The sequence below is a fragment of the Anomaloglossus baeobatrachus genome, chromosome 5 (assembly GCF_048569485.1).
Source record: "Anomaloglossus baeobatrachus isolate aAnoBae1 chromosome 5, aAnoBae1.hap1, whole genome shotgun sequence".
Lineage (NCBI taxonomy): Eukaryota > Metazoa > Chordata > Amphibia > Anura > Aromobatidae > Anomaloglossus > Anomaloglossus baeobatrachus.
In genome coordinates, this window is record NC_134357.1 from 538,083,343 (window position 1) to 538,227,521 (window position 144,179).

Sequence of the window (144,179 nt, forward strand, 5' to 3'; positions counted from 1 at the left end):
TCGGGGGGCGGGGTTTCACTTTCGCGCCCTTTCTGTTCAGGGAAGACGGCTCGGGCGGGAACTTTTCGCGCCCAAGATAGCGGATTCTTCAATTTTGTCAGCGGGACGCCGCGAACAACAATCCCAAGGTGCACTTCCTCAGGTAAGTGGACGATTCTATCCTGTTCGTGATGCCAGAAGAGTCGATGTGTACCGCCCCGCAGGCTCGGCTCCGTGCTCGTACGGTGGGTGGTGGCTTGAGCTCCTCATGGACCCGGGAGTCACGTCGCTCTGCAAGGGAGATGGCGCTACACGCAGGGACTTGACGGGGAGTTCCATGGCCAGAGCCACGTTGGTTTGGTTTGGGGTATAAGTTTGTGACACCACCCACGGGTTGTGGTGAATGGATGGACACCACCGCTGCCGTTAACTAGGCCTCCCGGGGACAGTGTTGCGCAGCATGGTGTTGACCCCTCCGTGGGTAGGGGAGCGATGGTCCCGGGGGCCTGAGGGAGATGCTGAGGCGTGGGAGTGGGTGCGTACTGGGTGCTGATGCTGTGCGGCCCGAAGGCACTGGTGTACTCACTATGACACAATACACTGGAGTCTCTGGTAAACCAAACGGGATGATGAACGGGGCCCGAAGCCGGCTGCAGCTTCTCCCAGAATAGGTTGGTGGTTTCCGCCTTTCTCCTGCACCTCTTTGTATGAATGTTTTACTCCTATGCCTAAGCAACGGTAGTCCGCTCCCCGACTTGTGTGTGCCGTTGGAGCCTGTTTGCCCGCAGACGCTGGCCCTTTGGGTCTCTATGCCTTGGCGTGGCTTTACCCTGTATGGTTGGGCTGTTGTCTTCTAACAGGCCTTGTGTGGGATAGGTCCTTAAGTCCAGTCCTCAATCAGTTGATTTGACTTGGCCCTGTCGGTTCAGGGCTTTGTACTGGGTCTGAGTACCCCTCCTGGTGCTCCGGTTTCCAATCGGCTCCCCGGTTCGCTACCGGAGGGCCACCGTCCGACCCCGGTCCCTACGGTTCCACCGGCTGTAATCCCAGCTCCTGAAGGCGGCCACCACCGTCTGCCTCCTTGCCAAAGGTGACTGGGCTCCGACCCAGCCACCGGAGTAGTCTGTTGGCAGGCCTGGTCACAGGTCTGCACTTGAGCTCGTCCTCCCTCCTTCACTGTCAAGGCTACTCTCCACACTGCTCTACAACTTGTGTCTTTTTCCCGCCTCCAGGCCTGTGACCTCCTCGGTGGGCGGAGCCAACCGCCTGACTCCGCCACCCTGGTGTGGACATCAAACCTGAAGGGTGGTGACAAGGGTTTCTTGGTTGGCTGCTGTCACCTTTCCTAGGGAGGGGGTTGTGTGTGCATGGGACTACCTGGGATGACCTGACTAGTCCAGGGCGTCACAGTAGACAGCCCCAAAAGAGAGAAAATAGAAGACCCCACATTCATACTCGCTAGATGCTGAACGGAAGGACCCACAGTGGAAGACACACCCACACACATAAGATCTCGCACACAATCCTATCGCACACCCTCACACATCAGATCGCACACAAAATCACACATCAGATCGCACAGACACACTCACCACATCCGATGATACCGATTGCTTCTAGCTGGTAGAGAATCCTGGGAAACAGAGTGGTGAAATGCATAGAGGCCCTGCGGTGGAATGCGCCAATGTGTTCCACCATTGAGTCATCCATGATTTCCATCGCAGGTCCTCACGCTCCACTACACTGCGACCCATCTTCCCCTGCTGGATGGAAGCAGTCAGTATCTCCAGATGTGGTGAGTGAGTGTGTGTGTGCAATCTGATGTGGAATAGTGTGTGTGCGCGATTTGATGTATGTGAGTGTGTCGGCCAGAAGCAGGGGAGGACCGCGTGGGTTATACCTGCTGGGAGAGCCCGCCGAAGATCACGGGGACCAAGGGGCAAAGTCCAGAGTCTGGTAAGTATGTTTCTCCTGGGAAGCGGGTCTGCTTTTGTTTTTTAGGGGGGGGACTTACCCAACCGTTTTTCCCCAAGAATAAGCCCTATCCAAAATTAAACTTTAGCGCTTATGTCAGGGGAAAAAAAGTATGACTGCCCTATTTTTGGAAAAACATGGTAGTAGTGATCATGTGAACCTGGTACTCATTTTGCAGAATGGGGTGGTTGTCTCGGCCTTGTGCCCAGACCTGGAGGGTGAGGTGTTGGAGACTCAGGGGGACGCCCCGACCTCTTGCCCTTCAGGGAGGTTGTTCGTGCCACCTAATTTGCACTGTAAACTAATTGGGGAACATCACAATTCTGTACTTTTGGGTCATCTAGGTAGTAAAGCAACCTCGGACCTCCTTTCTCGTCATTTTTGGTGGCCGAGGTTGCATCAGGATATGGTTAACTATGTGTCTGCTTGCAGTATTTGCGCACACTCCAAAGTAATGCATACACGTTCATTGGGATCTCTCCTGCCATTGGCTATCCCAAATAGACCATGGGCGCATTTATCCATGGATTTCATTACTGACCTGCCTTCGTCTTCGTGAAAGACTGGTTTTGGTGATTGTGGATAGGTTCAGTAAGATGGCGCATTTCATTGCGATGCCGGCATGTCCGAATGTCAAGACTCTGGTTTAGATGTTCATCAATGAGATTATGAAGCTCACAAGGTTCTTTCCAATGTGGTCTCAAATCGGGGAACCCAGTTTTTTGTTCCAAATGTTGGAAAGCATTTTGTGCGCAATTAGAGGTGCAGTTATTTTTCTTTTCTGTCTCCCATCCCCAGTCAAATGGGCAGACCAAGCGCATAAATGAAAATTTGGAAACTTACCTTAGATGCTTTGTATCCAAGAACCAGGAGGATTGGGCATCATATTTACCATTGGCCGAATTTGTTTTAAATAATCGGCACCAGGAATCTACTGGCAAGTCACCATTCTTTGGTGCATATGGTTTTTATCTGCAATATGGTACCTTTTAATGGTAGGGGTCCTTTAGGAGTTCCTGAAGAGGAGCGTTTTGCCTCATCACTCTCCTCTGTATGGCAAGGGGTTCAGAGTAATTTGAAGCTAATGGAGACAGATACAAACGTATGGCTGACAAAAAAACGCTTGCCAGGTCCAGACCTAAGTGTGAATGACTGTGTGGTTATCTACCAGGAACATAAAGTTAAATATTCCTTCCTGGAAGCTGGGACCTAGGTTTAGTGGCCCCTTTAAAATAACCACTGACATTAACTCAGTAGCATTTCATCTGGAATTACCTCAGGCTCTTAGGATCCACATTGTGTTTCACAGGGCACAGCTCAAAAAGTATGTGGAGCCTTTGGAGCCATACCCCTTGCCGCCAGCCCCAATCATGGTTGATGGTAATTTGGAGTTTCAGATAGCTAATATTGTTGATTCTCGTTTTCTGCCTTGTTCCTTTAAATACTTGGTGCACTGGAGGGGTTACAGACCAGAGGAGAGGATGTGGGTTCCAGCATCGGATGTGAATGCCGAGAGATTGGGTCATTCATTTAATGTTGCCCATCCAGATTGGCTGCGGCCTGAGTGTCCCAAGACCACTTGTAGAAGGGGGGGTACTGTCACGGGTGTGTCATGGGTGATAGACAGTCATGTGGTTTCTGGCAATAGAAGGTCACAGCGTTTGGCTGCGCAAAATGCTCCCTGACTTTCTATTGTTCCTGCTGTCACTATTCGACACCAAAATTGGTACAAAAAAGGCACCAGACGTTATAAATAATGAAATAATTAATTTAGAATAGACCTTGATGCGTGCAAACAATACAATATTTATTGATAAAGGGGTGGCAAATATACTCACAATTTTAAAAACATTTAAAAACAGACATGAACACTAAACACTGTCTCCTACATGGATCATATCCATGCATAATAGAGAGTGTTTGGAGTACAAACAATACTGCCCACTATCTGGGAGCTCTATACAAGTTCAAATATATACCCCATCTACCCTAGAATGTATATCTACATATACTTCACCTGGTTCAATGCTAGACGCCCTGAGACTATCATCAGCTAGTATATGGCAAAGTCTATAATAGCCAAAAATAATGAAAAAAGGGTCCCAACAGCTTCTAAGGAATGGTTACCCAGGCTGCAATATAAGATCCCGGAGTCACAGTGTTAGAGCCCGACGCGTTGCGCCAGTCAAGCTGGCTTCATCAGGAGAATGCCACCCAAATGCTATATGGGTCTATAAATATCACCCAATAAAATGTTTTAGCCAATCAAGGAGGAGGAAAAGACAATATGCATAATACTGATTGAATAACCTACCAGATTAGGAGAAAAGGCTGTTTTGTCCATATAAGGAAAAACATGTGAAGGTCCGCCATTCTCAGTCCGTATACAAACATAAACTTTGCACCTGAACCGCTCCACCCTCTCATACCACATGGTCGCTTGTTACCGTGCCGGTCCCACGTGTAGCGCCGTTACACCATACAATCCACATGGTTCCTGTAGCATCAATGTGGTGAGACGCAAGCCTGCGCTCCACCGGCCGGAAATTGCGTTATTAGAGCGGAAGTACCATATTAAACGGTGCTCTCATGCGGTCCTTCATTTCAAACCATTCCCCCAGGTACAAATATCCTGACCAAAGGTTCCACTTCAATGAACTTGTATATTATCACATTGTATAAGTTGAAATTACTACCCTGAACAATTATGTACACAAAATGCATGAGTAAAGATTAGCATGTACATATATCAAATGTATAACGATTTTTACAGAACAATTGCGATATTTTACCTCTCCTTCCCTTTCTCATATTCACACATAGAAAAAACGCTGCTATGCACAAGAGAGTGCATCCAGCATTTTATCAGCGCTGATAAAATACAATGATTACCTTTTATAAAATCCTGTGAATAGTAAATCCTCGTTAATACCTCTGGGATGCACACAATTTAATTTATATATCCATCTGGATTCATTACGCAGGAGGGCCGGTACAACATCACCACCTCTAATGGACATCCGAATTTGTTCTAAACCCACAATATACGTATTTCTAATTTTACAATTATGCGCTTTGTGATAATGCATAGCCACAGTAGAGATTTGTTTACCTTGCTTAAGATGATTATTGGCCAAAGAGATGTTAGATAGGTGTTGCTGTACCCGTTTTCGCAACTCCTGCGTAGTTTGGCCCACATATAAAAGTGGGCAAGTACATACCAAGGCATACACCACATTTTTAGATTTACAATTAATGTAGTCATGAAGTGGTAATCTCTTCTGTGTATTAGGATGTACAAACTCCTACAGTGTTGGTGTAAAGGAACAAACTGAGCAATTGCCACACGCAAATGATCCGATGAGGGGAGATCCTGTATGTAAGCTAAGGGATTGTCGCACAAAATGACTACGACTCAAAACGTCTCTCAAATTCTGGGCTCTTTTGGCTGTAAGTTTTTCAGTCGTGGAAATGACATCCTTTAGTTTCGTCTCTGTCTGAAGAATGTTCCAGTTTTTGCTCAGTATTTTATGAAGGTCTTGCCACTGATCATTATATGTTGTTACCAATCGTACTGTATTGTCCGTTCTTCTGGTTTTTGGGGTCAATAGACTTGTTCTTTCAATTTCCATGGATCGATCAAAAGCCTGACTGATGACCTGCTTAGGATATCGTCTCCTGTTCAACCTTTTAGCCAGCAACTCCGCCTGTGAACAAAAATCATGTTCATTACTACAGTTTCTTTATGTTCTAATAAATTGTCCATACGGTATACCCTTTTTGAGGTGTTGGGGATGAAAACTGGAATAATATAGCAAGTTATTGGTTACTGTTGACTTTCTGAATAACATAGTTGTCAACATATTTTCTTCTATAGATATTTTGACATCCAAAAAATCAACAGTTCTACCCATTGAGTGGGTCAGTTTTATATTGCACATGTTGATATTTAGATCTTCTATAAACTGCTCAGCTTCATCAATGGGTCCCGACCAGATCACCAGGATATCATCTATACATTTGTACCATCCGCTGACGTATTGTATAAACTTGCTATGAAGGTACACCTGATGTCCCTGCCACCACCCCAAAAATAAGTTGGCATACGATGGGGCACAGCGCGCCCCCATCGCAGTGCCAGATACCTGCTTGTAATATGTACGGTCAAAAACAAAGAAATTGTGGTGGAGAACAAAATGCAGTAAATCCAATAAAAAATTATTGTGAACTTCACATGATCCTTCACTGTCATCAAGAAAGAATTTTGCCGTATTGCAGCCCAAAGCATGTGGGATGCTTGTATACAGTGCCTCTACATCTAATGTAATTAGTGTAGAGTTAGATGGTATAGTCAAATTTTCAAACTTCTGTAATAGGTGCATGGTGTCCTTCACATGGGATTGGAGTCTGTGAACCTTAGGTTGTAGAAAATAATCAATATATTCACATATCCGTTCATTCAGACTGCCAATCCCTGCTACTATAGGTCGCCCTGGAGGGGCAACCAACGATTTATGCACCTTAGGTATCAAATATAAGGTGGGGGTGATGGGTTTAAAGGTGGTCAAAACATTTTCTCACCTTTATTGATGATACCTCGAGTGAACGCTGTTTCAATAATACGGTCGATCTTCTTCTTGAAAACACATGTCGGATCTGATGGAAGAGTAACATATACAAGAGGGTTACATAACTGTCTTTTTGCTTCTGCAAGGTAAAGGCTGACAGGCCAAAGGACGATATTACGTCCTTTATCCACTTCTCTTATAATAAACTCCTTGTTCTCACTGAGTTGTCGTATTGCTTCTTTCTGCTCTTTGGAGACGTTGTTAACATGTTGTATATTAGGAGTTAAGTTCTGCACATCATGGAGCATTACTCTAAAAAAGGTTTGAATTGCAGGAGATAAGGCAAGGGAAGGTGTAGCTTGTGAAGGTAAACGTCGATCAAAGGGTCTCCTACCTGTAGGGCTCTCATTTTCTCTCAGCAAATCCAACAGATCCCTGAACACTTGTTGTTCATTATCCGGCAATTGATTGGCCAGGTCAGGTTGATGGTATAATAGTTTGAAGGTTAAGTTTCTACAAAATAAGTAGACATCTTTGATAAAGACGAATTTGTCCAATCTGTTGGTGAAAATGTGAACCTTTTCTCAATGACTGACCTTTCAATGGAAGAAAGTTGATAATCTGTTAGATTAATTATTTGCAGGTCATCATTCAGTACAGCATTTGATTCTACCGCTTCCGATTCTGTTTGTACTTTTTTCGAAAATAGGACGTTGTTGTAGGGAAGGTTCTGCTTCTCAAAGTTCTGACGTCTTTTCCACTGGCGCCCTCCACGTCTTGACCCGCTGTCTTGGTCGCTGGGGTCTGTAGATAAAAAAATCGCTCGACGCAAACATGCTGGTCTCATCCCTATTTTTATCCTGAGTAGAACCTGATTTGAAACGTTTATTTCCATGGTGAGACCACCTATAAGCTGCCTGGGCCTCAAAATCCTGTTTATCTCTGTTAAATTTGGATTTTTTGCCTGCTATAACATTCTTCTCATAGATTTCTATAGAGCTTTCTAACTTTATCAAAAATGGTTTAACTAATTTATCCTGATCAAAGTTATTGATTTCCTTAGTACAATTATGAATGTCCTCTTTAATCTGTCCAAGACTGAGCCTGTCCTGTTCTATGAGTAACCTCATCAAGATTTGTGAACATTGAACCAATCCGGTCTCCCACGTACTTCTAAATTTCTCATGCACCTCCCAGGCCGAAAAATTTGAACTCTAAGGGGTACTTTGCACACTACAACATCGCAGGTGCGATGTCGGTGGGGTCAAATTGAAAGTGACGCACATCTGGCATCGCAGGCGATATCGTAGTGTGTAAATCCTAGATGATACGATTAACGAGCGTAAAAGTGTCGTAATCGTATCATCGGTGTAGCGTCGGCGAAATCCATAATTACGCTGACGCGACGGTCTGATGTTGTTCCTCGCTCCTGCGGCAGCACACATCGCTGTGTGAAGTCGCAGGAGCGCGGAACATCTCCTACCTGCGTCCCGCGGCTCACGCCGGCTATGCGGAAGGAAGGAGGTGGGCGGGATGTTTACATCCCGCTCATCTCCGCCCCTCCGCTCCTATTGGCCGCCTGCCTTGTGACGTCGCAGTGACACCGCATAACCCGCCCCCTTAATAAGGAGGTGGTTCGCCGGCCAGAGGGACGTCGCACGGCAGGTGAGTGCATGTAAAGCTGCCGTAGCGATAATGTTCGCAACGGCAGCTATCACAATAATATCGCAGCTGCGACGGGGCGGGAACTATCGCGCTCGGCATCGCAGCATCGGCTTGCGATGTCGCAGCGTGCAAAGTACCCCTAAATCCTCGTGGAACAATTGATAAATGCAAATACTCCTCCAAGCGGTTCACATTCCACCACACCCGAGTATATTTTTTGTGCAGATTGGTCAATTTGCTAGCAAAAACTGGAACATTCTTCACACAGAGACGAAACTAAAGGATGTCATTTCTACAACTCCAAAACTTACAGCCAGAAGAGCCCGGAATTTGAGAGACGTTTTGAGTCGTAGTCATTTTGTGCGACCATCCCTTAGCTTACATACAGGATCTCCCCTCATCGGATCATTTGCGTGTGGCAATTGCTCAGTTTGTTCCTTTACACCAACACTGTAGGAGTTTGTACATCCTAATACACAGAAGAGATTTCCACTTCATGACTACATTAATTGTAAATCTAAAAATGTGGTGTATGCCTTGGTATGTACTTGCCCACTTTTATATGTGGGCCAAACTACGCAGGAGTTGCGAAAACGGGTACAGCAACACCTATCTAACATCTCTTTGGCCAATAATCATCTTAAGCAAGGTAAACAAATCTCTATTGTGGCTATGCATTATCACAAAGCGCATAATTGTAAAATTAGAAATACATATATTGTGGGTTTAGAACAAATGAAGGACCGCATGAGAGCACCGTTTAATATGGTAGTTCCGCTCTAATAACGCAATTTCCGGCCGGTGGAGCGCAGGCTTGCGTCTCACCACATTGATGGTACAGGAACCATGTGGATTGTATGGTGTAACGGCGCTACACGTGGGACCGGCACGGTAACAAGCGACCACGTGGTATGAGAGGGTGGAGCGGCTCAGGTGCAAAGTTTATGTTTGTATACGGACTGAGAATGGCGGACCTTCACATGTTTTTCCTTATATGGACAAAACAGCCTTTTCTCCTAATCTGGTAGGTTATTCAATCAGTATTATGCATATTGTCTTTTCCTCCTCCTTGATTGGCTAAAACATTTTATTGGGTGATATTTATAGACCCATATAGCATTTGGGTGGCATTCTCCTGATGAAGCCAGCTTGACTGGCGCAACGCGTCGGGCTCTAACACTGTGACTCCGGGATCTTATATTGCAGCCTGGGTAACCATTCCTTAGAAGCTGTTGGGACCCTTTTTTTCATTATTTTTGGCTATTATAGACTTTGCCATATACTAGCTGATGATAGTCTCAGGGCGTCTAGCATTGAACCAGGTGAAGTATATGTAGATATACATTCTAGGGTAGATGGGGTATATATTTGAACTTGTATAGAGCTCCCAGATAGGGGGCAGTATTGTTTGTACTCCAAACACTCTCTATTATGCATTGATATGATCCATGTAGGAGACAGTGTTTAGTGTTCATGTCTGTTTTTAAATGTTTTTACAATTGTGAGTATATTTGCCACCCCTTTATCAATAAATATTGTATTGTTTGCACGCATCAAGGTCTATTCCAAATTAATTATTTCATTATTTATAAAGTCTGGTGTCTTTTTTGTACCAATTTTGGTGTCTAGTCGTTTTGATAGGTACATGGCACATGATTTTTTAATTATTCAGGTGGTGCCGAGTATTTCTCTGTGTGTCTGCTGTCACTATTCATCGTATTAGGTAGCTCCACTGCTGGATTTTCATCCTTTTCCTTTTAAGACGCAGCAGAGCTCCTCTTCCCTTCATCTGCTAATCATCTGTATTTCCCCTTGGGTTTAAATACTTTAATTTTCCCTTGACTTGTGCTGGCGATATTCAGTTCATTCAAGCTCTGGATGCAAGCAGGCGGCTTGTACTCTGCTGTGGTGATGTTGCTGTAACTTTGCTGAACTTTTACCTGAATCATCTGTGGATAAGTAGTTCAAGCACAGTGTCAAGGCTGTGGAGTCAGTAAGCCAAACCTTTGACTCCGACTCCAACTCGGACTTAGACTTCCACATTCATGACGCATGTTTGTGAGAAATTTACTGTAGTAAAATGGTAGCATCAGGCTTTTAATCATTATTATGATGCAATAATCAAGCTGTTTAGACAGTACAAAGTATATTTATTGAAATACAAGTTTAGAACACAAAAACCCTTTAATAAATTGTAAATATGTAATACAGTATGCAGTAAGTGAGGAAAAATAGTTTTCAACAAAAATGAATGGAGTAACATCTGCTCAGTCAATTAATTTGTTCTGAGAAATAGTATCGCCACCATCAGACCCTCCTTCATAGATGACCTCAAATCTGACCTAATAATTTTAAGGCTAGAGAACAACCTCTCTACACTATCTTGGGTTGGTGGGAAAGCAGTGACTACATGAGCAACATCTCTAACGATTTCAGGGTATAAAAGAATTGCCTCATGCACACTCAGTTTTGATGAACGGTTTAACTTTTCTACTTCTTTGAGAACGAGTGAAAAATTTTATTGACATATCGTCAGTCTGTTTGCTATTGGAGTGTAATCTTTTTGCCTGCGGCAACTCTTTGCCTGTTCCATGTCATTCATATACTTTTCAAAATTAATTTCCTTATCTTATGAGGCTGAAGATCCGGCAGTAGTAGCACTGGCAGGATTCAAGTCCTCTTGCCCTTGGAAGTCCTGTAGCCCACTCATCCTAACTGTTATCTCAGTCAGAGCTTCTTTTCCTTTAGTAAGCTGTTGATCATCCAGCAACATACTTGGATCCACATACACAACAGCCAGAAGAATTTTATTTTCATTGAAGCAGCAATGTCATCTGCGATTAAACCTCCTCTTTGGGCAAACCAGCAAGTTCTTTCACTCCTTTATGAATATGCCAGGAGTGCACAACACAGCACATGTGATAAATAGAAAAGAAATGTGAAGCAGCTTCAACAAGATCATCTAATTCTAAAGGATCATTTTGCTGTTAATTGAAAGTTTAGACTTGCTTTAAGAAGCACTTACCTTAATCCTACTTTCCTGTTCTCTCTAAAGTCTCTAGCAGATCTGAGATGATTACAGGCATTCTTTGTTTTGGTTTTTACCCTATCTGTAGATGAGCAGCTTCACTACTTATATCATGTAGCTAAAATGCAGCACAGATTCATCTCAACTAAAAGCCTAGATCCTTTGATCAGGATTAGAACAGACATTTATAGAACATTTCATAACTTTCCCAAATTCTTATGAAAAAAATCTTTATCACATACTGCATTGAACCGCTGTAACCAATTTATTATATATTTTAGGAGTTGGAGACTGTCAATTTTCTACCGACTCTGACTCCACCAACATGGACACCGACTCCAAGACTCTGACTACAGAGTCCTGCATGCACTTTTCCTCTGTGTGTCCTCCTCGTTATCTCCTTAGTGTTTAGTGGTGTGGACGAAGCGCTCATCCCTTCCATTCCCTATTTAGGGCCAAGCACTAGGGATACCTAGGGTCAGGTATCCAGCTCAGCGCATAGGTGCGGAATCTATCTAGGGTGGGAGGCACCCCAGGGACCAGCAGTAGGTTTAGTCAAGGGTCACAATCGTCCCTTTCCCTAGACACAGGGTTTCCCTTTCGCCATTCGCTTGATATTTCCCCATACCTAGCATGACAGTTCCCACAGTACTGCCGTCCCCCCAACACAGTACCGCCATCCATCCACACAAAGTATACTGTTCCCACAGTACCGCCATCTGCCCACAAACAGTATGTTCCCAGAGTACCACTATTTCCTCACTCACAGTGTAATGTTCCCACAGTACTGCCATCCGCCCACACACTACAATGTTCCCACACTACTGCCATCCCCTCATACATAGTATAATGTTCCCACAGTACTATTCCCCACACAGTCTAATGTTCCCACAATACTCCAATCCCTCTACACAGTATAATGTTCCCACAGTACCGCCATTCTCCCACATACATTAGAATGTTCTCACAGTACCGCCATCCCCACCACATAGTATAATGTTCCAACAGTATGGTACCATCCACACCACCGGCTAATAAATAACGAGACAAGAGACAATAAATCATCTACATGTTATATCTCCTGATATGTTTCCACTCATTATCTCTAGTAATTTTATTATTACAGTGGATTCTTTATGATGTTACATTGTCATCTTCTTTCCATTCAGATCTCTACAATATCGGATCCTCTCAGGAGAGATCTTTTATATAAGAGAATTTTCCTGATTGACCCATCAAGTATGAATAAGGACAAGATGGTGGAGAGGATATTACACCTCACCCTAGAGATCCTCTTCCGGCTTACTGGAGAGGTGAGAGATTCTGATGACGTCACATTACATCATTCTTATCTATGGGAATAACAGATGGACAGAACTGGAGAGGTGAGGACTCTGGAAATGTCTGTAGTGAGATTTATTACTGTGTCTCTCCATAACCAGGATTACACAGTAGTGAAGAAGACCTCTAGTGAGCACTGTCAGGACCCTGTGTCTGAGGGATGGGGAAGACCCCTGAGCCCAATCACGGGGCCTCCACCGAATACCCCGATACATGAGGACATCAATGACCAGAAGATCCTAGAACTCACCTACAAGATGATTGAGCTGCTGACTGGAGAGGTGACTGCTGGGAATGCTGGGACATTATACAGTAACGCTATGAAGGGATCGGGGGATGACTGTATCATTGTATGTGTCAGGTTCCTATAAGGTGTCAGGATATCACTATCTATTTCTCCATGGAGGAGTGGGAGTATTTAGAAGGACACAAAGATCTGTACAAGGACGTCATGATGAAGGTTCCCCAGCCACTTCCATCACCAGGTAAGAGACAGGACTATATTATACACACGGCGTATAATTAATCAGTATCTAAGGAATGAATTCAGTCTCTGTATGTGTTTCTTCCAGTTCTATGCAGTAAGAGGACAATACCAGAGAGATGTCCCCGTCCTCTTCTTCCACAGGACTGTAAACAAGAAAATCCTAGTGTTACTCAGGATCATCAGGTAGATGGAGAGAAGGTATCATGAAATCTCCCCCATAATGTGTAGACAATAGTGATGGGCGGACCCGGACTGTAAAAGTCCAGATCCGCATGGTTTCAAATGTACTCGGGTGTTCATGTTTTCTACCTTGTTCCATTCAATACTTGGTGCACTGGAGAGGTTACGGACCAGAGGAGAGGCTGTGGATCCCAGCATTGGATGTGAATGCCAAAAGATTGGTTCATTAATTTCATGATGCCCATACGGATAGGTCTAGTCCTGAGTGTCCAGAGACCACTAGTAGAAAGGGAGCTACTGTCACGGGTGACAGACAGTCATGTGGTTTCTGGCAATAGAAGCTCACAGCGTTTGGCTGCACAAAATGCTCCCTGACTTTCTATTGTTCTTGCTGTCAGTATTCATTGTACTAGGTGGCTCCTTTGCTGGGTTTTCATCCTTTTACCTTAAAGACCCAGCAGAGCTCCTCTTTCCTTCAGCTGCTAATCATCTGTATTTCCCCTTGGGTTTAAATACTCTCAAATTCCCTGGACTTGTGCTGGTAATATTTAGTTCATTCAAGCTCTGGTTGCAGGCAGGTGGCTTGTACTCTGCTGTGGTGATGTTGCTGTAACTGTGCTGAACTTCTACCTGAGTCATCTGTGGATAAGTAGTTCATGCACTTTTCCACTGTGTGTCCTCCTTTGTAATGCTCGCCACTGGGGATGGTGCTGTGTAAAGCAAAAATGGACCCACTAGACCACAGGAAACTTTTTAATGGGGTAGAGACCAGGACTATGGCAGCTGACCCCACCAGGGCAGGGGCGGACAAAAGAACAGACAGGGCTTAGTCTCAAGTGTAGACAGGTACCACAAGTGTAGCTTGAGGCAGACAGCACAGGCAGTACGAACAGGCAGAGTTTCTAGCACCAACAGGGCAAGACAGACAGACAAGCAGAGTCACTAGCAAAGCAGAAGGCATGGCCAGAACGGACAGGCAGTCACTAGCACCAACATGGCAGGACACACAGGCAGAGTCACTATCAAGACAGATGGCACGTTCAGGACGGACAGAGTCAATAATACCAATAAGGCAAGATGGACAGGGACCAGGTACCAGCAGGGCAGGATGCGCTGGAACCAGGTTCAGGCCGGACGGGACAAGATAGGCAAGTACAAGTGGGACAGGACAGGCAGGAGATCTGACCACTAACTAGACAGAATGCAACTGACTAAACTTAGGGTGTTCAACAGGCACCTCTTCTAGTGGGTGTGTGCCTGAAATACTCAGTGCCTCTCAGCAATAGGCTGAGAGGCACTGCTTAGGAGTGGTGCACTGGCCTTTTGAGAGAAGGACAGCGGCGCTCGAGCATGCTCTAGGTGTACTTCCGGAGGCCCCATGCCACATGCGGAGGAGAAACCTACATGGAGGAGATCAAGGACTCTGGGCAGCATGGAAGGAGCCGGCCGCAGCTGTGAGTTATATCTCCTGATATGTTTCCCCTGATTATCTCCAGTAATTGTATTATTACACAGGATTTTTTATGGTGTTACATCGTCATCTTCCTCCCATTAAGGTCCCTACAATATCGGATTCTTTCAGTGGAGATCTTCTATATCAGAGAATTTTCCTGATTGACCTTATAAGGATGGATATGGAGAAGGACAAGATGGCGGAGATGATATTACACCTCACCTTAGAGATTATTTTCCGGCTTACTGGAGAGGTGAGAGATTCTGATGTCGCATTACATGATTCTTATCTATGGGAATAACAGACCGAACTGGAGAGGTGAGGACTCTGGAAATGTCTGTAGTGAGATTTATTACTGTGTCTCTCCATAACCAGGATTACACAGTAGCGAAGAAGACCTCTAGTGAGCGCTGTCAGGACCCTGTGTCTGAGAGATGGGAAAGACTCCTGAGCCTAATCACGTGGCCTCCACCTCACCCCCTGATACATGAGGACATCAAGCACCAGAAAATTCTAGAACTCACCTACAAGATGATTGAGCTGTTGACTGGAGAGGTGACACTGCTGGGAATGCTAGGACATAGTACAGTAACACAATGCAGGGATTGGGTAAATGACAGTATTATTGTATGTCAGGTTCCTATAAGGTGTCAGGATATCGCCATTTTTTTCTCCATCGAGGAGTGGGAGTACATAGAAGGACACAACAATCTGTACAAGGAAATAAAGATAGAGGTTCCTCAGCCCCTCACATCACCAGGTAATAGACAGGACTAAATACACATTGCCTATAATTACCCAAATGTAAAGAATGACTTCAGTCCCTGTTTGTGTTTATTCCAGGTCTATCCAGTGAGAGGACAACACCAGAGAGATGTCCCCGTCCTCTTCTTCCACAGGACTGTAAGCAAGAAAATCCCAATGTTTCTCAGGATCATCAGGTAGATGGAGAGAAAGTGTCATGAAATCTCCCCAATGATGTATAGACGGTAGTAATGGGCAGACCCGGACTGTAGAAGTTTGGTTCCGCGCGGTTTCAAACATACTTGTGTGTTCTCAGGAAAATTATTTGGATCCGGCAACTCGGGAAATAAAAAAATAAATAAAGGAAAAATAAGAATAAATCAAGTGTGCTATATTTATCAAGTCTCATGTGCGGCTGTAACTGCTTCTGGGGACGTTCATTCTATGTCCGGGGCCGCTCATTATCCTCATACATATTCACTACTTCCCCTTTCCACCGGTAGTCCCAGCGTCTGTGATTTTCACTTTCAGATTAGTAATGGGGTGGTGTCTATGAGACCTCCCCCATTACTAATCTTGGGCTTAGTGGCAGCTGTGAGCTGTTATTAACCATAATTTTTTTATTGAATTATAACAATAAAAATTGAACATACAAATTGTGGGTAGTATTATTCATTTCCATTCGTGTCCAGTCGGTTATCCTTAATAAGAAACAATTACCATATTTTTCGGACTATAAGACGCACCGGACTATAAGACGCACCCTGGTTTTAGAGGAGGAAAATAGGAAAATAAAACTTTAAGCAAAAAAATGTGGTCATGACACACTGTTATGGGGCGAGGATCTGCTGCTGACACTGTTATGGGGGTAATGTCCCCAAATTCTCTACTAAGGTACCCCATCCTGGTAATGATCCTCCTGCCTTGTATATGATCCTGCTATAAACCCCCATGCTGCTCGTATACCCCCATGCTGCTCATATACCAGCATCCTGCTCATATTCCCCCATCCTGCTCATATACTCCCATCCTGTTCATATACCCCATCCTGTTCATATACCCCCATCCTATTGATGTACCCCCCATCCATCCTGCTCATATACTCCCATCCTGTTCATATACCCCCATCCTGTTCATATACCCCCATCCTGTTCATATACCCCCATCCTGTTCATATACCCCCATCCCGTTCATATACCCTCCATCTATCCTGCTCATATACTCCCATCCTGCTATATGCCCCCATCGTGCTCATATACCATCCTGGTATATGGCCTGTATCCTATAGCACAGATAAAAAAAAATAAACATTTATACTCACCTGTTCCTCACTCCCTACAGCACCGATCATATCTTCCTCTCTGCGCCGCTGACCTGTGTGTGTGGAGCCGTTCCCCTGCAGCACAGCAATGTCTTCCTGTCTGTGCCGATCAGCTGATCAGCACAGATCAGCTGACCGGCACAAACAAGAAGACATCACGTGCTGCAGGGGGACGGCTCCACACACGGGGACGGGTGAGTACACTGATTCACTGCACCCCGCGCTGATGATGACACGCGGGGTGCAGTGAATACAGCCGCACATGATCACTCCAGGCTGTAATTGTCAGGGGTGATCATGCCGGCCGGCTCTTTGCTATGCGCGCGTCCCCGCTCGTCCTCCCGCCCACCTGGCAGCGCCGGCTTCTGCGCTGAGAAATGGGCGGGGGATGGGCGTGCATATGTAATAAGCGGGCCCACCTGGTCACGGCAGGCGCTGCTGCTGCCTGCTCGTGCCCCCGATGACCCGCTCCACCGCAGCACCCTGATTCCCGGCCGCAGCCTTATAGTCAGACCATAAGACGCACCCCCAACTTTCCCCCAACATTTGGGGGGAAAAAAGTGCGTCTTATGGTCCGAAAAATACGGTATCCATATTCTGATTTCCAGTTTCCAAATGGTAACAATCAATATGTAACATCTAAACCCCAATGATTATACCTCTACTTCGGCACCAGATGGACGTGAGCACCAGTGTTCCCCTTTTCCTATTTTTGCCTGGAATCGGAGTAGTCTAGCCACTTCCCCCATGTGGCTTCAAACTCGAGCCCTCTATTGTTACTGATTGCTATCATCCTCTCCATGCTGCAATTATGTCGCATCTTGGAACTTAGTTCTTGAGCAGTCTGTACCTGCGATGTTTTCCATTTGCTCGCAATGCACACTCTTACCACTGTCAAGAATTGTATGGGTATTATTACGTCATTGTGCTCCATGTCTTCCAGAACTATGGATAGCAAGGCAGTTTCGGGCCCCAGCTCCATATTGTAACCCAGTATTGAGCTTAGGCACTGTTGTGTCTCTGTCCAAACTGGTTGAATCAACTCACACTCCCACCAGATGTGAAGCAATGAACCCGGCTGGTTGTTACACCTCCAACACGTGTTTGAAATTTGAGAATATATTTTCTGTAGGCGTGCTGGTGTATAATACCATCTGTATAGAATTTTCCTTGATATTTCCAAGTGGTTAATATAGTGAGACATTTTTTTGTGTATTTGAAAGGAGTAATCCCATTGTTCTTCCCGGAATTGTGTTTGCAAGTCAGTTTCCCATCTCTTCACAAAAGGTAGGGAGTGCGAGCTACGTAAGTCATTCAGGGCCTCATACGCCTTTGATATCCCCCCTTTTGTGTCTTTGTTAACCTCAAAAAATTTTTTATCTGGTGACACCAACTCCTGTTGTTCAGTTTTCACACTTGATAAGTGTCTAATTTGGAGGTATTTGTAGGAGTCCCTCTGGTTTACCCCAAATACGCTAACCAGATCACCAAACGGTCTAAGTTCCCGAATGTTCATAATGTCTCCTACCTTAATTCTTCCTTTTGAGATCCAATCTCCCAAATCTATATTTTGGATCAAATTGCCCATACTTTTCATTGGAAGCTTATGTATTCTCGTGGCAAGTAATTGTCGCGGGCGGCGGGGCGCTGCGCTCGCTAACGCTCAGGTCCGGTGCAGCTGCTCGGTGGCTCGAGTGGTGGGCCGGATCCGGGGACTCGAGCGGCGCTCCTCGCCCGTGAATGAAAAGGGGGGTGATTTGGTTGGGGATTTAGTCTGTGACGCCACCCACGGGTTGTGGTGAAGATGGGCACCACCGCTGCTGGTGACGGGATCCCGGGAGCGATGGTAGGGAGCAGCTGGGATGTTGTTTTCCCCCTCCGAGGGTAGGGGCTGGTGGTCCCGGGGCCCGGTGGTGTGACGGGGAGGCAGGGTCGGTGAGGTGCAGGGTTGCAGGGACAGCGCGGCGCGGTGCCGGATGGCACGGGTGTACTCACTCAGCAAGAGATGCACAAAGTCTCCGGTAGCCAAACGGCTGGATGGACGGGTCCAGCAGCCGGCTGCAGTGTCTCTCCCCGGACAGGTGATGGTGGCTGTCTCTCCCTGCACCTTTGTGTACTGTGTTGACTCCAATGGCTTCCCAACGGTAGTCCGCTCCCCGGTGTATAGATACCGGAGGAGCCCGTTTTGCCCGCAGGCGCTGGCCCTTGGATTTCTAGTTGTTGGCGGTGGCTGTGTATCCTCACGGTGTGAGCGGTTGCCTTCAATCGGGACTTGGTTGTTAGAGAACCCCAGGGGTTCCTGTCACATTCGGATTTGACTATTGATGGCGGCTCCAAGCCTGGTCGGGGTCCGATGGCCCTGCCTGTGTGTGCTTAGCTTCACTCCGTTCCCGGTCCGGTACCGGTGGGCCACCGCCCAGCCCCAGTCCTTACGGCTCTGCGGAGTTCCACCAACTCCTGCAGACGGCCACCACCGTCTGCCAACCTTGCTGACAGTGCTTGGGCTCCTACCCAGACACTTGCTGTTTTCGTGACCTCTCACTTTCACCTCCTAAACTATACTCCACTGCTTTTCCCGCCTCCAGGCCTGTGAACTCCTCGGTGGGTGGGGCCAACTGCCTGGCTCCGCCCCACCTGGGGTGGACATCAGACCCTGGAGGGAGGCAACAAGGGTTTTGTGTCTGACTAATGTAACTGTCCGGAGGGTGGGGGTGTGTGTGTGTTTTCTCTGTGGCTACCTGGCTAGTCCAGGGCGCCACATAATTTCCACCCTATCATCTGCATTAACCAAGTGTTCGCGCCTGCTCGTATTGTGGGGTGACCTGGAAATTACTCTTTTTTGGCCAAGCGGAGGTGCCACATATATGAGGCCATAGAGGGGTGCCCCACTATTTGCGCTTCCAGTTTTATCGTAAACCAATTTCAATTTATAATTTAGAGGATCAATTGAAAACCATTTATCTACTCTCTAAAACATAACATTTATTATATTCATATTAAAATACTATAGCAATTGATACAAGATTGGAAAAAATTTCCAGATATATCAAGGAGACATCAAAGTCGTGATTAGTGATAGTTCAGTGAAGTCCTAATATAGGTCAGTGGGCAAAGGGTGTACACCACCTGATGTATTTAGTTAGGTATATAGTTATGATAAACTAAGGGGGTCTAAATATTCCCTGATGTTAACCCTACCTGGCAACGGAGGTCAAAAACACCTTAATTTTTTGGGTGCCCCCCGTTCCTCGGCGGCTAGCCCTAATTGCCCCTGTCACTATAATAATAATAATCTTATCCCACCACCAGGAAATTAGTGTGCTGGAGTGCAGATTCAGTCATATGTCATAATGAAATTCAATACACAGGGTTATATCCAAATTTCATGTAAATACTTGAAATTTCAATTCTCAGTCTAAAGATTAACCTGTATGGCTATACAACTGAGAACATACATAAGTTAATGGGTCTATTCAGAATGATGGACCTATGGTCCCGGTACTTATCCTGCCAGGACTAGCTTGATCGCAGCTTGATCCCGACGCGTTTCCCCCCAACGTCTTGGGGTTCATCAGGGGATATCAGTATATCAAATTATTTTTAGTTAATTTGGGCCATCAATCTCCTCATCATATCAATCCATGTATTAGGAATTCTGTATAGTCCTCATATGGTTCAGTTAGAGTTCTATTGGAGTTCTGTAACCCCCCATCCGATAATCAATATAAATAGTGTAAGAGCCCCCAGCAGCAATACTCTGGAAGACTCTGCAGCTAGTGAGTGCCTGCAATGGCAGCGTTTCACTGCTGCATCGGATCCATATGTCATTATTATAGTGACAGGGGCAATTAGGGCTAGCCGCCGAGGAACGGGGGGCACCCAAAAAATTAAGGTGTTTTTGACCTCCGTTGCCAGGTAGGGTTAACATCAGGGAATATTTAGACCCCCTTAGTTTATCATAACTATATACCTAACTAAATACATCAGGTGGTGTACACCCTTTGCCCACTGACCTATATTAGGACTTCACTGAACTATCACGAATCACGACTTTGATGTCTCCTTGATATATCGCTTCCAGTTTTACCCAGGCTTTTGGGGAGTTCCCATCCCACCAGTATCTTAGTTGATCTAGCATTGTGGCTCGGTAGTATCCGCGTACACACGGGCATCCTAGCCCCCGGGTTTTTATTGGCGTGAACAGGAGTTTTGCTGATACTCTCGCTCTTTGTCGGTTCCATACATAATTCATTAAAGCTGATTGGAGCTTGTTGAGGGTATGCAGTGGAATTTGAATAGGCAGGTTGCGGAAGTAACATAAAATTTGGGGTAGTACCATCATTTTTACCACTGATATCCCGCCTAACCAGGATATCATTGCCTTGGGAAATGATTGTATTTCCTTATGGATAGTTTGCAATAAATGAGCATAATTTATTTTCCCCAGGTGTTTGATTGGATAAGTTAATTGAATCCCTAGGTATGGAATTGTGTCAGTCTTCCAGGTCAGTGGATATTGTTCCGTTAGTTTCTGTTTTGTGGCCTGTGGGATGCCCATATTAGGGATTAAGCATTTACTTTAAATTAATTTTATAATAGCTAGCTTGCCCGAATTGGGTAATTATTCTAAATATATGGGGCAGGGAGACCTCAGGATTTGTGACGCACAGTATGACGTCGTCAGCGAATAGACCTATCTTGCTCTCCAAAGCGCGCACGCTAATCTCGGAAATTTCTTTCTCCATTCTTATGGCTTGGGCAAATGGTTCCATCAATAGGATGAATATCAGTGGGGATAGAGGGCACCCCTGTCTTGTTCCATTTGTGATATTAAAGCCTGGAGACAGGTACCCGTTTGTATATACCTGGGCTGAGGGCCTAGAGTATAGTGCCATAATGGAAGATAGGATAGATCCCCCAAAGCCAAAGTTTCTAAGCGTCCTCTCCATGAATCCCCAGTGGATTCTGTCGAACGCCTTCTCTGCATCCAGTGATAGGAGCAGAGAAGGCGTTCGACTCCCCTCCGCCTCAGCGATTAAGTCGATAAGGCGTCTGGTTCCGTCACTGGTTTGTCTATTTTTGACAAATCCGACTTGATCCCAGTGGATTAGCTCGGGAAGGATGTGCAGGAGCCTTAGAGACAATGCTTTAGCAAATAATTTGACGTCCGTGTTCAATAGAGAAATTGGCCGAAAGTTTGCTGGGGTATCTGGGTCCTTTCCTGGCTTGGGCAGGGTAATAATGTGAGCGTTCAATATTTCTGCTGGGAAGGCACTGTTCTTGGTGGCCTCGTTAAACACTCTCACCAAGTATGGGGAAATTGAGTTTTTATACTTTTTGTAGTAGTCGTTTGGAATGCCGTCTGCGCCTGGGGCCTTGTGTAATTTCAAGGTGTCAATAGCTCTCTGAATTTACAATGTTGTGAGTGCCTGGGATAGCGTTTCCTTCTGTGTGGGTGATAGCATTGGTAAGCTTACGGATTCTAAGAATGTCCCTATTTCTGCAGCACTTGGTTGGTGGGTTTGGTCATCTCCCTTCAAGTTGTATAAGGTTTCATATAATTGGCAAATTCGTTTGCAATACGCTGAGGGTCTATTATTTTTTCCTTGTTGGGGCCATTTAAATATGGGATACGGGATTTTGCTGCGCGTATTTTCACCTGTTTAGCCAATAATTCCCCGGATTTATTTCCATGCCAGTAATATAGCATTTTGTGTTTTTTGAGGGCCTGCTCGTATGAGTGTAAATTAAGCTCATGTAGCTGTTTGTGTAGATCTGAGATCTCCGCCACTCTTGTGGGTGAGTAGGATTGTTTGTGCATTCTGTGTAAACTTCCCAACTTGGTTTTGATATCATTTACTGCAGTTTGCGTAGTTTGTTTGTAATGAGAGGCCTGTTTTATAAAATGCCCCCTCATGACCGCCTTGTGTGCACACCATAGGGTTGTGTCCGATACTTCTCCATTGTCATTTTGTGTAAAGTAATCGTGGATGGCTTGTTGCGTTTGTGGTGCGTAAGTGGGGTGGTTCAGGATATAGGTGTTAAGCCTCCAAATTGGAGATCTATCTATTTCATGCTTCTCCCCTATTTCTAATGTGATGGGAGCATGGTCGCTCCACGTTATATTTCCTATTTTGGCATTTAACACTCGTGGGATTACTGTTTTGTCAACTAGAAAAACATCAATTCTCGTGTAGGTATTGTGCGGGTGTGAGAGAAACGTGTACTCTCTTGTGGATGGGTTTTTTAGTCTCCAAATGTCGTATTATTCTTTTATGTGGAACAGTTTTGTAAGTGGGCTAGGGTTGAGTTTATTCGATCTAGATGTTGAATCCATGTTGGGCCACAATGCTACATTGAAATCCCCTACTAGTATTAGAGAGCCTTTTTTGACTTTGATGGCTTTTGCTATCTTCTTCTTGATGTGAGTATATTGTCCTTTGTTAGGGGCGTATATGGTTACCAACGTGTATGGTATATTATTGATTAAACATTGCAATATAATGTATCTTCCATGAGGATCTATAATTTGGTTTGTTTGAGAGAAGGCCACCGAATCTCTTATTGCGATCGCCACCCCTCCTTTTTTCCTATCCGCCGGCGCCAGGATCACATGCAGGAATCTTTTATGTTTTAATCTACTTGTGTCTTCACAGTTTAAATGAGTCTCCTGTACACACAAAATGTATGCATTATTCCTCAGTGCCTCTTTCCTTAAGGTTGACCTCTTGTATGGGGAATTTAGGCCTTTGGCATTTATAGATATGAATTTAATCACCATCTATGAATGTAGTTAAGGTTGCGGAGTTTCTCTGCTTTGTATATTGTATCCCCCTTGTCTTGTGTGAACTGGTGGGGTAGACTATTTTAGTGTCATACTCATTTGCCGCGTTACTTCTCATAGGGTTGTTTTTCGGAACCTGCTGTGCGTGTTTTGTCCCTGTAAAACATGGTGTCAAGCATACAATCTCATACTCATCCCGGTCACTGGTGCTCACATCCATTGCTTGTTCAGATTGCTTCTCGCCCCCCTTTTCCACCCTTGTAGATCCGACTGGAAAATACTGCCACTGTGGGTTAAGAAAATAATAAACACAAACACAAATAACATATTAACAAAGAACTTTGCTCTCAAGAGCACAGATATAGGGAGCCCGTGCAGGCTGCCTATCGCGGGTATCAGGAGCCCAGCAGAAACTGAACGGACCGGATGTGGCCTGGGCTCTGACATGTGTCCCAAAAATGGACTGGAAGCAGAAAAAGTGCCGGGTCCGGAGAAAAGCAGAAAATAAAACCATAAAAAGTAAGAAAAAATGAGAGATCAAAAAAGTTGCATGTAAGATCTCAGTATGAAGAAAAAAAACAAAAATAGGAGGTCAGAAAATCCTGGTAGATAATCCATGTCCAAGTCCCGATAGCCATATCCGATGGGGTCCTGCCATAAGTGACCCCCGGCTTCTCAGACCCAGACTGTCTTTCCCTAAAGGGGCTTGCTGCTCTCAACTTGTATAAACAAAAGACGAAACCAAAAAGGCTCCATTGAAAAGTGTTAACTAGCAGAGTTCCTCTCCAGGTTTCCATGTTCTGTTCCATGAGGTAAAACCAGTTCCTCGTACGCTGATCACGCTTGGGACCATTCCTCCAAAATTGGTCGTGGTAGTTGGTTTCTTTCTTGGCCTTCCCTATCGCTTGAAGGGAGATTCCTTTCCTTGCAGAGGCGTAAAGCTTTCTTCGGGTTGTTCACCACATGTTTGCGCCCATCTTTAGTGATTACGAGCTTCACTGGGAACCCCCATTTGTACGGGATATTTTGTTACCTCAGGATCCCCGTGCATGATGAAAAAGCTCTCCTGCGTGCTAGGGTGAAAGCCAATAAGTCCGCATATATAGATATATCTTTGAAGCGGTCGGGCAGAGACAGGGGGTTTTGAGCAGCCTCCATTACCTTCTCTTTTATGTGAAAGAAATGTATTCTAACTATAACATCTCTCGGTATCGCTGCTGGGAGATGTTTTGGCTTGGGAAGCCTGTGGGCTCTATCCATAATCAAATCAAGCTGTGTGGTGTCCGGCAACAGGCATGAGAAATAATCTGTTAGAAATTCTTTGAGATCTTCGGTTTTGACCGTTTCTGCAATGCCTCTCAGACGAACGTTGTTACGGCGAGAGCTGTCTTCCATATCCGCTACTTTGAGTTTAAGTGCATCTACCTCTTCATCTATGGACACCACCGAGTCCACCACCTTATTATGTGCAGTGGTCAGCTCCGCCATCTTATCTTCTATGTGGGACGTGCGTTCCCCTATAGCATTAATGTCCCTTTGCATAGATCTAAGCATGTTCTGCATGTCCTTTTGAAAGGTAGACATTATTTCAGACATAAGTTGTCTCATAGTGTGCTCATTTAGTGGTTCTCCAGCAGTAGCTGATGCAGTGCTCTGCCTGTAATCTGTGGGGCTGCTTGTGGCCTGCAGGCCTCTTCCAGGAGGGGAAGCCTGGGGCTGGATTTCTGGGTCCTCCTCCTGGTCCCTGTCTGCCTGAGCCATGGGGTTCCTGGAATCAGCTCTTTCATGAGCCTTCCTGCTGTGGACAGATGGGCTGCTCCCCATGCGTTTCCCCTCTTCAGTCCCCCGTGGAGTCTCTCCTACCTCTCCCTGCATGCGTGGAGTGGCTGGATGCTGTACCTCCATACCGCGCTTGTGCTTTCCAGCGCCATTTTGCGCGCCCTCCGCCGCCGGGTACAACTGGGTGAGTTTAAGGGGGCTTTTCCTCCCACTGCTTCTGCTGCTGCGTAGTTCTTTCATGGCCCCGCACTCCCGCTGCCTTCCTCTGTCTGTCGGGTCTGGAGCCGCTGCTGTTGTAAGCTGTGTGCCGCTTTATGGGGTTAATATGCACCGGAGAAGTGCTACTGTGCTTCCTTCTCCATGTGCTGCTGGCCACGCCCCCCCGCTGTGAGCTGTTAACTTCTTATTACTCCGATTGCCACCGCACCAGGGCAATTGAGATGAAATAATTAAAAAAAAAGCCGAATGCAGTTCCTCTTATTTTCATACACAGCCAAGAGAAGCGCAAGGCTGAGGGCTGCAGCCTGTAGCTGTATGCTTTATCTGTGCTGTGGGTATTATATTACAGGGGACCCTACTTCAATTTTTATTTATTTTTCACCATGATAGAACTGCAGACAGGGTCTTTGATTGTAAGCAGTCAAACGCTGTCACACATGCTGGGGGCGTGTCTGACTGCAACCAATCAGACGCGGGGACTTCTGTGGGTGGGAACAGCTGTACATATGGATGAGCGATAATGAGCGGCCCCGGAAGTAATTACAGCTGCACCGGAGACTCAGTTAGTATAGCGTGCTTGCTCCAATCCCCCTATCCCTTCTACCGCTATTTTTATGTGCCGAATTCTGGTCCCCACAGACTTATATGAAGACCGGCGTCCAGCCAGATATCTGGTATCCATTCCGGACTGGAACCGTCTTTTTTTTTTTTTTGTTTGATTTTTTTAAATCCGTCAAAACCCGTTGATCCCACATATCTGGAAGTCCGCCCATCACTAGTAGACGGCTGTGATGGTCTTGTGCTCAGTCTTGTTTTATCCACCAGTATTATATGTTTTATACTTGTGTAAAGAGAACGATGGAGATGGCAGGATTAGAGCTGATCATAGATGTGACTTCACCATCTGTCTGTGACTTATATGATATTTGTTTCAGGGTGAAGATCTGACCTATATTAATACTACAGAGACATATGTGAGGGGTGATGAGCGGAGTAAAGAGGAGATTCCTACATATGGCTACCCAGGTGAGTAGTAACCACTAAATGCAGAGAAGTCACAGATTCTTCTCAGTCACTGGCTGTGGCTGCTTTATTGGTGGTGTCGTCCACAATTAAGATAATCACCAATTTGTCACTACAACAAATAATTCTCCTCCCCCTGAAACTGTTCAAATTACTTTGGGCGCTAAAAGCGCCCTTCTTCTATGGAGCTTAAAATCTGGAGAATTCACCTTCCTTACAAGATGCTGACTCTTACCTGCCCAGATCTGTAAATTATAAACACAAATGACAGCGTACGTAGAATGTGCTGACAAGTTAGAAACTCACTTAAAGAGAACCAACCACCAGGATTTTGCTATGTGAGGTGCAGGCAGCGCCATACTGGCATTAAGATACTGAATCCAGGCATTCCTGTTGTAGAAAGATCCGATGCTTGGTTGATGAAATATCTTTAAACAAAGTTGCAGAAGGCCTGTCCCCATTACACTTGTCAATTAAAGTGCAGTTGATTGACAAGTGTAACTGGGACGGGCCTTTGTGGGGCGGGTCCTCTGAGTTTATTCCTCTGGCATGCCCCCTTTTCTTTATTTGAATATCGCACCGCCATTGCTGCAATTTGCAGCACGTGCACATTGCCACAGTAATTCTGTCTTTATTAAAATTGGACACACTGCGGTGAAGACTATGAGAGGCATAGACGCGTATGCAGATTTATTTTTTTTTCTTTACATTTGCACACGCGCCCCTGCCTTTCATAGTCTTCACCGCAGTGTCTTCAATAAAATAATATCAACCAACTTTAAAGTGAATTGCAATAAACTACACAGAAAACATTACACTCGCGCCATGATATATCTCTGACCTGTGTGCCATTGATATTTGTAATATACATTTATTCATGTCTGCAGAACATTTGTTTTCTTGGCTCGATCCCTGGTTTCATCCACTTCAGAAACGCCATTATGAGTTTGATCTTAAGGAATTTTAAAGTACTGCACAATCACTCCTGAAATGGGGAGCGCTAATACTTTTATACTTTTCTGGTCAAGACTCCAATTGTCCATCATAAATAACACAGGTGTGCAATACTTGGGTTTTCTGGTCAGCACTCAAACCAATGAAGAACCATTGCCAGGCTCTCACGCAAGACAACTCTGAAGCTGTACATAAAAAAAGTGCTTTGCTCACAAAGATCACTTCAGTAAGCAATCAGAAGCCTCTTGAAGGGAGAAAAAGAAGTGCTGTGGAGAGGAAGAAAAGGAGAGATGTGGTAGTGGGGAAATCCCTTTTGAGAGGAACAGAAGCCGCTATCTGCTGACCGAACATCACCTCATGAGAAGTGTGCTGTCTTCCAGGTCCCCAAATCAAAGATGTGTCCGGCAGGATATCAAGACTCTTCAGTGCTACATGTGACTACCAATTTCTACTAATACATGTAGGAACAAATGACACAACACAAAAGGACCTCAAAACTATATGCAGAGACTTTGAAGACCTAGTCTGGAAAGTGAAGGAACTGGGAGTGCAGGTCCTCTTCTCATTTATCCTCCCACTGGATGGACATGAAACAAGGAGATTGAATAGGATTCTATAGGTGAACAACTGGCTATGTCAATGGTGTTGTCGGCAAGATTTTGGTTTGGACGCGTTGCTAGAGATGCATCTTTGAAAAACAGGAAAACCATATTTGGTAGACGCCTTAATACATTCATCAAGAGAGCTTTAAACTAGAGTAATATAGGATGGAACTTATACGGCCAGGAAATAGTATGAGGCTAATAAATTCTTTTGATAAACCTGCTATTAAACATAGAAATAAAGAACAAAGATGTAATGCTCGATGGGAGAGCACGGAATGAGCGGACCCACTGGGCCACAGCACACAGAAAACCCAAAGGGGCTGGACTACGGAGCCACACCTTGTTTTCACCAGAGCCTCTGATGGTAAGGGTCTTCCGCTGCAGGTGTGAAACCAGGTGCCACTCAGGAAAACTGATGCTGTGACAGCAGGCCCCAGGGGTACGGACATGGACAGTCTCTGATGACACAAACAGCAGCAGCAGCCAGTGTCATGGATATGGTCGATATGGATGGGTGACTGCATTGCCAGCGACAGAAATGGATACCGTGGGAAGTGGCCAGCATAGATATTTGCAGCAGATATGGTGGAAGTGGCTAGCATGGATACTTGCAGCCGATATAGTGGAAGCGGCCAGTGTTAACTGTTGCAGCAGTGGAAGGTGCCTTAAATAACTGAGAGGCGCTTCTGGATCAGGCCGTGCTGGCCCATTTAGGAAAAGGTGTCCGTGCGCACCCTAGGGGCATTCTAATGAGACCTGTGCAGCGTGTGCAGCCCTGTGAGTCAGCAGCATTGGTCGGGCACAGAGCATCCACCGCTGGGCGGTTAGCAAGGTGAGAGAGCTGGCATCCCCACAAGGGAAGAAGAGCATGACCGCTACTGAAGGGCAAACATTAGAAGAGATAAAGCCAGTAATGAAGTGAGGTTTGCAAGGGAGACCAAAAGCAATTAAAAAAAAGTTTGGAGGCGTATGTCAAAAGAAAACAAATGTCAGATTATGCAGGATTTTTACAAGATGAAAAAGGTGATGTTGAGAAGGCTGAACATATAAATTCCTATATTACATCTGTGTTCTCTAAGAAAGCAAATGTAACTTCAACTGATCTTATCTGTACTACAGAGGGAATAAAACAATCCACACTATCTATAAGCAGAGATGGTTCATATTCCTGAAGGAGATTTTATCTCCGAAACGCGTTGAATAAAACATCACCATCAAGGACAATTTGTGTATTCCAATATTTTTTCACAGTGCAGTATTAACTCCTTCTGTCCTAGTTTTTGACCACTGGATAAACATACAGTAAATTACCAGAGCTTACATGTGTTTGTAGCAAACAAGCCATTGCAAACTAATCAAATTTCCTTCTATGATGAAATCATTGACGTGGTGGATCAGAGAAATGCGGTAGATATAGTATACTACTATTTCAGCAAAGCATTTGATAAAGTATCTCATACCATCCTTATTGGAAAAATTACTAAGTATGGGACTGACTAGGCTACAGTTAGGTGGATTGTTAGCTGGCTAAGTGATCGCACTCAAAGAGTGGTAATAAATGGTTGCACAGCTAATTGGAAGAGTGTTTCAAGTGGGTACCACAATGTTCTGTTTTAGCTCTAGTACTATTCAACATCTTTATAAATGATCTACGTAATTGATCACTAGGTAAACTAATCAAATTTGCAGACAATGCAAATCTAGGAGGGATAGTTAATACTAGAGAAGACAGAGAAAGGATTCAGAATGATCTCGGTAAGCTGGAACAATGGACAGTGACTAATAGAATGGTATTTAACCAGGAGAAATGTTGAGAATAGAACTAAACAGCACGTGCAAAAATGAAATGGGTATACTATTTTCTCACAGACTGCACATGAGTCAGCAGTGTGATACAGCAGCAAAAAAATGAAACACAGTTCTGGGATGTATTAAAAGAAGCACAGCATTTAGGTCACTTGAAATAATTATCCCCCTCCTCTTTGGTCAGCCCTCATCTGGAATACTGTGTCCAGTTCTTGGCACCACATTGTAAAAAAGACAGAAAAACTGGAGCAAGTTCAGAGAAAAGCTACTAGGATGGTGAACGGACTGAAAACTGTTGTATGAGGAACGGTTAAAGGATCTGGGAATGTTTGGCTTGCAAAAAAGAAGGCTAAGATGAGACTTAATAGCTGCTTACAAATTTCTGAAGGGCTGTCACAATGTAGAGGGATCATCCTTATTCTCAGTTGCACATGCAAACACAAGACGCAATGGAATGAAACTGATACATAGAAGATAAAGATTAGTTATTAGAGAAAACATTTTTTGACACTGAGGGTGATCAATGAGTGGAACAGGCTGCCACGAGATGAAGGAAGGAAGTCTTCAAACAGAGGCTGGACAGACATCTGTCTGAGATGGTGTAGTGAATCCTGCACTGAGCAGGGGGTTGGACACTACGACCCTAGAGGTCCCTTCCAACCCCAACATTCTATAAGAAGAAAAATCTTTAGTGTAGCAAAAAATGTACTAAATATTATATATATAAAAAAATTATTGAACATTAATTCTGCAACATTATTGAAAATTAATGTGTGCTCCTTTTTTTCCTTTTCTCTTCAAAGTTTGTCTTGATCCCTTTTCTCTTATAGAAGGCCTGCGGATCTTCTCTGTGAAGTATCCAGTAGTCGCCTGCCATCATGTTCCATCTCTTTTGATATCATCTTTCCATCTGCTTGAGATTCTGATTAAATTTTTCTCCTTGTTCTTCACTAACAGCACCAAGGTTTTCAGGACAATAGTCCAAATAGTAATGTAAGAAATGTATCTTCAAATTCATCAGATATTCCAAAGCTTTGAAACATTTCAGCATGTTCTCCACAATGGACTTAAATTTCGGATCTTTGTTACCTTGAGATTTCACAACTTTTTTTAAAAAGAATCCAAAGCCCTTTTCTCAACAGCTTTCATTTTTGTTTTGAACACATCTTCCTTCATGAGCTTTTGAATATCCAGACCCAGAGAAATGCCTTCCTTATGCTTTGCTTCGCACAGTCCCTGAAACTTGGTACACAAATACTTAAAAGTCTCTGCTTCTTTAGGTAGATCTTTCACAAAGTGCTTCAGTCCAAGCTGAATGTGGAACTTTAGTGGGATCAACTAAACTTTGCACAACTGCAGTATGTTCTTGAGTCCAAGTTGAAAAGATGTTCATGTTGGCCAACTTTTTTAGCTCCAGTCATTACTTTTATTCTGGCTGTCCCATTCACACAAACAGCATGGACACTATGTCCTTCTTTCTGCCCAAAGAGCAAAGAGAGAACTTTCAGATCACCAAATATTCACCATCCTTCATCCTCATAGTTAAGTTTCTTGAGCATAAGGTCTAAATTCTTATAGTTTTCCTTTAAGTGCACAGAATACCCTACAGACACGGAAACATACTTGCTGTCATTGTGCAGTAGCAGCTTTCAGACTTTTTTTTTTTCAATGAATCAATAAAGAGTCTCCACTCACATTGTACTCAATGGTACATTTTTGCATCATCCCAGGAACATCACTGCAATACACTGCACTATTTTGAGAAAATTATGGAAGGAATTCCTTTTCTCTTCTTCTGTTCTATGAAAACAAGTAGCAGAAGCTAGCAGGTTCTTATCCTTTACTTTTGGGCCTAAACGCTCTGCAGAATGTTTAGGAAGATCCAAGTCATCCGCTTAAGGTCACTCAAGGGGATCAAAGTATGGTGCAAGAAAAAGCCTGTGGAGTTAGTGTTTGTGAAAAACCTGTACGTGATGGGATTTTTTTTCAAGATTTGTTTTTTTTTAATCAGATAATTTTTTATTTTTCACCAAGTGTACAAAACGTGTTATATTTTCAGCAATAATGAGCAGAACTATAAACTTTCCCTCCCCAACATCCCCTCCCCCTCCCCCCTCAGCGTACATATTACCCATATCAATATCAAAGATCTTACATTTTAACCTTTCAATAGCATATATTGGAATGTATAGAACTAACTATCTCTGCCCCTAGTCCAACATCTCCCAACTCTAATATTTATCCATATTGCAACCACAGATTCCACAATCTATCAAAAAGTGCAAGTTGTTTCCTTTTCCCATATATGCTTCTCTCCATTCGAACAATATGATTAACATATGCGACAAATTCCCCTCTAGTCGGTGGGTCCCCCTGCATCCAGTGTTTGGCAATTACTTTCCTTGCCGCATACAGCAGCCTGGCTATCACTATTTTAAAATTGTTGTCTACTCTAATTTCTTCCACGTAACCTAAAAGACATACCAGGGGTTGTCTGGGAAGTTTACATCTATAAGCTCCTTCTATTCTATTAAGAACAGTTATCCAAAAGGGTGCCAACCTGGGGCACATCCACATCATGTGGAAAATGCCGGCACCTTCTCCATTACATCTAGGACAGTCGGAGTTAAGGGGGCTTTACACTGTAGCGATATCGCTAGCAATTTGTAGCGATAGCGAGCGTGTAAGTACCCGCCCCCGTCACGCATGCGATTGTTTGTGATCGCTGCCGTAGCGAACATTATCGCTACGGCAGCGTCACACATACTTACCTGGTCGGCGTCGTCGCTGTGACTGCCGAACAATCCCTCCTTCAAGGGGGAGGGACGTTCAGCATCACAGCGACGTCACTGCAACGTCACTAAGAGGCCGGCCAATCAACGCGGAGGGGTGGAGATGAGCAGGACGTAACATCCCGCCCACCTCCTTTTTTCCGCATGGCGGCCTGCGGCAGGTAAGGAGACGTTACTCGCTCCTGCGGTGTCACACATAGCGATGTGTGCTGCCGCATGAGCGATGAACCACCTGGATAAACAACCCTTACCGATTTTTGAGTTTGGGACGACCTCTCCATGGTGAACGATTTTCACCATTTTTGAGGTCACTTAAGGTCGCTGATCAGTGTCGCACGCTGCGATATCGTTAATGACGCCGGATGTGCGCCACTAACAACTTGACCCCGACGATAAAACATTAACGATATCGTAGCGTGTAAAGCCCCCTTTACTCCTCAATCCCATTTTACACATAATTAGCGGGGGATCTATATGCCCTATGCACCACGTAGAGATGGGATAATCTTGCTGGTTCACTCATTGATAATTTCGGTATGTATTCCAAAACACTATCCCATACCTCATCAGTGATCCCGTCTATCTCTGCTTCCCATTTAGTCCTAGTGTTTACAGGGTGATCAAGCAAATATGTATGCAGTAGGTCCCTATATATAGTAGATATGATTCCTCTTGTGGGTCCACTACTACACACATATTTCAGTACTAGGTCTGCCTGTACCAGCAATGATTGCTTAACCCCCTGAGCCACCACTGCATGTGCCAACCGTTTGTACTGGTAGCACCCAAGTGGGGATATCCCAAACTCATCCTGTATTTGTGTAAACGATTTCAGACGTCCGTGGCTAAGAATTTGCCCCATATACCATATACCTTTTACGTGCCCATTCCTTAATTATGTCTATCTTGTATATCTCAGAGCAGTTTTCATTGTCCCACAACGGAGAGAATTCAGTTATTGCTGTAATCCCTCTTATTTTCTTGATCTTCCTCCAAATTCTATTCATCAGGCTAAGTGTGGGGCTCGTTTTTCCTATTCTCCCAAATGATCCGTCCTCCAGTCCGAACACTAATGGTTTCCGATGCAGAACGTGCCCTAACAGTCTGGATGCTGGGTCTACCAGTAATCAATTCTGCTATATAACAAGTGGGCAGGGGAATAGTAACTATAATCTCGAACCTCTGAGTGAAGAACCCTCCAGACATCTATTAATCGCATGTCTCGCGCATTTTTCCTAAGACTTCTAATGGCAGAGAGAGGGTACGAGGTCCTACCTGACGACACATCTACCAAAGGCTCCAGTGGTAGATTAAAGTCTCCACCCAAGATCACTGGAGAGGTTCCGGCAAACTTAGCAAGCACACTCAGGCACTCCGCATGGAACTTTTTCTGGTCTTGATTGGGGCTGTAGATGTTAGCTACTACAACCGTCCCCTCTGACCAGGACACCTGTAGGAAAATAAAATGACCCAGTGGGTCTGTATGAGAGTTCAGGATAGTATGTCCAAAAGATCTATGTATTGCTATAGAGACACCCCTTGATCTGGCCTCAGGATTGGTGCTATGAACCCATACAGAGTAATGTTTATTTGGCATCTTGGGGACCGTATCGGAGCGGAAGTGCGTCTCGTGCAAAAGTAAAATTGCAACTTTTTTCTTATGACTCATATAGGCGATTTGATGCCTTTTTTCCAGCATATTTAAGCCCCTAACATTAAAGGAGCTCAATTTAAGGCTATCCATCTGATAAAGCGATCCCCACCCTCCTCCCTACTGCTGGGTAGAGCCCGCACAGGCGTAGCAGGACACACATCTTACAAATGGGGAGGGAAATAAAAAACACACAGTGAAAAAGATAGGAGAAGAAGAGAGGAAAAGGATAAGAAGGAATGTAGAGAGGGAAGAGGCAAATCAAGAAATAGAAGTAGAGTCGGAAATAGGGCCAAGAAGCCCAAGAGCGTGTGCTAAAGAAGGCGGATTCTTCCACCTGGTGCACATTAATGGGGGAGAGAAGGAAACCAACACGCAAGCAGGCCGCCTTCCCGCCCAAACCAACCAGTCAGCATGAAATGGAACCATGACGGACTGTTCTTATTGAAGAAAAAGGGGGAGGTAAATTGGCATAACTTAGATAATTGCAGGCTAAGAAACCTAGATTCAAGAAGAGGCATGTAAATAATAATAAACCTTTAGAACATTTCGGTATATATATGAAAGCTGCCACTTATAGAATGAGAACAGGCAAACTTAGGATTCGCATAAGGATCATTGCAGACCCAGACCACCTGGAGGAAAGGCTCGCTGAAGTCTCTCTATTCAAGTGACCCTGGCTGCCGGTTCTGAGCCCTTGCTTTTCTTCTTAGCTCGTTGCACTGTTAGCCACCTTGGGGGTTCAAGAGGAAGCTGAGGTGATCTTGGCCACTCCGACAAGTCAACCATAGGGAGCTCAAAAGTTCCTAAAAATCCTGGAAGGTCTCGCAGCGTGTGCAAGGTAGCTCATCATCCATCTTTGTAGGCTGTTAATTGAAATGGAAATCCCCATCGGTATGGTATGTCCTTGTCTTTGAGACTCATCAGGAGTGGTCTAAGAGTCCTTCGGAGCTGCAGGGTACGCCTGGCTAAATCTGGCAACAGGATGATCTGAGAGTCCATGAAAGTTATAGGGCCTTTCCCTCTGACCGCTGACATCAAAGATTCCTTAACTTTAAAAAAGTGAATCCTGCATATAATGTCTCTGGGATGTGAATCAGGATGGTTGTGGAACAAGGGCCCTGTGAATGCTATCCAGCTCCACTGGACTTTCACTTTCATCTCCCAGGATCTGTTTGAAAAGCTCCTGCACAGTAACTTTTCATTAAGGCCTCTAATGCGGACATTATTCCTTTTATTACGATTTTCTAAGTCCTCAATATTAGAAGTGAGAGAATCCAGCCTGGTTGTATTAGAGAGTATGATCTCTCTGTGGGCTTGTAACTCCTCTAGAACAGAGTTCTGAGATTCCTTTATCAGCTCCACTCTGCTAGTGAATTCCGTTTTCAAGGCCTGGAGTTCTGACTTATATGAGGACTCCAGCCTGCAGGCAAACATCTCTAAGGGTACCTTCACACTTAGCGATGCAGCAGCGATCCGACCAGCGATCTGACCTGGTTAGGATCGCTGCTGCATCGCTACATGGTCGCTGGTGAGCTGTCAAACAGGCAGATCTCACCAGCGACCAGTGAACATCCCCCAGCCAGCAGCGACGTGCAAGCGACGCTGCGCTTGCACGGAGCCGCCGTCTGGAAGCTGCGGAGACTGGTAACTAAGGCAAACATCGGGTATGGTTACCCGATGTTTACATTAGTTACCAGAGCACACCGCTTAGCTGTGTGTGCAGGGAGCAGGGAGCCGCGCACACTGAGCGCTGGCTCCTTGCTCTCCTAGCTACAGTACACATCGGGTTAATTAACCCGATGTGTAATGCAGCTACATGTGCAGAGAGCAGGGAGCCGCGCACACTGCTTAGCGCTGGCTCCTTGCTCTCCTAGCTGCTGTACACATCGGGTTAATTAACCCGATGTGTACAGCAGCTACATGTGCAGAGAGCCGGAGCCGGCAGCACAGGCAGCGTGAGAGCTGCAGAGGCTGGTAACTAAGGTAAATATCGGGTAACCACCTTGGTTACCCGATGTTTATCTTGGTTACAAGCTTACCTCAGCTGTCAGATGCCGGCTCCTGCTCCCTGCTCGCTTCATTTGTCGCTCTCTCGCTGTCACTCACAGCGATCTGTGTGTCACAGTGGGAGAGCGCCTTTGAAGAAAACGAACCAGGGCTGTGTGTAACGAGCAGCGATCTCGCAGCAGGGGCCAGATCGCTGCTCATTGTCACACACAGCGAGATCGCTAATGAGGTCACTGCTGCGTCACAAAAAGCGTGACTCAGCAGCGATCTCGGCAGTGAGCTCGCTGTGTGTGAAGCACCCCTTAGTCTCTCTTAGTGGGAAGAGAGCAAAGCTGTCTGCTTATCTCACTCAGGGTGAGACCTTCACCATCCCCCATGTCACCTTCAGGATCTGCTCCATGTGAACCTGCAGGGTCTTCAGAATCTTGTGCCTCTCTCTGAGGTGAGCTGTTTGTGCCCTTTGCCGGTGCCATCTTGGAGCTCTGTGAAGCACTGTGAGCTAGGAACCGCTCCATGGAAGAAGAGCTACCATCAGCTTCTGTACCGGGCCCCGGGGCCTTCTTGGGTCTCCCCATGAGGTCAGTAACCGTCAGGGAACCAAATAACACGGTATAGTGAGAGGAACTGGACGGGAGCTAGCAGCATGCACGTCCTATCCGGCCATCAGCAAGCCACGCCCCATATTACTACTTTTTTACTGATGACAACTGTTGAGTTTGATCATTCAGTAGATTTGGTATCTATTCTCAGAGTTTTTAACCTGGCAGGTCCCCTCTGCCCTCCAACCCAGCAGCATTCATACCTGTATGCCCACATGTTCTCTCTAACCAGCCCTGTACATCAATGCTATTCACTAATATAAATGTTTAAAAAAAATTACTTCTAAAGCTCGCTGTCCCTATGCTAATTAGTCTTGTGACTAGTTGCAGGGGCATTAGTTCATCAGACTAGTTTGTTCTTTTTCCATGTTATGATGACCATGTGGCAGTGATAACATAATTTCCATGAGCCAGTGGCACAGTGAGTTCCTGGAAATCTTGCTCATGCGTGCGGCTCATTTGAGTGGCATGAGTATGCCTTTGAAGCATGGTGGACGCTTCCCGGTTTCATTAGGTGCACTGTGCATGACCAGAAGTTCAGAAGACGTGTATGTGAGCCATTTTCTTAACTTCCGGTCATTCACAGTACACCTAATGAAGCCGGTATGCATACACCCGACTTGAGAGGCTCACTGACGCTGCCAAAATGAGCCGCGCACATGCGTGAGATTTCCAGGAACTAACTTTGATGCTGACTCTTCGAAAAGATGTTAATGCTCACAAGGGATTGATAACATGGAAAAAGGGGTGACTAGTCTGGGGAAACAATGCCCCTCTGCTAGTCACAGGCCTAATTAGCATAGGGACAGCAAGGATTAGAAGTGGTTTCTTTAAACATTCATATTAGTGAATAGCGTTATACAGGGATGGTTAGGCAGGGAATTTGGCCATACAGGTATCATTACTGCTAGGTTGGAGAGCAGAGGGGACCTGACAGATTCCTTTTAACCACTTCCCGCAACTAATTTTTCTGTTCCTAACAAGCAACCATTTTTCACATCTAACATGTGTCACTTTATGTTAGCAACAAGTGTTTATATGTTCAAATAAATTTACAAAACCTATTTTTGGGTAACAAATCACTTTTGAAATTGCTTTGAGGGGCCTAGATTTTAGAAAATTGTCAGAGTTTCAGAAATCACATTCTGGAATTAACACAAAATGGAATGCAACCATTTTTTTTGTTTTCTTCACTGAAATGTTCATGTAGCCCCAATTTTTTTCATTTTCACAAAGTATAATAGGAAACATAAGGACATTACAAATTTTTTTCCAACTTCTTCTGAATCCGACAACCATATATACAGTTGTACACTGCTGTCTGGGCACATGGCAGGGCTGAAAAGGGAAGGCGCGCCATTTAGGTATTGGAATGCAGTTATTGCGTCAGCACCTGATGACAGATGCAAGTGTCGCTGGAGGAGATAACAGAGGAGATGTGACACATGATTTGCTGAATGTGACAGAATGGAAAAAACCAATGCAGAAGAAAACTCTCTAAAGAGGTTACTCCATTTTTACATTTATAACCCTCAGTGAATTAATTTATAGAAGGATTGACTTGTTAACTCCACAGGCACCTCCTGGAAATCAGCATGCAATGGATGTTGGAGAGTGAACATTGAAAATATTCCATTTTATTGCCCATCACGTAGTGCCCAGATTGTGCTCCAGGCGATACGCACACCATAAATTCAGTGGATTCTTCTAATTACAGCAATGCCAAATAGAAGAATGCTAAACGTAGTTTGCACACACTGCAAGGCTCATAAGTGAGGGGGGTGATTTGACTTTTTGGGAGAGCGGATTTTGCTGGATTAGTTTATGAAAGCCATGTTGCTTTTCAACAGCCTTTGATCTAATAATAATGTGGAAACCCTCTGTTTTTCCTTTGACAGACGATAGACCTAAGTGGGGGCTTGTTTTTTTTTCGGGATGAGTATAAGTTTTTAATGGTTATATTTTCACCTATATAGCATTTATGGTAGTTTTTTATACCAATAGTTGGGAGGCAGTATGAAGAAATGTGACACCCTGACAAAATCAGGTTGTCACAGGAGACTGCATCTATCTTCTAGATGCAGGACTCTCTTCTCCTTGCCTTCCAACACGACCCACACACAGGTACAAACATCAGTCACAAAGCCTAGTCACCCCCCCAAGGACAATAGGGACACACCAGTGGGAGAGGCCATGCAGATGGTGATGCCCACCTAGTGGTTCTGAGGTGTCAGGGGAGGGCAACACGTCAGAAAGAGTTGAGCGCTGGAAGTGAGAGGAGTGAAGTGGTAGTCCGGAGTCATAGCTCCCAGACTACTGGACTACCTGAGCTGACTAGGTGGCAGACGGCAGAGCAGGGCCACAAGCGACAGAGATCCGGTCGCGTGAGACCTTAAGTGGACCAGGGCAGAGTTGTAGCCCGCCGGTGCCGACAGCGGGAATCCGGTCCGGAGGCCGTGCAGTCGGGGTGCCTGGACCCTAGGGCGAGGACAGCTTCAAGCCCCTTTTCAATTAGCCAGCAGGGGACAAGATTCCATGTCTTGTCCCACCAGGAGTAGTTCAAAGGTGAACCCGGGCACGCTCAATCAAGAAAAAGAGAGTAGATGTCTTTTGGTTTGCTTTTATTCATGCAAAGATATGAAAAAATAACATCATATATCATATGACGTTTCGGCCCAACACACAGGCCTTTAACAAACAAATGATCTAGTTGAGTATGCATGGAGTAGGGGTGGTGAACAACATGTTCACTTGGGTGAAGACTGTGAGAAAAGATATATAGCTTTGCCAATGCTCCAGACAGGAGCTATCCATATAGCATGGTCAGACACACATGGTCGCTCACCACCCGGACTCACCAGATTCCTCTGCCCCCCACGGGAACCACCACTGCATCCTATCCAGGAACCAGAGACCAACCCCTTGGCACATAGTTCACCAGTGATTTACTATATGGGAACATACACATGGTTCTGATACCCCATTTTCCCTAATTTGACATTATAAGGTGTCCCCTGGAGTCCCACTCCATATTTCTTAGTGACCTGTGCTCTGCTTGGCCGTGACCTAACAGCACTTTGTCTGACCATGCTATAGGATAGCTCCTGTCTGGAGCATTGGCAAAGGTATATATCTTTTCTCACAGTCTTCACCCAAGTGATCATGTTGTTCACCACCCCTACTCCTTGCATACTCAACTAGATCATTTGTTTGTTAAAGGCCTGTGTGTTGGGCCGAAATGTCATATGATATATGATATTTTTTCATATCTTTGCATGAATAAAAGCAAACCAAAAGACATCTACTCTCTTTTTCATGATTGAGCGTGCCTGGGTTCACCTTTGAACTATTGCTCTCTTTTTCCCGGAGGCACCCGAGTTTTCACTGTTGAGCCAGATTCTACCGTATACAATTGTCCCACCAGGAAGCCCAGATAGAGCGAGACGGAAGCCCAACGCGGGGGTTAGGGCGTCTGCAAGTGCCTGCAAAAATCCCAAGGATAAGATCTCGCAGGCCACAGCTCCCACAGCAAAGACACCGGGAGTGGACTTTTCCTGTTTCATGCGGACTAGTCAACACACAAGACAAAACACTGAAGTGCAGGAGGAAGGGCCCCTGTCCTGTCAACCGGTGTGTGGGACCCAAGCACACCCCTCCGGAGGCTACCAGTATCCGGCACTTGGTTTACTACTTGGACTTTGAGTGATTTATTTCTAAACAGTGAGTACATCGGTGTCATCTGGTCCAGCCTGCAGACGGCGCCCCAGCACTGCACCCCACCTACACCTGGGCCCAGGGACAACACCTCCCCTACCCATGTAGGGGATACCATCCTACTGCCCCACTCCATAAGCCCCGGGCGCCCCATACAAAAGCAGCGGCGGTGTCACCAACAACTCACCGCAACCCACGGGTGGCGTCACTGACAAACCCTCCCCTGTAAATATCCCCCTTTTCAATTTCGGGTAACAGACAGGTGCTCAGGCCCCGGATCCGGTTCCCCCCTTGAGCCACCGCAATGACCCCGGATCCGAGCGTCTCGAGCAGCCCTCCCCCCTTGCTGCGGTCTGTCCCCTGCCTGCAACACAAACAGTTAAACACCTCGCTCTACTGGTTCGTACTATGAGATCATATAGTAGGCTGTGAACTGTCATTGTCTTAGTGAATAAGTAAATTTTGCTACATAACTTGACATTGCTATGGGCATTTTAAGTAGGAATGTTCAAAAATATACATTTCAAGGATATTGTATTAAAAAATAACAATTCTTTCTATTCTTGGCAGACGATGGTGACAGGAGATCAGAGGGACAACTGACTGCTTCAATTTTTAAACCAGATGACATTGACTTCACACAGGATACAATTGAAGCGAATGCTATTACTTCAAATATCCCATCATCCCTTCACAGCAAAGATCTATCATCTGATCGTATGAAACAGGTCCTATTTTCTGATTCATTACAGACTACTAAAAAAAGTAAACGTCACAAAAGAGGCATTAATAAACAAAGTGCTCTTAGAGCAAAGAAGCAAAGTTCAAACTCACAATATGGAAATAGGTTTCCCCTCAAAACATCTTTTGTTAAGCATCAAAAAATTCACACTGAGAATAGATTTTCTTGTTCTAAATGTGGGAGATATTTTAACCAGAAATCACGTCTTGTTAGGCATGAGAGAGTTCATACTGGGGAGACGCCATATTCATGTTCAGAATGTGGAAAATATTTTGTACAGAAATCAGATCTTGTTAAACATCAACAAACTCACACTGGCGAGAAGCTATATTCATGTTCAGAATGTGGAAAATGCTTTGTATATAAATCAAGTTTTGTTAGACACCAGAGAATTCACACAGGGGAGAAGCCACATTCATGTTCAGAATGTGGAAAATGTTTTGTATATAAATCAAGTTTTGTTAAACACCAGAGAATGCATACAGGGGAGAAGCCACATTCATGTTCAGAATGTGGAAAATGTTTTGCATATAAATCACATCTTGTTAGACACAAGAGAATTCACACACGGGAGAAGCCATATTCATGTTCAGAATATGGGAAATGTTTTGCAACTAAATTACGTCTTGTTTCACGTAAGAGAAGGGACACAGGAGAGAAGCCGTATTCATGTTCAGAATGTGGAAAATGTTTTGTGTTTAAATTCAGACTTGTTTTACACATGAGATGTCACACAGGGGAGAAGCCTTTTTCATGTTCAGAATGTAGGAAATGTTTTACACAGAAACCATATCTTCTTAGACACCAGCAAATTCACACAACGGTGAAGCCATATTCATGCTCAGAATGTGGGAAATGTTTTGCATGTAAATCACACCTTGTTGCACATCAGACAATGCACACAGGAGAGAAGCCGTTTTCATGTTCAGAATGTGGAAAATGTTTTGCAGAGCAATCTGACCTTGTGAAGCACCACAGCAGTCACACAGGGAAGAAATTTTTTTACTGTTCAGAATGTGGGAAACCTTTTAACCAGAAATCGGATCTTATAATACACCAGAGAATTCACACAGGAAAGAAGCCGTACTCCTACCTAGATTTTGAAATCTGAATTACTGGAAACTCAAACCACCAAAATAACTCACACAGTGAGAAATTTTATAGATACATTGTACAAAAAACATGTAAGAGACCCTTGTATAATTGAATGAGAAAGCCAAATTGCTTTAGAAGTTAACACATTTTTGGACTATAAGACACTTTTAACAAGTAAAAAAATCTTGCTAGTAAGGGAGTGCCTCTTACAGTCTGGAGGCAGCTTCCTGTAATGATGGAGAATGCTGAGACCGCGTCCTTCCCGATCACAGAGAACTGCTCTTGCTTCCTGTCCCACACTGATCTGTGTGATCGGTAAAGAGCAGTAGAGGAAGCTACCAGGACATATACAGAGGCTGCACATCCTGAGTGAGAAACTGAAGAACCTTTCACTTGACTAGCTCATGAACTATCCAGATTACTCAGGTCATAACCTGGAAGAAACTGAAAAATGGTGTAATCTGTACACAGTTTATGTGTATGCAAATGTGCATTTGTAGCAGAGATCTATTTGTATATATAGGGACGGGAGATCCCGATCTGTAAAGATTGGGGATCGTACAGATCACATTGTGATTGTGTGCACGATCCCGATCACGAGCTTTCCTGGAAAAGCTCGTGTTACAGATTGGGCCCAGGGGCTGTAAAAAGAAAGCATATTATTAAAAAACATTATGATCATACTTACAGGTCCCGCGACGGGTCCTGCAGACTCTGTCTCCTTGCCGCTTCTGCCTCCGCGATCGATCATTAGTGTGCCGCCCGGTAACCAACACTGGACTTACAGGACCTTCAATGATGTCATAGCCACGTGACCAGTCTGGTGTGAATGTTATACAGACATTGGCTTACAGACTGATCACATGACTATGACGTTATTAAAAGGTCGTCTTAACTTCTGGGGTTTTCATTGCGCTGCTCATCATTCGGCAGTCATCGGCTGTTTTCATCCGTGTTCGCGGTGACGTCAGGGTTCACCTGAGTCCATGGCTCGTGGACTTGATTGAACTTTGACTGTCACTATGCGAGTGTCACATCACGGTGCACAATCTCCCGGCAGCAGCTGGTCGACTGCATGTGTTTCCATGCAGCTGAAGCGCTCCTGTGCTGAGATCAGTCCGTCTATGTGGGGTGATGTCCATGCGAGACGCAAGTGCAATCATCCCCTCACTGTCAGCCTGCTTTTTGCTCCATAGAGAGCAATGTAGCCAGGCTGACTTGGCTCTCTGTGCGTCTCACTGTGTAGAGACGCTGTCTGTACAGAGTGATGAAGCTGATTAATGCTCTGAGACGTGGAATATGTTGGACTAAGGATTTTGTTATTGTAAAGATGGAGTTCTCTGTATTTTTTTTTTACTGTTTACTAAAAATTCATGGTGGCCATGTCTAATTTTTCGTGACCTCATGAATTTGGGGTTTAGTACCATCTGAGAATACAAAGCTGGTATTAACCCCTTTATTACCCAGCGTGCCACCGCCATCAGGGCCGCTGGACGAGCCAGGTAAAGCGCCTGGAAATGGCGCTAAGAAACAATGCGCCATTTCCAGAGGCGGCTGCACGCTGCCGAGAATCCCAGCTGACTGGCGGTCAAAATACAGCGGGAGCCAACGCATTTTTTTTTTTATTTTATTTTTTTTTAATAATAATAATAATAATAATTAAAAAAAAAAAATAAAAATTAATGGGCTTCCCTGTATTTTGATTGCCAGTCAGGTAAAGCCAGGCAGATGGGGGTGGGGGTGGCAGCCCGTAGCCATCCGCTTCATCTGCGCTGAGAGTCAAAAATACCGCGGTCCGCTACGTAAGTTTTTAAAATTATTTATGTTTATACAACTATATATTGTGTACATTATAGATCTCTCTCTCTCTCTCTCTCTCTCGCTTTCTCTTTTTATATATATATATATATATATATATATATATACAGTCAGGGCCAGAAATATTTGGACAGTGACACAAGTTTTGTTATTTTAGCTGTTTACAAAAACATGTTCAGAAATACTCCCAGCTGCAATATGAGAGTTTTCACATCCAAATCGGAGAAAGGGTTTAGGAATCATAGCTGTAATGCATAGCCTCCTCTTTTTCAAGGGACCAAAAGTAATTGGACAAGGGACTCTAAGGGCTGCAATTAACTCTGAAGGCGTCTCCCTCGTTAACCTGTAATCAATGAAGTAGTTAAAAGGTCTGGGGTTGATTACAGGTGTGTGGTTTTGCATTTAGAAGCTGTTGCTGTGACCAGACAACATGCGGTCTAAGGAACTCTCAATTGAGGTGAAGCAGAACATCCTGAGGCTGAAAAAAAAAGAAAAAATCCATCAGAGAGATAGCAGACATGCTTGGAGTAGCAAAATCAACAGTCGGGTACATTCTGAGAAAAAAGGAATTGACTGGTGAGCTTGGGAACTCAAAAAGGCCTGGGCGTCCACGGATAACAACAGTGGTGGATGATCGCCGCATACTTTCTTTGGTGAAGAAGAACCTGTTCACAACATCAACTGAAGTCCAGAACACTCTCAGTGAAGTAGGTGTATCTGTCTCTAAGTCAACAGTAAAGAGAAGACTCCATGAAAGTAAATACAAAGGGTTCACATCTAGATGCAAACCATTCATCAATTCCAAAAATAGACAGGCCAGAGTTAAATTTGCTGAAAAACACCTCATGAAGCCAGCTCAGTTCTGGAAAAGTATTCTATGGACAGATGAGACAAAGATCAACCTGTACCAGAATGATGGTAAGAAAAAAGTTTGGAGAAGAAAGGGAACGGCACATGATCCAAAGCATACCACATCCGCTGTAAAACATGGTGGAGGCAACGTGATGGCATGGGCATGCATGGCTTTCAATGGCACTGGGTCACTTGTGTTTATTGATGACCTAACAGCAGACAAGAGTAGCCGGATGAATTCTGAAGTGTACCGGGATATACTTAGAGTGTCTACAAAACCGGGGCCCCATGCCTGGAGCCCGTCTACCAGTCAACATATGCCGAGATGAACCAACGAGACCTGAGGAATGCTACTCCCAAGAAACACCAATAGCTGAGGAAGTGGTTTATCCAGTCCACACCCTACGGCAGGCCGGACACCGTACACCAGCTAACCTCCATCCCCACATCCAGACGGTCAAGGTCGGTGATATACAGGCTCAGGGACTTCGAGACTCGGGATCTTCCATCACCCTGGTCAGCCCAGATATTGTTCCCACAGAACATCATTTACCTGGCCGCCAAGTGACCATCATCCTTGCTGGGGGCCAGCGCTCGAACATCCCACTGCTGCCACCAATTGTGGAGACACGGGGCTCAGTGGGCGCTCTCGTCCACTAAAACCCACCGTCTTTAGAAAGACAGCGTGGCTCAGGGCTCATCCCAACTGAACGCCGGCCTCCCTAACCGTGGGCGTAACACTACTCAGACAACACAGGGTGAGGGAACCACAATAATTAGACTTTATTGGATCCCCAAACAATTAACAGCACATAACACATAACCAGCAAAACACACAAATGTAACAGGCAACAGAGTCTCACCCTTCCGCTGGCTCACCAGGGATTTAGAATGTCCATGCCTCACAGGTTCCAAGCTGTCTGAGGTCTGCAAAGTCTGTAACAGGTGACTGAACTGTCCCAACCTGCGTGTCCTCCTTAGGTAGTCCTGGTTTGATGTTACAATCCTGGCAGCCGGAGTCGAAATCCCTAGGCTGTGGATATGGTCTCCAACCGGATCCGGAGTCCCTAGATGGAAGCCGTAAGATGTCCTGATCCTCCAGTCAGCTCCAAAGAGCTTAGACTGAATCCATCAACCATCAACCACCACTGGTGGCTTAAAGAAGTCCTTTTTATAGCCACAACCTTCCCCTTGGATACACTGCGTCCTCATCGATTGGTTGGACAAGATTGCTTCTCCCATTGGAGGAATTTCAAGCTGCATGGACAATGTTCATTTAAATGATGTGCTTAGAAAGGCTGAGGGTGTACATGTAAACTGGGAGTCACCGACTAGACAATGGCTACTAAGGTAATTACATTATCAATACACAACTACAATACAATGGTTACTGGAAATGTCTGGAGAACAATACGTCTAGCTTTCAGTGGCCAACACAATTACATTGAGTCAACAAGAGTCTTGTAAAAACAATGAGGGACTTCTCCCCCATCTATAGACAATCTATCATGCTGTCTGGCTGGATTTTAAGAAACGTTAACCCATGAGAGTCCATGTCGTCACATTTTCAGCCCAGATTCAGCCAAATGCCGCAAAGTTGATCGGACGGCGCTTCATAGTACAGATGCACAATGACCCCAAGCATACAGCCAAAGCTACCCAGGAGTTCATGAGTGCAAAAAAGTGGAACATTCTGCAATGGCCAGTCAATCACCAGATCTTAACCCAATTGAGCATGCATTACACTTGCTCAAATCCAGACTTAAGACGGAAAGACCCACAAACAAGCAAGACCTGAAGGCTGCGGCTGTAAAGGCCTGGCAAAGCATTAAGAAGGAGGAAACCCAGCGTTTGGTGATGTCCATGGGTTCCAGACTTAAGGCAGTGATTGCCTCCAAAGGATTCGCAACAAAATATTGAAAATAAAAATATTTTGTTTGGGTTTGGTTTATTTGTCCAATTACTTTTGACCTCCTAAAATGTGGAGTGTTTGTAAAGAAATGTGTACAATTCCTACAATTTCTATCAGATATTTTTGTTCAAACCTTCAAATTAAACGTTACAATCTGCACTTGAATTCTGTTGTAGAGGTTTCATTTCAAATCCAATGTGGTGGCATGCAGAGCCCAACTCGCGAAAATTGTGTCACTGTCCAAATATTTCTGGACCTAACTGTATATATATATATATATATATATATATATATATACACACACACACACACACAGTGTAACCTTGGATTAAGAGTAACTTGGTTTGAGAGCATTTTGCAAGACAAGCAAGGCTTTCTAAAACTGTGTAACTTTGTTTAAGAGCAATGCTTTGCAATAAGAGCAAATACTCTTTGTGCACACATCCGGTTCTGTTCTTTCCCCGCGCTCAGACCTGCTCTGGAGGTAACTTCTGTACATATGTACTGTATGCTGTATACCATTGTACAGTACAGTAAATACTATATAGCATGTCTATCAATTTGCATTTGTGGATACAGTATTGTACTTTTTCTGCTAACCAATACAACACATTGCTTGTATTGTACCTCCCGCACACCAACAATTCTATTGTAAGCTAAAGTGCAGTTTAATCTGTTTTATATGCTTTTACTACATTGTACAGTATTTTGTATTAGTGTACTGTAATAACGTTATATGAATACTGTACATTATTATTATGTATTCCTGTAATAAATTTGTATAAATACAGTAAATATTTTTGGGTTGTGGAACGAATTGTCTAATTTCAATTATTTCCTATGGGAAAATTTGCTTTGATATAAGAGAACTTGGTTTAAGAGCTCAGTCCCGGAACCAATAATGCTCGCAAATATGATGGGGAAAAAAAGGAACAGTCGCACACTGCAAAACCACAATAAATTCTACCTAATATAATATTAATGGAGGTATTTAGAATATTAAAATGGCCATTGCAGCGCCCCTTCACGGCACCCTCCTTTTCTGGGCTTTAAAAACCTACAAGATCATCAGGTGAACACAAAAAAGGCTAATGAAGCTGCCAGGGGCTGGAGTGCAAATCCAGCAAAACAGAGCATCTCTCCCTGTTACATGCAATATATAATGAAAACAGAATGAAAACTAGGGGTTCCCTTGCTGGTTTCCCATGCTGGTACTAACCTGACTTCAAACTGGACTGGCAGCACTTTTACATATGTGAACAGGTGCGTATCTGTACGCGTTGTGAAATATTTGTAAAAGTGCTGCCAGTCCAGTTTGAAGTCAGGTTAGTACCAGCATGGGAAACCGGCAAGGGTATACCGAGTACTGAGATGCTCGGGCGAGCACCGTGTACCGGCGAGCATGCTGACACTACAGGACCTTTGCATGACGTCATTGTCATGTGACCCCGTCTGTAGCCAATCAGATAATACAACATTCCCACGTGACTGAACATATGGCTATGACGTCACGGAAGGTCCTTTGGTTACCGGGCGGCACAGCATTGATCGTACTCCGAATCGGAATCAGAAGCGGCGGGAGACAGTCTGCAGTACGCGTCGCGGGACCTGTAAGTATAATGACAATTTTTATTATTAACTGTATCTGTAGCCCCTCCTGCCCCATCACATAACTGTAAAGTCCAAGATCTGTGATCGGATGCAAGATTATGTTATCTCGATCCCGATCTTCACAAAATGATCAGATGAGTCTCCCTGATCCCGACCATCGGGGGATCGCCCATCACTATATTTAAATGTTCATACATAGCGGACCTGAGTGTTCGTGTATTGTCCATCCAACAGTGTTGTGTGTATGTATGTGCTCTGTAAATTGCTCATTAATATTTATGCCATGAAGCTATATTTCATAAAACACATGGTACAGAGAAATACTAGCAATAGATTTATTACTTCCCGATTTACTCTAGTGCATTAAAATTTGTGATATTGGCTCACCTTTTTTATATCTCCAGAGAAGATTTTTTTTAGCAGGAAAATTGTTTGTCCTATTCGATACTGTCTAAACCTGCGGTGCGTCTTATGGTCTGAAAAATATGGTTTATTTGTATTAACAATATATGCAGTTACTAATATCTTTCATCGAAGAGGAAATAAAAACCAATATTCAATATGCATTGAATATTTCACAATGTTATATATTCATATATATCTACACTACATGGAGACGTTTTGCAACCCTTGCCCCATCACTTAAATTTAATACCCAACATTTTCTCTTCCATCTTCGTTCCGACTCCCAATCCCAGAATAGACAAGGAAATTTGGAGTTGCCAAACCTCGCTGTTTTGTAGACTTTTGGAGATAAAGCATCTTCAGTCTTGGATCTTTACCTCTCCACACAAGGTCCTTGAGCATATTTTATAATATTTTACATGCTCTTTGTATATAAATTGTGTTATTTGAGACCACAGTTTTATTTTTTTTTTTAAATAAAAATTGCAATCCCTTGTCCCGTTTTTCAATTTCAAGATAATCGATACAATACAGGTATACAGAAGAAAAATTATTTTCGCCGCACTCACACCACACTGTTCATATATATTAAATTTGTCTTTTTTATTCTTTGTAGACACAGGTCAACGCGTTTCAAGGGACTCAGCCCTCTGCATCAGGTTAGACCAAAAGAACATAAATTTAGTCCTATATTTATGTTCTTTTGGTCTGCTGTCCTGATGACGAGGGCTGAGTCCCTTGAAACGCATTGACCTGTGCCTACAAAGAATACAAAAGACATAAATTTAATATATACAAACAGTGTGGTGTGAGCGCGGCGAAAATCCCTTTTTCTCCTGTATACCTGAATTGCCTACCTCGGGGGGGCTGCAGCTAAGCACCTTTTTTCGGCCATTATAGGGGTTGTGACTGGCACAACCACTATAGGTGAGTGGACTTTACTTTTATACACAAGTATTTTATTGGTTAAAACCCTATTGCGCTTTACTTTTCTGCAGTTCCTGTGGTATTAAGATTATCGATACAGAGAGTACTGTACAGAAATATTAGGGCCTCAGCAACATCATATATTTTATATAGGACAATAGTGTTATCTTCATAGTTATTTATACAATGACATAGGTGAGACAAAGTCCTCAAACTTAGGTAGTTTCTATTTTACTAAAACGCTCTTTATATGAATAGGGTCAGTAAGTCTCATTATACCGAGTGGAGAAGCTCCAGGGACAAGGACCCCATTTCGTACTGACACGCTGGAATCCCAAAGTCTCCAGCCAGAAGGCCCAGATTCTGTCATTTATGGCTGTAGCATTTCTTTTACAATAAATCCCCTTCTCATACAGTCCTGTAGTAATGACTTTGTTAGGGTACTTTCACACTTGCGTTGAACGGTATCCGTTGCATTGCGTTGTGTAACGGATGCAACGGATGTGTTGCATATAGTGGCACAACGGATGCAACGGATGCTGCAAAACAACGCAATTCGTTTTTGATTTTTTTTTTTTTACAGTTTTACCAGCGGCAGACTATTGTAAACGATCAGCTGATCGCTCCCAGTAGCCGGCCGCCGGGTGATCAGCTGATCGCTCCCAGTAGCCGGCCGCCGGGTGATCAGCTGATCGCTCCCAGTAGCCGGCCGCCGGGTGATCAGCTGATCGCTCCCTGCAGCCGGCCGCCGGGTGATCAGCTGATCGCTCCCTGCAGCCGGCCGCCGGGTGATCAGCTGAGCGCTGTCACTTGCCGGCGCCCGGGCATGCCGGCGGGCGGGCGCTCAGCTGAGCGCTGTCACTTGCCGGCGCCCGGGCATGCCGGCGGGCGGGCGCTCAGCTGAACGTTCGGCCACCGCGAGCCAAAATAAAGTTTGATTTTAAAAAAAAAAAAGAGCATTCCGCTGCTCAAAATAATGTTACATGCTGCGTTCCTCCCGCTGGGCGGAAGCAACGGAGCGTCGCCCAGCGGAAGCAACGCAGGTCCTTTTGGTACAATCCGTCACCCATACAAGTCTATGGGAAACAGCGGAATCCGTTAACGGATTCCGCTGTTTTCCAAAAGGGCGGATTGAAACGGAAGGAAATAAACGCAAGTGTGAAAGTACCCTTAATCAGGTTTTGTAGGAGAGTTTATCTGAATCCATCTAAATGTTATCAATTTATGTGCAAGAAACAATAACATTTATAATCCCGCAGCATGTTTGTAAAATCAGCTGGTTCCGTTAAGCACTTCAGAGCTTTGGCGTCTGTACGTATGCCTACCTTGTGGTGAAACAGAGGGTCTTATATCCCCTATGGATAATTTATTGTTGTGACAGATTGCACTTTCCCTTAGAACTTATTCAGGTCAGTTTTTCTTGTACAAGTTCTGTCCGTGTGTTTCTTGGATATAACTCGTACCTATTACAGTGTATGAAGTTATTCACATCTGTGTATTTTTGCAGACTAAGGTGTCTGCACAGTCATTGAGAAATGTCCAATTTTGAGTCAAACCTCGGATCAAATTCTCCTAAAAAAAACCAAAACCTTTTTGGTCCATGAAAAGATCGGACAGTACCCAGATGCTGTCCATGTGCTGTCTGTTTTTCACAGACTATTTATTATTAGAAGTTTGAGAAACCTCCATCAGTTGATTTGTTTCATCCAAGAAAAACCAAGGAAACTTAGAACAAACTCGAATAGTAAGAACTGACACTGAAGGAAGCTGATGAAACTCTGAACAATAATACTGAGAAAATGTGTACGAGAACAATCACTGATATCAGAATGAGCTCAGCTTCCACTCCTACATATTGTTTTATTTCACACCACAATTTATGGATCAGCCCAATAGTCAGCGGTCTGGACCTTCCTTCATTACATGTGCCATTTTCCTAAGGGGCTAATAAATCCATATGCTTGAGATTATACTAGGTGTCCCCACTAACAACCATTCTTAGTCCCGCTTTAATGCTAGCATTATGCTGTAAATTAATAGAGCCATAGATTTGGAGTTGCCAGTTTTGCATCATCCTGAGCCCTTTATAACACTTCTTGTTTTAGCGTCAGCCATCACACTACGGATCTAAAAATTTGTTCCATGCAATGATTTTTTTGCTAAAACTTGTACAATAACATTTGCAGATTTAATTTTAATGAGAATCAATTGACTTTATTCCCTGAATAATATTGTTGTACGCATTCGGTGTGATAAAGAAAATATACAAATATATAAGGGGACAGTACAGAGACCTGTCATGATGTGACTACAGGTGTCAAGCCAGGAGCTAGAGGACTCTCAGCGAGTGGCACAACACAGTCGGAAGATCCTCGTAAAGTCAACCAGGGGAGGAGAGGACCCACGGAAAACGACGCAAGACAAAGGGTACACCAGGGAAACGTACAACGGCAGGCCCAGGTACTAGGGAGAAGGGAGAGCAGTCACCTCCAAATATTCACCTGAGACTGATCCCTGCACTCCCTAACATTCCTAGATGGGTACTTTCCCTCGTATGTTGATCACGTGCCTAGGCCCTTGCTGGCCGTGAACTCACCCTGATTAGTGAAGGCCAGCGAGACGCTAACTTCACTACTACAATAGGACAACACGAGGAAGGTTAGACAAATGGGTGGGGAAAGAAACAACAAAAATCTCTCCTTGGATTCTTCTATAGGTAGCTACAATAGTAACGACACCACAGTTATGCAGCGACAAGCTCTTTCAACATGAACAGCATAGGTATGAGCTATAGACGGCAAAGTGAGGAGCAAATATTTATAGCAGAAGGGAGTGACTGCAGATAAGGTTACAACTACCTGTTAGAACACTGCAGGATAGAAATGCACCTTAACCCCTTCAGTATCAGATGCAATTACAGTGCTAGCCACAAGTATTGGCACCCCTGCAATTCTGTCAGATAATACTCAGTTTCTTCTTGAAAATGATTGCAATCACAAATTCTTTGGTATTATTATATTCATTTATTTTGTCTTCAATGAAAAAAAAAAATTGTCATAAAGCCAAATTTGGGATATAATTCCACACCAAACATTAAAAAGGGGGTGGACAAACGTATTGGCACTGTTTGAAAAATCATGGGATGCTTCTCTAATTTGTGTAATTAACAGCACCTGTAACTCACCTGTGTCACCTAACAGGTGTTGGCAATAGCTAAATCATACTTGCAGCTAGTTGACATGGATTAAAGTTGACTCATCCTCTGTCCTGTGTCCTTGTATGTACCACATTGAGCATGGAGAAAAGAAAGAAGACCAAAGAACTGTCTGAGGACTTGAGAATCCAAATTGTGAGGAAGCATGAGCAATCTCAAGGCTACAAGTCCATCTCCAAAGACCTGAAAGTCCCTGTGTCTAGGGTGCGCAGTGTCATCATGAAGTTTAACCCCTTCAGCCCCAAGCCTATTTTGACCCTCAAGACCAGGCCACTTTTTGCAATTTTGACCATTGTCACTTTGAGTTATAACTCTGGAACGCTTCAACGGATCCCGGTGATTCTGAGATTGTTTTTGTGACATATTGGGCTTCATGTTAGTGGTAAATTTAGGCCGATATTTTTTGCGTTTCTTTGTGAAAAAAACGGAAATTTCACGAAAAGTTTGAAAATTTTGTAATTTTCAAACTTTTAATTTTTATGCTCTAAAACCAACGAGGCATATGACACAAAATAATTAATCAATAACATTTCCCACATGTCTACTTTACATCAGAACAATTTTGGGAAAAAAAAATAATTTAAGGAAGTTATAGGGGTTCAAAGTTTATGAGCAATTTCTCATTTTTACAACAAAATTTACAAAGTCATTTTTTTTAGGGCCCACATCACATTTGAAGCGATTTTGAAAGGTCTACATGACACAAAATACCCAAAAGTTACACCATTCCAAAAACGGCACCCCTCAGGCTACTCAAAACCACATTCAGGAAGGTTATTAACCCTTCTGGTGCTTCAAAGTAACTAAAACAATGTGGAAGGAAAAAATGAACATTTTAGATTTTGCAACAAAAATGTTAATTTAGCCTCAAATATTGCATATTCACAAGGGTAGCAGGACTAAATGAACCCCCAAAATTTGTTGGGTAATGTCTTCTGAGCACGGAGATACCTCATATGTGGCGAAAAACTACTGTTTGGGTGCACGGCAGGACTCGGAAGGGAAGGAGCGTCATTTGACTTTTTGAACAGAAAATTAGCTGGAATCGTTAGCCGCACCATGTTGCATTTGGAGAGCCCCTGAGGTGCCGAAACAGTGTAGCTCCCCCACATGTGACCCCATTTTGGAAACTAGACCCCTCATGCAATTTATCTAGATGTTTATTGAGCACTTTGAAATTCTGGGGGCTTCACAAAAGTTAATAAAGTTGAGCCGTGAAAATAAAAAAAAATGTTTTTACCACAAAATTGTTACTTCAACCAGGTATCTTTTTTTTCACAAGGGTATCAGGAAAAATTGCACCATAAAATGTATGGTGCAATTTCTCCTGAGTTCACAGATACCTCATATGTGGTGGAAATCAAATGTTTGGGCGCACAGCAGGGTTCGGAATGTAAGGAGCGTCATTTGACTTTTCAAACGCAAAATTGTCTGGAATAATTAGCATATTCCATGTTGTGTTTGGAGACCCCCTGAGGTGCCAAAACAGTGGAGCTCCCCCACATGTGACCCCATTTTGGAAACTAGACCCCCATGGCATAAAAAAAAAAAATCAGGGCGCACGCACGGATGTTCTGCAAAAAGGGGGGGGGAGGAACTAGGTGGGATGGAAAAGAGAAGTCCTGTCCAAAGTCGAGTACGACTGCAGGACGATTGCTGATCAGGTACCTAATTGTTCAAGTTTTGTCTTTTTTTTTTTTTTATTTGGGGTGCACCAAAAAAAGCAAAAACTCGAGCAACAATTACATACCTGATCAGCTAATCACGTAGCTGATCAGCACTTGGCGGCAAGTGGATGGGGGAGGAGAGGGGGAGAGGGAGTAGGAGATGGGATTGGGGATAGTTAGAAAAGAGCCACGAACAATACTTACAGGATGCATCAGAACAACGGCAGATGGGGGGACAGCAGATCGGGGGTCGGCAGATGGGGGGGGCAGCGGCATATAAAGGGAGCATCTGTGAATGTGAGACGGCGGTGGCTGGGATAGGGTGGCGGCGGATGGGAGAGGGCGCAGTGGATGCAGGAGCGGCGGAGGATGGGGGGTAAGGGGGGATGGGGGGAAGGGGAGTGAAAGGTGAGATTTGGGATAGTTACCTTACAGGATGGATCTAGGCAGCAGGATCACAGGAGATGAAGGGGACAGCAGATTGGGGAGGGTGAGAGGTGGGAGAAGGAGCACATATCACGGGGGAGACAGGTGAGCGAAGAGCGAGCAGCAGATCACGGGGGGTGACAGGTGACGGAGCGCAGATCACGGGGGTGACAGGTGAGGGAGCGCAGATCACGGGGTGACAGGTGAGGGAGCGCAGATCACGGGGGTGACAGGTGAGGGAGCGCACATCACCGGGGTGACAGGTGAGGGAGCGCACATCACGGGGGTGACAGATGAGGGAGCGCACATCATGGAGGTGACAGGTGAGGGAGCCCACATCACGGGGGTGACAGGTGAAGGAACCCACATCACGGGGGTGACAGGTGAGGGAGCGCACATCACGGGGTGACAGGTGAGGGAGCGCACATCACGGGGGTGACAGGTGAGGGAGCGCACATCAGGGGGTGACAGGTGAGGGAGCGCACATCACGGGGGTGACAGGTGAGGGAGCGCACATCACGGGGGTGACAGGTGAGGGAGCGCACATCATGTGGGTGAGGGGGCGGGCAGCCAATCACGAGGGGGAGGGGGAGGGCAGCCGATCACGAGGGGGAGGGGTCGGGCAGCCGATCACGAGGGTGAGTGGGCGGGCAGCACATCACGGTGGTGAGGGGTCGGGCAACCGATCACGAGGGAGAGGGGCCAGGCAGCACATCACGGAGGTGAGGGGCCAGGCAGCACATCCCAGAGGTGAGGGGGCGGGCAGCCGATCACGAGGGGGAGGGGCCGGGCAGCACATCACAGAGGTGAGGGGCCGGGCAGTACATCACAGAGGTGAGGGGGCGGGCAGCACATCACGGAGGTGAGGGGTCGGGCAGCCGATCACGAGGGGGAGAGCAGTCAATCACGAGGGGTCGGGCAGCTGATCACGAGGGGTCAGGGTCGAGCAGCCGATCACAGGGGGTGAGAGGTGGGGGTGCGGGCAGCAGATCGGGGAGAGCGGAGTGATGGCGGAGGGCGGCGGCGGCGAACGGGAGGCTTTTCGCCGGTTTCATACAGTACAATGGCAGCGCTGTAACTTCCGGGTCCCATGCTCCGGTCACATAACAGCATGGGATTTTTAAATAAGAAAAACCCCAATATTCAAATTAAAAGGATAAACTTTATTACATTAAGCTAAAAAATACCCACAGTCACATATATTTGGTATCTCCACTGGGTTCAAACATATATCAGGGTAATAATAAGTATTCATATATACACATAGCATCTCCTTCCACCAAAAATCCCGATTCCCCCAAGATAGTAGATGGCCGCTAATCTGGAAACTCCACATCAGGGGATATTATGGCAGGCTGCCGGCCCTCGTGTATGAAGGATTTTTGAGCCTGGAGACTATTGTCGTATCGCACTTGCTCAGCCCTGTATTCTCTATCTGGGGTGCTTAGGATCCACTTTGAATGTCGGCATAAACTCATGGATCCTAATGTTTAAAACCTCCTGATGAACCCCTTGGCACTACCGTACAAGGGGGGAAACGCGACGAGGTATAGGAGATGTTGGCTCTATCGTGATGACTTGGGCGATCAATCAAGCACAGTGTGTATGATGGATTAATGCTAATGGAAATATGGATTTATCACATCCTTGAATTCGACTGATACTATGAAGAAATGATGAAATATCTTCTCTGATGCGATAATCAATTCATCTATCAAGAATTTGCATCAAGGAGTATCTTCCAGCTGTCGGACTTTCTTCTTTTATGATCCTCTGGCATTGTTGTCTGTGCTTCTTTGATTGCTGAGAAAGAAAATCTGATTAACAGTTCAGATGATGGTTATACATCAATGTGAAGTCTCTGTTCTGTGGGGAATGAGTTCCTAAGCATTCCAATTATGTGCATTATATTTAAATTAACAATTCAGGTGACGGGTTGGTTTTAATGGGACGTCCCTGTCTTGTTGGGAGTGACCTATTAGGCATTCCATTGTGTACATAGTTAGGTACCTTTGTGTTTTCTCCTGGCATTGATCAGTTCCCGTTGGTGATAATGGTGTTCGACTAGCGAGCATTGAGGAAAATCAATAGGGGTTTTCAGAGGTAACCTGAGTTATCAGGTGGATTTATCGGTTCAGGTGTTGGACACTGGGTAATCTGCTGGAACTGGGCATTGAGACGACAACAACGTTTTTGTCTCTATGGTCAGCTCCTTTAAATGGGGTTGGCAGGTGGGTATATATATATATACACGGTTGAATAAGAGAAATATTGTGATTATCAGCATTATTTAGCCATAAATTATATCTTCTATCATATGTGAGCCCTTTTCTCTGGTTCCCCTGTTTATCTGAAATACTAAGTGTTTGGCCATTGGGGGAGGAGTTACTATCTTGGGGGAATCGGGATTTTTGGTGGAAGGAGATGCTATGTGTATATATGAATACTTATTATTACCCTGATATATGTTTGAACCCAGTGGAGATACCAAATATATGTGACTGTGGGTATTTTTTAGCTTAATGTAATAAAGTTTATCCTTTTAATTTGAATATTGGGGTTTTTCTTATTTAAAAATTACTCTTTACCCCTATCATATATCTATATATATAGAAAAAAAAATAACAGCATGGGACCGGAGCTTGTCACCCTGCTATTGCACTGTATACACTCACTGTACTGGCGTGCTGCAGAACCGAGAAGCTGAGGGAGGGCGGTCACCGGCAACAGGTACACTGTGATTGGAGAGATTGGTCACAAGGCCGATCTCTCCAATCAGAGCTGCTGTAGCTGGGGGAGGGTGATCCAGTGAGGTCACCCAGCTCCAGCCAATGGCCAGTGCTACAGCTGCACTAGTCAGGGCTGCATTTCAATGTTTCAGCCACTTTCAATGGCTGGAACATTACAGTGGCTGTGATTGGTTGAGCGGCGTTCGTCAGCCAATCATAGCCTCCGTAGGTCCGGGGAGGAGACACCACCCCTCCTGAGGTCAGGTACAGGTCCCCTCTTCCCCGAATCTGCGATTTGTGCGAACCGATCGCAGTTACCGGGGGCTCCGGTGCCGCGATTACGCCATGACGGAAAGATCCGTCCTTGGTCTTTAAGGCCCAGGGCACCATGATGGATCTTTCCGTCCATGGTTGTGAAGGGGTTAAAGCACATGGCACTGTGGCTAACCTCCCTAGATGTGGTAGGAAAAGAAAAATTGACGAGAGATTTCAACGCAAGATTGTGTGGATGGTGGATAAAAAACCTTGACTAACATCCAAACAAGATGAAACTGCCATGCAGTCCGAGGGTGCAACAGTGTCAACCCATACTATCCGTCGGTGTCTGAATGAAAAGGGACTGTATGGTAGGATACCCAGGAAGACCCCACTTCTTACCTCGAGACATAAAAAAGTCAGGCTGGAGTTTGCCAAAACTTACCTGAAAAAGCCTAAAACGTTTTGGAAGAATGTTCTCTGGTCAGATGAGACAAAAGTAGAGCTGTTTGAGAAAAGCCATCAACATAGCGTTTACAGGAAAAAAAAGCATTCAAAGAAAAGAACACGGTCCCTACAGTCAAACATGGCGGAGGTTCCCTGATGTTTTGGGGTTGCTTTGCTGCCTCTGGCACTGGAAGCGATTATTCTCAGTTATTTTGGCTAAAGGTTGTGCAATGAAGTATTAGGCTAAAGGTACCAATACTTTTGTCTGGCCCATTTTTGGAGTTTTGTGTGAAATGATCAATGATCTGATTTTTGTTTCATTCTCTTTTGTGTTTTTTCATTGCAAGCAAAATAAATGAACATAATACCAAAGATTTTGTGATTGCAATCATTTTCAAGAAGAAACAGAGTATTATCTGACAGAATTTCAGGGGTGCCAATACTTTTGGCCAGCACTGTAAATATGCTCCAACTCAGGGTACATGACAAGTGGGCACTAAAGCGGATTTGCGATCTACAATGCACTGTGACCTTCTGATGCCATATCATCCTGAGATCACATTAGGCCGTGACACACTTGTGACAGTACCCACCCGTCTATGAGGGGTCTCCAGACCCTCAGGACCAGTTTTGTCCATGTTAGATGCATGGAAGGAATTCACCAACCTATTGACATTAACTTCTAATGCTGGTACCCATATAGTTTCCTGCAGACCATAACCCTTCCAGTGTACCAAATATTGGAGAACAGCGAACAAAATGAAAATCCATGATTCTTGCCACCTGAACCTCTAAGTTACCATCAACAATAACTGGAGGTTGTGATAAGGGTGACAGCTCCAAAGATGCAACATATTTCTTTAACAGTGATCTGTGAAACACATTAAGGAGCTTGAGTGCTTGCGTTAGCTCAAGAAAAAAATCCACCGTATTAATAACAACGATTAATTTGTATAGACCTATGAACCTTGGAACTAGTTTCCAAGAAGAGAAGAGGGAAGATAAACAAGATGAGGATTCAGGAGAGCAACAGGCAGCAGAGGAAATACAGGAGAACCCCACTATTAAGGATGTATTACAGGTGGTCTTCTTTTGCAAACAGGCCCTCACAACTTTAACCCAGCAAGTGCTGGGAATTCAGGGAGATATAGCTACTCTTAAGAAAGATCAGAAGAAAACTGATATGAGAACCAGTGCTGTGGAGGAAAGAGTGGGGACAGCTGAGGATCACCTAGTCGCATTGCAAAAAGCAGAAAAAAATTCCAGCAACAAATCTCTGAGATGGCTGCAAAAACGGACGACTTGGAGAATCGTTCCGGGAGGAACAATATAAGGCTGGTGGGCAATCCACAAAAAGCTGAGGGAAAAAATCCCACTGATTTAATAGAAACGTGGCTTAAAGAGAAGATTGGCACCGATAGTCTGACTAAAGGCCCCGTCACACACAGAGATATATCTTTGGCAGATCTGTGGTTGCAGTGAAATCATGGACATATTGTTCCATTTGTACACAGCCACAAACCTGGCACTGATTGTCCACAATTTCACTGCAACCACAGATCTGCCAAAGATTTATCTCTGTGTGTGACAGGGCCTTAAGTTATACGCAATTGAAAGGGCACACAGGGTTCCAATACAACCGCAACCACTTGGCAAGGGGCCCCGTATGATATTGGCTCAATTGCTCAATTACAGAGACCGAGATATTATCCTGTGCAAGGCACGAGATATGGAGGACCTAACAATAGATAGACACCCAGTAGCTATTTACCCTGATTACTCCATAACGGTACAGAAGTAAAGAATGCAATTCACAGGGGTAAAGAGACGACTCAGAGAATTGGGGGTTAAATATTCGATGATTTTCCCAGGAAAACTTCGAGTAGTAGCACTGGAGAAGGTTAATTTCTCTCTTGACCCGAAGGAGGCCATGAACTAGATAGACATCAATGCAAGGAGGCTGCAAGCAACAGGAGAAGGATAGAAGCTGGCTATCAGTGATATTGCAATCTAGTGTTTTTCCTGGACTCTAGGACTGGTTTATCATAAGCAATTGCATACGCTAGAAGAGGAGGAGACTTTCTAGGTCTACCTTTATTGCAGAGACAGTATTCCCCCCCTCCCTTTTTTTTTTGTTTTTTTTTTCTCCCGGGTTATCATTGTTGATCTTCTGATCCTATCCTTGAGTGTTAAGGGTACTTTACACACTGCAACATCGCTAGCGATCTCGTTAGCGATGTGAAATTCTAGATCGCAAGTGTGATCTTTCGAGATCGCACATGCGTAAAATGAGCTATGTGCGATCTCGAAAGATCGCACTTGCGATCTAGAATTTCACATCGCTAACGAGATCGCTAGTGATGTCGCAGTGTGTAAAGTACCCTTTAGATGGGACAGGGGAATTTACTAACAATTAGTTGGATAATGACAGGAGGAGGATAATATTTCTTATTATGGCCATGCGGCGGCGATTGATAAATCTTTACATTTTCAATTTTCAGGTTAACTGTTTACATTACAAAAGACAACAAATATGGTTAAGGTGGGAGGTGAATTAGGGAGTTCTGCTCACTAAGATGAGACAGGTTTGGTATGGGAGGAAAAGAGGAGGGAGGTTGACCGGTCTAGGACAAACCCCATTCCCCATAAGTGAGTAAAAGATGTAAATCGGAGGTGGAGGAGTTTAGTTGGGGTGGTTTCAAGGGGTGGGCTAGGGAAGAGGAAGACTCAGCATACAGAGGGACAGGATGCCTGTATAAAGATAACCAGTGATATCCAATATGGGAGGGGAGATTAAAGCATTGTGTTGGAATGTAAGGGGACTGTCAGATAGAGGTAGAAGAGATGTAATGATAAAATATATGCTAGACCAGAGACTATCAGTAATGTGTTTATTGGAAACACATTTGACAAAAGAAACAACGACTGTACTGAGCAAACAATGGGTACAAAAGGCATATCATTCTACTTTCTCCACTTATGCTAGAGGGGTCTCTGTGTTGGTTCATAGATCCGCCCAATATGAAGAAGTGGAGACATGGATAGATACAGAGGGACAGTATGTAATGGTGATTTTGTAAGTTGTATGTACAATTGTTATGCATTACTGCTATATTTGTTCCACCGCCTTACTCTGGTGCTAAAATTAGAGAGGTCAGAGAGCGCTGGGCCAAATGGGGAAATTTGCCATTCTTGTTGATAGGTGACTTTAATAATGTTATAGATGCATATTGGGAAAGGAGCAAAAAGTCACGAGAGGCACGAAGTGATGGAGCAACAGCGTTTGGTACTTTTATCCAAGAATTGGGGCTGGTTGACGTTTGGAGGATAAGAAATTTGGATGTGATCTGTTTTTCATGTCATTCCGAGACTCATGGCACACTTTCACGCATAGACCTGGCCTTGGGAAATGATCTGATGGATTCTGAGATTTCACATGTCGAATACTTGACCAGAGTAATATCGGATCATAGTCCAATTCTGGTCTCTATTAAAAAGCGAGGAATAGGGGAGAGGATAACAAGAGAATGGAAGCTGCACCCAGTATGGTTAAACAGTATTGATATGAAGGGTATATCTCGTGAAATGCTGGAATTTTTTACTCTTAATAGAGGTAGTGCAGATCCCTTGGTGATTTGAACACTCCCTAGTTAGGAGTGTTCAAATCACGAAATTGATAAGGGTGCCCATACTTTTGCACCGGTCAAATTTTGTTTAAATGCGGATTGCACATTTTCTGTTAGTACAATAAACCTCATTTCAATCCAGAAATATTACTCAGTCCATCAGTTATTAGATATATGAAACTGAAATAGCTGTTGCAAAAACCCAAATTGTTATAAAGAAAAAAGGTCAACATTAATAGGGGTGCCCAAACTTTTTCATGTAACTGTATCAGGGAGGCGATAATAACAGTAATTCCTAAAGAGGATAAGGACCCAAAACTACCCGAATCATACAGACCCATTTCATTGTTAACAACTGATGTTAAAATCCTGGCCAAAGTACTCTCTGATCGATTAACAGAGGTGATATCTGCTTTAATTCACCCAGATCAGTCGGGTTTCATGCCTAGTAGATCTACGGCGAAAAATATGCGAAGATTTTACCTTAACATACGATACGATACGTTACGATACGATACACTTTATTGATCCCGTGGGAAATTATGGTATCACAGCAGCACAACTTAATAATAACATGAATTACTTAATTGACAAGACAGTAGAGTTGACAGAAGAACATTATACATTAGATTAGGTCATATACAGTGGGTAAACTGAGAAGTAGAAGAAATAAAGAAGTAAACATTCACCTTGATGATTTAACACTAATGTTATTGTTGTTCATTCCCATAGCAGTTGGCACAAATTATTTGCTATATTTTTCCTTCTTACACCTTACTTAGAAGGATTAGCCGGTTACTGAAGGTGCTCTTCTGTCTCATGAATAGCTCATATAATGGATGTGCATTATCTATATATATAATTGCCTTATTCTGTCTGTCTATCTGTCTGTCTGTCTGTCTGTCTTGCTCCAAAATTGTGTCGTTACAGGGACAACTTTCGGATTGGCCGCCGGGCTCGGCCTGGCCCCGCCCACCCCCACGGATTGGCCGCACGCCTTGGCCTGGCCCCGCCCCCCGCATGGATTGGCCGCTCGCCCCGACCCTCCGCACGCATCGACCGCTCGACCACGCCCCTTCCCCCGAATTCAAACGAAGCCCCGACTCCCCCAGCCCAGACATAACCTTGCGATGCTGGGATCGTGACGGAGCTGGTGTGCGCTGGTAACCATGATAAACATCGGATAACTATAGGAAGTGCTTCCCTTAGTTACCCGATGTGTATCATGGTTACCAGCGTACACCGGCTCCCGGTACACATGTGCAGGGAGCTGGCATACGCTGCGGTCAATAATGAAGTGTCATGCAGCGGTGAAAGAGTTAAAGACACTGCAAGACACTTCATTATAGGCAGCGGGCACCCCCAGAAGAGAGAAGACAGAAGAAAGAAGACCCCGCAGTCATACTCATCAGACGCCGACCGGGAGCAGGTGAGCGCATCAAGGTCCTGCAGCGGCGGAACACACACACACACATCAGATCACACTCACTCACTCTCACACACACCTCACACACACATCAGATCGCATCCACACACTCACAACATCCAGTGATATCGCTTGCTTCTCGGCGGCGATACTGTGCGTGCAGTGACCTTCCAGGACCTGCCGGAGGATCACATGGCTGGAAGCATGTGGTATCTCTGGATGTTGTGAGTGTGTGAGCGCGTATGTGCGATATCGTCAGTGTGTGTGTGTGTGTGTGTATGCGATCGGATGTGTGCGTGTATGCAATCGGATGTGTGCGTGTATGCGATCGGATGTGTGCGTGTATGCGATCGGATGTGTGCGTGTATGCGATCGGATGTGTGCGTGTATGCGATCGGATGTGTGCGTGTATGCGATCGGATGTGTGAGTGTCGGCAGAAGGCAGAGGAGCATGGCATGCAGCACAGCTGCTGGGACCGCCCACCGGAGGGCACAGGGAGAAGTGGGGTGTGAGTGTATGCGATCAGATGTGTGCGTGTATACTGATGTGTGACTGTGCAGCACGATGGGGGGTGCGCAGCATGGGGGATGGAGCACGATGGGGGGTGTGCAGCATGGGGGATGAAGCACGATGGGGGGTGCGCAGCATGGGGGATGGAGCACGATGGGGGGTGCGCAGCATGGGGGATGGAGCACAATGGGGGGTGCGCAGCATGGGGGATGGAGCACAATGGGGGGTGCGCAGCATGGGGGATGGAGCACGATGGGGGGTGCGCAGCATGGGGGATGGAGCATGATGGGGAGTGCGCAGCATGGGGGATGGAGCACGATGGGGAGTGCGCAGCATGGGGGATTGAGCACGATGGGGAGCGCAGCATGGGGGATGGAGCACGATGGGGGGGTCAATTAGAGGCAAATCTCATCTTTTTATGTGGGAGAACTTTGGACAAATTCAGCCAGTTCCCAAGCTTTTTAGCCATGGTGGCCAGTGGTGACATGATGTTTATGAATTGATCTTGTGGAAAGTGGTTGTCAATAACATGGACTAATGCGATGTATTCCCGGGTCAGTGTGCAATAGTGAAAGTTACCATTAACAGGATTTTCTGATGTACATAATATCCATGTAAAAGGAAAAATGAATTTATGAGTGGACTTTCCTGTATATTCCTCAGTGCTGCACTATATATACTTTTTCATATCGTCAATTTATGATTTTGTGCGTTTTTTAATTTGAGACTTATACATAGAGCGCGGGCTGTTGAAGGCTTATGTGGTGAATATCATTCTAGCCTGATTTTGTATCTGGCTCTTTGCTGTCCCAGAAGTGGCAGAGATTGAGTGCACTGAATGGATCTGTTCATCTCTAGTCCCAACCGTCCTGGATACAGCAGCACATGCCCGGATTTGGGCCTACATGTCTGCTGAATGTCCCTCACTGCCACCGCCGCTCTGACATCTGCTCCTGCCAGGGTAGAAAGAAGTGACAAAGGGGTGTGGCCAAAATGTGTCACAATGTGCGGCTTGTCTCCTTTTCTATTCTTCAGAAGTTGCGAGGTATTGCTCATCTAGTCTGGCCACTCAAATGGGGGCTGTAAGGCCAAAACTGGATGTGCCAAGGGAGAAACACAATACTATATATACGTACACACACAGCGCTGCTCAGTACACACACGGCTCCAATCCGTACACCTCGTACACGCGCGGTTACGCTCCATACACACACGGCTCTGCTCCGTACACACACGGCTCTGCTCCGTACACCCCGTACACACACGGCTCCGCTCCGTACACCTCGTACACACACGGCTCCGCTCCGTACACCTCGTACACACACGGCTCTGCTCCGTACACCCCGTACACACACGGCTCTACTCCGTACACACACGACTCCGCTCCGTACACCCCGTACACACACGGCTCCGCTCCAGACACCTCGTACACACACGGCTCCGCTCCGCACACCTCGTACACACACGGCTCCGCTCCGTACAGCTCGTACACACACGGCTCCGCTCCAGACACCTCGTACACACACGGCTCCGCTCCGTACACCTCGTACACACACGGCTCCGCTCCAGACACCTCGTACGCACTCGGCTCTGCTACATCCACACTGTAAACCCCTCCTGACCCCACTGTAATGGGGTGCCAGGGGTGCCTCGGGGATTGTAGTCGTGGCCCCTTCTGCTAGGCTTACCCCTGGTGCCGCCGTCACTTTGGGGACAGGAGATGCCTTGGTGGGGCAGAGTGTGGTGGTGCAGATGTCGTCCGACGTACAAACACTTTCCAGGCATGATTCGGTGCAATCAAAAGGCATTCTCTATTACAGTTCTTCACACAACCGGCAGTTATAGATGAGTTCACACTTCCTTTAGCTGGGGAAAAACCTGTCCTGACGTCTCCTCCAGTGGGGATGTGCCCGGCTAATCCGCTTCACCTGGCTCCCACTACGGCTACCCACAGACCGGACCCACACCGATACTGCTTCGCACTTGAGGTTCCGCCTTCTCCTTTTCTCTCCGGCTTTCCTATTCACCCACACTCTGCCCCTTCTCTACTTCTTCTCTCCCGTCCCGTACTCGACTGCCCCTGATTCTCACTTTTTTCCTAACAACTCTCCCTCTCCCTCCCCTTTCAGCTGCCGGCTCCTCCTTTCCTCTGCCCTGTTTCTGTGGTGACAGCCGTCCCACCCGGCCACTAGGGGATCCCCTGAAACAGTAAAAGCATTCAACAATAAAACATTTTTATTAAATCGCATTAACATTCCGGGGAAACTGTACCTCCTTGTAAGGGGTCTGCCCACCCCTTACATACCTCCCCTCTTTAAGCCTAAGCCTCCCGGCAAGGCATAAACCTAAAAACACATTTATATGAAAAAGTCATTACAATAAAACTATGACATGTTCACCTTAGGGCACACGCAAAGGGCGCACCAGTCCGGCGCCCGGAGTCCCTCCTGAGAGCTCCCGGTCTTAGAAGAAAGCGTGCCCGGAGGCCTTCAGTAAGCACTCCCGGTCTTTGAAGATCTTCCGCCCGGAGGCTTTTGCAGCACTCCCGGTCTTAGACGGCAGGAACACAAAACAACACGTTCTCCTTCAATAACGCGGAGGGAGCCCCTGGCTCAGTCCAGCATCAGGCTCCTTCCGGGCTTAGTAGCTTGAACCGATTGCAAACAACGGAACTTCTTCGGCTCTGAACAATGCCGGTCTTTAACATAAACAGGTCTACTTCTTCCAATCTGGACAGTTCACTCTTGGTGATAGGCACGTTGCCATTCGGCCCGTTGAGCCTTCACGTAGTCCGACAAAGACTGTCCAGGCAACCGGCGCAGCCTCCGGAAGGGCTCATAATTAACGGTCGGCTCCGGTGTCTCAGTCTCCGGTCTTGTCTCCTCAACTCCCAACGGGGGTGACGGGGTCGCTGCACGGGTCGGCTGGGGGCTGCCCATGACGATTACCGGGTGAGTCACCAGGCTCTGTTGTATAGCCAGCACCGCCGGGGTCCCCTTCTCCGGGTCAACGCTCGGTCCGGTCATGATCTCAGGTGCCACCGCCAGTGTGCTTTTCGGGTGGGAGTTCTCAGCTAGTACCGGTCTTTGCTGGGCACGTCGCCGGTATTGGCATTCCTCCCACTCGATTTCTTGCTGCCATTGGGCAGCCTCTTGGGTAGTGGGCATCCGGGTCACTCCGACCGCAAAGAGGCCCCGGCATCCCACCTCTCTCATAAACCGCACCTTCTCCCCCGGGTATAAAGTGTGGAGGCGCTGTGGTAGGCCCTCGGTGTTAAGGTTCACCCGGTTATAAAAGTAGTGATCGCCGGTCTCTTCATCCTCGATGAAACCGTAGCCTTCTTTCTGGTTAAACTTCACCACCGTCCCGATGGTACACTGGCGTTCAAATTCCTCACTCCGGGGACCGGCCATCATTTCACGGGCTACGGTCTCGGCCAGTAGTCTCTCCTGTACCGGGTCGGGTTCTGGTGATGGAGACTTCCGCTGAGTCTAGGACGACGGCTGCACTGGATCCCAGAAGAAACCCCAGTTGTCCTTTTCCAGCTCCCAGGTGTGTGGTTCTTCCGGGGCCGGGACGGTTACGTGGGTTGAAGATCCCACCGCGACTGGCGGGGGTATCTCCGGGCACGGGTATGGGGTTCCCAGAAGCCTGTTTCCCGACGGCAGCTGTGTGGTGTAAGTCGCTCGGACCTCGGTCGTGGTCTCTCCGGTCGCGGCGTCCCAGGTCGTAACCCAGGTGACTTTCGTGGGCCGCTCCGGTCCTCCGGGTACAGCCGGTAGGTTGAGAGGAAGTCCTTCCGCAGCTGCAGCCGCAGTCTGCTTAGGGCGTCCTCTGCCCTGGTTAGTTGCTGCTAGCGCGGCCACCACATCTTGCTGCTTTCCTGCGGTCTCCATCTTGCTTGCAGTCAGCGTCTCTGGTAATGGCGGCGGGGTCAGTGGAGTTGCTGGAGGAAGTGGAGGCGGGCCTACTTTTCCCGCTCTTGGGTATACTCCACCCCCATTCTCCCACATCAGATCGACCCCTCCGCGGCGGTTCTTCTTTTTTTCTGGAACACCGCCCACTTCACATGTTTTTCTCGGCATCCTGGAGCCAGCACCTCCCCTCTTTGGGCGGAGTACTCCGTACTTCTTTTTCTTCACCGGCCAGCCCCAGGCTCTTCTTTTGGCGCCAATTTTTCGTGCGCTCTCAGTGTTCTCAAAGACGACGGCCATCTTGCCGCCATCTCGTGCCCGGTCCAACGCCTCAGGCACTGCTTCTTCTTCCCACCATGGGATCGGGACTCTGCTCCAATAATCCGGATCCTGTGCCCTAGGCACCACTTGGTCTCCGTCTTCTTGGGTCGGGACCCCTTGCATATGATCCGGATCCTGCCGACTACGCCACATGTAACGGGGTGCCAGGGGTGCCCCCGGGGCTGTAGTCGTGGCACTTAACACGAGGCTTACCCCTGGTACCGCCGTCACTATCGGGACAGGAGATGTCTTGGTGGGGCAGAGTGTGGTGGTGAAGATGTCGTCCGACGTATAAACACGTTCCAGGCATGATTCGGTGCAATCAAAAGGCATTCTTTATTACACAGTTCTTCACACAACCGGCAGTTATAGATGAGTTCACACTTCCTTTAGCTGGGGAAAAACCTGTCCTGACGTCTCCTCCAGTGGGGATGTGCCCGGCTAATCCGCTTCACCTGGCTCCCACTACGGCTACCCACAGCCCGGACCCACACCGATACTGCTTCACACTTGAGGTTCCGCCTTCTCCTTTTCTCTCCGGCTTTCCTATTCACCCACACTCTGCCCCTTCTCTACTTCTTCTCTCCCGTCCCGTACTCGACTGCCCCTGATTCTCACTTTTTTCCTAACAACTCTCCCTCTCCCTCCCCTTTCAGCTGCCGGCTCCTCCTTTCCTCTGCCCTGTTTCTGTGGTGACAGCCGTCCCACCCGGCCACTAGGGGATCCCCTGAAACAGTAAAAGCATTCAACAATAAAACATTTTTATTAAATCGCATTAACATTCCGGGGAAACTGTACCTCCTTGTAAGGGGTCTGCCCACCCCTTACACCACACATAACCTTCCCCTCATCCAGCACCATGACACCCAGCACAGCAGAGTCCTGCATACACTGAGGAGCTGATCATGTGACCCCTGACTCCTCCCCTCCATGTGACATCATCACTGGTCCTGGAAGCACAGAGCAGCCATATATCTAGTGTGCGGCTCTGCAGGAGGAGGTATGTGGAGATTCCCCATTACTGGGGGCATTAACCCCTTCAGCTCTGAGACTTTCTTGGGGTTTTTCTCTCGCTGATTTCTATGAATCGTGAGGTTTTTGTTCCTTTTCCTCTGATAGATACAGACGCCCCAACTATGAGAGGCCGGAAGTGAGGAAACCCGTCTGCCCTCAGTCCTCGGCCCCTTTCTGCCCTCAGTCCTCGGCCCCTTTCCTGCCCTCAGTCCTCGGCCCCTTTCTGCCCTCAGTCCTCGGCCCCTTTCCTGCCCTCGGTCCTCGGCCCCTTTCCTGCCCTCGGTCCTCGGCCCCTTTCCTGCCCTCGGTCCTCGGCCCCTTTCTGCCCTCGGTCCTCGGCCCCTTTCTGCCCTCAGTCCTCGGCCCCTTTCCTGCCCTCAGTCCTCGGCCCCTTTCCTGCCCTCGGTCCTCGGCCCCTTTCCTGCCCTCGGTCCTCGGCCCCTTTCTGCCCTCGGTCCTCGGCCCCTTTCTGCCCTCGGTCCTCGGCCCCTTTCCTGCCCTCGGTCCTCGGCCCCTTTCCTGCCCTCGGTCCTCGGCCCCTTTCTGCCCTCGGTCCTCGGCCCCTTTCTGCCCTCGGTCCTCGGCCCCTTTCCTGCCCTCAGTCCTCGGCCCCTTTCTGCCCTCAGTCCTCGGCCCCTTTCTGCCCTCAGTCCTCGGCCCCTTTCTGCCCTCAGTCCTCGGCCCCTTTCTGCCCTCAGTCCTCGGCCCCTTTCTGCCCTCGGTCCTCGGCCCCTTTCCTGCCCTCGGTCCTCGGCCCCTTTCCTGCCCTCGGTCCTCGGCCCCTTTCTGCCCTCGGTCCTCGGCCCCTTTCCTGCCCTCGGTCCTCGGCCCCTTTCTGCCCTCGGTCCTCGGCCCCTTTCTGCCCTCGGTCCTCGGCCCCTTACTTGCTACCACACAGTAATGTTTCCACAGTACCGGCCGCCGTTCCCTCCACCACAGTGTAATGTTCCTGTCATGGGTGACAGATAGTTCTGTGGTGTCCGGCAAAAGAAGGTCTCAGCGTTTGGCTGCCCTAAATGCTCCCTGACTTTCTATTGTTTGTGCTGTCAGTATTCAGTGTACTAGGTAGCTCCTCTTCTGGATTTTCATCCTCTTCCATTTAAGACCCAGCAGATCTCTTCTTCCCTTCAGCTTCCAATCATCTGTAATTCCCCTTGGGTTTAAATACTCTCTTTTTCCATGGATTTGTGCTGGTGGTATTCAGTTCATTCAAGCTCAGGCTGCAAGCAAGGGGCTTGCAATCATCTGTAGTATTGGGGGGTTTTTTAAATTATAATTTTTATTTATTTTCAAAAGCAAACAAGTCATTACATAGAACAAATAATAATAATATCAACAAAATTATCAGCAAAATGACAAGAAAATTGCATATCGCACCATTTACATTTACAATTCAGTACAACATCTAATCAATGTTCACAGTATTCAGAGTAAGACTCAGAATCTTTAATACCTCACGGAAACCCTTATAACTAACTCTATAAATGAATTTGCAACCATCCTGTGAAACTCTCCTACTCCCCCCCCCCCCCCCCCTGAACCCACCACTACTCAAACCCACTCCCACCTGGTCACCTTCAACTCCCACCTCCAATCCTCCGAGTGTACCACCTAACTTCTCAGAGTGATACCACGCCGTCTCCTTAAATGGTGACATTAAGCGTTCTATTTCCTCCAAATTGAAGTAGGTTATAATAAACTCCCTCCACTTTTTGAAGTGACTGCCCAATCGTCCCGACTTCCTTCCAGCATCAAGGCTCTCCAACTCCATCAGCCGTTTTATATGGATTATTACTTCTTCGAACGAGGGTACTTTTGACTCCAACCAATATTTCAGTATCATCCTCTTTGTTGCAAGTATGATTACATGTAGTAGTGAAGGGGGATGTTTACTCCTCCTCCCCTCGACGTTCACCCCCTCCCCAGCATGGAACAGAACCAGAGTAGGGGAGAGAAGGAGTTTGATGTCCCACAGTTTAGCAACACACTTTGATACTTGGGCCCACAGTGGCTCAAGGTGGGGACACAGCCACAATCCATGGTAGAGATCCGTTGCTTCTAAATTGCATTTCGGACAACGAGTAATCCTCTCAGGATTCTCAAGCTTTCTGGGCAAATTGAATGCATAGATCGCCCGATGCATCACTTTATACTGAGTCTCCCGCCACTGTTCATTCAGTATTGCTTTTCGTAGGGCCCTCCGCCCCTCCCTGATCTTTGTTCCAATGTCGGGGTCCCCTAGTTGCTTTTCCCATGGTTTAAAGAAACTCTCTGGCTGATAGCCAGTCAACTGGTCTCGCATTGCCCCATATAAAGATGAAATTGACGAGGACGTTTGTGCCAACTTGACCAGGCCGTCAAATGTATTTAGTGACACCTCCGACGATATGTCTTGCAATTGAGCCATAACCTTATGCTTCACCTGATCATACTGGATTATTTGGTTAGGATTCAACCCATAATTGCCTACCAATTCTTCTCTCCCCAACCATCTTGGCTCAGAAGGATGAAAAAGATGGGAGACCCTCTGTATGCCTTTCTGCCTCCATTCTTCAAATAGCTTATTGCTAATTCCCTGGCTGAACCCTGGATTATCCCATAGGGGTAGATATTTAGAAATTTTATATGACAACTTGTAATGCTTCCTCACTGCCCTCCAGGCTGCTATCGTATCCTTAAAAAGAGCAGAATGCTTGATTTTTTTGGGGTAGATTAGCTTGACTGGTGTGAAGAAGGGCCTATAAATCCCATGGAAACGCATAATCTCTCTCAACTCCAAGGGACACGTGTTTCTGTGAGCCATGAATCCAATCCATCCAATACCTGGATAAACAGGCCAGATTGTAACCCCTAACATTTGGTAGGTTTAATCCCCCATTATACTTTGATGCAGTCAGCTTCCTTATACCAATGCGAGCTCGTTTCCCCCTCCACACAAACCTCGAGAAACTTCTATTAAGAAGTTCAACATCCTTATGTCTCAAGAGCAAAAGGTAGAGTTTGGATATGATACATCAACTTAGACATGGACATCATCTTAATTAATTGTGCTCTGCCCATGATGTTCAACGGGAGGTCCTGCCATCTCTGGAGGTCCTGAACTATTTGATTTATAAGAGGTGGGTAGTTTAGGTTATATAAAGAAGTTGTTGGTCCCTTCATTTGTAGTATTGTTGCTGTAAGTTTGCTGAACTTCTATGTGAGTCGTCAGTACAGTACACTACAGTTCAAAAGTTTAAGGTCACTTAGATCTTTCCTTATTTTTTTAAAGAAAAGCACATTTTTTTTTTTCAATGAAGCTGACATTAAATTAAACAGAAATACACTCTACATTGTTAATGTGGTAAATGACTATTCTAGCTGCAAACGTCTGTTTTTAATGCAATATCTACATAGGTGTATAGAGACCCATTTCCAACAAACACCACTCCAGTGTTCTAATGGTCCATTGTGTTTGCTAACTGTGTTAGAAGGCTAATGGTTGTTTAGAAATCCCTTAAAAACCCTTGTGTAAGTATGTTAGCACAGCTGAAAACAGTGATTAGAGAAGCTATAAAACTGACCTTCCTTTGAGCTAGTTGAGAATCTGGAGCATTACATTTGTTCGTTCCATTAAACTCTCATAATAACCAGAAAAAGAGAACTTTCATGTGAAACTCGACAGTGTATTCTTGTTCTTAGAAATGAAGGATATTCCCTGCAAGAAATTGCCACGAAACTGAAAATTTCCTACAACGGTGTGTGCTACTCCCTTCTGAGGAGAGCACAAACAGGCACTAACCAGAGTAGAAAGAGAAGTTGCGGGGACCCGCTGCACAACTGAGCAACAAGACAAGTACATTAGCGTCTCTAGTTTGAGAAATTGACACCTTACAGGTCCTCAACTGACAGCTTCATTAAATAGTACCCGCAAAATGCCAGTGTCAACATGGTAGACACACATTTTTTTGTTTTTAAAGAAGCCTGTAAACTGTTCTGTAGGCTTCGGCCTTACTCCTCTTTAGATGAGGAACAGTGAGTGGGGATTGTGATCTCGGTGTTGCAAGGGGATCCACAATCCTGGGCTTTCTCTTTGCCGCATGCTTCCAGTTGTCTCCGGTCAGTGGATGAATTTTTTGAGGCTTTGGATCTCATCGATGATCCTAACCGAGTCTCTTTGATGTCTCCTAGGAGTCCAGGCTGCATTGCCTCCAGCAGGGGGATCCGTCAGCAAAGACTTATTGTTCAGAATTTCGTAGATGTGCAACCGACACCAAGTGGAATGATCTGGCTGTTAGGCCCTGACAGAATTGTCTTCTTTCTGAAAGGTTGAAAGATGCCTTGCTGATTTAAGAAACTCCTGAGTCCTTGGAGGCTGCCATGTCCTTGGCTGTATGTGTGGACAGACGTGTGGACAGACCATTTTTCCTGGGGACTCTTTCTCGGTGCAGTACCCCATTGCTGGGCGGGGTGGCGATCTGGGGGTGGACCATCACCCATGGGTTTGGAGGTGCCCATGCAGCTGGGGGGAGCCACTACTTTGCAAGTTCCCACTAAAATCCGTAAAGAGAAGGTGGTTCTTTTTGTGGTAGAGAGGATCATTTTGTTGGAGTCTGTTTCTCACTTCTTAAGCAGAAAGGAACATCTGGAACCCGGCTTATGCTTTGTGGTGTGGGGATGGACAATCATGGTGTGTGTTTGTCTTCCACATGTAATTCGCTTTGTACTGACAGCAGGGGTTGTGCTAGAGAGCAGTATTTGTGTTTGTGGACAGTGGAGCAGGACTCAGCATGGTGGTTGCTCTGTGTGTACGAACTCATGGGCTTACCTGCAGTATGTTAACTAAATCGATCTCCTTCTATGCCATAGACTTGGTTCCACTTGCTCAGTGATGCCTAACACAGATGTTACATGATAGAAAACTGAGGATAGGACCCCCTGCATTATGAAGTAATTTCCTGCTATGTCTTGGAAGGCTTCCCCACTCTTATTGTACTGGGTCTACCCTGGTTAGTGAAACATAATCCTGTGGTGGATTGGCAATCCAGGGAAATTGTGGAGTGGCGAAACTACTGTTTTGATAACTGTCTGAATATCTCTCTCTGCAGTCTCCATGGTGACCTTACCGGCATTTTTGTCTGGGTTTGATGATGTATTTTTTGAAAGGGGGTGTCAGGATTTGCCTCCCCATCGTGTATATGCCTGTTCCCATTAATCTGCTTCCTGGAGCATAATTTCCCAAGTCCAGACTATATAACCTTTCTAGACAAAAGGATTGATTCAGATAACGTTATGATTAAGGGCGTCAAGCCAGAAATGCGTTAACGTCTTCTGTGCACTGTCTGATTTTGCACAAATAAATTACCATTAGCACTCAGCTGGATCAAGCCTTTTGTTTATTGCTGTGCGGCCAGAGCAGGGCCGGTGTACGAGCCTGAGGCACGGTGAGGTCAGGTGGTGGTGAGCTGGATTTTTTTAAATAACCTTTCTAGCCCAGAGAGGCAGGCCATGAAAGATTACATTGCTGAGAGCCTGGAGAAGGGACATAACAGACCCTCTTCTTTGACCATGGCAGCAGGGTTCTTCTTCGTTAAGAAGAAAGACGAGGGTCTCCGCCCTTGTTTTTATGGGGGAATTAAATCAGAATACCATCCGAGACCCTCAACTTCTCCCTCTGATTCCCATATACAACCAGAATGTGGGAGTTAAGTTGTTCTCCAAATTGGACTTAAGGTGTACAATCTGGTTACAATCACAGAAGAGGATGATCAGTTCTGGGTGTATATTGCTAATCCCGGCCTAACAGTCCCTGTATACATTAGTATAGATAAAGAGATCTTTAGAAAAAGTATTTCTAAAGATCTTTTACCGTATGCTAATGAGCTTTGCTAGACGCCCCCATTAGCATGTTAGTATGCCCCTGTGGTTGTGCTAACCTGCTAATGAATGCGTAGCGTCAGAGGATGAGCTAACTCACCTCTCCGCCGCCATCGCCGCCCAACGCTAGATTTCGGCTCAGTGCGCATGACCCCGGAGTTTGGGTCATGCGCACTATGAAGCCGGGTGTACGCGTCCTGGCTTCAAACTGAAGTAGTGCGCATGACAGAAACATCGGGGTCCTGCGCACTGAGCTGAAATCCAGCATCGGACGCGTTGACAGCGGAGAGGTGAGTGAGATCATCCTCTGACGCTGCACATTCATTAGCATGTTAGCATGCCCTCAGAGACGTACTAACATGCTAGCCAGGGGAACTAACGCCCAGGGGACTAGTGCCCCTGCTCATTAGTACACGATATAAGAGCTTTAGAAATGCTTTTTCTAAAGATCTCTTTATCTATGCTAGTGTATACAGGAATGATTAGCCAGGGATTAGCAATATACACCCAGAACTGCTCGTAGTTCTGGGTGTATATTGGACCTGACAGGTTCCCTTTAATACACCTGAAGGACATTTTGAAAGTCTGGTCATGCTATTTGGTCTCACTAATGCCCCTGCCTTTTTCCAACATTTTGTGAATTTTCACTAATTGGTGGGCAGGTTTGTGGTGGTTTATTTGGACGATATCTTTATCTACCCAATATGGAGACATCAGATACATGTAAAACAGGATCTACAGATTTTAAGGTCTAACAAATTGTATGCCAAACTGGAGAAGTGTGTTTTCGCTGTCCAAGAGGTACAATTTTGGGGATACCTGTAGTAGTCTTCAGGTTTACAGCGCGTTCTAAGGTTTACCAATTTTTACCGGAAATTTATTCAGAACTATTCGGTAAAGCCTCTCATTGACATGTCAAAGATAGTAACAGATTTCTCTAAATGGTCAGACTCCACCAGCAGACTTTTTCCTCTTTAACAAGATGTTTTCCACAGCACCTATACTATTTCAGCCTGATGTTTTGCAGTCTTTTATCGTGGAGGTCGATGCATCTGAGGTGGGGCTTGGGGCTGTGTTTTCGCAAGATCCGTATCCCGGTAAATGGCGTCCTTTGTGCTTTCTTTTCCAAGAAATTGTCCTCGGTCGAGAGAAACTATGATGTTGGCAATGGAGATCTTTTGGCAATTAAGCCTGCTTTCACATTGCATTGAACAGCATCCGTTGCTATCCGCCACCTTGAGGAATTACGGTAACCGTTGCAGGAAACCATTTATTTCTCATAGGCTTCTATTAAGGGCGGATTGCAACGGATGGTCTTGCGTTGCATCTGCCCCGCGGCGCATCAGTTGTTTTGTCGCTGACCGTCAGTGACCGTCGGGCGGAAGGAAAGCAGAATGTAGCGTTTTTTGTTGCTGTAAAAAAACGCACTCCGCAGGATTCCGTTGGGATCGTTGCGAGGCATCATGAATGTCTATGGTGCAGGATTCCGTCACGTTCTACTGAGCATGCTCAGCATGTCCAGCAGAATGTTCTAAATCATTTAAAAGCACTCCTGCTCTGTCTGTCTGTCTGTCGGTCCGGTCGGTCTCTCTTATCTCTCGGACGGTCTATCTCTCTCTCTCTCTCTCTCTCTCTCTGTCAATGTCTCTCTCTCTCTCTCTCTCTCTGTCAATGTCTCTCTCTCTGTCTCTCTCTCTGTCTCTCTCTCTCGGTCTCTATGTCTCTCTCTGTCTCTCTCTGTCTCTCTCTCTCGGTCTCTCTGTCTCTCTCGGTCTCTCTGTCTCTCTCGGTCTGTCCCTCTCTCTCGGTCTGTCTGTCTCTCACTCTCTCGGTCTCTCTCTCTCTCGGTCTGTCTCTCTCTCTCTCTCTCGGTCTGTCTCTCTCTCTCTCGGTCTGTCTCTCTCTCTCTCGGTCTGTCTCTCTCTCTCTCGGTCTGTCTCTCTCTCTCTCGGTCTGTCTCTGTCTCGGTCTGTCTCTGTCTCTCTCTCTCGGTCTGTCTCTCTCTCTCTCTCGGTCTGTCTCTCTCTCTCTCGGTCTGTCTCTCTCGGTCTGTCTCTCTCTCTTTCGGTCTGTCTCTCTCTCTCGGTCTGTCTCTCTCTCTCTCGGTCTGTCTCTCTCTCTCTCGGTCTGTCTCTCTCTCTCTCGGTCTGTCTCTCTCTCTCTCGGTCTGTCTCTCTCTCTCTCTCGGTCTGTCTCTCTCTCTCGGTCTGTCTCTCTCTCTCGGTCTGTCTCTCTCGGTCTCTCTCTCTCTCTCGGTCTCTCTCTCTCTCGGTCTCTCTCTCGGTCTCTCTCTCTCGGTCTCTCGGTCTCTCTCTCTCTCGGTCTCTCTCTCTCTCGGTCTCTCTCTCTCTCGGTCTCTCTCTCTCTCTCTCTCTCTCTCGGTCTCTCTCTCTCTCTCTCGGTCTCTGTCTCTCGGTCTCTCTCTCTCTCTCTCTCTCTCGGTCTCTCTCTCTCTCTCGGTCTCTCTCTCTCTCTCGGTCTCTCTCTCTCTCGGTCTCTCTCTCTCTCGGTCTCTCTCTCTCTCGGTCTCTCTCTCTCGGTCTCTCTCTCTCTCTCTCGGTCTCTCTCTCTCTCTCTCGGTCTCTCTCTCTCGGTCTCTCTCTCTCTCTCTCGGTCTCTCTCTCTCTCGGTCTGTCTCTCTCTCTCGGTTTCTCTCTCGGTCTGTCTCTCTCTCTCTCGGTTTCTCTCTCGGTCTGTCTCTCTCTCTCTCGGTTTCTCTCTCTCTCTCGGTCTGTCTCTCTCTCTCGGTCTGTCTCTCTCTCTCTCGGTCTGTCTCTCTTGGTCTGTCTCTCTCTCGGTCTGTCTCTCTCTCTCTCCCTCTCTCTCTCGGTCTGTCTCTCTCTCTCTCGGTCTGTCTGTCTCTCTCTCTCTCTCCCTCTCTCTCTCGGTCTGTCTCTCTCTCTCTCGGTCTGTCTCTCTCTCTCTCGGTCTGTCTCTCTCTCTCTCGGTCTGTCTCTCTCTCTCTCTCGGTCTGTCTCTCTCTCTCTCGGTCTGTCTGTCTCTCTCTCTCTCTCTCGGTCTGTCTGTCTCTCTCTCTCTCTCTCGGTCTGTCTGTCTCTCTCTCTCTCTCGGTCTGTCTCTCTCTCTCTCTCTCGGTCTGTCTCTCTCTCATACTCACCGATCACTGGCGTGGCGCTGCACGGCTGTCACACTTCTCTGGTGGATTCTCCTCTTTTGAAAATGCCAGTCGCTCATTATTCCATCTAGTATTCACTGCTTCCCCCGTCCACCGGCGCTTATGACTGGTTGCAGTCAGACCCGCCCCCACGGTGAGTGACAGCTGTCTCACTGCAACCAATCCAACTAATCACAGCTGACGGTGGGCGGGTCTATATAGTGCAGTACAATAAATAAATAATTAAAAAAAACGACGTGCGGTCTCCCCCAATTTTGATACCAGCCAAGGTAAAGTCACACGGCTGAAGGCTGGTATTCTCAGGCTGGGGAGCCCTACGTTATGGGGAGTCCCCCAGCTAAAAAATATCAGCCAGCAGGAGCCCGGAATTGCCGCATCCATTAGATGCGACAGTCCCGGGACTCTACCTGGCTCATCCCGAATTGCCCTGGTGCGGTGGAAATTGGGGTAATAAGGTGTTAATGGCAGCACATAGCTGCCACTAAGTCCTAGGTTAATTATGCCAGGCATCTATGAGGCACCTCCAATGATTAACCTGTAAATGAAAGTAAATAAACACATACACCCGAAAAAATACTTTATTTGGAATAAAAGACAAAAAAACACCCTCTTTCACCACTTTATTAATCCCCAAATACCTCTCCAGGTCCGACGTAATCCAAAAGAGGTCCCACGATGCTTTCAGCTGTGTTACATCGGAAGCTGACAGGAGCGGCAGTAGAACACCGCCGCTCCTGTGAGCTCCACGCAGAAACTGAAGTGAGTCGCACTGTCAGCGGGGACGTCACTGAGGTAATACCGGTGCGTGTGCGGTGATGATGGGTGCAGTAGTGCCAGGGTGTGTGCGGCGATGATGGGGGCGGTAGTGCTGGTGTGTGTGCGGTGATGATGAGTGCGGTTATGATGGGGGCGGTAGTGCAGATGTGTGCGGTGATGATGAGAGCTCGCTCTTTCTCTCTCTGCTGTAACGCAACGCGTTATTTCACAGGAATCCGTTGCCTTTATTATGACACTATTTACAACGCATCCGTCACATGCGTCACACAATGCATTGTGGCGGATGCCATTCAACGCAAGTGTGAAAGTATCCTAAGTTAGCTTTCGAGGAATAGCGCCATTGGCTGGAGGGGGCAGTTCATCCCATTACGGTAATCACATGCCATAAAAACCTGTCATATCTCGAGTTTGCCAAATGTTCCAGGCAGGCCAGATGGCCTTTGTTTTTTACCAGGTTTATTTTACTGTCACTTACTATCCAGGGAATAAAAATATCAAAGCAATGCATTATTCCGGAGCCTCCCTGGTACCGTGTTTTTCCAAAAATCATCTTTCCCCCAAAAATATGCCCTAGCAGGAATTTTCAGCATTTTCGGTGTAAGGCTTAAATATAAGCCCTACCCGGAAAATAAGCCTAGTTGCAGTTCAATAATAAAGTGTCCGTGCAGCTAAAAAAGATAAAGAATACTGCAGAACACTTCATTATAGAACAGGGGTCTCAAACTCGGATGGGTGTATGGGCCGCACAGAGGAAAAAAATAATTTGGGGGGCCATATTCTTTGGAGGTCAAAGTGATATTTTTATTGGTACCATATTTTTTATTTTTTTTTTTTTACACTCCTTTGGATCACTGATTTTGAACATTTTTCACTTGTTTAATATAATAAATGTGCACATTCTTTGTTTAAATATATATTAAAAAAAAAATGTGATGGTGAAAAAAAGTCATGCCTTTTTTTTTTTTATATTTTATCCCTTTCTTGTAACTAATAGTGTTACAATTATCACTATATAGAAATTTTGGCCAACATCTTTTAGTAATGTTCCCCATCTTGTTGTAATGTGTCCAGCCTTGTCCCCCATCTTATAGTAATGTTCCCCATCTTTGTCCCCTTGTAGTAATCTCCCTATCCTGTAGTACTGTCCCCATCATCTAGTTGTCCCATTCTATAGTAATGTGCCCATCCTACAGTAATGTCCCTATCCTATAGTAATGTCCCCAGCCTTATCCCTATCCTATAGTAAAGTTTCTCATCCTTGTTCCCTTGTAGTAATGTCCCTATCCTGTAGTACTGTGCCCATCCTATAGTAATGTCCCTATCCGGTAGTACTGTGCCCATTCTATAGTAATGTCCCTATCCTGTAGTACTGTGCCCATCCTATAGTAATGTCCCCATCCAATAGTATTATGCCCATCCTTGCAATGTCCCCATCCTTTAGTAATGTGCCCACCTTGTCCCTATTCTATAGACATGTGCCCACCTTGTCCCCATCCTGTAGTCATGTGCCCACCTTGACCTTATTCTGTAATCATGTGCCCACCTTGTCCCTATTCTATAGACATGTGCCCACCTTGTCCCCATCCTGTAGTCATGTGCCCACCTTGACCTTATTCTATAATCATGTGCCCAGCTTGTCACTATTCTATAATCATGTGCCCACCTTGTCCCCATCCTATAGTCATGTGCCCACCTTGTCCCTATTCTATAGACATGTGCTCACCTTGTCCCCATCCTGTAGTCATGTGCCCACCTTGACCTTATTCTGTAATCATGTGCCCACCTTGTCCCTATCCTATAGTCATGTGCCCACCTTGTCCCTATCCTATAGTCATGTGCCCACCTTGTCCCCATCCTGTAGTAATGTACCCACCTTGTCCCTATTCTATAGTAATGTCCCCATCCTGTAGTAATGGGTGGTGACGGTGGCGGCAACAGAAAGTGGGCAGGGGCAGTGGCTATAACTTACCGATCACTCTCAGCTTCCACAGACTCTGGAGTGAAGCTGAGGGGGCGGTCTCTGGCCCCAGATCCACAGTGATTGGAGAGATCGGTCACAAGGCCGGTCTATCCAATCAGAGCTGGGGGCGGGTGAAACTGAGGTCACCCAGCTCCAGCCAATGATCGGTGCTACAGCTGCACTGATCATGGCTGGATTTCAATGTTTCAGCCGTTTTCAATGGCTGAAACATTAGTGGCTGTGATTGGCTGAGCGGCGTTCGTCAGCCAATCACAGCCTCCGTAGGTCCGGGGAGGAGACGCCACCCCTCCTGAGGTCCCCTCCCCCCCGAATCTAAGGTATTTGCAATGCAAAGCGATCGCAGCCACCGGGGCTGTGATCTCGCCATGACATACTGGGTATGTCATGGGTCCTTAAGTACCAGGGAGCCATGATATACCCAGTACGCATAGGTCGCTAAGGGGTTAACGTCCAACACACACACACACACACACACACACACAATTCTTCTCACCTGTCCCGCACTCCCTCGGCTCCTCATCTCTGCTTCGTGCGGCCCCCAGACCCGTGCCCCTGTTACTATCGCGGCCGATGCAGGGGCCGCAGCCCCTGTCAGTGATTTCTGTCACATGATTGTTTTGCCGGTGCGAGAGCACAGAGTCCTTGACTCAGATCAGCGCCGGCAAAACATTCATCTAACAAAGTGCAGACAGTGGCTGCGGCCCCTGCACCGGCCGCGATAGTGACAGGGTCCCGAGCCTGGGGGCCGCAGGAAGCAGCCTGACGGGCCGCATGCGGCCCGCGGGCCGTGTGTTTGAGACCCCTGTTATAGAAAGTAGACAGCCCCAAAAGAGAGAAAATAGAAGACCCCACAATCATACTCGCTAGATGTTGAACGGGAGGACCCGCAGTGGAAGACACACCCACACACATCAGATCTCGCACACAATCCTATCGCACACCCTCACACATCAGATCGCACACACACATAAACATCAGATCACACACAAAATCACACATCAGATCGCACAGACAAACTCACCACATCCGATGATACCGATTGCTTTAAGCTGGTAGAGAATCCTGGAAAACAGAGTGGTGGAATGCATAGAGGACCTGCAGTGGAATGTGCCAATGTGTTCCATCACTGAGTCATCCATGCTTTCCATCGCAGGTCCTCTCGCTCCACTACACTGTGTCCCATCTTCCCCTGCTGGATGGAAGCAGTCAGTATCTCCAGATGTGGTGAGTGAGTGTGTGTGTGCGATCTGATGTGGGATAGTGTGTGTGTGTGTGTGTGTCTGTATGTGTGTGTGCGCGCGCGGTCTGATGTATGTGAGTGTGTCGGCCAGAAGCAGGGGAGGACCGCGTGGGTCAAACCTGCTGGGAGAGCCCGCCGAAGATCACAGGGGGACCTAGGGGCAACGCAGACGTCCAGGGTCTGTTAAGTATGTTTCTTCTGGGAAGCGGGTCTGCTTTTGTTTTTTAGGGGGGGGGACTTACCCAACCATTTTTCCCCAAGAATAAGCGCTAGGGCTTATTTTTGGATAGGGCTTGTGTCGGCAAAAAAAAGTATGACTGTCCTATTTTTGGAAAAACATGGTAGTAGTGATCATGTGAACCTGGTACTCATTTTGCAGAATGTGGTGGTTGTCTCGGCCTTGTGTCCAGACCTGGAGGGGGAGGTGTTGGAGACTCAGGGGGACGCCCCGACATCTTGCCCTTCAGGGATGTTGTTCGTGCCACCCAATTTGCATTGTAAACTAATTGGGGGACATCACAATTCTGTACTTTCGGGTCATCTAGGTAGTAAAGCAGCCTCGGACCTCCTTTCTCGTCATTTTTGGTGGCCGAGGTTGCATCAGGATATGGTTAACTATGTGTCTGCTTGCAGTATTTGCGCACACTCCAAAGTACTGTATTTTTCGGACTATAAGACGCACCGGACCATAAGACGCACCCTGATTTTAGAGGAGGAGAATAGGAAAATAAAACTTTAAGCAAAAAAATGTGGTCATGACACACTGTTATGGGGCTGCTGCTGACACTGTTATGGGGGTAATGTCCCCTAATTCTCTACTAAGGTACCCCATCCTGGTAATGATCCTCCTGCCTTGTGTATGATCCTGCTCATATTCCCCCATCCTGCTCATATACTCTCATCCTGTTCATATACCCCATCCTGTTCATATACCCCCATCCTATTGATATACCCCCCATCCATCCTGCTCATATTCCACTTCCATCCTGCTCATATACTCCCATCCTGCTCATATACTCCCATTCTGTTCATATACCGTATCCCCATCCTATTGATATACCCTCCATCCATTCTGTTCATATACCTCCATCCTGTTCATATACCCCCCATCCATCCTGCTCATATACTCCCATCCTGCTATATGCCCCCATCGTGCTCATATACCATCCTGGTATATGGCCTGTATCCTATAGCACAGAGAAAAAAAATAAACGTTTATACTTACCTTTTCCTCACTCCCTCCAGCACCGATCATCTTCCTCTCTGCGCCACTGACCTGTGTGTGTGGAGCCATTCCCCTGCAGCATCGCGATGTCTTCCTGTCTGTGCTGATCAGCTGATCGGCACAGATCAGGTGACCGGTACAGACAGGAAGACATCGCGTGCTGCAGGGGGACGGCTCCACACACGGGGACAGGTGAGTACACTGATTCACTGCACCCCGCGCTGATGATGATGCACGGGGAGCAGTGAATAGAGCCGCACATGATCACTCCAGGCTGTAATTGCCAGGGGTGATCATGCGGACCGGCTCTTTACTATGCGCGCGTCCCCACTCGTCCTCCTGCCCACCTGTCAGCGCCGGCTTCTGTGCTGAGAAATGGGCGGGAGGATGGGCGTGCATATGTAATGAGCGGGCTCACGTGGTCACGGCAGGCTGCTACAGCCTGCTCGTGCCCCCGATGACCCGCTCCACCGCAGAACCCTCATTCCCGGCCGCAGCCCTATAGTCAGACCATAAGACGCACCCCCAACTTTCCCCCAACATTTGGGGGGAAAAAAGTGCGTCTTATGGTTCGAAAAATACGGTAAGGCATAGACGTTCATTGGGATCTCTCCTGCCATTGGCTATCCCAAATAGACCATGGGCGCATTTATCCATAGATTTCATTACTGACCTGTCTATGTCTTTGGGAAAGACTGGTTTTGGTGATTGTGGATAGGTTCAGTAAGATGACACATTTCATTGCGATGCCGGCACGTACGAATGTCAAGACTCTGGTTCAGATGGTCATCAATGACATTATGAAGTTCACGAGATTCCTTCCAATGTGGTCTCAGATCGGGGAACCCAGTTTTTTTCCAAATTTTGGAAAGCATTTTGTGCGCGACTAGAGGTGCAGTTATTTTTCTTTTCTGTCTCCCATCCCCAGTCAAATGGGAAGACCCAAGCGCATAAATGAAAATTTGGAAATTTACCTTAGATGCTTTGTATCCAAGAACCAGGAGGATTGGGCATCATATTTACCATTGGCCGAATTTGTTTTAAAAAAAAAATCACCTGGAATATACCTTATTTTTCGGAGTATAAGATGCACTTTTCCCTCCCAAAAATTTTGAGGAAAATGGGTGCATCTTAAAATCCGAATATAGCTTTACCTGGACGTCCTGTCTGTGCGGCGGCTGGGTGCCTGTGGCTGCGTGCAAGCGGCCAGGTACCTATGCTTGCGTGCGGGTGGCAGCCGGGTACCTGTGGCTGCGTGTGGGCGGCAGTCGGGTGCCTGTGCGGGCGGCAGTCGGGTGCCTGTGCGGGCGGCAGTCGGGTGCCTGTGTGAGGGCAGCAGCCGGATGCCTGTCGGTGTTGGCTGCCACTCTGTGCGTGCGGGTGGCTGTGCAGCAGATTTCTCAGTGTGTCCGCGGTCTCAGTTTCAAATTATGGCGCCGGATCGGGCGCGTGCGCAGATGGAGCTCTTGGATGAGAGCTCCATCTGCACATGCGCCGCTCCAGACGCTATCATTTGAACTGGGACCGCAGACACTGGGACACTCACCGCACCAGCTTGCTGCACCACTCACCCGCCGCCGCTGCTGCCGCCACTACTGACACGCCGCGCCTGCCACCACGGACCCCGGCGAGCCTGCCACCAAGGACCCCGGCCCTGCCACTACGGACCCCACTGCACATGTCACCATGGACCCCGCCGCCACTTACCCGCCGCCAGCTCAACCTCTGCCTCCTGTGACCCCCGCTTCACCACCACTGCTGCCCCCCTCCGGTAAGAGAACACCAGAGTATAAGACGGACCCCATTTTTATTTTTCTACCTTTTTTTTATGTCTAAATTTGGGGTGCGTCTTATAAAGCGAAAAATACGGTACTGGAAAGTCACCATTCTTTGGTGCATATGGTTTTCATCTGCAATTTGGTACCTTTAGTGGTAGGGGTGCTTCGGGAGCTACTGAAGGGGAGCGTTTTGCCTCATCGCTCTCCTCTGTATGGCAAGGGTTTCAGAGTAATTTGAAGTTAATGGGAGACAGATACAAACATATGGCTGACAAAAAATGCTTGCCAGGTCCAGACCTAAGTGTAAATGACTATGCATGATTATCTACTAGGAACATAAAGTTAAAGATTCCTTCCTGGAAGCTGTGACCTAGGTTTAGTGGCCCCTTTAATGATGAGAGAGGATGTGGGTTCCAGCATCGGATGTGAATGCCAAGAGATTAGTTCATCCAGATAGGCTGCGGCCTGAGTGTCCCAAGACCACTTGTAGAAGGGGGATACTGTCACGGGTGTGTCTTGGGTGACAGATGGTCATGCGGTTTCTGGCAATAGAAGGTCACAGCGTTTGGCTGCGCAAAATGCTCTCTGACTTTCTATTGTTCCTGCTATCAGTGTTCATTGTACTAGGTGGCTCCACTGCTGGATTTTCATCCTTTTACTTTTAAGACGCAGCAGAGCTCCTCTTCCCTTCAGCTGCTAATCATCTGTATTTCCCCTTGGGTTTAAGTACTTTCATTTTCCCTGGACTTGTGCTGGTGATATTCAGTTCATTCAAGCTCTGGATGCAAGCAGGCGGCTTGCACTCTGCTGTGGTGATGTTGCTGTAGCTTTGCTGAAATTCTACCTGAATCATCTGTGGATAAATAATTATTTATTTTCATGCACAGTGTCAAGGCTGTGAGTCGGTAAGCTAAACCTTTGACTCAAACTCCAACTCGGACTTAAGGCCGTTTTACACACTAACGCGATGTCGTTGGAGGTCACGGAATTCGTGACGCACATCCAGCCTCGTTAGCGATGTCGTTATGTGTGAAACGCAATTTTACTTACCTTATCGTTGATCATTGATGCGTCGTTCCATTTCCCAAATATCGTTGCTGTTGCAGGACGCAGGTTGTTTGTCGTTCCTGCGACAGCACACATCGCTATGTGTGACACCGCAGGAACGAGGAACAACATCGTACCTGCGGCCGCCCGCAATGAGGAAGGAAAGAGGTGGGCGGGATGTTACGGCCGCTCATCTCCGCCCTTTCTGCTTCTATTGGGCGGCCGCTTAGTGACGCCGCTGTGACGCCGCACGAACCGACCCCTTAGAAAGGAGGCGGTTCGCCGGCAACAGCGACATCGCTAAGCAGGTAAGTCCGTGTGACGGGTATTACCGATGTTGTGCGTCACGGGTAGCGATTTGCCCGTGACGCACAACCGACGGGGCGGGTACGCTCGCTAGTGATATCGGTACCGATATCGCAGCGTGTAAAGTACCTTAGACTTCCACATACATGCCTGTTTGTGATAAATTTACTGTTGTAAAATGGTAACATCAGGCGTTTAATCATTATTATGATGCAATAGTCAAGCTGTTTAGACAGAACATAAAATATATTTATTGAAAGACAAGTTTAGAACACAAAAAACCTTTAATAAATTGTAAATATGCAATACACTATGCAGTAAGTGGGAAAAAAATAGTTTTCAGCAAAAATGTATGGAGTAACAACATTTGTGCAGTCTATGAATTTGTTGTGAGAAATACAAGTAAAATATATCTTTGTACCGTGTTAGCCAGTAGAGATAAAAAAATTGTTTAAAAGAACAGAGTCCTCAGTGGCTGATACCTTTTAATGGCTAACTGAAAAGATGGTAATAATTGCAAGCTTTCGATGAGCAACGTCTATAATGATTTCAGGGTATAAAAGAATTGCCTCATGCACACTCTGTTTTGATGAACGGTTCAAGTTTTCTACTTCTTTGAGAACAAGTGAAAAATTTTATTGAAATATCGTCAGTCTGTTTGCTGTTAAAGTGTAATCTTTTTACCTTCGGCAACTCTTTGCCTGTTCCATGTCGTCCATATACTTTTCAAAATTAAACTCCTCATCTTATGAGGCTGAAGATACGGCAGTAGTAGCACTGGCAGGATTCAAGTCCTCTTGCTCTTGGCAGTTCTGTTGCCCACTCATCCTAACTGCTATCTCAGTCAAAGCTTCTTTTTCTTTAGTAAGCTGTTGATCATCCAGCAACATACTTGGATCCACATACACAACAGCCAGAAGAATTTTATTTTCTAATAGCAGTGTCTCTCTCTGTTTCATTGAAGAGACCGAGAAAACAATCGCAGCATGCTGCGATTGTACTACGAGTCCTGTTTCCCTCGCACCCATGGGGGAGTCTATGGGGCAAGAGAAAAATCGCACTGCACTCGCAGTACACCGGTGTACTGCGAGTGCAGGGCGAGAATGGCAATAGCCAGCAACGGAGGAGATAGGGAGATAAATCCCTTCCTCTCCTCAGCGCTGGTCCGCCCCCCCCCCTCCCCGCAGCTTAGGTCCGATCGCATGATCAGATCTCAGTCGCAGTGACACTTGCATGGCACTCGACTCCTGCTGTGCTGCCTGCGTGAGCCGAGTGTCATGCGAGGATCGCAGTAGATCCTTGTGTGGCCCTGGCCTTAAGAAGTACTTTCCTTAATCCTAGTTTCCTGTTCACTGTAGAGTCTCTAGCAGTTCTGAGATGATTACGGGCATTTTTTGTTTTTGTTTTTACCCTATCTGTAGAGGTGGAGCTTCACTACTTATATCATGTAGCTAAAATGCAGCACAGATTCATCTCCACTAAAAGCCTAGATCCTTTGATCAGGCATAGAACAGATATTTATAGAACATTTCATGACTTTCCCAAATTCTTCTGAAAAAATCTTAATCACATACTGCATTAAACCGCTGTAACCAATGTATTATATATTTTAGGTGTTGGAGACTGTCCATTTTCTACCGACTCTGACTCCACCAACATGGACACTGACTCCAATACTCCGACTCCACAGCCCTGCACGCACTTTGTGTCCTCCTCGTTATCTTCCTTAGTGTTTAGTGGTGTGGACGAAGCGCTCATCCCATCCATTCCCTATTTAGGGCCCAGCACTAGGGATACCTAGGGTCAGGTATCCAGCTCAGCACATAGGTGCGGAACCTATCTAGGGTGGTGAGGCACCCCAGGGACCAGCAGTAGGTTTAGTCAAGGGTCATCATCTCCCCCTTCCCTAGATACAAGGTTTCCCTTTCGCCGTTCACTTGATACTTCCTCGTACCTAGCATGACAGTTCCCACAGTACTGCCGTCCCCCCAACACAGTACCGCCATGCATCCACACACAGTATACAGTTCCCACAGTACCGCCATCCATCCACACACAGTATAATGTTCCCAGAGTACCACTATTTCCTCACTCACAGTGTAATGCTCCCACACTACTGCCATCCCCTCATGCCTAGTATGTTCCCACAGTACCATCCCCCACACACAGTCTAATGTTCCCACAATACCCCAATCCCGCTACACAGTATAATGTTCCCACAGTACCGCCATTCTTCCACACACATCATAATGTTTTCACAGTACCACCATATAGTATAATGTTCCAACAGTATGATGCCAGCCACACCACCAGCTAATAAATAACAAGACAAGAGAGAATAAATCATCTACATGTTATATCTCCTGATATGTTTCCCCTCATTATCTCTAGTAATTGTATTATTACAGCGGATTCTTTATGATGTTACATTGTCATCTTCTTCCCAGTCAGATCTCTACAGTATTAGATCCTCTCAGTGGAGATCTTCTATATAAGAGAATTTTCCTGATTGACTCGTCAAGGATTGATAAGGATAGGGACAAGATGGTGGAGAGGATATTACACCTCACCCTAGAGATCCTCTTCCGGCTTACTGGAGAGGTGAGAGATTCTGATGTCACATTACATCATTCTTATCTATGGGAATAACAGATGGACAGAACTGGAGAGGTGAGGACTCTGGAAATGTCTGTAGTGAGATTTATTACTGTGTCTCTCCATAACCAGGATTACACAGTAGTGAAGAAGACCTCTAGTGAGCGCTGTCAGGCCCCTGTGTCTGAGGGATGGGGAAGACCCCTGAGCCCAATGACAGGGCCTCCACCTCACCCCCTGATACATGAGGACTTCAATGACCAGAAGATCCTAGAACTCACCTACAAGATGATTGAGCTGCTGACTGGAGAGGTGACACTGCTGGGAATGCTGGGACATTATACAGTAATGCTATGAAGGGATCGGGGGTAACGGTATCATTGTATGTGTCAGGTTCCTATAAGGTGTCAGGACGTCACCGTCTATTTTTCCATGGAGGAGTGGGAGTATTTAGAAGGACACAAAGATCTGTACAAGGAGATAATGATGGAGGTTCCCCAACCGCTTACATCACCAGGTAATAGACAGGACTATATTATACACATGGCCTATAATTATCTATATGTAAGGAATTAATTCAATCCCTGTATGTGTTTCCTCCAGTTCTATCCAGTAAGAGGAGAACACCAAAGAGATGTCCCCGTCCTCTTCTTCCACAGGACTGTAAACAAGAAGATCCTAGTGTTCCTCAGGATCATCAGGTAGATGGAGAGAAGGTGTCATAAAATCTCCCCCATGATATGTAGACGATAGTGATAGCGGACCCGGACTGTAAAATTCCAGATCCGCGTGGTTTCAAACGTACTCGGGTGTTCATGTTTTCTAACTTGTTCCCTTCAATACTTGGTGCACTGGAGGGGTTACGGACTAGAGGAGAGGCTGTGGATCCCAGCATTGGATGTGAATGCCAAAAGATTGGTTCATTCATTTTATGATGCCCATCCGGATAGGCCTGGTCCTGAGTGACCACAGACCACTAGTAGAAGAGGAGCTACTGTCACAAGTGACACAGTCATGTGGTTTTTGGCAATAGAAGCTTACAGCGTTTGGCTGCGTAAAATGCTCCCTGACTTTCTATTGTTCCTCCTGTCCGTATTTATTGTACTAGGTAGCTCCTTTGCTGAGTTTTCATCCTTTTTCCTTAAAGACCCAGCAGAGCTCCTCTTTCACCTGCTAATCATCTGTATTTCCCCTTGGGTTTAAATACTCTCAATTTCCCTGGACTTGTGCTGGTGATATTCCGTTCATTCAAGCTCTGGTTGCAGGCAGGCGGCTTGGGCTTGTACTCTGCTGTGGTGATGTTGCTGTAACTTTGCTGAACTTCTACCTGAGTCATCTGTGGATAAGTAGTACATGCACTTTTCCACTGTGTGTCCTCCTTTGTAATGCTCGCCACTGGGGATGGTGCTGCGGCAGGAAAAAGTGGACCCACTAGACCACAGGAAACCCTTTTAATGGGGTAAAGCTGACCACCCCCCCATCATGGCAGGGGCGGATAAAGGAACAGACAGGGCTGATTCTCAAGTGTAGACATGTACCACAAGTGTAGCTTGAGGCAGATACCACAGGCAGTACGAGCAGGCATAGTTTCTAGCACCATCAGGGCAAGACAGACAGGCAGAGTCACTAGCAAGGCAGATGGCATGGCCAGAACGGACAAGGCAGTCACGAGCACCATCATGGCAGGACAGACAGACAGTCACTAGCAAGGTAGATCGCACAGGCAGGATAGACAGGCAGATTCACTAGCAAGGCAGATGGCACAGCCAGGACGGACAGAGTCAATAGTACCAACAAGGCAAGATGGACAGGGACCAGGTACCAGCAGGGCAGGATGAGCTGGAACCAGGTACAGGCCGGACGGGACAGGATAGGCAGGTACAAGTGGGACAGGACAGGCAGGAGATCTGACCACTAACTAGACAGAATGTTATTGACTAAACCTACGGTGTTGAACAAGCACCTCCTCTAGTGGGAGTGTGCCTGAAATACTCAGTGCTTCTTATCAATAGGCTGAGAGGCACTGCTTAGGAGTGGTGCACTGGCTTTTTGAGAGAAGGATAGTGGCGTTCGAACATGTGCTAGGTGTACTTCCAGAGGACCCGTGCCACATGTGGAGGAAGAACCCACATGGAGGAGAGCAGGGACTCTGGGCAGCATGGAAGGAGCCGGCCGCAGCTTATCTCCTGATAAGTTTCCCCTCATTATTTCCAGTAATTGTTTTATTACACAAGATTTTTTATGATGTTACATCGTCATCTTCCTCCCATTAAGGTCCCTACAATATCGGAATCTTTCAGTGGAGATCTTCTATATCAGAGAATTTTCCTGATTGACCCGCGAAGGATGGATATGGACAAGGACAAGATAGCGGAGAGGATAGTACACCTCACCCTAGAGATCCTCTTCCGGCTTACTGGAGAGGTGAGAGATTCTGATGATGTCACATTACATCATTCTTATCTATGGGAATAACGAACAGAACTGGAGAGGTGAGGACTCTGGAAATGTCTGTAGTGAGATTTATTAATGTGTCTCTCCATAACCAGGATTAAATAATTTTGGTAAGGAGATGGATGTTTGAATACCGCGCCAAAGACCACTAGTGCAGGAGATGAATTTAACGTGACTTTATTCCATGTTCAGGTCTACGCGTTTCAGGAGCATCCGCTCCCTTCCTCAGGACAATACAGGCACAAGCAACACAAAATGTTGCTTGTGCCTGTATTGTCCTGAGGAAGGGAGCGGATGCTCCTGAAACGCGTAGACCTGAACATGGAATAAAGTCACGTTAAATTCATCTCCTGCACTAGTGGTCTTTGGCGCGGTATTCAAACATCCATCTCCTTACCAAAATTATTTATCACAGGGATGACTGCTGCCGCTGACCCAGTTTATATGCCTGCATAGTGGTTGTGACTTTCACAACTACACTTGGTGAGTAACCTCTGTGAATCACACCCTAAATTGTTTGTGGGGTAAGACCCTATTGCGCTCTCTTTCCACAGTGTTTTTCACATAACCAGGATTACACAGTAGTGAAGAAGACCTCTAGTGAGCGCTGTCAGAACCCTGTGTCTGAGGGATGGGGAAGACCCCTGACCCCAATCATGGAGCCGCCACCTCATTCCCTGATACAAGAGGACATCAAGCACCAGAAAATCCTAGAGCTCACCTACAAGATGATTGAGCTGCTGACTGGAGAGGTGACACTGCTGGGAATGCTGGGACATAGTACAGTAACGCAATGATGGGATTGGGGAAATGACAGTATTATTGTATGTCAGGTTCCTATAAGGTGTCAGGATATCGCCATTTTTTTCTCCATCGAGGAGTGGGAGTATTTAGAAGGACACAACAAACTGTACAAGGAAATAAAGATGGAGGTTCCCCAGCCCCTCACATCACCAGGTAATAGACAGGACTAAATACACACTGCCTATAATTACCTAAATGTAAAGAATTACTTCAGTCCCTGTATGTGTTTCCTCCAGTTCTATCCAGTAAGATGACAACACCAGAGAGATGTCCCCGTCCTCTTCTTCCACAGGACTGTAAACAAGAAAATCCCAATGTTTCTCAGGATCATCAGGTAGATGGAGAGAAAGTGTCATGAAATCTCCCCCATGATGTATAGACGGTAGTAATGGGCAGACCCGGACTGTAGAAGTTTGGGTCCGCGCAGTTTCAAACGTACTTGTGTGTTCTCAGGAAAATTATCTGGAGCCGGCAACTCTGGAAATAAAAAAATAAATAAAGGAAAAATAAGAATAAATCAAAAGTGCTATATTTACCATGTGCGACTGCTTCTAGGGGCATTCATTCTACGTTCGGGGCCGCTCATTCCGTTCATTAGCCTCATACATATTCACTGCTTCCCCTTTCCACCGGTACTCCCAGCGTCTGTGATTTTCACTTTCAGATTAGTAATGGGGTGGTGTCTATGAAACCTCCCCCATTACTAATCTTGGGCTTAGTGGAAGCTGTGAGCTGTTATTAACCCCTTATTACCCCGATTGCCACCGCACCAGGGCAATTGAGATAAAATAATTTAAAAAAGCCGAATGCAGTTCCTCTTATTTTCATACACAGCCAAGAGAAGTGCACGGCTGAGGGCTGCAGCCTGTAGCTGTATGCTTTATCTGTGCTGTGGGTATTATATTACAGGGGACCCTATGTAAATTTTTATTTATTTTTCACCATGATAGAACTGCAGACAGGGTCTTTGATTGTAAGCAGTCAAAAGCTGTCACACATGCTGGGGGCGTGTCTGACTGCAACCAATCAGATGGCGGGACTTCTGGTGGGCGGGAACAGCTGTGCATATGGATGAGCGATAATGAGCGGCCCCGGAAGTAATTACAGCTGCGCCGGAGACTCAGCTAGTATAGCGTGCTTGCTCCAATCCCCCTATCCCTTCTACCGCTATTTTTATGTGTCGAATTCTGGTCCCCACAGACTTGTATGAAGACCGGCGTCCAGCCAGATATCTGGTATCCATTCCGGACTGGAACCATCTTTTTTTGTTTGTTTTTTTTAAATCCGGTTAAACCCGTTGATCCCGCATATCTGCAAGTCTGCCCATCACTAGTAGACGGCTGTGAAGGTCTTGTGCTCAGTCTTGTTTTATCCACCAGTATTATATGTTTTATAGTTGTATAATGAGAGCGGTGGAGATGGCAGGAATAGAGCTAATCATAGATGTGACTTCTCCATCTGTCTGTGACTTTTACAATATTTGTTTCAGGGTGAAGATCTGACCCATATTAATACTGCAGGTACATATGTGAGGGGTGATGAGCGGTGTAAAGAGGAGATTACTACATATGGGTACCCAGGTGAGTAGTGACCACTAAATGCAGAGAAGTCACAGATTCTTCTCAGTCACCGCCTGTGGCTGCTTTATTGGTGGTGTTGTTCACAATTAAGATAATCACCATTTTATCACTACACCAAAACATTCTCCTCCCCCTGAAACTGTTCAAATTACTTTGGGAGCTAAAAGCGCCCTTCTTCTATAGAGCTTAACACCTGGAGGATTCTCCTTCCTTCTGGAGTTACAAGATGCTGACTCTTACCTGCCCAGATCTGTAAATTATGAACACAAATTACAGCGTACGTAGAATGTGCTGACAAGTTAGAAAATCACTTAAAGAGAACCAACCACCAGGATTTTGCTATATGAGGTGCAGGCAGTGTCATACTGGCATTAAGATACTGAATCCAGGCATTCCTGTTGTAGAATGATCCGATGCTTGGTTGATGAAATATCTTTAAACAAAGTTGCAGAAGGCCTGTCCCCGTTACACTTGTCAATTACAGTGCAGTTGATTGACAAGGGTAACTGGGACGGGCCTTTGTGGGTTGGGTCCTCTGAGTTTATTCCTCTGGCATGCCCCTTTTTCTTTATTTGACTCGCGCCGCCATTGCTGCTATTTGCGTCACGTGCACATTGCCACAGTAATTCTGTCTTTATTAAAATTGAACACTGCGATGAAGACTATGAGAGGCATAAGGGCAGTTTACACTGTGCGATATCACTATCGATATCGCTAGCGAGTGTACCCGCCTCCGTCGGTTGTGCATCACGGGCAAATCGCTGTCCGTGGCGCACAACATCGCTAACACCCGTCACACGTACTTACCTGCCTAGCGACGTAGCTGTGACCGGCGAACCGCCTCCTTTCTAAGGGGGTGGTTCATTCGGTGTCACAGTTGCGTCAGTAAGCGGCCGCCCAATAGCAGAGGAAGGGCGGAGATGAGCGGCCGGAACATGCCGCCCACCTCCTTCCTTCCTCATTGCCGGTGGATGCAGGTAAGGAGATGTTCGCTGTTCCTGTGGTGTCACACATAGCGATGTGTGACGCCGCAGGAATGATGAACAGCCAGCGGCATACACCACCAACGATATTATGAAAAGGAGCGACGTGTCAACGATCAACGATTTTTGACGTTTTTGCCATCGTTGCTCCTTGGTGTCACACACAACGATATTGTTAACGGCGCCGAAAGTGTGTCACTAACGACGTGACCCCGACGATATATTGTTAGCGATATCGTTGTGTGTAAAGTACCCTATAGACGTAGGGTACTTCTACATAGAAGTATGTGACTGACAAGGCTACAGTTAGGTGGATTGTTAGCTGGCTCAGTGATCGTACTGAAAGAGTGGTAATAAATGGTTGCACATCTAATTGGAAGAGTGTTTCAAGTGGGTACCACAAAGTTCTGTCTTGGCTCTTGTACGATTCAACATCTTTATAAATAATCTAAATAATTGAACTGTAGGTAAACTAATCAAATTTGCAGACAATGCAATTGTAGGAGGGATAGTTAACACTAGGGAAGACAGAGAAAGGATTCAGAAGGATCTTGGTAAGCTGGAACAATGGACAGTGACTAATTGAATGGTATTTAACTGGGAGAAGTGTAAAATTCTACATCTGGACAGAAAAAACTAAAATAATCTACAGAATGACAGGAATAGAACTAAACAACAGCATGTGCAAAAATGAATTGGGTATACTATTTTCTCACAGACTGCACATGAGTCAGCAGTGTAATGCAGCAGAAAAAAAATGAAACACAGTTCTGGGATGTATTAAAAGAAGCACAGCATTTAGGTCACTTGAAGTAATTATCCCCCTCCTCTTTGGTTAGACCTCATCTGGAATACTGTGTCCAGTTCTTGGCACCACATTGTAAAAAAGACAGAAAAACTGGAGTAAGTTCAGAGAAAAGCTACTAGGATGGTGAACGGACTGAAGACTGTTGTATGAGGAACGGTTAAAGGATCTGGGAATGTTTAACTTGCAAATAAGAAGGCTAAGAGGAGACTAAATAGCTGCCTACACATTTCTGAAAGGCTGTCACAATGTAGAGGGATCATCCTTATTCTCAGTTGCACATGGAAACGCAAGACGCAATGGAATTAAACTGAAACGTAGAAGAAGGGAATTTTGTTTACTTACCGTAAATTCCTTTTCTTCTAGCTCCTATTGGGAGACCCAGACAATTGGGTGTATAGCTTCTGCCTCCGGAGGCCACACAAAGTATTACACTTTAAAAAGTGTAACCCCTCCCCTCTGCCTATACACCCTCCCGTGCATCACGGGCCCATCAGTTTTGGTGCCAAAGCAGGAAGGAGGAAACTTATAAATTGGTCTAAGGTAAATTCAATCCGAAGGATGTTCGGAGAACTGAAACCATGAACCAAAAGAACAATTCAACATGAACAACATGTGTACACAAAAGAACAACAGCCCGAAGGGAACAGGGGCGGGTGCTGGGTCTCCCAATAGGAGCTAGAAGAAAAGGAATTTACGGTAAGTAAACAAAATTCCCTTCTTCTTTGTCGCTCCATTGGGAGACCCAGACAATTGGGACGTCCAAAAGCAGTCCCTGGGTGGGTAAAAGAATACCTCGATTAAAAAGAGCCAAAAAAACGGCCCCCTCTTACAGGTGGGCAACCGCCGCCTGAAGGACTCGCCTACCTAGGCTGGCATCTGCCGAAGCATAGGCATGCACCTGATAGTGTTTCGTGAAAGTGTGCAGACTCGACCAGGTAGCCGCCTGACACACCTGCTGAGCCGTAGCCTGGTGCCGCAATGCCCAGGATGCACCCACGGCTCTGGTAGAATGGGCTTTCAGCCCTGAAGGAATCGGAAGCCCAGAAGAACGGTAGGCTTCAAGAATCGGTTCCTTGATCCACCGAGCCAAGGTTGACCTGGAAGCCTGCGACCCCTTACGCTGGCCAGCGACAAGGACAAAGAGCGCATCAGAACGGCGCAGGGGCGCCGTGCGAGAAATGTAGAGCCGGAGTGCTCTCACTAGATCTAACAAGTGCAAATCCTTTTCACATTGGTGAACTGGATGAGGGCAAAAAGAAGGTAAGGAGATATCCTGATTGAGATGAAAAGGGGATACCACCTTAGGGAGAAATTCCGGGACCGGACGCAGAACCACCTTATCCTGGTGAAAAACCAGGAAGGGGGCTTTGCATGACAGCGCTGCCAACTCCGACACTCTATGGAGCGATGTAACTGCCACTAGAAAAACCACCTTCTGCGAAAGACGTGATAGAGAGACATCCCGCAGTGGCTCGAAGGGTGGTTTCTGAAGAGCCTTTAGCACTCTGTTAAGATCCCATGGTTCCAGCGGCCTCTTGTAGGGTGGGACTATGTGGCAAACTCCCTGCAGGAACGTGCGGACCTGCGGAAGCCTGGCTAGACGCTTTTGAAAAAACACGGAAAGCGCCGATACTTGTCCCTTGAGAGAGCCGAGAGACAAACCCTTGTCCATTCCGGATTGAAGGAAGGAAAGAAAAGTGGGCAAGGCAAACGGCCAGGGGGTAAAACCCTGATCAGAGCACCAGGATAAGAAGATCCCCCAAGTCCTGTGATAGATCTTGGCGGACGTTGGTTTCCTGGCCTGTCTCATAGTGGCAATGACATCTTGAGATAACCCTGATGACGCTAGGAGCCAGGACTCAATGGCCACACAGTCAGGTTGAGGGCCGCAGAATTCAGATGGAAAAATGGCCCTTGAGACAGCAAGTCTGGTCGGTCTGGGAGTGCCCACGGTTGACCCACCGTGAGGTGCCACAGATCCGGGTACCACGACCTCCTCGGCCAGTCTGGAGCGACGAGGATGGCGCGGCGGCAGTCGGACCTGATCTTGCGTAACACTCTGGGCAGCAGTGCCAGAGGAGGAAATACATAAGGCAGTCGAAACTGCGACCAATCCTGAACTAATGCGTCCGCCGCCAGAGCTCTGTGATCTTGAGACCGTGCCATGAATGCCGGGACTTTGTTGTCGTGCCGAGACGCCATGAGGTCGACGTCCGGCGTTCCCCAGCGGCAACAGATCTCTTGAAACACGTCCGGGTGAAGAGACCATTCCCCTGCGTCCATGCCCTGGCGACTGAGAAAGTCTGCTTCCCAGTTTTCTACGCCCGGGATGTGAACTGCGGAGATGGTGGAGGCTGTGGCCTCCGCCCACAGCAGAATCCGCCGGACTTCCTGGAAGGCTTGACGGCTGCGCGTGCCGCCCTGGTGGTTGATGTACGCGACTGCCGTGGCGTTGTCCGACTGTATGCGGATCTGCCTGCCCTCCAGCCACCGGTGGAACGCCTTTAGGGCTAGATACACTGCCCTTATCTCCAGAACATTGATCTGAAGGGAGGACTCCGTCGGAGTCCAGGTTCCCTGAACCCTGTGGTGGAGAAAGACCGCTCCCCACCCTGACAGACTCGCGTCCGTCGTGACCACAGCCCAGGATGGGGGCAGGAATGATTTTTCCCTTCGACAAAGAAGTGGGAAGGAGCCACCACCACTGAAGAGAGGTTTTGGCTGCCAGTGAAAGAGAGACGTTCCTGTCTAGGGACGTCGACCTCCTGTTCCATTTGCGGAGAATGTCCCATTGAAGTGGACGCAGATGAAACTGCGCAAAGGGAACTGCCTCCATTGCTGCCACCATCTTCCCTAGGAAGTGCATGAGGCGCCTCAAGGGGTGTGACTGGGCCCGAAGGAGAGAGTGCACCCCTGTCTGTAGCGAACGCTGTTTGTCCAGCGGAAGCTTCACCATCGCTGAGAGAGTATGAAACTCCATCCCGAGGTAAGTCAGTGATTGGGTCGGTGTCAATTTTGACTTTGGGAAATTGATGATCCACCCGAACCTCTGGAGAGTCTCCAGAGCAATGGTCAGGCTGTGTTGACATGCCACCCGGGAGGGTGCCTTGACTAGAAGATCGTCTAAGTAAGGGATCACGAGTGGCCCTGAGAGTGTAGGACCGCCACCACTGCTGCCATAACCTTGGTGAAGACCCGTGGGGCTGTTGCCAGGCCGAACGGCAGTGCCACGAACTGAAGGTGTTCGTCTCCGATGGCGAAATGCAGGAAGCGTTGATGCTCTGGTGCAATCGGCACATGGAGATAAGCATCCCTGATGTCGATTGATGCTAGGAAGTCTCCTTGGGACATCGAGGCGACGACAGAGCGGAGAGATTCCATCCGGAACCGTCTGGTTCTCACGTGTCTGTTGAGCAGTTTGAGGTCCAGAACGGGACGGAATGATCCGTCCTTTTTTGGCACCACGAACAGGTTGGAGTAAAAACCGCGACCACGTTCTTGAAGGGGAACGGGGATCACAACTCCTTCTGCCTTCAGAGTGTTCACCGCCTGAAAAAGTGCATCGGCTCGCTCGGGGGGTGGAGATGTTCTGAAGAAACGAGTCGGAGGACGAGAACTGAGCTCTATCCTGTAACCGTGAGACAGAATGTCTCTCACCCATCGGTCTTGGACATGTGGCCACCAGGCGTCGCAAAAGCGGGAGAGCCTGCCACCGACCGAGGATGCGGTTTGGGGAGGCCGAAAGTCATGAGGAGGCCGCCTTGGAGGCGGTTCCTCCGGCGGTCTTTTTAGGACGTGACTTAGACCGCCATGCAGAAGGGTTCCTCTGGCCCTTCTCTGACCTGTTGGACGTGGAGGAATGGGACCTGGCTGAGGGCCGAAAGGACCGAAACCTCGGTTGTATCTTTCGTTGATGAGGTCTGTTTGGTTTAGACTGGGGTAAGGACGAGTCCTTTCCCTTGGATTGTTTAATAATTTCATCCAATTGCTCGCCAAACAAACGGTCGCCAGAAAATGGCAATCCGGTTAAGAACTTCTAGGAAGCAGAATCTGCCTTCCATTCGCGTAGCCACATGGCCCTGCGGACTGCCACCGAATTGGCGGATGCTACCGCTGTACGGCTCGCAGAGTCCAGGACGGCATTCATGGCGTAGGACGAAAAGGCCGACGCCTGAGAAGTCAAAGACACAACCTGCGGAGCAGAGGTACGTGTGACCGCATTAATCTCAGACAGACAAGCTGAGATAGCCTGGAGTGCCCACACGGCTGCGAATGCCGGAGCAAAAGACGCGCCTATGGCTTCATAGATGGCTTTCATCATGAGCTCTATTTGCCTGTCAGTGGCATCCTTGAGCGATGAACCATCTGCCACTGATACTACTGATCTAGCCGCCAGTCTGGAGACTGGGGGATCCACCTTGGGACACTGAGCCCAACCCTTAACTACGTCAGGGGGGAAAGGGTAACGTGTGTCATTAAGGCGCTTAGTAAAGCGCTTGTCCGGAAATGCTCTGTGCTTCTGGACAGCATCTCTGAAGTTAGAGTGATCGAAAAACGTACTCCGTGTACGTTTGGGAAACCTAAACTGGTGTTTCTCCTGCTGTGAAGCCGACACCTCTATAGGTGGAGTTGGGGGAGAAAGATCTAGCACCTGGTTGATGGACGCTATAAGGTCATTTACTATGGCGTCCCCTTCAGGTGTATCAAGATTGAGAGCAACGTCAGGATCAGAGCCCTGAGCTGCGACCTCCGCTTCATCCTCCAGAGAGTCCTCATGCTGAGACCCAGAACAGCGTGATGAAGTCGGGGAAGGTTCCCAGCGAGCCCGCTTAGCCGGTCTGGGACTGCCTTCCTTGTCGGAGTCCTCACCGTGGGACCTAGGTGTCACCCCAGGAGCACTTTGCTGCGCCGACCGAGAGGGGCCTGGGGGCGATGAACTCACAGTGCCCTGGGCCTGTGCTACCGGTCTGGACTGCAAGGCTTCTAGTATCTTAGCAGACCATCTGTCCATAGACTGAGCCATGGATTGTGAAAGCGACTCAGAGAGTTTGTCAGCCAGAACTGCAAACTCCGTCCCTGCCACCTGGACAGTGGAAGCCGGCGGTTCTACCTGAGCCGAGGGTCCCACCTGTGCCCGAGGCTCCGGCTGAGTGAGTGCCACAGGGGCCGAGCATTGCACACAATGAGGGTAGGTGGAACCTGCAGGTAACATAGCCGCACAAGAGGTACAGGTTGCAAAATAAGCCTGTGCCTTGGCACCCTTGCTCTTTGCAGACGACATGCTGTTGTCTCCTCTTAGAGTGATCAGTGAGGGTATATAGCCAAAAGCAAATAATGCGGCCGAACAGAGAAAACGTGTACAATATATATATATATATACACTTCGGCACCCCAGGGGGGCCAGCACCTGGTAACCGGTGTGGCTTACCGACCGCCCAAAGCGGTTGTGTGTCCACCAGATTCCCTGCCTGGGCCTCCCAGAGCTGCAGAGCTCGTTCTGAAATCCTACACCGGCAGAAGTAATTATAACAATGGCTGCCAGCGTTCTCAGGGGAGGAGGGAGCCGTGGGCGTGACTAATAAAGTGCGGGAATCTGGTGCCCCACAGTGCTCAGTGAGGGGGGAGGAGGACACTAAAGTATGCTCCAGCCCTCACTGCCGACGTCCAGTCGGCCGTCCCGCCCTTACCCCTGACTGGCAGGCCCGGGGGCGGGAGTCATGGTACTAGGCCGCAGAAGCCGGGGACTAAATTTAATAACGCGGCCGACAAACAGGCGCGGTCGGCGCGGTAGTCCCGGTCTCACAAAAACACAGCAGCCGCTGCAGCGTCTGTAACACAGGCGCTCCATGCAGCGTCCCCAAGGGGACACAGAGTACCTTAAAGATGCAGGGCCCTGTCCCTGATGATATCCAGTCTCCTGTCTGTCAGATTCCCCCAGGGGCTGCGGAGGGAGCCCGGTCCCAGTGAATGGTGACCGGTTAGGATCCCACCTCTCCCAGAGCCTCTAAGGGATGGGGAAGGAAAAACGGCATGTGGCTCCAGCCTCTGTACCCGCAATGGGTACCTCAACCTTAACAGCACCGCCGACTTAGTGGGGTGAGAAGGGAGCATGCCGGGGGCCCTGTGGGGGGCCCTCTTTTCTTCCATCCGATATAATCAGCAGCTGCTGCTGACATAAATGTGGAGCTTGCGTGAATGTGTGCCTCCTTCAACACAAAGCATAAAACTGATGGGCCCGTGATGCACGGGAGGGTGTATAGGCAGAGGGGAGGGGTTACACTTTTTAAAGTGTAATACTTTGTGTGGCCTCCGGAGGCAGAAGCTATACACCCAATTGTCTGGGTCTCCCAATGGAGCGACAAAGAAGATAAAGATTAGATATTAGAGAAAAAACTTTTTGACACTGAGGGTGATCAATGAGTGGAACAGGCTGCCACGAGATGAAGGAAGGAAGATTTCAAACAGAGGCTGAACAGACATCTATCTGAGATGGGTTAGTGAATCCTGCACTGGGCAGGGGGTTGGACACCGTGACCCTAGAGGTCCCTTCCAACCCTAACATTCTATAAGACGAAAAACCTTTAGCGTAGCACAAAATGTACTCGATATTTATTATTTATATATATATATATATATATATATATATAATTATTGAACATTAATTCGGCAACATTATTGAAAATTAATGTGTGCTCCTTTTTTCCTTTTCAAAGTTTCTCTTGATCCCTTTTCTCTTATAGAAGGCCTGCAGATCTTCTCTGTGAAGTATCCAGTAGTCGCCTGCCATCATATTCCATCTCCCTTGCTATCATCTTTCCATCTCCTTGAGATTCTGATCAAATTTTTCTCCTTGTTCTTCACTAACAGCACCAAGGTTTTCAGGACAGTAGTCCAAATAGTAATGTAAGAAATGTATCTTCAAATTCATCAGATATCCCAAAGCTTTGAAACATTTCAGCATGTTCTCCACAATGGACTTAAATTTTGGATCTTTGTTGTTACCTAGAAATTACCTTTTTTTTAAAAGAATCCAAAGCCCTTTTCTCAACAGCTTTCATTTTTGTTTTGAACACATCTTCTTTCATGAGCTTTTGAATATCCAGACCCAGAAAAATACCTTCCTTTTGCTTTGCTTCGGACAGTCCCTGAAACTTGGTACACAAATACTTAAAAATCTCTCCTTCTTTAGGTAGATCTTTCACAAAGTGCTTCAGTCCAAGCTTAATGTGGAGTGGTGGCAGGAGAACGATAGTGAGATCAACTAAACTTTGCACAACTACAGTATGTTCTTGAGTCCAAGTTGAAAAGATGTTCATGTTGGCCAACTTTTTTCGCTCCAGTCATGACTTCTATTCTGGCTGTCCCATTCACATAAATAGCATGGATACTTTGTGTACCTTCTTGCTGCCCAAGGAGCAAAGAGAGAACTTTCAGATCACCACATATTCACCATCCTTGATCCTCACAGTTAAGTTTCTTGAGAATAAACTCTAAATTCTTATAGTTTTCCTTCAAGTGCGCAGAATACCCTACAGACACGGAAGCATACTTGCTGTCATTGTGCAGTAGCAGCTTTCAGACTTTTTTTTTTGCAATGAATCAAAAAGAGTCTCCACTCACATTGTACTCAAAGGTACATTTTTCCATCATCCCAGGAACATCACTGCAATACACTGCACCATCTTGAGAAAAGTATGGAAGGAATTCCTTTTCTCTGCATCCGCCAAAGGTCACTTTAGGGCAGGGGTGGGGAACCTTTTTTCTGTCGGGGGCCATTTGGAAATTTCTACCAACCTTCGGGGGCCGCACAAAATTATCAATGTTTAAATGACCCTGCTATATTGGGTGAAGCAATTAATTAACTGGGGGCATGGGGCTGGGGGCACAGACACCACACGCGGGGCTGGGGGCACAGACACCACTGTGGGGAAGGCACAGACACCACTGTGGGGAAGGCACAGACACCACTGTGGGGAAGGCACAGACACCACTGTGGGGAAGGCACAGACACCACTGTGGGGAAGGCACAGACACCACTGTGGGGAAGGCACAGACACCACTGTGGGGAAGGCACAGACACCACTGTGGGGAAGGCACAGACACCACTGTGGGGAGGCACAGACATCACTGTGGGGAGGCACAGACATCACTGTGGGGAGGCACAGACATCACTGTGGGGAGGCACAGACATCACTGGGGGGGGAGGCACAGACATCACTGGGGGGGGAGGCACAGACATCACTGGGGGGGAGGCACAGACATCACTGGGGGGGGAGGCACAGACATCACTGGGGGGGTGGCACAGACATCACTGGGGGGGTGGCACAGACATCACTGGGGGGGTGGCACAGACATCACTGGGGGGGTGGCACAGACATCACTGGGGGGGTGGCACAGACATCACTGGGGGGGTGGCACAGACATCACTGGGGGGGTGCACACAGGACTGGGGGGGTGCACACAGGACTGGGGGGGGTGCACACAGGACTGGGGGGGTGCACACAGGACTGGGGGGGTGCACACAGGACTGGGGGGGTGCACACAGGACTGGAGGGGGTGCACACAGGACTGGGGGGTGCACACAGGACTGGGGGGGTGGACACAGGACTGGGGGGGGGTGCACACAGGACTGGGGGGGGTGGACACAGGACTGGGGGGGGTGCACACAGGACTGGGGGGGGGTGCACACAGGACTGGGGGGGTGCACACAGGACTGGGGGGGTGCACACAGGACTGGGGGGGGGGGTGCACACAGGACTGGGGTGGGTGCACACAGGACTGGGGTGGGTGCACACAGGACTGGGGTGGGTGCACACAGGACTGGGGGGTGCACACAGGACTGGGGGGTGCACACAGGACTGGGTGATGGGCTGCACATAGGATTGTGTGGGGGTGCACACAGGACATTGGGGGGCTGCACACAGGACTGGGGGAGGGGGGCACACAGGATTGAGGGGGGTGCAAACAGGACTACTGGGTGATGGGCTGCACACAGGACATTGGGGGGCTGCACACAGGACTGGGGGAGGGGTGCACACAGGACATTGGGGGCCACACTGTGCTGAGAGTTTCATGCAACTCTGGGGGAGAGGGTTTACAGAACTGGTGTGGGGAGGCACAAAGCATTGGGCAGGGCACATAGCAGCAGAGGGTCCGCGCTGGACTCACAGCAGCATTGCACTCACATCACCGGAGTGCAGGAGCCGGACACACTGCATCAGAAGGAGAAGGCAGGCACTGATCTCCGGAGGGCAGGGGGCGGACACACAAGGCTAGAAGCTGTGAGGTTGCTGTGGACCCGCCCACAATTGGCACTGGCCGACGAGAACACATTGCAGCACAAACAGCAATGTGTGGATTTAAAGGGCCGGCGGCAGCAAACCGCGGTGACTGCACCAGCACTGCCTCCCCCGGGAATCTGCCCGGGGGCCACATAAAAGGTCATGGCGGGCCGCATGCGGCCCGCGGGCCGGAGGTTCCCCACCCCTGCTTTAGGGGATCAAAGTATGGTGCATGAAAAAGCCTGTGGAGTCAGTGTTTGTGAAAAACCTGTACTTGATGGTATGTCTGATTGGCCTGTTTCAATTATGTGAGTCTGGAATCTCTGGTATTTAAAAAAGGGTCACCATTGTCTCTGCCAAACGTCCAAGATCTAAATTTAAGACACCTTAGCTCTGTACTGTTTTAAAACGTTTTCTATAAATGTCTACTATTCCTTCAAGAAACTCATATTACTACTTTTTTACTGATGACGACTATTGAGTTTGATCATTTCAGTAGATTTGGTATCTATTCTCAGAGTTTTTAACCTGTCAGGTCCCCTCTGCCCTCCAATCCAGCAGCATTCATACCTGTATGCCCACATTCTCTCTCTAACCAGCCCTGTACAATGCTATTCACTAATATGAATGTTTAAAAAAAATAATTGTAAAGCTTGCTGTCTCTATGCTAATTAGTCTTGTGACTAGTCGCAGGGGCATTAGTTCATCAGACTAGTTTGTTCTTTTTTGCCTTGTTATGATGCCCATGTAGCAGTGATAACATAATTTCCTTGAGCCAGTGGCACAGTGAGTTCCTGGAAATTTTGCTCATACGTGCGGCTCATTTGAGTAGCATCAGAACGCTTTTGAAGCATGGTGGACGCTTCCCGGCTTCATTAAGTGCACTGTGCATAACTAGAAGTTCAGATGTGTATATGAGCAGTTTTCTTAAATTCCAGTCATGTGCAGTGCACCTAATGAAGCTTGTATGCATACAACCAACTTCTGAGGCGCACTGATGCTATCAAAATGAGCCGCGCACATTCATGAGAATCCAGGAACTGACTGTGACGCTGACTCTTCAAAATCATGTTCACGCTCACAAGGGATTGATAACATGGAAAAAGGACTGACTAGTCTGGGGAAACAATGCCCCTCTGCTAGTCACAGGTCTAATTAGCATAGGGACAGCAATGGTTAGAAGTGGTTTCTTTAAACATTCATAGTAGTGAATAGCGTTATACAGGGCTGGTTAGGCAGGGAATTTGGCCATACAAGTATCATTACTGCTAGGTTGGAGAGCAGATGGGACCTGACAGATTCCTTTTAACCACTTCCTGCAACTATTTTTTCTGTTCCAAACAAGCAACCATTTTTCACATCTAACATGTGTCACTTTATGTTAGCAACGTGTTTATATGTTCAAATACATTTACAAAACCTATTTTGGGGTAACAAATCGCTTTTGAATTGCTTTGAGGGGCCTAGATTTTAGAAAATCTTCAGAATATCAGAAATCACATTCTAGAATTAACACAAAATGGAATGCAACCATTTTTTTTTTCACTGAAATGTTCATGTAGCCCCAATTTTTTTTTATTTTCACGAAAGATAATAGGAAACATATGGACATTACAAATTTTTTTCCAACTTTTTCTGAATCCGACAGCCATATATACAATTGTACACTGGTGTCTGGGCACATGGCAGGGCTCAAAAGCTAAGGCGCACCATTTAGGTATTGGAACACAGTTATTGCCTTGGCACCTGGTGACAGATGCTAATGTCCCTAGAGGAGATAACAGAGGAGATGTGACACATGATTTGCTGAATGTGACAGAATGGTAGAAAACCAATGCAGAAGAAAACTCTCTAAAGAGGTTACTCCATTTTTACATTTATAACCCTCAGTGTATTAATTTACAGAAGGATTGACTTGTTGACTCCACAGGCACTTCCTGGAAATCAGCATGCAATGGGTGTTGGAGAGTGAACATTGAAAATATTCCATTTTATTGCCCATCACATAGTGCCCAGATTGTGCTCCAGGTGACACACACACACACACACACACACACACACACACACACACCATAAATTCAGTGGAATCTTCTCACTACAGCAGTGCCAAATAAAAGAATGCTAGATGTGGTTTGCACACACTGCAAGGCTCAGAAGTGAGGGGGGCGATTTGACTTTGGGAGAGCGGATTTTGCTTTATTAGTTTATGGATGTTATGTTGCTTTTTAACAGCCTTTGATCCACTAATAATGTGGAAAACCCTCTGTTTTTCCTTTGAGAGATGATAGACCTAAGTGGGGGCTTGTTTTTTCGGGATGAGTAAGTTTTTAATGGTATAATTTTCACCTATATAGCATTTATGGTGGCTTTTTTACCAATAGTTGGGAGGCAGTATGAGCAGTTAAACACCTTGCTCTACTGGTTCGTACTATGAGATCATTTAGCAGGCTGTGAACTGTCGTCTTAGTGAATAAGTAAATTTTGCTACATAACTTGACATTGCTATGGACATTTTAAGTAGGAATGTTCAAAAATATACATTTCAAGGATATTGTATTCAAAAATAACAGTTCTTTTTATTCTTGGCAGACGATGGTGACAGGAGATCAGAGGGACAACTGACTGCTTCAATTTTTAAATCAGATGACATTGACTTCACACAGGATACAATTCAAGCGAATGTCATTACTTCAGATATCCCATCATCCTTTTACAGCAAAGATCTATCATCTGATCCTATGAAACAGGTCCTGTTTTCTGATCCATTACAGACTACTAAAAAAAGTAAAAGTCACAAAAGGGGCATTAAAAAACAAAGTGTTCTTAAAGCAAAGAAACAAAGTTCAAATTCACAATATGGAAATAGGTTTCCCCTCAAAACATCTTTCGTTAAGCATCAGAAAATTCACACTGAGAATAGATTTTCGTGTTCTAAATGTGGTAGATATTTTAACCAGAAATCACGTCTTGTTAGGCATGAAAGAGTTCATACTGGGGAGACGCCACATTCATGTTCAGAATGTGGAAAATGTTTTGTAAAGAAGTCAGATCTTGTTATACATCAACAAACTCACACTGGCGAGAAGCTATATTCATGTTCAGAATGTGGAAAATGCTTTGGGTATAAATCAAGTTTTGTTATACACCAGAGAATTCACACAGGGAAGAAGCCACATTCATGTTCAGAATGTGGAAAATGTTTTGTATATAAATCAAGTTTTGTCAGACACCAGAGAATTCACACAGGGGAGAAGCCACATTCATGTTCAGAATGTGGAAAATGTTTTGCACATAAATCACATCTTGTTAGACACCAGAGAACTCACACAGGGGAGAAGCCATATTCATGTTCAGAATATGGGAAATGTTTTTCAACTAAATTACATCTTGTTTCACATAAGAGAAGAGACACAGGAGAGAAAACGTATTCATGTTCAGAATGTGGAAAATGGTTTGTGTTTAAATTCAATCTTGTTTTACACATGAGACGTCACAAAATGGAAAAGCCTTTTTCATGTTCAGAATGTGGGAAATGTTTTGCACAGAAACCATATCTTCTTAGACACCAGCAAAGTCACACAGCGGTTAAGCCATATTCATGCTCAGAATGTGGAAAATGTTATGCAGAGCAATCTGACCTTGTGAAGCACCACAGCAGTCACACAGGAAAGAAATTTTTTTACTGTTCAGAATGTGGGAAATCTTTTAACCAGAAATCTGATCTTATGATACACCAGAGAATTCACACAGGGAAGAAGCCATACTCATACCTAGATTTTGAAATCTGAATTACTGGAAAATCAAACCATCAAAATAACTCACACAGGGAGAACGTTTATATTTTATAGATAAATTGTACAAAAAAACATGTAAGAGACCATTGCATAATTGAATGAGAGAGCCAAATTACTTTCGAAGTTAACACATTTTTGGACTAAAAGACGCTTTTAACAAGAAAAAAATTCTTGCTAGTAGGGGAGTGCCTCTTACAGTCTGGAGGCAGCTTCATGTAATGATGGAGAATGCTGAGACCGCGTCCTTCCCGATCACTGAGAGAACTGCTCTCGCTTCCTGTCCCACATTGATCTGTGTGATCGGTGTAGAGCAGTAGAGGAAGCTACCAGGACATATATAGAGGCTGCACATCCTGAGTGAGAAACTGAAGAACCTTTCAATTAACTAGCTCATGAACTATCCAGATTACTCAGGTCATGACCTGGAAGAAACGGTAAAGTGGTGTAATCTGTACACAGCGTATGTGTATGCAAAAGTGCATTTGTAGCAGAGATCTATTTGTATATAAATAGGGATGGGCGATCCCTATCTGTAAAGATTGGGGATCGTACCGGTCACATAGTGATCTTGTGCACGATCTCGATCACAAGCTTTCCTGGAAAGCTCATATTACAGATCGGGTCCAGGGGCTGTAAAAAGAAAGCAGATTATTAAAAAACATTATAATCATACTTACAGGTCCCACGACGCGTCCTGCAGACTGTCTCCCGGCCGCTTCTGCCTCTGCGATCGATCATTGCTGTGCCGCCCGGTAACCAACACTGGACTTACAGGACCTTCAATGACATCATAGCCACGTGACCAGTCTGGTGTGAATGTTGTACAGCAGGGGTGGGGAACCTTTTCTGCGCCCCTGGTAATCTGCCGGCTGCTGTGTATTGCCGGCTGCTGGCCCTTTAAATCCCCATGTGATCTGCGAGGATGCTGATTGAGTGTTCACTACTGAATGCTGGTCAGTGCCTGTGTGCTCAGACTTACTTTGTGGGTTAGCGCTCTGCGCCCCGTCCCACACAAGAAGACCAGCAACAGTTTCACAACTTCCACCACTGTGTGCCCGCTCCGACTGTGCTGTGTGCCCGCTCCCCAGTACGCGCTCCCACTGTGTTGTGTCCCTGCTCCCCCTGTGTGCGTTCTCACTGTGCTGTGTGCCCGCTCCTGTACTACCCCCACCAGGACTATGTGCCTCCCCATGGTGCTGTGTGCCCCCCCCCTCCCCTAGGGCTGTGTGACTCCCCCCAAGTGCTGTGTACCACCCCCAGTGATGTCTGTGCTCCGCAAGTGTTGTCCATTTCTCCCAGTGCCTAGTAGTGCTGTCTGTACCCCCACAGTGCTGTCTGTGCCCCCGTAGGGCTGTCTCTGCCCCCCAGTTCTGTCTCTGCCCCCCAGTGCTGTCTCTGCCCCAAGTGTTGTCTCTTCCCCCCAATGCTGTCTCTGCACCCCCCCAGTGCTGTCTCTGCACCCCCCCAGTGCTGTCTCTGCACCCCCCCTAGTGCTGTCTCTGCACCCCCCCAGTGCTGTTTCTGCACCCCCCAGTGCTGTTTCTGCACCCCACCAGTGCTGTTTTTGCACCTCCCCAGTGCTGTCTTTTTCCCAGTGCTGTCTATGCCCCCCAGTGCTGTCTATGCCCCCCGTGTTGTCTATGCCCCCCAGTGCTGTCTATGCTCCTCCAGTGATGTCTGTGCCCCCCCAAATACTGTGTGTGCCCCAAAGCCATATCTATGCCTTCCAGTGATATATATGCCCTCAGCCCCACCAGTGATGTATATGCCCTCAGCCTCTCTTGTGATGTATATGCTCCCAGTCCCTCCTGTGATGTATATATCACAGGTGGGACTGGAGCATACACATACAGGAGACGCTGGGGGCATATACTTCACATGAGAGGCTGGGGCATATACCTCACTGGAAATGCTGGGGCCATATACATCATAGGAGGGGATGGGGCAAATACATCACATTGGAGACGCTGGGGGCATACACATCACAGGAGAGGCTGGGGCATATACATCACAGGAGGGGCTGGTGGCATATACATCACATTGGAGATGCTGGAGCATATACATGACAGTGGAGGTGCTGGGGGCATATACATCACAAGAGAGGCTGGGTCATCTCCTATAATGTATATACAGCAGTCCCAGCATCTCCTATGTGATGTATATGCCCCCAGCCCCTCCTGTGATGTATGTATAGCAGTCCCAGTGTCTGTTATGTGATGTATATGATTTACCGATCTTATTATCATGAAGAGTTGACTGCGCTTCAGACCAAGACAATCCTGGAAAAGCAGCTGTGAGAAGCAATATGATCAATATCACCGATATTTAACCGCCGTACCAAAGAGAAGCAGCTCCAACCACCACAGTAGGGGTGAGTTAATTAATTATTTGACCAAATGTAGCCGGGTAATTTTCACATTGATAATTTTGTGCGGCCCCCGAAGGCTGGTAGAAATTTCCAAATGGCCCCCGGCAGTAAAAAGGTTCCCCACCCCTGTTGCACAGACATTGGCTTACAGACTGATCACATGATTATGATATCAAAGGTCCTCTTAACTTTCGGGAGTTTTTACTGCACTGCTCGTCACTCTGCAGTTATCGGCTGGTTTTGGCCGTGACGTCAGGTTTCACCCGAGTCCATGGCTCATGGACTCGATTGAACTTTGACTGTCACTGTGCGAGTGTCGCATCACGGCGCACAATCTCCCGACAGCAGCGGGTCGGCTGCATGTGTTTCCACGCAGCTGAAGCGCTCCTCTGCTGAGATCAGTCCGTGTGGGGTGATGCCCATGGGAGACGCACGTGCAATCATCCCCTCACTGTCAGCCTGTTTCTTGCTCTGTAGAGAGCGATGTAGCAGAGCTGATTTGGCTCTCTGTGCTTCTCACTGTGTATAGACGCTGTCTGTACAGAGTGATGAAGCTGACAATGCTCTACCTGTGGAATACGTTGGACTAAGGATATTTTTTATTATAAAGATGGAGTCTCTAAATGTTTTTTTGTTTTATTTCTAATAAAAGAAAATGTCTCTGTGTTGTATTTTTTTTTACTGTTTACTAGAAATTCATGGTGGCCATGTCTAATTTGGCGCGACACCATGAATTTCGGGCTTAGTACCATCTGAGAATACAAAGCTGGTATTAACCCCTTTATTACTCAGCGTTCCACCGCCATCAAGGCCTCTGGACGAGCCGGGTTAAGTGCCTAGAAATGGCGCTAAGAAACAATGCGCCATTTCCAGAGGTAGCTGCGGGCTCCCGGGAATCCCAACCCTCAGCTGCCTGGCTTTACCAGAATGGCGGTCAAAATACAGCGGGAGCCCACAAATTTTTTTTTTTAATTACTTTTTTAAATAAATTAAGAGAATCAAAAATACTGCGGAGCGCTACGCCTTTTTTTAAAATGACTTATTTTTTTAAAACTATATATTGTGTACATTTTTATATATATGGCTGCTGTTGTGGTGGTGTGGTGTCGGTGGGGCGGCGCGGCCTGGAGCCTTGGGGGTTTTGCCTTGCAGCATGGGTGCTGTGAGGCGCCAGGTCGCCCGCCCTGCTGGCGCTTTGTCGCTACGGCAGTGGTCGGTGCACGGTGCCACACAAAAAGGTCAGGTTAGGGACCCACTCAAGAGGTTTGCCGTGACGTGGCAGTGGGCTTAATACAATCTGATCAGAATGGTAACAAAAGAACCTCATGTTCTATTTAATATTTTGCCTAGCGGCTTTTAGATCAATGTATTTTTGGGATGTGCGATCCATGTCTTTTTCTTCATAGTGTGATATATATATATATATATATATATATATATATATATACATATATATATATGACTATAAAGAAAATCTAGCAAAGACTTGGAAACACCGGTGCTGTAATAAAACGTTTTCTGTTTTCTTTATTTGTGATATCCATAGAAAGTAAACACGACCCACAAGGCTCAGGAACAACAAAGTATAGTTAGCAAAAGATATTGCAGATGGGACTCTGCGTTTCTGCGGCCTTGTCCGCTATCTCATGGTCCTAACCTAGCTTCACCATATTTTTGTATGTTAGTCAGGTACAGCAGGCAGGTACGGGCTGCCCCCAACCCCCAGCTACCTATTTGAATCCGGCTGGGAACCAAAAATATAAGGAAGCCCTTTTTTTAATTAGTTCATGAATTTTCATGAAATAATTTAAGAAAAAAACAAAAAAAAACACAACATGGGCTTCGCCCAATTTTTGTGTCCGACCAGGTACAACTAGGAAGCTGTTTATTGGAATTCTCAACACAGGGTGGCCCAAGCTTTTTGGCCCCTCCCTGCTGAAAATTATAGTCCACAGCCGCCCCAGAAAATGGTGCTTTCATAGAATTGCCTATTCTGGCGCTGTATGTATCCAACTCTTCCAGCGGCCCTGGTGGCGGGTGGCACGCTGGGTAATAAGGGGTTAATACCAGCTTTCTTTTACTAGCTGGTATTAAGCCTGAGATTCTTAATGTCAAGCAAGTTTCACCAGGCCAATAAGAATCTCCAATAAAAAGTTAAAAAAAAGACACCACACAGAGCAAAAAATACTTTATTAGAAATAAATACACAGACACAGTAAGGGACTCCATCTTTATTACTCCCTCTCACCCCTCTACGATCCTGGTCTTCTGTCACCGATCTAGCTCTGCTATATCAGAATGCACGGGGTGGAGCAAGAACGCTGCTGCTGCTCCCTGCACTCTCTAATCGCTCAATGAGTGATCAGAGGCTGCTGGTTAGTAAGTGGTAATGTCACCGCTGCCACCGTTGCCATAGTAACCTAACAAGCGGGTTACTATAGCAACGGTGATCTCCGATCACCTGATTCCCGGCGCCGCTATTAATCACCGACTGTGGCAGCCAATCTCTGCATGTTGGCTGACTGTAAAGAGCGCCAACATGCAAGGAGGGGGAGTCAAGCATGTGGCCGAGCATCTCACCGGTACACGGCACTCGCCGAGTATACTGAGTACTGAGATGCTCGGGCGAGCACAGTGTACCGGCAGGCATGCTGACACTACAGGAACTTTGCATGACGTCATAGTCATGTGACCCAGTCTGTAGCCAATGAGATAATACAACATTCCCACTTGACTGATCACATGGCTATGATGTCACGGAAGGTCCTTTGGTTACCGGGCGGCACAGCGATGATCGTACTCAGAATCAGAAGCGTCGGGAGACAGAGTCTGCAGGACGCGTCGCGGGACCTGTAAGCATAATGACAATGTTTATTATTAACTGTATTCTTTATTTTACAGCCCCCTCCCTCCCCATCACATAACTGTAAAGTCCAAGATCGGTGATCGGACGCAAGATCATGTTATCTCGATCCCGATCTTTACAAAATGATCGAATGAGTTTCCCCAATCCAGACCATCGGGGGATCGCCCATCACTATAAACCATCACTATAAATGTTCATACATAGCGGACCTGAGTGTTCGTGTACTGTCCATGCAACAGTGTGTATGTATGTGCTCTGTAAATTGCTCATTAATATTTATGCCATGAAGCTATATTTAATAGAACACATGGTACAGAGAAATACTAGCAATATATGTATTACTTCCCTTTTTACTCTAGTGCATTAAATTTGTGATATTGACCCATCCTTTTTAGATCTCCAGAAAAGATTTTTTTTTTTTAGCAGAAAAAATGTTTGTCCTATTTGATACTGTCTAAACCTGCATCTTATGGTCTGAAAAATATGGTTTATTTGAATTAAAAATATATGCAATTACTAACATCTTTCATCAAAGGGGAAATAAAAAACTATTCAATGTGCATTGAATATTTCACTATGTTATATATTCATATATATCTACACTACATGGAGACGTTTTGCAACCCTTGCCCCATCACTTAAATTTAATACCCAACATTTTCTCTTCCATCTTCGTTCTAACTCCCAATCCCAGAATAGACAAGGATATTTGGAGTTGCCAAACCTCGCTGTTTTGTAGACTTTTGGAGATAAAGCATCTTCAGTCTTGGATCTTTACCTCTCCACACAAGGTTCTTGAGCATATTTTATATTATTTTACATGCTCTTTGTAGACAAATTGCGTTATTTGAGACCATAGTTTTAGTTTTTTTAAAATAAAAATTACAATCCCTTTTCCCGTCTTTCAATTTCAAGATTATCGATACAATTCAGGTATACAGGAGAAAAATTGTTTTCGCCGCACTCACACCACACTGTTCGTATATATTAAATTCATGTCTTTTTTATTATTGTAGGCACAGGTCAATGCGTTTCAAGAGACTCAGCCCTCTTCATCAGGACAGCAGACCAAAAGAACATAAATTTAGTGCTATTTATGTTCTTTTGGTCTGCTGTCCTGATGACGAGGGCTGAGCCCATTGAAACGCATTGACCTGTGCCTACAAAGAATAAAAAATGATATAAATTAAATATATACGAACAGTGTGGTGTGAGCGCGGCGAAAATCCCTTTTTCTCCTGTATACCTGAATTGCCTACCTCGGGGGGCTGCAGCTAAGCACCTTTTTTCGGCCATTAGTGGGGTTGTGACTGGCACAACCACTGTAGGTGAGTGGACTTTACTTTTATACACAAATATTTTATTGGTTAAAACCCTATTGCGCTTTACTTTTCTGCAGTTCCTGTGGTATTAAGATTATCGATACAGAGAGCACTGCACAGAAATATTAGGGCCTCAGCAACATCATATATTTTATATAGGACAATAATGCTATCTTCATAGTTATTTATACAATGACATAGGTGAGACAAAGTCCTCGAACTTAGGCAGTTTCTATTTTACTAAAATGCCCTTTATATGAATAGGGTCAGTAAGTCTCATTATACTGAGTGGAGAAACTCCAGGGACAAGGACCCCATTTCGTACTGACACGCTGGAATCCCAAAGTCTCCAGCCACAAAGCCCAGATTCTGTCATTTATGGCTGTAGCATTCCTTTTTACAATAAATCCCCTTCTCATATAGTCCTGTAGTAATGACTTTGTTAATCACGTTTTGCAGGAGAGTTTATCTGAATCCATCTAAATGTTATCAATTTATGTGCAAGAAACAATAACATTTATAATCCCGCAGCATGTTTGTAAAATCAGCAGGTTCCGTTAAGCACTTCAGAGCTCTGGCGTCTGTACGTATGCCTACCTTGTGGTGAAACTGAGGGTCTTATATCCCCTATGGATAATTTATTGTTGTGACAGATTGCACTTTCCCTTAGAACTTATTTAGGTCAGTTTTTCTTGTACAAGTTCTGTCCGTGTGTTTCTTGGGTATAACTTGTACCTATTACAGTGTATGAAGTTATTCACATCTGTGTATTTTTGCAGACTAAGGTGTCTGCACAGTCATTGAGAAATGGCCAATTTTGAGTCAAACCTCGGATCAAATTCTCCTAAAAAAAAACCAAAACCTTTTTGGTCCATGAAAAGATCGGACAGTACCCAGATGCTGTCCATGTGCTGTCTGTTTTTCACAGACTATTTATTATTAGAAGTTTGAGAAACCTCCATCAGTTGATTTGTTTCATCCAAGAAAAACCAAGGAAACTTAGAACAAACTCGAATAGTAAGAACTGACACTGAAGGAAGCTGATGAAACTCTGAACAATAATACTGAGAAAACATGTACGAGAACAATCACTGATGTCAGAATGAGCTCAGCTTCCACTCCTACATATTGTTTTATTTCACACCACAATTTATGGATCAGCCCAATAGTCAGCGGTCTGGACCTTCCTTCATTACATGTGCCATTTTCCTAAGGGGCTAATAAATCCATATGCTTGAGATTATGCTAGGTGTCCCCACTAACAGCCATTCTTAGTCCCGCTTTAATGCTAGCATTATGCTGTAAATTAATAGAGCCATAGATTTGGAGTTGCCAGTTTTGCATCATCCTGAGCCCTTTATAACACTTCTTGTTTTAGCGTCAGCCATCACACTACGGATCCAAAAATGTGTTCCATGCAATGATTTTTTTGCTAAAACTTGTACAATAACATTTGCAGATTTAATTTTAATGAGAATCAATTGACTTTATTCCCTGAATAATATTGTTGTACGCATTCGGTGTGATAAAGAAAATATACAAATATATGAGGGGACAGTACAGAGACCTGTCATGATGTGACTACAGGTGTCAAGCCAGGAGCTAGAGGATTCTCAGCGAGTGGCACAACACAGTCGGAAGATCCTCGTAAAGTCAACCAGGGGAGGAGAGGACCCACGGAAAGCGACGCAATACAAAGGGTACACCAGGGAAACGTACAACGGCAGGCCCAGGTGCTAGGGAGAGCAGTCACCTCCAAATATTCACCTGAGACTGATCCCTGCACTCCCTAACATTCCTAGATGGGTACTTTCCCTCGTATGTTGATCACGTGCCTAGGCCCTTGCTGGCCGTGAACTCACCCTGATTAGTGAAGGCCAGCGAGACGCTAACTTGACTACTACAATAGGACAACACGAGGAAGGTTAGACAAACGGGTGGGGGAAAGACACAACAAAAATCACTCCTTGGATTCTTCTATAGGTAGCTACAATAATAACGACACCACAGTTATGCAGCGACAAGCTCTTTTCAACATGGGCAGCATAGGTATGAGCTATAGACGGCAAAGTGAGGAACATATATTTATAGCAGAAGGGAGTGACTGCAGATAAGGATACAACAACCTGTTAGAACACTGCAGGATAGAAATGCACCTTAACCCCTTCAGTATCGGATGCAATTACAGTGCTGGCCACAAGTATTGGCACCCCTGCAATTCTGTCAGATAATACTCAGTTTCTTCTTGAAAATGATTGCAATCACAAATTCTTTGGTATTATTATCTTCATTTATTTTGTCTTCAATGAAAAAAAAAAATTGTCATAAAGCCAAATTTGGGATATAATTCCACACCAAACATTAAAAAGGGGGTGGACAAAAGTATTGGCACTGTTTGAAAAATCATGTGATGCTTCTCTAATTTGTGTAATTAACAGCACCTGTAACTTACCTGTGGCACCTAACAGGTGTTGGCAATAACTAATTCACACTTACAGCCAGTTGACATGGATTAAAGTTGACTCCTCTGCCCTGTGTCCTTGTGTGTACCACATTGAGCATGGAGAAAAGAAAGAAGACCAAAGAACTGTCTGAGGACTTGATAATCCAAATTGTGAGGAAGCATGAGCAATCTCAAGGCTACAAGTCCATCTCCAAAGACCTGAAAGTTCCTGTGTCTAGGGTGCGCAGTGTCATCATGACGTTTAACCCCTTCAGCCCCAAGCCTATTTTGACCCTCAAGACCAGGCCACTTTTTGCAATTTTGACCATTGTCACTGTATGAGGTTATAACTCTGGAACGCTTCAACGGATCCCGGTGATTCTGAGATTTTTTTTTTGTGACATATTGGGCTTCATGTTAGTGGTAAATTTAGGCTGATATTGTTTGCGTTTCTTTGTGAAAAAAACGGAAATTTCACGAAAAGTTTGAAAATTTTGTAATTTTTTGAAACTTTTAATTTTTATGCTCTAAAACCAACGAGGCATATGATACAAAATAATTAATCAATAACATTTCCCACATGTCTAATTTACATCAGAACAATTTTGTGAAAAAAAAAAAAATTAAGGAAGTTATAGGGGTTCAAAGTTTATGAGCAATTTCTCATTTTTACAACAAAATTTACAAAGCCATTTGTTTTAGGGACCACATCACATTTGAAGCGATTTTGAAAGGTCTACATGACACAAAATACCCAAAAGTGACACCATTCCAAAAACGGCACCCCTCAGGCTACTCAAAACCACATTCAGGAAGGTTATTAACCCTTTTGGTGCTTCACAGTAACTAAAACAATGTGGAAGGAAAAAATGAACATTTTACATTTTGCAATAAAAATGTTAATTTAGCCTCAAATATTGCATATTCATAAGGGTAGCAGGACTAAATGAACCCCCAAAATTTGTTGGGTAATTACTTCTGAGCACGGAGATACCTCATATGTGGCGAAAAACTACCGTTTGGGCGCACGGCAGGACTCGGAAGGGAAGGAGCGTCATTTGACTTTTTGAACAGAAAATTAGCTGGAATCGTTAGCCGCACCATGTTGCGTTTGGAGAGCCCCTGAGGTGCCAAAACAGTGGAGCTCCCCCACATGTGACCCCATTTTGGAAACTAGACCCCTTATGGAATTTATGTAAATGTTTATTGAGCACATTGAACCTCTGGGGGCTTCACAAAAGTTAATAAAGTTGAGCCGTGAAAATCAAAAAAAAATTTTTACCACAAAATTGTTACTTCAACCAGGTATCTTTTTTTTTTTCACAAGGGTATCAGGAAAAATTGCACCATAAAATGTATGGTGCAATTTCTCCTGAGTACACAGATACCTCATATGTGGTGGAAATCAAATGTTTGGGCGCACAGCAGGGCTCGGAATGTAAGGAGCGTCATTTGACTTTTCAAATGCAAAATTGTCTGGAATAATTAGCGTATTCCATGTTGTGTTTGGAGACCCCCTGAGGTGCCGAAACAGTGGAGCTCCCCCACATGTGACCCCATTTTGGAAACTAGACCCCCATGGCATAAAAAAAAAAAATTAGGACGCACGCACGGATGTTCTGCAAAAAGGGGGGAGAGGAACTAGGTGGGATGGAAAAAAGAAGTCCTGTCCAAAGTCGAGTACGACTGCAGGACGATTGCTGATCAGGTACCTAATTGTTCAAGTTTTGTCTTTTTTTTTAATTTGGGGTGCACCAAAAAAAGCAAAAACTCGAGCAACAATTAAGTACCTGATCAGCTAATCACGTAGCTGATCAGCACTTGGCGGCAAGCGGATGGGGGAGGAGGGGGGGAGAGGGAGTGGGAGATGCGATTGGGGATAGTTAGAAAAGAGCCACGAACAATGCTTACAGGATGCATCAGAACAACGGCAGATGGGGGGGCAGCAGATCGGGGGGGGCGGCAGATGGGGCAGCGGCATATAAAGGGAGCATCTGTGAATGTGAGACGTCGGCGGCTGGGATAGGGTGGCGGCGGATGGGAGAGGGCGCAGTGGATGCAGGAGCGACGGAGGATGGGTGGTAAGGGGGGATGGGGGAAGGGGAGTGGGAGGTGAGATTGGGGATAGTTACCTTACAGGATGGATCTAGGCAGCAGGATCACAGGAGATGAAGGGGACAGCAGATTGGGGAGGGTGAGAGGTGGGAGAAGGAGCGCATATCACGGGGGAGACAGATGAGCGGAGAACGGGCAGCAGATCACGGGGGTGACAGGTGAGGGAGCGCAGATCACGGGGGTGACAGGTGAGGGAGCGCACATCACGGGGGTGACAGGTGAGGGAGCGCACATCACCGGGGTGACAGGTGAGGGAGCGCACATCACAGGGGTGAAAGGTGAGGGAGCGCACATCACGGGGGGTGACAGGTGAGGGAGCGCACATCACCGGGGTGACAGGTGAGGGAGCGCACATCACGGGGGTGAAAGGTGAGGGAGCGCACATCACGGGGGTGACAGGTGAGGGAGCCCACATCACGGGGGGGACAGGTGAGGGAGCGCACATCACGGGGGTGACAGGTGAGGGAGCGCACATCACGGGGGTGACAGGTGAGGGAGCGCACATCACGGGGGGTAACAGGTGAGGGAGCGCACATCACGGGGGTGACAGGTGAGGGAGCGCACATCACGTGGGTGAGGGGGCGGGCAGCCAATCACGAGGGGGAGGGGTTGGGCAGCCGATCACGAGGGGGAGGGGGAGGGCAGCCGATCACCAGGGGGAGGGGCCGGGTAGCTGATCAAGAGGGGGAGGGGCCGGGCAGCACATCAGAGGTGAGGGGGCGGGCAGCACATCACGGTGGTGAGGGGTCGGGCAGCCAATCACGAGGGAGAGGGGCCGGGCAGCACATCACAGAGGTGAGGGGGCGGGCAGCACATCATGGAGGTGAGGGGTCGGGCAGCCGATCACGAGGGGTCGGGCAGCTGATCACGAGGGGTCGGGGTCGAGCAGCCGATCACAGGGGGTGAGAGGTGGGGGTGCGGGCAGCAGATCGGGGAGAGCGGAGCGGTGGCAGATGGCGGAGGGCGGCGGCGGATCAGGAGGCTTTTCGCCGGTTTCATACAGTACAATGGCAGCGCGGTAACTTCCGGGTCCGATGCTCCGGTCACATAACAGCATGGGACCGGAGCTTGTCACCCTGCCATTGCACTGTATACACTCACTGTACTGGCGTGCTGCAGAACCGACAAGCTGAGGGGGGGCGGTCACCGGCAACAGGTCCACTGTGATTGGAGAGATTGGTCACAAGGCCGATCTCTCCAATCAGAGCTGCTGTAGCTGGGGGAGGGTGATCCAGTGAGGTCACCCAGCTCCAGCCAATGGCCAGTGCTACTGCTGCACTGGTCAGGGCTGCATTTCAATGTTTCAGCCACTTTCAATGGCTAGAACATTACAGTGGCTGTGATTGGTTGAGCGGCGTTTGTCAGCCAATCATAGCCTCCGTAGGTCCGGGGAGGAGACACCACCCCTCCTGAGGTCAGGTACAGGTCCCCTCTTCCCCAAATCTGCGGTTTGTGTGAACCGATCGCAGTTACCGGGGGCTCCGGTGCCGCGATTGCGCCATGGCGGAAAGATCCGTCCTTGGTCTTTAAGGCCCAGGGCACCATGACGGATCTTTCCGTCCATGGTCGTGAAGGGGTTAAAGCACATGGCACTGTGGCTAACCTCCCTAGATGTGGAAGGAAAAGAAAAATTGACGAGAGATTTCAATGCAAGATTGTGCGGATTGTGGATAAAAAACCTGGACTAACATCCAAACAAGTTGAAGCTGCCCTGCAGTCCGAGGGTGCAACAGTGTCAACCCGTACTATCCGTCGGTGTCTGAATGAAAAGGGACTGTATGGTAGGATACCCAGGAAGATCCCACTTCTTACCTCGAGACATAAAAAAGCCATGCTGGAGTTTGCCAAAACTTACCTGAAAAAGCCTAAAACGTTTTGGAAGAATGTTCTCTGGTCAGATGAGACAAAAGTAGAGCTGTTTGAGAAAAGCCATCAACATAGCGTTTACAGGGAAAAAAAGCATTAAAAAAAAAGAACACGGTCCCTACAGTCAAACATGGCGGAGGTTCCCTGATGTTTTGGGGTTGCTTTGCTGGCTCTGGCACTGAGCTGCTTGACTGTGTGCATGGCATTATGAAGTCTGAAGACTACCAACAAATTTTGCAGCATAATGTAGGGCCCAGTGTGAGAAAGCTGGGTCTTCCTCAGAGGTCATGGGTCTTCCAGCAGGACAATGACCCAAAACACACTTCAAAAAGCAGTAGAAAATGGTTTGATAGAAAGCACTGGAGACTACTAAAGTGGCCAGCAATGAGTCCAGACCTTAATCCCATAGAACACCTGTGGTGAGATCTTAAAATGGCAGTTTGGAGAAGGCACCCTCCAAATCTCAGGGACCTGGAGCAGTTTGCCAAAGAAGAATGGTCTAAAATTCCAGCAGAGCATTGTAAGAAACTCATTGATGGTTACCGGAAGCGATTATTCTCAGTTATTTTGGCTAAAGGTTGTGCAATGAAGTATTAGGCTAAGGGTACCAATACTTTTGTCTGGCCCATTTTTGGAGTTTTGTGTGAAATGATCAATGATCTGATTTTTGTTTCATTGTCTTTTGTGTTTTTTCATTGCAAACAAAATAAATGAAGATAATACCAAAGATGTTGTGATTGCAATCATTTTCAAGAAGAAACAGAGTATTATCTGACAGAATTTCAGGGGTGCCAATACTTTTGGCCAGCACTGTAAATATGCTCCAACTCAGGGTACATGACAAGTGGGCACTAAAGCGGATTTGCGATCTACAATGCACTGTGACCTTCTGATGCCATATCATCCTGAGATCACATTAGGCCGTGACACACTTGTGACAGTACCCTCCCGTCTATGAGGGGTCTCCAGACCCTCAGGACCAGGTTTGTCCATGTTAGATGCATGGAAGGAATTCACCAACCTATTGACATTAACTTCTAATGCTGGTACCCATATAGTTTCCTGCAGACCATAACCCTTCCAGTGTACCAAATATTGGAGAACAGCGAACAAAATGAAAATCCATGATTCTTGCCACCTGAACCTCTAAGTTACCATCAACAATAACTGGAGGTTGTGATAAGGGTGACAGCTCCAAAGATGCAACATATTTCTTTAACAGTGATCTGTGAAACACATTAAGGAGCTTGAGTGCTTGCGGTAGCTCAAGAAAAAAATCCACCGGATTAATAACAACGATTAATTTGTATAGACCTATGAACCTTGGAACTGGTTTCCAAGAAGTATTCTTCAACTTAATATTTTGGGAGGACAGCCATATGTAATCACTCACACTCCGGTCCGGACCTGATGAACATCTTTAATTAGCCATGCATTTGTATCTGTCTCCATAACCTTTATGTTACTTAATACCCCTTGCCATACAGAAGAGAGCAACACTGTAAATTGTTCCTCCTCTAGAACTCCCGAAGACCCATCTATGACAGCATAGAAATATGGGTGAAAGCCATGTCTACAAAAAAATGGTGATTTATTGGTAGACTCATTGTGGCGATAGTTTAATGCAAACTCAGCCGAGGGTAAGTAAGATGACTAATCTTCCTGATTATCAGACACAAAACATCTAAGGTATGTTTCTATTTTTTTATTCAGATGTTCTATCTGACCATTCGATTGAGGATGAAACGCCGAAGAAAAGATGTACCTCCAAAAGTGTATAAAAGCTTTCCAAAATTGAGATACAAACTGGGTCATCTGATCTGACACCATATCGGAGGCAAACCTATGAAGCTTCACAATCTCAGTGACAAACACTTGAGCTAAAGTTTTAGTGTTAGGAAGGGCTAGTAAGGCAATAAATTGTGCCGTTTTACTAAACCTATCCAAAACTAGCAATATTACAGTTTTTTCAGCTGATGAAGGAAGGTCAGCAATAAAATCCATAGATAAATTTGTCCATAGTCTGTCTGGTATTGCCAATGGTAGGAGAGACCCAAATAGAAGAGTATGCGGGGTCTTAGCATGTGCACCAACATTGCAGGTAGACAAAATTGACCACATCATGACTCAACATTGGCCACCAAAAATGATGAGAAAGTAGATCCAATGTCGCTTTACTACCTGGATGACCTGCAAAGGCCAAGATATGATGCTCCCCTAAAATTTTGGGAGACAAATGCAGAAACAATCTCTTCAGCAGGGGCATCTCACTAAGTTTTCAACACCTCACCCTCAAGATCAGAGCACATGACGGTGACAGTAGAGAGAAGAGTATTCAGATAGTTATCCTTACAGAAATCATTCCACCAATCTTCCTGGACTGCCAATCAACCACTGGATTGTGTTTAACCAGTCAGGGGAGGCCTAGTACTATATAGGCAGGGAGGCCTTCAAGAACATGACACAACATAAGTTCATTATAAAGGAGCCCTATGCGAAGGATCAAATTATGCACAACTCGCTTTTAATCCCACTTGTCCGTGAGGTGCAGAGTTGGTCGCATATATGGGGATAGTTTTCTCCAGAACACTACAAGAGTGACGATGAGTCTGGGCTAACCGGGTACCCACTATATTGGCCCCTGCCCTTTTATCCAAAAGAACAGAAAAAATCTCAGTCTTCATAAAAAATAAATTCTGGAGGTAGGACAATCTGAGATGCACATGTGAAGGAGAAATACACTCCCAGTCTGTAATCCTCCACAAAGCCTGAGGTAGGAGGTTTTTCAGATTAATTACTTTTCAGTTTTCGTACCGAAAGACATACCCCAATGAAATGTCCCTTTTAGTCTGCAAAAGAAACATACTCCTATCTTTCAGTTATCTGGTCTCTGTTGAGGGGGGAATTGTTAGTTTTCAGTTTGGGATACTGAGGGAAAATGGGATTATTGGGGTTAGGTGGTTTATCGTGAGGATATTGAGGGTTTATTGGTTTATTGGGGGAAGCTTAGTTTTATTTGGTGGTATGTGTAATACAAATTTTTGCTTTTCCTGAATTTTTTTTTTTATTTTGTTTTATGGGAAACTTTGAACATTTATGTAACAAGAAGCTTTATTTCTAATGTGTTTTTTTTTTTTCAAATAGCTTTCATTTGGAAAAAGTACATACATGTCTTCTTCTGGGAGCCCCCCTCCAAGGCGTCAGCGATTGCAGGTAATTATTAACTACATGTTGTCTTTATCATCTATTGAGAGCAACTAGAACTAAATTTGTCCAATTTTCATATAGGAGGAGGAAGCTGCAGCAGAGGGGCACCCGGAAGAAGGCGAACGGGCTCAAGAAATGCCTGGAGAAGGCTCGCAACATGTAAGTATGTTTACATTAGAAGGGGCAGAGCTTGGACCGGGATGTGAGCGCACGCGAGACACTCTCCCGCTGTCTCATCGTTATACCGCCGGAACCGCCGCACGGCCGACTGATATAGTGGCACCGGAGGACAGGGGAAGGACCTGACACCTAACAGGCGAAGTTCCAGCTTCTGGTTCGGCGAGATGTCCAGGCGGCGACAGAAGGAAACTGGTGCGGGGAAAGTGCCTGGCTCACAAGATGGCGCCGAGGTCAGAGAGGAGGCGGAGAAGGCAAATGCAGCCTGCCAGCGCCACATGGAAGCGGCTGCAAAGCTGGCACAGTATGCAAGGCAATCCAAGGAACCTCTGGGGGAGCCTGATAAGATGGTGGAGGAAAACGGGGAGGAGGAGGAAGACACGGAGGAGGCTGAAGGAACAGAGGGAGCACCAGGGGAAGATAAACAAGATGAGGATTCAAGAGAGCAACAGGCAGCAAAGGAAATACAGGAGAACCCCACTATTAACCCCTTCACGACCATGGACGGAAAGATCCGTCCTTGTGCCCTGGGCCTTAACGACCAAGGACGGATCTTTCCGTCATGGCGGAATCGCGGCACCGGAGCCTCCGGTGACTGCAATATGTTAACATAAACCGCAGATTCGGGGAGGAGGGGACCTGTTCCTGACCTTAGGAGGGGTGGTGCCTCCTCCCCGGACCTACGGAGGCTGTGATTGGCTGACGAACGCCGCTCAACCAATCACAGCCACTGTAATGTTCCAGCCATTTAAAATGACTGAAACATTGAAATCCAGCCCTGGCCAGTGCAGCTGTAGCACTGGCCATTGGCTGGAGCTGGGTGACCTCACTGGATCACCCTCCCCCAGCTACAGTAGCTCTGATTGGAGAGATCGGCCTTGTGACCGATTTCTCCAATCACAGTGGACCTGTTGCCGGTGACCGCCCCCATCAGCTTCACTTGTCGTCCCTGCAGCACGCCAGCACACTGATTACAGTGAGTGTACACAGTGCAATGGCAGGGCGACAAGCTCCGGTCCCATGCTGTTATGAGACCGGAGCATGGGACCCGGAAGTTGCCGCGCTGCCATTGCACTGTATGAAACCGGCGAAAAGCGTCCCGATCCGCCGCCGCCGCTGCTGCCCTCCGCGATCTGCCACCTGTCTCCCCGATCTCCTGCCCGCATCCTCACCCCCCACACCTCCCGATCCGCTGCCGCCGCCGCCCTCCATCTGCCACAGTGCCACCGCTCCCCCAATCTGCTGCCCGGCCCCTCACCCCTCGTGATCGTTGCCCGGCCCCCTCACCTCCATGATGTGCTGCACGATCCCTGTCCTCCTCCATCTGTCATAGTGCCACCGCTCTCTCCGATCTGCTGCCCGGCCCCCTCCCCCTCGTGATCGGTGCCCGCCCCCCTCCCCTCCGTGATGTGCTGCACGATCCCTGTCCTCCTCCATCTGTCATAGTGCCACCGCTCCCTCCGATCTGCTGCCCGGCCCCTCCCCCCTCGTGATCGGTGCCCGCCCCCTCCCCTCCGTGATGTGCTGCTCGCCCCCTCCCCTCCGTGATGTGCTGCTCGCCCCCTCCCCTACGTGATGTGCTGCACGCTCCCCCCACCTCTCACCCCCCATGGTCAGCTACCCGCCCCCTCCCCTGTCACCCGCCGTGATGGATGTGTGCTCCCACACCTGTCACCGCCATGATGTGTCCTCCCTCCCCTGTCACCCCCGTGATGTGCGCTCCCTCCCCTGTCACCGCCGTGATGTGCGCTCCCTCCCCTGTCACCGCCGTGATGTGTGCTCCCTCCCCTGTCACCCGCCGTGATGTGTGCTCCCTCACCTGTCACCCCCGTGATCTGTGCTCCCTCACCTGTCACCCCGTGATCTGTGCTCCCTCACCTGTCACCCCCGTGATCTGTGCTCCCTCACCTGTCACCCCCGTGATCTGTGCTCCCTCACCTGTCACCCCCCGTGATGTGCGCTCCCTCACCTGTCACCCCCCGTGATGTGTGCTCCCTCCCCTGTCACCCCCCGTGATCTGTGCTCCCTCCCCTGTCACCCCCCGTGATGTGTGCTCCCTCCCCTGTCACCCCCGTGATGTGCGCTCCCTCCCCTGTCACCACCGTGATCTGTGCTCCCTCACCTGTCACCCCCGTGATCTGTGCTCCCTCACCTGTCACCCCCGTGATGTGCGCTCCCTCCCCTGTCACCGCCGTGATGTGCGCTCCCTCCCCTGTCACCGCCGTGATGTGTGCTCCCTCCCCTGTCACCGCCGTGATGTGTGCTCCCTCACCTGTCACCCCCGTGATCTGTGCTCCCTCACCTGTCACCCCGTGATCTGTGCTCCCTCACCTGTCACCCCCGTGATGTGCGCTCCCTCACCTGTCACCCCCGTGATGTGTGCTCCCTCCCCTGTCACCCCCGTGATCTGTGCTCCCTCCCCTGTCACCCCCGTGATGTGTGCTCCCTCCCCTGTCACCCCCGTGATGTGCGCTCCCTCCCCTGTCACCGCCGTGATGTGCGCTCCCTCCCCTGTCACCGCCGTGATGTGCGCTCCCTCCCCTGTCACCGCCGTGATGTGCGCTCCCTCCCCTGTCACCGCCGTGATGTGCGCTCCCTCCCCTGTCACCGCCGTGATGTGCGCTCCCTCCCCTGTCACCGCCGTGATGTGTGCTCCCTCACCTGTCACCGCCGTGATGTGTGCTTCCTCCCCTGTCACCCCCGTGATCTGTGCTCCCTCACCTGTCACCCCCGTGATCTGCTGTCCACTCTCCCTCCACCTCTCACCCCCGGGATCTGCGCTCTGCTCACCTGTCTCCCCCGTGATCTGCGCTCTCTCACCTCTCACCCCCGTGATCTGTGCTCCCTCACCTGTCACCCCGTGATCTGTGCTCCCTCACCTGTCACCTCCGTGATCTGTGCTCCCTCACCTGTCACCTCCGTGATCTGTGCTCCCTCACCTGTCACCCCCGTGATCTATGCTCCCTCACCTGTCACCCCCGTGATCTGCTGTCCGCTCTCCCTCACCTCTCATCCCCGTGATCTGTGCTCTGCTCACCTGTCTCCTCCGTGATCTGTGCTCTGCTCACCTGTCTCCTCCCTCCCCCACCTCTCACCCTCCCCGATCTGCTGCCTCCTTCATCTCCTGTGATCCAGCTGCCTAGATCCATCCTGTAGGGTAACTATCCCCAATCTCACCTCCCACTCCCCTTCCCACCCATCCCCCCCACCACCCCCTCCCCCCATCCTCTGCCGCTCCTGCATCCACTGCGCCCTCTCCCATCCGCCCCCACCCTATCCCAGCCGCCGTCTCACAATCACAGATGCTCCCTTTATATGCCGCTGCCCCCCCATCTGCTGCCGCCCCATCTGCCGCCCCCCCCCAATCTGCCGCTGTTTTTTTTTTCTATGCCATGGGGGTCTAGTTTCCAAAATGGGGTCACATGTGGGGGAGCTCCACTGTTTCGGCACCTCAGGGGGTCTCCAAACAGCATGGAATACGCTAATTATCCCAGACAATTTTGCGTTTGAAACGTCAAATGACGCTCCTTGCCTTCCGAGCCCTGCTGTGCGCCCAAACATTTTATTTCCACCACATATGAGGTGTCTGTGTACTCAGGAGAAATTGCACAATACATTTTATGGTGCAATTTTTCCTGATACCCTTGTGAAAAAAAAGCTACCTGGTTGAAGTAACAATTTTGTGGTAAAAAAACTTTTTTTTTATTTTCACAGCTCAACTCTATTAACTTTTGTGAAGCCCCCAGAGGCTCAAAGTGCTCAATAAACATCTAGATAAATTCCATGAGTGGTCTAGTTTCCAAAATGGGGTCACATGTGGGGGAGCTCCACTGTTTCGGCACCTCAGGGGCTCTCCAAACGCAACATGGTGCGGCTAACGATTCCAGCTAATTTTCTGTTCAAAAAAGTCAAATGGCGCTCCTTCCCTTCCGAGTCCTGCCGTGCGCCCAAACAGTGGTTTTTCGCCACATATGAGGTATCTGCATGTTCAGTAGAAATTGCCCAACAAATTTTGGGGGTTCATTTAATCCTGCTACCCTTGTGAATATGCAATATTTGAGGCTAAATTAACATTTTTGATGCAAAAAGTAAAATGTTCATTTTTTCCTTCCACATTGCTTTAGTTACTGTGAAGCACCTGAAGGGTTAATAACCTTCTTGAATGTGGTTTTGAGTAGCCTGAGGGGTGCCGTTTTTGGAATGGTGTCACTTTTGGGTGTTCTGTGTCATGTAGACCTTTCAAAATCGCTTCAAATGTGATGTGATCACTAAAAAAAGTGGCTTTGTAAATTTTGTTGTAAAAATGAGAAATTGCTCATAAACTTTGAACCCCTATAACTTCCTTAAATTTTTTTTTTTTTCCCAAAATTGTTCTGATGTAAAGTAGACATGTGGGAAATGTTATTTATTAATTATTTTGTGTCATATGTCTCGTTGGTTTTAGAGCATAAAAATTCTAAGTTTGAAAATTACAAAATTTTCAAAATGTTTGCGAAATTTCCGTTTTTTTCACAAAGAAATGCAAAAAATATCGGCCTAAATTTACCACTAACATGAAGCCCAATATGTCACGAAAAAACAATCTCAGAATCACCGGGATCCGCTGAAGCGTTCCAGAGTTATAACCTCATAAAGTGACACTGGTCAGAATTGCAAAAAATGGCCTGGTCTTTAGGGTCAAAATAGGCTTGGGGCTGAAGGGGTTAAGGATGTATTTCAGGTGGTCTTCTTTTGCAAACAGGCCCTCACAACTTTAACCCAGCAAGTGCTGGGAATACAGGGAAATATAGCTCCTCTTAAGAAAGATCAGAAGAAAGCTGATATGAGAACCAGTGCTGTGGAGGAAAGAATGGGGACAGCTGAGGATCACCTAGTCGCATTGCAAAAAGCAGAGGAAAAATTCCAGCAACAGATCTCTGAGATGGCTGCAAAAATAGACGACTTGGAGAATCGTTCCAGGAGGAACAATATAAGGCTGGTGGGCAATCCGCAAAAAGCTGAGGGAAAAACCCCACTGATTTCATAGAAACGTGGCTTAAAGAGAAGATTGGCACCGATAGTCTGACTAAGTTATACGCAATTGAAAGGGCACACAGGGTTCCAATGCAACCGCAACCAATTGGCAAGGGGGCCCCGTATGATATTGGCGAAATTGCTGAATTACAGAGACCGAGATATTATCCTGTGCAAGGCACGAGATATGGAGGACCTAACAATAGATAGACACCCAGTAGCTATTTACCCTGATAACTCCATAACGGTACAGAAGTAAAGAATGCAATTCACAGGGGTAAAGAGACGACTCCGAGAGTTGGGGGTTAAATATTCGATGATTTTATCAGCAAAACTTCGAGTAGTAGCACTGGAGAAGGTTAATTTCTCTCTTGACCCGGAGGAGGCCATGAACTAGATAGACATCAATGCAAGGAGGCTGCAAGCAACAGGAGAAGGATAGAAGCTGGCTATCAGTGATATTGATATGAGATTGAATCTAGTGTTTTTCCTGGACTCTAGGACTGGTTTATCATAAGCAATTGCATATGCTAGGAGAGGAGGAGACTTTCTAGGTCTACTTTTATTGCAGAGACAGTATTCCCCCCCCCCTTTTTTTGTTTTTTTTTCTCCCGGGTTATCATTGTTGATCTTCTGATCCTATCCTTGAGTGTTAGATGGGACAGGGGAATTTACTAACAAATAGTTGGATAATGACAGGAGGAGGATAATATTTCTTATTATGGCCATGCGATAAATGTTTACGTTTTCAATTTTCAGGTTAACTGTTTACATTACAAAATTGCAAATGAAAACAAATATGGTTAAGGCGAGAGGTGAGTTAGGGAGTTCTGCTCACTAAGATGAGACAGGTTTGGTATGGGAGGAAAAGAGGAGGGAGCTTGACCGGTCTAGGACAAACCCCATTCCCCATAAGGGAGTAAAAGATGTAAATCGGAGGTGGAGGAGTTTAGTTGGGGTGGTTTCAAGGGGTGGGCTAGGGAAGAGGAAGACTCAGCATACAGAGGGACAGGATGCCTGTATAAATATAACCAGTGATAACCAATATGGGAAGGGAGATTAAAGCATTGTGTTGGAATGTAAGGGGACTGTCAGATAGAGGTAGAAGAGATGTAATGATAAAATATATGCTAGACCAGAGACTATCAGTTATGTGTTTATTGGAAACGCATTTGACAAAAGAAACAACGACTGTACTGAGCAAACGATGGGTACAAAAGGCATATCATTCTACTTTCTCCACTTATGCTAGAGGGGTCTCTGTATTGGTTCATAGATCCGCCCAATATGAAGAAGTGGAGACATGGATAGATACAGAGGGACAGTATGTAATGGTGATTTGTAAGTTGTATGTACAATTGTTATGCATTACTGCTATATTTGTTCCACCGCCTTACTCTGGTGCTAAAATTAGAGAGGTCAGAGAGCGCTCGGCCAAATGGGGAAATTTGCCATTCTTGTTGATCGGTGACTTTAATAATGTTATAGATGCATATTGGGAAAGGAGCAAAAAGTCACGAGAGGCACGAAGTGATGGAGCAACAGCGTTTGGTACTTTTACCCAAGAATTGGGGCTGGTTGACGTTTGGAGGATAAGAAATTTGGATGTGACCTGTTTTGCATGTAATTCCGAGACTCATGGCACACTTTCACACATAGACCTGGCCTTGGGAAATGATCTGATGGATTCTGGGATTTCACATGTCGAATACTTGACCAGAGTAATATCGGATCATAGTCCAATTCTGGTCTCTATTAAAAAGCGAGGAGTAGGGGAGAGGATAACAAGAGAATGGAAGCTGCACCCAGTATGGTTAAACAGTATTGATATGGAGGGTATATCTAGTGAAATGCTGGAATTTTTTACTCTTAATAGAGGTAGTGCAGATCCCTTGGTGGTTTGGGATGCCATGAAGGCATACCTTAGAGGCCTTTTATTCAGAGATATTTGCCGGTGCATGTCTCGTAGTAGACAATGGGAAACTGATTGCTTGGAGGCTTTGAAGGGAGCAGAAGCAGAGATGGTAGCACAGCCCACACCAGAGAATAGACAAAAGCTAAAAACAGCTCAGGAAGAAGTAAATAGAGTACTATTGGAGAAAGCAGCAAGAAAACAGGCTTTTCAAAGAGAAAACTTTTATGCAGAGGGAGAAAAAGTGGTACACCTGTTATCGGTGGTGACAGCAGCTCAGAGGAAACCATCCTTCGTACACTGTATTCGCACCACAACGGGAGACATGGTAACAGAAGGGAAGGATATTTTACATACATTTGCAGCCTTCTATGAGGAATTGTACTCCACTAGAGGGGAGTCGAGGCAACAGCACCTGGAGGGTTTTTTTTTAGCTACAGTGACACTACCCAAAATAACAGAGATAGAGAGACATAGTTAGAGGCCCCTATTACACTGGAGAAGATGGAGAGCTTTGCATGGCATGGCCAATGAAAAAGCTCCGGGGGTAGATGGACTGCTGTTGGAGGTGTACAATCTCTGGAAGAAATACTTGTACCTAATTTGTTGAATGTCTTGGAAGAGGCTAGACAACGGGGGACACTGCCAGCATCTACAGTCATATGAAAAAGTTTGGGCACCCCTATTAATGTTGACCTTTTTTCTTTATAACAATTTGGGTTTTTGCAACAGCTGTTTCAGTTTCATATATCTAATAACTGATGGACTGAGTAATATTTCTGGATTGAAATGAGGTTTATTGTACTAACAGAAAATGTGCAATCCGCATTTAAATAAAATTTGACCGGTGCAAAGGTATGGGCACCCTTATCAATTTCTTGATTTGAACACGACTAACTACTTTTTTCTGACTTACTAAAGCACTAAATTGGTTTTGTAACCTCATTGAGCTTTGAACTTCATAGGCAGGTGTATCCAATCATGAGAAAAGGTATTTAAGGTGGCCACTTGCAAGTTGTTCTCCTATTTGAATCTCCTATGAAGAGTGGCATCATGGGCTCCTCAAAACAACTCTCAAATGATCTGAAAACAAAGATTATTCAACATAGTTGTTCAGGGGAAGGATACAAAAAATTGTCTCAGAGATTTAAACTGTCAGTTTCCACTGTGAGGAACATAGTAAGGAAATGGAAGAACACGGGTACAGTTCTTGTTAAGCCCAGATGTTGCAGGCCAAGAAAAATATCTGAAAGGCAGAGAAGAAGAAGAATGGTGAGAACAGTCAAGGACAATCCATAGACCACCTCCAAAGACCTGCAGCATCATCTTGCTGCAGATGATGTCAATGTGCATCGGTCAACAATACAGCGCACATTGCACAAGGAGAAGCTGTATGGGAGAGTGATGCGAAAGAAGCCGTTTCTGCAAGCACGCCATAAACAGAGTCGCCTGAGGTATGCAAAAGCACATTTGGACAAGCTAGTTACATTTTGGAAGAAGGTCCTGTGGACTGATGAAACAAAGATTGAGTTGTTTGGTCATACAAAAAGGCGTTATGCATGGAGGCAAAAAAACACGTCATTCCAAGAAAAGCACTTGTTACCCACAGTAAAATTTGGTGGAGGTTCCATCATGCTTTGGGGCTGTGTGGCCAATGCCGGCACCGGGAATCTTGTTAAAGTTGAGGGTCGCATGGATTCAACTCAGTTTCTTGACAATAATGTGCAAGAATCAGTAACGAAGTTGAAGTTACGCAGGGGATGGATATTTCAGCAAAACAATGATCCAAAACACCGCTCCAAATCTACTCAGGCATTCATGCAGAGGAACAATTACAGTGTTCTGGAATGGCTATCCCAGTCCCCAGACCTGAATATCATTCAAAATCTGTGGGATGATTTGGAGCGTGCTGTCCATGCTCGGCGACCATCAAACTTAACTAAACTGGAATTGTTTTGTAAACAGGAATGGTCAAGTATACCTTCATCCAGGATCCAGGAACTCATTAAAAGCTACAGACCCATTTCATTGTTAACAACTGATGTTAAAATCCTGGACAAAGTACTCTCTAATCGATTAACAGAGGTGATATCTGCTTTAATTCACCCAGATCAGTCGGTTTTCATGCCTTGTAGATCTACGGCAAAAAATATGCGAAGATTTTACCTTAACATACGATATGATACGTTACGATACGATACCATAATTTCGCACGGGATCAATAAAGTGTATCACAGCAGCACAACTTAATAATAACATGAATTACTTAATTGACAAGACAGTAGAGTTGACAGAAGAACATTATACATTAGATTAGGTCATACACAGTGGGTAAACTGAGAAGTAGAATAAATAAAGAAGTAAACATTCACCTTGATGATTTAACACTAATGTTATTGTTGTCCATTCCCATAGCAGTTGGCACAAATTATTTGCTATATTTTTCCTTCTTACACCTTACTTAGAAGGATTAGCCGGTTACTGAAGGTGCTCTTCTGTCTGATGAATAGCTCATATAATGGATGTGCATTATTATTCATAATCGCCATACACTTTTTCAGGCAGCTACCGGTGGACAATCTGGGACAGAGAATGACAGCATCGTCAGATGCCCATAAGGCATTTGACAGTGTGGAATGGGGGTATCTGTGGGAAGTACTGAGACATATGGGATTTGGCCCTAGCTTATATAGTTACATAGTTACTAAGGTTGAAAAAAGACCTTGGTCCATCCAGTTCAACCTTCCTTCACCAGTTCTACATTTATTTCTTGGATACAGCTGTTATATGCTAGACCATTGGCTAAGGTAAGAATTAATGGAATGTCTCATACAGTGGATTTGCAAAGGGGTACTCATCAGGGTTGCCCGCTCTCGCCTCTCCTTTTCGCCTTAGCGGATGAACCAGTGGCGGCTGTTATACGGCAGAACAGAGACATAAAGGGATTTGTATATGGTCCTCTAGAAGAAAAGATAGCCCTCTATGCAGACGATATTCAGTTATTTTTGGGAGACTCGGGGGCATCATTGAGCCATGCCATGCAAGTGATTGAACGGTTTGGGAAAATCTCTGGACTGACTATAAATTGGACCAAATCAAACCTATTACAGGTAGACACGGGAACAGACTGGTCGGTTTCAGGTGACGAGGTTAACAGATTACGAGTTGTGGACCAGTTTAGTTATCTAGGCATACAGGTATCCTTAGCAATTGTGAACTACATCACTATTAATCTAGTTCCTTTACTGAAGCAATTGCGTAGTAAGATAACTGAATGGAATAAGCTTTATTTATCAGTGATAGGACGGATTAACCTTAATAAAATGGTACTAAAGGTCCAGTCACACTAAACAACTTACCAGCGATCCCAACAACGATAGGGATCGCTGGTAAGTTGCTAGGAGGTTGCTGGTGAGATGTCACACTGCGACGCTCTAGCGATCCCACCAGCAACCTGACCTGGCAGGGATCGCTGGAGCGTCGCTACACGAGTTGCTGGTGAGCTCACCAGCAACCAGTAACCAGCCCCCAGCGCCGCGTGGAAGATGCTGCGCTTGGTAACTAAGGTAAATATCGGGTAACCAACCCGATATTTACCTTGGTTACCAGCGCACGCAGCTACACGTGCAGGGAGCAGCGCACACCGCTTAGCGCTGGCTCCCTGCTCTCCTAGTTACAGCACACATCGGGTTAATTACCCGATGTGTGCTGCAGCTACATGTGCACAGAGCAGGGAGCAGTGCACACTGCTTAGCGCTGGCTCCCTGCTCTAGTTACAGCACACATCGGGTTAATTAACCCGATGTGTCCTGCAGCTACATGTGCACAGAGCAGGAGCCGGCACTGACAGTGAGAGCGGCGGAGGCTGGTAACGAAGGTAAATATCGGGTAACCAAGGACAGGGCTTCTTGGTGGTTACCCGATGTTTACTGTGGTTACCAGCCTCCGCAGAAGCCGGCTCCTGCTGCCTGCACATTTAGTTGTTGCTGTCTCGCTGTCACACACAGCGATGTGTGCTTCACAGCGGGACAGCAACAACTAAAAAATGGCCCAGGACATTCAGCAACAACCAACGACCTCACAGCAGGGGCCAGGTTGTTGCTGGATGTCACACTAAGCAACATCACTAGCAACATCACAAAAGTTGTTCGTTAGCAGCGATGTTGCTAGCGATGTTGCTTAGTGTGACGGGGCCTTTATGCCCAAGATACTTTATGTGATACACAATACTCCTATCTGGATCCCTCAGAGCCACTTTAAAGAGATTGACTCTTTGTTTCGTGCTCTAATATGGAAGAACAAACAAGCCAGACTTAAACTTGAGACGCTGCAGACACCAAAGGATGAGGGAGGGTTAGTATTACCCAACCCCAGAATATACTATTTGGCAGCTCAGAGTGAACATTTTAGGGGGTGGGCGGATTTAACCCCTTCAGCCTCCTTGCATTTTCCGTTTTTGCGTTTTTGTTTTTTGCTCCCCTTCTTCCGAGAGGCGTAACTTTTTTATTTTTCCATCAATCTTGCCATATGAGGGCTTGTTTTTTGCGGGATGAGTTGTACTTTTAAATGAAACCATAAGTTTTACCATATAGCGTACTGGAAAATGGCAAAAAAATTCCAAGTGCGGAAAAATTGCAAAAAAAGTGTGATCGTACAATAGTTTTTGGGATATTTTATTCACTGTGTTCACTATATGGTAAAACTGAGGTATCTGTGTGATGCTGATGCCTCAGGTCAGTGTGAGTTTGTAGACACCAAACATGTATAGGTTTACTTGTATCTAAGGGGTTAAAAAAATTCACAAGCTTGTCCAAAAAAAGTGGCGCACGTTTTGCCCCATTTTCCAAAACCCGTAGCGTTCTCATTTTTCGGGATCTGAGGCTCAGTGATAGCTTATTTTTTGAGTCTCGACCTGACGTTTTTAACGGTACCATTTTTGCGCAGATGCTACATTTTGATCGCGTGTTATTGCATTTTGCGCAAAATTTGCGGCGACCAAACAATGTAATTTTGGCGTTTGGAATTTTTTTGCCGCTATGCCGTTTACTGATCAGATTCATTGATTTTATATTTTGATAGATCGGGCATTTCTGAACGCGGCGATACCAAATATGTGTATATTTTTTATTTTTTTAACCCTTTAATTTTCAATGGGGTGAAAGGGGGGTGATTTGAACTTTTAGGTTTTTTTATTTTTTTTTAAATTTTTTAAAACTTTTTTTTTTTACTTTTTTTTTTTTATTTTACTAGTCCCCCTAGGGGGCTATAGCGATCAGCAATCCAATCGCTCTGCACTATCTGCAGATCTTAGCTACAGAGCTGAGAACTGCAGATTTGCTGCTTTACTTTCAATGCCGGCTGTATTCCGGCATTGAGAGGAAGTGAGTCGTGTTAGCTACAGGCGTCATCACATGACCCTATGCTACCAATGCAACCACCGAAAGTCACATGATCATGTCACGTGACTTCCGGTGGGGGCGGGGTAAGTGACTGTCATGGCGGCGCCCATATACATATCGCTGCCAGATTTTGGCAGCAAAATGTAAGGGGTTAAAGGCCGCGGGTGGAAGCGATTCCACCCACGGCTAGCAGGCACACATGTCAGCTGTTGATAACAGCTGATATGTGCACGGATCGCCGCCGCCTGCCGGCGGCAGGGGGGGGGTTACCGGCACACGATCCATGACGTACCCAGTACGTCATGGGTCGTTGAGGGGTTAATGGCGGTGGATCCAACCTCTAGATTACTGGGGCATGTCTTACATCGTCAACCATTAGTGTTAGGGTTAGAGGACGGATCATTTGGAAGAGTAGGAAAAATAAGCCCTACACTTAATTTGATGAACAGAATTTGGAGAAAGATCAAGCAGATGACGGGGATTACGGCAATAACCGAATACACTCTGGTATGGGAAAATGATAACCTCTCAGAGATGCATAAAATTGGCAAAATTAAGGAATGGGCACGCAAAGGCATATGGTACATGTGGTAAATTTTAGATCAGGGATGTTTGAAACCGTTTATCACTAGAAGTCCCAGTGAGGGGTCATTTAACATTTCTACCTTTGGAACCCAGAGACGGGTCGAATGACCTGAAGGATTTTTAGCTAACATCCTATAATCACCTTCTTTTGTTCTGTAAATAAGACCATTACTGTTGCACCACAGGAAGTTGTTGTTTTCCATTGAGTTTAGCCATTTAGTTTCTAGTTAGCTCTATTCAGTTTATTGTATGTCATTTGACCCTCTTTCGGGACTTCAGGGGGGAGCTCGAAATTTCTGGGACTTCTAGTGTTATACAAATACAAGATGAATTTGGGGTATCTCCGTCTGGGTGGTATCACTATAAACGGATGGCACATGCAGTCACGGCTCAAGGGATTATGGAATCACTGTTAGTTCAGGCGGATCTAGTATTGAAATATGTGTGTAGTGGCGGACCTACAAGAGGAATCATATCAACTATATTTAGGTATCTATTGCATACAGATTTGCTTAACCACCCGGTAAGAATTAGATCTAAATGAGAGGGAGAGATAGACGGGATCACTGATCAGTTGTGGGAAAGTATCCTGGAATACATACCAAAGTTATCAATGAGTGAATCGGCAGGATTGTCCCTTCTCTATGTGGCGCATAGAAATAGAAGCAAACTGTGGAAAAAAGGCGCAAACAGGGTCTTATCCGGTAAACTAGTGTGGGGTGAATGCTGGAAAAACACTCACCTTGTCAGGTTGTGCCAGTCACAACCCCTTGATGAGCATAGAAGTAACGTGGAAGGCAGCGGTCCCACGTTGATGAGATGAATGTAAATGTAGAAGAAAAACGGTTTTAAATACCGCACCAAAACCACAGGAATGCGAAGAGTAAAAGTAAATCTCTTTTATTTCCACAGGTCTACGCGTTTCAGGGACATATCCGTCCCCTTCTTCAGGACAATGTACAGGAAATATTATATAATATTATAATATAATAATATAATAATATTTCCTGTACATTGTCCTGAAGAAGGGGACGGATATGTCCCTGAAACGCGTAGACCTCATTCCTGTGGTTTTGGTGCGGTATTTAAAACAGTTTTTCTTCTACATTTACATTTATGTGGTGCATAGGGCATATAGATCCCTGTTGGTTATGTGTAAAATGGGACTGAGGAATAACTCTGAATGTCCTAGGTGTAATGGAGACGATGCCGGCATCTCCCATATGATATGGGCGTGACCCAGGTTGCGACCTTCTGGATAACGGTCCTTAATAAAATATAAGGGGCTTATGGATGCGAACTTCCCAGACAGCCTTTGGTTTGTCTTCTAGGGTATGTAGAAGAAATTAGAGTAGATAACATTTTTTTTTCCAAACATTTTTTATTGATTTTGCAAATTTCATAAAAACCATAACAAAATGAGTTTGATTACAAGGAAGGACAATCAATTGTCAGAGTATGATATAGAGGAAGAAAAAGAGGGGTACAACCCCCTCTTGCTAGTCCAGATTATTCTTCCTAGAAAAATGACATATAATGAAACCGAACTAGAAAGTCAAAATAAACCACATGTAATATAGTCCCTTAAACCCCTGTGTCATTCTTTAATAATTCCAAAATTAATGATGCGTCTTAATACTTCCTTGACGTCTCGCCTCCTCCTTCCTCTCGAGGCCCCACTAAGTGATCCTCAGGTTGCCCAAGCTATCCTGGATTTCATTCAGGAGATACCACTCCGTGTGTATGAATGGTGTAACCAAGTTATTTATTTCTCCCCGTGTGAAGTGGTGTTCAATAAAATGTTTCCATCTCCCAAAGAACGCGGCTGTCTTTTGATCCTTATCCCTTTCCGCTTCCAATTTTTCCAACTTCAGAAGAGTATGCAATTCCCCAATAACCTCCTTTGTAGATGGACCCTCCCTCTGTAACCAGTGTCTTAAGATACACCTTTTAGCTATCATGGTGAAGTCATGTATGATTGCAAATGTCCTTTTATCCCGAGTATTTGATCCCCCTTTGACTCCACCCTCAAAGAAATGGAAAATCCACACCATTAATTCTGGTCTGCAATATATCCCCCATGTTGATTGGGTCAACATTCTTACTTGATTCCAGAACCTCTGCACTTCCTTACATTCCCAGAGTCCATGTAGCATATCTGTTTTCTCTGCTTGACATTTTGGACAACATGCATCTCTACCCGGAATATTGAAACCTACAATAGCCCTATGTAAAATCCTAAACTGGGTGTCTCTCCAACCCTCGTTGGTGATGTGTTTCCGTATTTGGACCCACCCTTTCAATATATTTCCTACTACTTCTTGACCTTTCAGTTGTTTCTCCCATGCTAATAAGGTACGACTATCCTCCCGAGATATTAATACCTCCCTAAGTGTTCGGTAAATTTGGGATACATTTACATTTGTAACCTCACATTCCAGGAGCTCATTAATCGGACTTTTGTTCAGTTCCCTTCCAATCTCGCCAAGATCTCTGATTCTTCCAAACTTCAATTGCTCATACTGGATAATGTGAATGTTATTGAGGTCATATTTATCGAGCACTTCCCGTCCTGTCATCCACCGTCTCTCCTAAACATTCATAACATCTTGCATTCTCTTGATGCCCTTCTCTTTCCATCCCAGAAATAACTTGTTGTCTCGTCCCTGAGGGAAATTTGGGGATGCCCAGGGATTTAAATACTTAGACACCTTCCAGGAAAGTCCCAGTTTCTTTCTAACTAGTCTCCAAGTTAACATGGTGTCTCGAAATATGATAATTTCTTATGTGACCCTCAGTCCTAGACAATGGGGCGTGGAGAATGGACTTCAGGTCCCATGGTGTTGCATATTTGTTCTCCATGTCATGATCTGAGTGTCTACTTATTCCTCTCAACCAGTCGATCACATGTCTCATAATACACACCAGGTGGTTATACTCCCTAACGTCCGGGAAATTGATTCCTCCCTCCTCCACTGACTTCATCAATGTGCGTAATTTTATTCTGGGTTTCCTTCCCCTCCACACAAAATCCGCATATACTGCGTTGAGTCTGTTAACATATTTTAGTTTTAATAGTAGCAGAATTGTCTGAAAGGGATACAGCAGCCTAGGAAAGCTCATCATTTTTATCAAGTAGGGAATCATGAATGGATAAGAAAGTCGGGTTTAACACTGCGCTAAAACCATGAAGCCAAACGATGTGATGAATTCTTTGCTATATTTTCTTTATTTAGGCCAGGTCTACGCGTTTCAAAGGCATGTCCGCCTTCTTCATCAGGACAAAGGAAAAAACAGCATGATACCAATTGCTACTTGGGGATACATATATATTGAAAAAGAGGCTCCACACCTACACAGGTGATGTCAGTCAGGGAGTGGCTGAACATCACGTGTATGAATAACAGAAAGCAGTGGAGAAAAAAATGGAAGAAACAGAAAGAAGAAAAAAAAAAAAAAAAAAAAAAAGGAATTGGAAGGGGTTAAAACAGAGGGGTGTACGCATATGTCTGTAAAAAATTTTTTGCTTTAATAAAAAAACAAATGTAAAAAAATAAATGTAAAAAAATGTGCTTTATTTATAAAGCTTGCGCCTAAAAATACATAAAAATAGGTCGCTGCCAAAACAATCAGCAAGAAGGTGCAAAAATATATCAGCAAGAAGGTGCGAAAATATATATATGTATATAATACTGGAGATGATCCAGCAGTAAAAAAAAGGGGGGTTTATGCTTTAATAAAAACAAATGTGCTTTATTTGTAAAACTTGTGCCTAAAGATACATAAAAATATAGTGTCAGATCGCTGACAAAAACAATCAGCAAAAAAGTGCAAAAATATATATATGTATGATACTGGAGATGATCCAGCAGTGAAAAAAAGGGGGGTTTTTTTCGAGGTACAAAAATGTGAAAAAAAGGGGGGTTGGGACACACGGGTTTTTGCTTTAATAAAAAACAAATGTAAAGAAATGTGCTTTATTTGTAAAGCTTGCGCCTAAAAAATACATAAAAATATAGTGTCAGGTCGTTAACAAGACAATCAACAAAAAAGTGCAAAAATATATATATATGTATAATACTGGAGATGATCCAGCAATGAAAAAAAGAGGGTTTTGTGAGGTACAAGAATGTGAAAGAAAAATGGGACACACGGATTTTTGCTTTAATAGAAACAAATGTAAAAAAATGTGCTTTATTTGTAAAGCTTACGCCTAAAAATACATAAAAATATAGTGTCAGGTCGCTGACAAAACAATCAGCAAAAAGGTGCAAAAATATATGTATGTATGATACTGGAAATAATCCAGCAGTGAAAAAAAGGGGTTTTGTGAGGTACAAGAAAGTGAAAGAAAAATAGGACACACGGGCATAGGGAAAAAAAAAAAAAAAAAAAAAAAAAAAAAAAAAAAAAAAAACTCCAACGTGCTATGTGAAGTGCTGAAAGGGGTGAAATGAGTTCAAAGCGTGGGAAAAAAATTATCTGCGCATGCGTGCGCATGAAGGAGCAGGGTGAAAAGAATTCATGTCGGCATAGAGAACGGGCTGGAACAAAATACAGTGAGTGAAAAAAGGGGGTAGATCAAATAATAAAGAAGATAGTTTCTGGAGAGTGAAACAAATATAAAGATCAAATTTTGTATTCATCCATCCAAGGGCAAAAAACAGTGTTTGATGGTATCACATTTAAATAAATACATACAATAGATATGAATATAATATAAAGAGTAAAAACCTTTAAGAAACACGCTGAAACCAAATAAAATAATTATCACAACCAACAGATAAAAGGATATATATGAAAAGTTGTATATAAAAACATACAATCCCACCTTATAATGAAAGCTGGGGAAGGGGGAAGGAATTTTTGGAGTATCTTAATAAAATGGGGAAAAATACATATATAAAAATTAAAATGTCCTTATTATATTAGGATAAAAACTGGGTGTATAAAAACTTCATGTTTATGCAGACCGCATTAGAAAATGTAAAAGAAATATATATAATATATATCCAAAAAATATTTGTTGGGAATTTATTTCACATAAAACATTAAAAAAAATCCCAAAAAAAATTTTTAAAATTTTTTTTTTTTTTTTTTTTTTTTTTTTTAAAATAATAAGCGAGGATTAATAAAACAGATCGGTCAATTCATTGAGCCCATGCGGTTTTAGAGTACTGAGCTTATGGATCCAAAAGGTCTCTTTTTTGCTTAATAATTCTAATCTATTTGGTATATCTGAGGGAATATGTTCAATAGGGGTGATTGTACAGGACATCATCTTATTGTGAAATAAAGCACAATGTCTAGATAAACTGTGCAACATATATCCAATCTTGACGTTATGTCGGTGAGAATTTAACCTATTGTGCAATGCCTGGCAAGTCCTCCCCACATACTGCTTACCACAGATACAATCCAATAAGTAAACGACATGGTCGGTCTGGCAGGTCATATAATCCTTAATAGGGAAAATCTCAGCACCCACGTGCGAACAAAACGATATCTTATTATGACCGATGATCTTGCAGCAGAGACAGTTTTTTGCATTACATCTAAATGACCCTATTACAGGGGTTGTAGTGTTAGAGCTCCTAGTCTCTTTAAGTCTACTGGGAGCTAAAATATTCTTAATAGTAGGAGCTCTCCTAAAAGTAAAACCCGGTTGGGAGG

The 144,179-nt window shown here is 46.1% G+C and overlaps 1 protein-coding gene across 1 annotated transcript; it reads left to right on the top strand.

Moving 5' to 3' along the window:
* The first annotated feature begins 12,383 nt into the window (after positions 1 to 12,383).
* On the top strand, positions 12,384 to 115,027 carry LOC142312195 (uncharacterized). Its single transcript, XM_075351096.1, has 20 exons — positions 12,384 to 12,527; positions 12,657 to 12,836; positions 12,917 to 13,040; positions 13,128 to 13,225; positions 14,779 to 14,928; positions 15,051 to 15,230; positions 15,312 to 15,435; positions 15,519 to 15,616; positions 26,458 to 26,548; positions 41,247 to 41,404; positions 89,386 to 89,535; positions 89,662 to 89,841; positions 89,923 to 90,046; positions 90,133 to 90,230; positions 91,804 to 91,953; positions 92,538 to 92,735; positions 92,817 to 92,940; positions 93,024 to 93,121; positions 94,277 to 94,367; positions 108,029 to 115,027. The coding sequence occupies exons 1-20, from the start codon at positions 12,456 to 12,458 to the stop codon at positions 109,225 to 109,227; spliced, it is 3,687 nt and encodes a 1,228-aa protein (XP_075207211.1). The 5' UTR covers positions 12,384 to 12,455; the 3' UTR covers positions 109,228 to 115,027.
* The last annotated feature ends 29,152 nt before the right edge of the window (positions 115,028 to 144,179 follow it).

Coding starts and splice junctions, on each gene's coding strand:
- LOC142312195 (XM_075351096.1), top strand. CDS start 12,456: ATGAATAAGGACAAGATGGTGGAGAGGATATTACACCTCACCCTAGAG. Junction 15,231..15,311: donor TTGAGCTGTTGACTGGAGAG/GTGACACTGCTG, acceptor ATTGTATGTCAG/GTTCCTATAAGGTGTCAGGA. Junction 91,954..92,537: donor TCTTCCGGCTTACTGGAGAG/GTGAGAGATTCT, acceptor CTCTTTCCACAG/TGTTTTTCACATAACCAGGA.